The sequence below is a fragment of the Emydura macquarii genome, unplaced genomic scaffold, assembly GCF_026122565.2.
Source record: "Emydura macquarii macquarii isolate MOO-44397 ecotype Brisbane River unplaced genomic scaffold, CSIRO-AGI_Emac_v2 contig_2699, whole genome shotgun sequence".
Classification (NCBI taxonomy): Eukaryota; Metazoa; Chordata; order Testudines; family Chelidae; genus Emydura; species Emydura macquarii.
The window spans coordinates 3,733,097-3,872,303 of NW_027132836.1; the positions used below are offsets into that span (position 1 = coordinate 3,733,097).

Here is a 139,207-nt window from a genome sequence, read left to right on the forward strand (position 1 = left end):
CAATGAGGGGAGCGAGCTATTTGTATTATGCAGGAGCGGGGCGGGGCTTGCATGGCAATGAGGGGGAGCGAGCTATTTATATTATGCAGGGGCGGGGCTTGCATGGCAAGGAGGGGGAGCGAGCTATTTGCATTATGCAGGAGCGGGGCGGGGCTTGCATGGCAATGAGGGGGAGCGAGCTATTTGCATTATGCAGGGCGGGGCTTGCATGGCAAGGAGGGGGAGCGAGCTATTTGCATTATGCAGGGCGGGGCTTGCATGGCAAGGAGGGGGAGCGAGCTATTTGCATTATGCAGGAGCAGGGCGGGGCTTGCATGGCAATGAGGGGGAGCGAGCTATTTGCATTAGGCGGGGCGGGGCGGGTTCCGCCTGTTTATGTAACCGGGCCGAGGGGGATTAGCGGGTCTGGCTGCCGGGCCGCGATGGGGCCGGGGCTGCCGGAGCCGGGGGCAGGGTAGGAAGGAGACGTGATGGGAGCTGCCAGCAGCGAGCCCGAGGCCCCGCCGGGGCCCCTCAAGGTCTGTAGGGGGCCGGCTGGCTGCGCGGCTGGGGGCTAACCTCCCGGGAGAGGGGGGGACCAGAGGAGGGGTGCCCCGCCCGGGCTGGGGTGCCCAGGTCGCCCTGCCATGCGAGTCCGGCGTGTCCCCGTCCCCGTCGCCGCGGTGCTGCCGTGCGCCACCCCAGAGCTGGCTGCAGCGGGCGCGCGGCTGGGGCGGCCCGGCCCGGCTGGCTCATGCTCCCGCTGGCTCTGCAGGGCGGCGGTTTCGCAGCCGAGGTCTCCTGGGCGCGGAGCTGGAGGAGCATCGTGAGCGGCCTGGGGCTGACCGTGTCCGGGCTGGAGCGCGCCTTGGCCCCGAGGAGGCGCGTCCGGCGGCAGCGGCGCCCGGGCGAGAAGCTGCCGCGGCTGGCGGAGAAGGTGGGCGGCGAGTGGCCGCTGCCGCAGTTCGTCTCGCTCTTCCTGCCCGAGTTCCCCGTCCGGCCCCCCGTGGGGCAGCAGCAGCTCAAGGTGCGGTGGGTGCTCGGCGCTGAGCCCGGGGGCGGCGGGGCTGGGAACGGGCCGGGTGGCCTGAACTGGCACCAGCTTCGCGTGGCCCTTTGGGAGCCCCGTGCCGAGCCGGAGCCTCCTTCAGGGCTCTGGGCCAGCCTGGCCAGGGGACACGGCCGCGGGGGGTCCCTGGAGCTTGCTCTGGCTGGCTCCTGGTGCTGCTGGGCCGTGCTGGCCGTCGCACCCCGCACTCACCGCTTGCTTCCTTCTAGATTCTGGGCTTGGTTGCCAAAGGCTCCTTCGGGACGGTGCTGAAAGTGCTGGACTGCGGGCGGGAGAAGGTCTTTGCTGTGAAGGTGGGTGCCCGGCTGATGCTGCCCCTCCCCGGGGCGCTGCGCCTTCCCCCTGTGCTGACCCCTGGTGCCCTGCTCCCTCTCTTGCAGGTGGTCCCCAAAGTGGAGGTGCTGCGACGGGACACCCTGAAGCAGTGCAAGGAGGAGATCAGCATCCAGGTAGCTGCTGCTCTCCTGGGGGGCCTGGGGTGTACGGGGGGCAGAGGCATCCCATCCGGAGGGGGGGTTTGGGGAGGAGAATGGACTCCGAAAGTTGCCCCGACCCAGGGGCTTGGCCAGCTGCCCTGGGCTCATTCCCTGGCTCGTAGTTCCAGGCAGGCCGTACCTGGCTGCGGCAGCTCCGGGCTCTAGGAGCACCGCACCTTCCTTGGCACCACAGGGTCCGCATCCGGTTCACAGCCGTGCCCCTTACTCAAGTTGACTCCAGCCCCGCTGAGGACCTGGGGGCGACTGGCTCCCCTGAGATGCCCAGAGGGTCAGGGCCTGCCCTGGGTGAGGGCTGTATCCCAGATAGGGTGGGTGAGGACGCTGAGCCTTCCTGCTCTTCACGCCCCACATCCCCCTCCCCGGCTTCTCCCCTTGGGCGTCCCCAGCCCCAGCCCAGCTACTCAGGAGTCCTGTTTTTCTTCGTCCCCAGAGGCAAGTCAGCCACCCATTTGTGCACTGCTTAGGGGACAGCTGGCAGGGACAGCGGCATCTCTTCATTAGTGAGTGACCATCTGCCCCCCCCCCTCCCCACGCGGGGCGCCCCCTAGCGTAGACCCGCCCTCCGTGCACGTTTCCCTCCACGTGCGGGTACACGCACGTCTGCCCCTGCCTGCCCGTGACCTACATTAAGGCTCTTCTCCGCCCTCGGCGCTGGCAGCTGGAGAGCAGCCTGGCTCTGCAGACCCCCTGGATTAGGAGCTGCTTTGCTGCTCGCTCCCCTCCCGCATGTCCCCCCAGGGCTGGGTTGCGTGAGCAGGAAGAATGAATTTCCCTGCCTCTCGACTCCCCGTGGGCTGGCATGGTTCTCCTCACCCTCGGGCAATGAAGGGATGGGCCCGGCAGCAAAGGGTCGCAGCCCCACTGCAAATATCAGCCTGGGGGCCAGGCCTGCTCTACACCCTGCCTCCCCAGCAGGGGGGAGCCCTTGGGGGCAGGGTCCACAGAGGGCTCTGTCCTGGGCAGAGCATCTCTGCGAGGGGAGCTGTGGGGAGGGAGCAGAGATGGCATTTGCCTGGAGCCTGGCTCTCCCCAGCTGGGCTGTGTGCTGGGCCCCCTAAGCTGCAGTGTCTGTCTGTCTTGCCCCCTGTGAAGTGTGCACATACTGCAGCACCGGAGACCTGTACACGCTCTGGGCTTCCTCGGGGTGCTTCGCGGAAGCCACCATTCGCCTGTTCGCAGCCGAGCTGGTTCTGGTGCTGGGTGAGTGAACCTCTGAGAGGTGCTTGCAGGGGAACCCTGCCGGGGTAGGGACTCCCTGTGGATTCCCCAGGTGCCGTGTGGCTGATGGGGCCAGCGCCCTGCGGAGGAGGCTCCATGTGGGGCAGAGGGGCCGGATGTGAGCTCCTCCCTGCCTGCCAGGAGCTGATGGTCAGACAGCTTCCCCGGGACTCTCCTGCTGAGCCAACCAATGGCCCGTCTAACCCAGTAGCCTGTCCAACGACGGGCCGGTGCCAGGGTTTGGGAGACTGAGCAGAACAGGGCGATTATCAAGTGATGGGTCCTGTCCTCCAGGCCCAGCATCTGGCAGTCAGCAGCGTGGGACAGGAGCATGGGGTTGCGTGTCCTCGCTCTCGCCTAGTCTGGGCCTTGTGTCTCCCACTCCTTGGGGGGGCTGCTGGTGAAAACAGGGCCTGTCCACCCTGCTCCAATCCCAGGAGCCTGGCAGCAGACGGGGGCTTGGGGCTGGTCCCCACCAGCCCTGGATGGAGCTGAGTGCAGGCTCCTCGTGCGGGGGGGTGGGCGGGGGCAGGAGCTGTGGTGGGGGTTCTGCATCGCACAGTGCCTCTGTGTCCGTGTCTGATCCAGCACCGGTGAGGCAAAGACGGCTCCTGTGGGGGGTGGGGTCCTGGAGAAGCTGGGGAGCCCTGGTGGGAGAGGCCAGGATCCCGGCTGGAGACCCCTTGGGGAGGGACCCATCGGGGGCTCTGGTAACCCTCCTCCTCTTTTCTCCTCTTTCAGGTTATCTCCATGACCTGGGCATTGTGCACCGAGACGTGAAGGTAGGAGGGCCCCTGGAGAGGAGATCTGACTGTCCTTGGCCCTCGCCGGGAGGCCCCTCCTGCCCCGAGTCAGTGAAATGCTCGGGGGCCAGGCTCTGGACGGCTTCCCTGCAGCGGGGGCCGAGTTCGGTGCTGGCTGGCAGGAACCGGGGTGGCAAGTTCCTCTGTGGGGGGGACCCTCGCCTCCCCCCAGACCCCACGTGTGTCAGGTGGGGTGGGATCCGATGCAGCATCCTGTGCTGGGCGGCTGCTCGGGCCGAGTTCTGCCCGAGGCCTGATCCGGCCCATTGTGGCAGCCATGCTGGGTGCCTGCTGCAGGGGGCCTTGCCCCACGGCCAGTGTGAGCAGCGTGATGGGCATAGGGCCCTTTCCGCGCCCGCGTGGCCAGGGGGTGCGTCCGGGCTGAGGGGCCTCGCTGGGCTGAGCGCACCCTGGACGAGGACGTTATGTGACCTCTGCCCTCTCTCTCCTCTGCAGATGGAGAACATACTCCTGGACGAACGCGGTACGTGCCCTTAGTGCCGCCGCCCCCCATGGGGGGCTGGGAACGTGCTGGGCTTGGGCCTCTGTTCCCTGGATGGGGGAATGGCAGGCTGGCAGCATCTGGGAGGAGGGGACTGTGTGTGTGTGTGAGGGCGGGGGGGGGGAATGCCGGGCTGGCAGCTTCAGGGGGCAGTGGGTGGGGGCAGGGCACTGATGCCATGTGTGTCTGTGCACAGGGCACCTGAAGCTGACAGACTTTGGCCTTTCCCGCCACCTGGCCCGAGGGGAGCGGGCTTACACCATCTGCGGGACCCTGCAGTACATGGGTAAGGCCGGCACGGGCTGCGCTGGGCAGTGGGGCTGGGGTCGGGCACTGCACACCCTGACTCTGCTCTCTTGGGATTGACAGCCCCAGAAGTGCTGAGTGGAGGCCCCTACAGCCATTCTGCTGACTGGTGGTCTCTGGGCATCCTGCTGTTTACCTTGGCTGCGGGGAAGGTGAGGTGATGGCTTGAGGGGCGGGGGAAATGCTCAGGGGTCAGATTCTCTATCACTGGGAGGAGCAGGGCTGGGGCAGCATCTCTACTGGTCTGGGCAGGCAGCCCCACGATCCCATGGAGCCCCACTGGCAGGTGGGAGGGTGCGTGGGCAGAGGAGAAACTCATGTCCCGTCTCCTCCAGATCCTGGCTGGACGGGTCACTGGGCCAGCCTTCTCCTTCCTCTAAGGCAGCCTCCATTCGGCAGCACGCCCTGCTTCCCCTCACCTGCACAGTGCACGGGCCATGGGATCAGGGAAGGGCTTGGCCTGCTCAGGGATGGAAGATGTGGCCAGCATAGACGGGTGTCTGAGGGGGGCCTGCAACCAACATGCGGTGCTGCAGGTGCTGGGGGCGCACCGCTGGGCCTGGGCAGGGGCAGCGATGGGAGACGCGCCCTCGTCTGTCCCCGCTGCTCTTTGGGAATGCTTCCTTTGGGGGACTCACCTCCCTCTCCTGTCTCCCCCAGTTCCCAGTTCCTCCAGAGCAAGACCACCTGGCCATGCTGGCGAGCGTGAACCGCTGCAGCTACGAGAGCCCGCACTCCCTGAGCCTGGGGCTGTCCCTCCTGCTCAGCGAGGTAACCCCTTCCAATCCCTCCTGCACCGTCAGCTCCCTGCTCGGCCCAGTCTCCGGCTGCCCCTTCCCTGGCCTTAGCCCATCCCCTCCCCCCAGCAGGGCAGGGCAGGGCAGGGCTGGCTGAGGTTGTCCCGTCTCATGGTCAGTCTCTCCCTCCGCAGCTCCTGTGCCGAAACCCCCTGCGGCGCCTGCGCTACCTCCACCACTTCAAGAGCCACCCCTTCTTCCGTGGCGTGACCTTCGATGCCGAGCTCCTGCAGAAGCGCCCCGTGGACTTGGCTGTGGCTGCGCGGCAAGCGGAGGAGGCAGCCCTGGAATCCTCCATGGCCTTTGCAGACTTTGACTGTGACCTCCTGGCCTCCCTGAGCCGCCCCTGGCCTGGCTGAGGCAGATCTGCCGGACTCCTGTGGCCCTGCTGGAGCCTAGGACACAGTTGAGGCTCTGTCTCGTTCTCCTTTGCAGGCTGTGACCAGGCCCCCGGTGGGCCAGGCTGGGAGTATCACTCTATATGCTCAGGAAATCCCTATGGTGCAACACTCCAGACCCAGCCACAGCAGCTCAGGGAGCGCAGCAAAGGCCCTGAACCCCCCTCACCAGCAGTGGCTCCTGCCTGGCCTCGTAGCTAGCAATCTGCTCCCCTGGGCGGCACCCCTATTCCCAGGCCAGGTTGTGCGCTCCTGGGTGCACCGGGCCCTCCCGTTCCTCAGGTTAGACTCTCAGGCTGTGCAGCTTCCCGCCCAGCAGGAAAGGCGAGGGCAGAGCTGACTGTGATACGCAATAAAGCATCTGTTCCGTGGTGGCCGTGGCTGTGTGGGGTGCAGGGGGGCGCGTGGCTGTGTGGGGGAGGGGGGAGTGTGAGCTGGGAGACACGGGCCTGGTTAGAAACCATTCCCTGGGGGGGGGGGGGGGGGGGAGGTGTCTCCTAGCGCTGGGCAGGGAACAGGCAACACACCCCAGCCACAGCTGCAACCAGCCTCGCCTCGGCCCCGCCCCCTCAGCCCCGTCCGTCAGCCCCGGCGTGGGAGGGACACGGCGTCGCCCCGCCCCCTGGCGTCATGACGTCACCGGCGGCTGCCGCAGCCAATGGCATTCGCGCGCCCTCGTTCAAACTGGCGGGCGACGGGCCCGAGCCGAGCCGAGCCGAGCGACGGACCGACCGACCAGCCAGACAGACAGACAGCCAGCTAGCTAGCTAGCTAGACAGCCCGCCCCATGGAGGCCGCCGGGCCCGGGACCCCCGCCGAGGGCGCGGCTCCGGCTCCGCAGGCGGTGAGGGCCCCAGGGCGGCTGTGCCCTGCCACGGGCCGGGGCTCCCGCTGCGCCTGGGCGGGCCGGGTGCGGGTCTCGGGGGGGGCCGCGGGGTTCGGGGGGTCTCGGGGCTGGGCCGAGTCTCGGGGCGCGGGGGCGGGGCTGGGCTGGGCCGAGTCTCGGGTTTCGGGGGGGTCTCGGGGGGCGGGGCTGGGCTGGGCCGGGCCGAGTCTCGGGGTTTGGGGGGGTCTCAGGGTTCGGGGGTGTCTTGGAGTGCCGGGGGCTGGGCCGAGTCTCGGGGCGCGGGGGGGTCTCGGGGTGCCGGGGGGGCTGGGCCGAGTCTCGGGGTTTGGGGGGGTCTCAGGGTTCGGGGGTGTCTTGGAGTGCCGGGGGGCTGGGCCGAGTCTCGGGGGGCTGGGCGGGGGCTAGCGGCGGGTCTCTCCCCGCTGAGCGGGTGTGTCTCGTCCGCAGCACCGGAAGGCCGCGGGCCGGGCCCCGCTCCAGGACCTGTCGCTGCAGCAGCCGGCCGGGCCCCCGCCGCCGAGGCGCTCCTGCAGCACGCCGGAGGCGCTGGGCTCCTGCTCGCTCACGCCGCTCTTCAGCCGCCTGCGGCTCAAGGTGCAGCTGCCGGGGATGGTGAGGGGCGGGGGGCGGGGGGCGCGGAGCCCCCGGGCGGCGGGAATCGCACATAGCACGGGGGGGCTCCCCCTGCTCCCCGGCACTGACCCCTGCACCCACCTCCGCTGCAGGGCGGGGGTCTGTTCCCTGCCCCTGGGACTCTGACTTCCCGGCTCTCCGCCTCTGACGTGCGGGAGGGGGAGAAACAGCAGGGAAGCCTGGCTGCCGCTGGGAGGGAGTCGGTGTCTCGCCCTGGAAGAAGACAGGGAGGGTCCTGCCCGTGCCCACTCCCCGCAGCCTGCAGAGCTGTGCCGCCCTTGTGCCCTGCGGCCCTGAACATAATCCTGTTCTCAACATGCTGCTTCTGTAGGCAGCCAGGAAGCTGGAGACGGACCTCCTGGGGGCAAGTGGCTCAAAGCCCTCCAAGCAGGATGGCCGGCCGTGTGGGTCGGAGGTGCAGAACTGCAGTGGGGCGGGACTCTGCGCTTCTTGACCTTGTTTTTCCTCTTCTGTGCAGGATGGCAGAAGTACCTTGCCCGGCTCCAGGACTAAACCGGCTATAAAAATCTGGGCCGACTCCCTGCCAAGCATGAAACTTAACCCCAAAAATACACTGGAGGAAAACACGGCTTGGCCTGATACAGAGGAGCAGCAGCCGGGTCTGGTTCCAAATATCCGCGCTCTGCCAAAGGCTCCTGAGGGGGCTGGTAGCCCCCATCCAGTGGGTGAGGGGGAAAGTGCCCCATCTGCCATTTCTCCTCATGGGGCTGAGTCTGGGGAGGAGCCTGTGCTGGGGGTGGTCGTGACCCCACAGGACAGCTTGGGGAGGTGGAGGGCAGACGCTGCAGACACTCCCCAGTCAGACAGAGAGGTGGAGAAGGACGATGCAGACTGGCCATGTACACCTGACACACCTCCTGCTTCTGAAGTAACAGCGAGGACGGCTGTGCATCACACAGACTCGACCCCGGCAGAGAACGGTGCCGGCTCCGCGAACAAGCCCTGCCTGGACAGTGACCCTGCAGACCCCGGGGCCATCCAAGGCACTGCTGCCGAGCCGGAGGGGCAGGAGAAGCAGAGTCGCACTGCTGCAGCGGTGGTCTCCGCAGTCCCTCCAGGATGCTCTCCTGAGAGGCCGTGCTTGTTCCTAGCACGCTCTGCAGATGGGGGGGACCCTGAGGAGGCGTCAGCGATGCAGGCGCTCGGAAGCCTTCCTCCCTCTGAGGAGAACCACCTCTGGGCCGTGACTCCGGAGGCAGATTCTCTGCAGCCTCCCAGCAGCCTCCATGCCCTGCAGGAAATGGAAGGAAGTAGCAGTGCCCTGCCTGTCCCAGAGGGAGCAGGGTATTGCCCCCCCTCTTTTGGTGGTGACCAGCCCAGCCGGCTGGTGCCTGAAGAGGTCTCCTTTCAGGCGTCTGTCTTGAAGGATGTGGCTTCCAGTTCTGTCCAGACGCCGTCCCTGCAGGGAGGAGCAGCCGTGACAACCCCGGTGTCCTCCGCTGAGATTGGATGCAGCGTGGCCAGGACCATCTCCTGGATGACCCCCCTGGCGTGGCTGGAGAAGAACGTGCACACCTCTGCTGTCTTGGAGTCCCTGAGACATAGCCTGCCGTTGCCTGCTCTGCAGCAGGATGCTGGCACAAGTGTCACTCCAGTCTCTGCCTTCTCTGCGGGGACCTGGATGACTCCCCAAGCGCTGCTGGAAAAGAGCATGAACACCTCTGGGGAGTGGCCTGTCTGTGCAAAGGACAGTGCTGCAGAAACGGATTCTCTGCTCTGGCAGTAAGTTTCCCCAGGTCCCTGGCTCAGTGCTGACCCTGGGGTTAGTCGAAGCCCAGGCAGCTTGAACCGTGAGCCATTTCTGTACTTCCCGGGGTGTGCGCTCCACACAGCCCCTCACAAATATCTTCTCCCCCCACCAGCTGTTCCCGAGAGCACCTGAGCGCCCTGTCCCGGCTGGAGCTGGAGGGCCGGCTGGAGAGCACGCTTATCATCATTGAAGCCCTCTCCTGTCAGCTGCGGGATTGGCAGCAGAGCCAGTGGCCCGTTCCTCGTCTGGGGCCCGCAGACCAGAGAGATGTGCTCACGCAGACTGACATCATCCACCCCAAAGCAGTAAGAGGGGGCCCACTGGAGAGGCGGATCACGTGTCTGGGGTTGCAGCGGGATGCCCCCAAGCTGAGCACAAGGGTGCATGTGGCCACGACCTGTGCCCACCTCCCCTCTGGCTGAGTAGCTCGAACTTCCTGCCTTCCCTACTAGTTCATTGCACACTAGATAGTGGCGCCTGTGATTGCAGCCAGGCAAATGCAAATGCAGTGCCAGGCAAGATGAGGGGAAGGGTGGCCTGCCACTTGGGAGACCCAGCTTCAATTCACTTAGCCTCTCTGTGCCTCGGATTTCTCTGTCCCATGGGGAGAATAGCCCTGCCCTGCCTCCCAGGGCGCCGTACGGACAGACACGCTAACGGTTTTGAGGTACTTGGATGCTGCAGAGCTGGGAGCCATACAAATACCTTAGCTAGCTAGTGCCTCTGCCACACTGGGGTGTATCCAGAACCTCGGCTGAGTCTGCACAGCAGTGCTGAGCGCTCAAGGTCTCTAGCGCTGGTGGGCCAGTGCGGCTGGGACTCCTGCACCGCAGCTGGTGTATGGACTCCAATGTTCCAGATCCACAGTCCACGTAAAGTACAGGAGGTCCCCCTGGGGGTAAGTGGAGCGGAAGTGATGTGGGCTGAGTGGGGATCATTCAGTTCGGAGCTGATGAAACCTGGTCCCGTGGTCGCTATGGTGCTGGCTAACTGAATCATGCGCATGGCTGGGCCGACTCTTGCCAAGTTGGAGAGCTGCAATAGTTGTCGCTGACCCTGGCCTCCCGATGACTCTCGCCTGGCTGCACTGCTGACCACCGGCACTTCAGGGAAGGAAGCTGCAGGCGAGCACGTCCCCAGCCAGTGGGTGGGGGAGAGTGGGGCTGCCTCCCGTGGCACGTGGGGCGTCTGGGGAAGGGCAGCAGCTGGGGGGCGCTTGTGGCGGTTGGAACGAAGGGTGATGGAAATGTCATGGGAACTGCTGAAGTCTAGCTCTGCTGGCAGAGACGCTGCCCCGGGCAGCCCGTCCCTGCTGTGTTCAGCTGCCTGCCTTTGCTGAGCCCCCGCGCTGGCTGAGAGGCCGTTCTCCTGCCCCTGTGGGTGATGCCTTGGGGTGGAATGTCTTTCAGGAGGAGCAGCTTTATCATGACTTGTATGTGGAGTCCAGAGAGAGACTCCAGGCCCTGCAGCGGCACGGGGAGAGCGAGCAGGCTCTGAAACAGGAGCTGGAACAGGCCAGGCAGGACATGGTAGGTCCTCCTGCGGGTTGGGTATGGGGTGGGTACTTCCAGGCCAGCTGTCCACGCCTGGCTTCCAGTGGGAGCTTGTTATGCTTGCGGGGCCATCTCTCCGGGGCTAAGCAGAATGCACTGACTGCTTCTGTGTCTCGAGAGTGGCCCCGAGGGCAGCTCACTAGTTCCCAGGTGCGTGGCTCTGCTCCCAGAGCTGAACCGCCCCACCCCCGATGTTGTGACCATGCTGATTGCACTGCTCCGGGGACAAATCCACGGGCAGTGAATGGCAGCTCTAGGGACGGGTAGCTTGTCTCTTCTTCGAAGTGGCCTTCTGCTCATGCACATTCGGAGCCGTTGGCCTGTTCTGATGGCAGGACACTGCCTAACGAGGGCTGTCACTTGAACAAGTTGCGCTGCTACCATTGGAGGCAATTTGGCTACACCAGCAGATCTCCAGTGGGCCCTGGACCCTTGGTTGATGCCATAGTCCCAGCAGCGGCCTTTTGATGGGATTCCCAAATCCACGTCTGTGGTGCTAGTGCCCCTCTTGTCTTGCAGAGATCCTGGACTGTGGAGTCTCGGTCATTCCTGGACTCGGCAAATACTTCACTCCAGAACCTGCAGGAAGACAGGAGAACTCTAAGCCAAGAGGTGAGACTTGAACAGGACACACTGGCTGCGGCAGGCTCGGAGAGGCTCCGTGGCTGAGACTGAGCACTAGTGTGTGCACATCAGCCCCCGGAATGTGTCTTCCCCTCCTCCCCCGGCGCTGCTCTCCGAGCGTGGAGCCCATGGAGAAGCTTGACGTGGTCCACGGTGCCCTGGGGTAGTTACAGCACTCACCGCTGGGATTTCACAGGTGGCTCAAGCTGGTGAGACTTGTCCCAGTGGAGCCGGTCGCAGCGCCTGTGTTGCGAAGGCTCTGGGTGGGGTGAGTCACCCTCTAGAGATAGGGAGGTGGCCCAGCTTGCTGGCCCCAGTGGCCAGTGTGTGGACTGGGTGAGCTGCAGGAGCATGTGGCTTGGCTGCGATGGGCCTGGCAGCTCTGTGAAGCACTCGCCTCTCCAGGCTTTCCTCAGGGGCGCTCTCCTCCTCCTCCTGCAGCAAGACCAGATGCGGGCCCTGCTCTCCCGGTACCGGATCTCGCTGGACAAAGTGGCGGCCAAACTTCAGAGCTGCCTGGAGGAGCGGGATGAGATGAGGAGACGGGCGGCCGAGGCCCTGAAGGCGAAGGAAGCGGTAACGGCTCTGACCCCCGGGGGATGCTGTTCAGAGGGCAGGGCTGAGCCATGGTGGTGCTGGGCCCAGAGCATGCCCTGCGCCGCTCGCTGCCCCACTAGCGGGGGAGGAATGAGAGCAGTGGGCAGGACTGGTTAGCCTGTGCCTGGGGGCCGGGGCGCTGCATGCCAGGGCCGACTTCAGCCCCCTCGCTGCTAGCTCTGCGGTGCTGGGAATTCCTTGCAGCCACCCCAGTGGCTGGGTGGCATAGCCTGTCCCTGGGGGAGCCCTGGATAGCCTCCCTCAGCCGGCACGGCGTTTGCAGTCCCACTGGCACTCGAAGAGGGTGCTGGGTGACCTGTCGACAGGGAGCTGTGCCGGGGCCAGCCCCTCCAATGGGCCCTCCCCAGTGCTTTAGCAGACACACGTAGGGCTAGCGCTTCCTCCTCGACATCAACAGCTAACTCTCCCATGTGCGGCAGCTGCCGCTACTGTGTGCAGGGCTGGGAAAGGTGCTGGGCTGCTCCAGGCCTTGGCCGTGGGGCTGGCAGGGCTTCCGGGCGGCACCTGGCCTTGGCGCTAGACTGGTGGGTCACAGTTAGAATCCCCACATGCACACGTCTCCCCCACCCCAGGCAGATCTGGTTCTGGAGACCTTCCGTGTCGATGCCAGCGCTCGGATCCGAGCCCTCGAGCAGGGACTGGAGTCTCAGAGGGAGCTGTGCACCTTCGTGGAGGAGGCTCGTGAGCAGCAGGTAAGGCAGGCCAGTGGGCTCCGGGGGGTGTCTGACCCTGCTCTCGACCCTCTTAGCCTGTGGGGCCACCGAGCTTGCCGGGAACACTGCAGGCTGCCGACGGAGTGGGCGTAGTTGGGCTCTGCTGATCCCCCGCAGCAGCCTGCTATGACGCAGCTTTGGGTGACGTGCTCCTGTCCACTTGTCGCTACCGTCAGCCAGGCTGGGAGTTACCACTCACCAAAGCACTGCCTGCTCTCAAGCCATGAAGCTGCCTAACGCAGGTTCCTCTGTGCTTCCATGGGGGTGACGGGTCACACCATCATATCCACGGCCGGCCCAGGACTCTTGGCCACTGCCCATGTCCCAGCAGCCGCATCTGCAATGCTAGTGCCCCTCTTGTCTTGCAGAGATCCTGGACTGTGGAGTCTCGGTCATTCCTGGACTCGGCAAACGCTTCCCTCCAGAACTGTCAGGAGGACAGAAAAACCCTAACCCAGCAGGTGAGATTGGCAGGCTCTGAGCTTCTGTAGCTGAGACAGTTGAGCGCTCATGTGTGCGCATCAGCCGCTGGAATGTGTCTTCCCCTCCTCCCCCGGTGCTGCTCTCCGAGCGTGGCGCCCATGGAGAGGCCTGGCGGGCCCACGGTGCTCTGGGGTAGTTACAGCACTCACCGCTGGGATTTCACAGGTGGCTCAAGCTGGTGAGACTTGTCCCAGTGGAGCCGGTCGCAGCGCCTGTGTTGCGAAGGCTCTGGGTGGGGTGAGTCACCCGCTAGAGATAGGGAGGTGGCCCAGCTTGCTGGCCCCAGTGGCCAGTGTGTGGACTGGGTGAGCTGCAGGAGCATGTGGCTTGGCTGCGATGGGCCTGGCAGCTCTGTGAAGCACTCGCCTCTCCAGGCTTTCCTCAGGGGCGCTCTCCTCCTTCTCCTGCAGCAAGACCAGATGCGGGCCCTGCTCTCCCGGTACCGGATCTCGCTGGACAAAGTGGCGGCCAAACTTCAGAGCTGCCTGGAGGAGCGGGATGAGATGAGGAGACGGGCGGCCGAGGCCCTGAAGGCGAAGGAAGCGGTAACGGCTCTGACCCCCGGGGGATGCTGTTCAGAGGGCAGGGCTGAGCCATGGTGGTGCTGGGCCCAGAGCATGCCCTGCGTCACTCGCTGCCCCACTAGCGGGGGAGGAGCAAGAGCAGTGGGCAGGACTGGTTAGCTTGTGCCTGGTGGCCGGGGCGCTGCATGCCAGGGCCGACTTCAGCCCCCTCACTGCTAGCTCTGCGGTGCTGGGAATTCCCTTTGGCTGGCTGGGCCGGGGAAGCTCCCAAGGGGCACGGCTGAGCAGTGGGTCAGGTGCTATGGTCTGTTGCAGGCTTCCAGGGAGCTGGAGGTGGTTTCCAGGAGGCTGGAGGAAGTGACTGCGGAGCTGCAGGATTCTGTGGCCCAGCTGGATCAGCTGACTGTGGCAAACTCGCGTCTGGGAGCAGGTATATCTGCACATGAGGCTGGATCTGTCACCGTCTGGTATGGATGTGCAGAGCTGGTAGGAAAGGCCCTAGCGGTGACAGCAGCTGGCCCTTCAGGGGGTGAGACTGGGTTCCCGTGAGGCCAGGGAGATGCTCGTACAGCCACACCTAGTGGTGAGCTGTTCCCACGCTAGGGCTCCCCAAGCCCAAACCAGCCCTCGCTATGCGAGCTGAGCCTCTGTCGGCTGGAGGTAGCTGCCTGTTCCGCTGGGATGTCGTTGCCCTGTAGATTTCTTGTAGGGCACCTGGCTGACAGCTCCAACAGCTGGATGAAGCGAGAAGCCGTCCTGTAGTCCTATATTCAGGATGCTGCTTACAACCTGCGCTGGGGTGGGCAGGCCAGGGTCTCCTGCCTTCTCAGTTTTGCACAAAAGGGTCCCTGATGCCAACTGTGCAACTCTAACCGCAGTGCTGTGCCCCACCCCCTAGATCTCAGCACTCTGCTGAGAGACCTGGCCAGCCTGGAGTGCGAGCGGGACGAGCTGCGAAAGAAGCTTGCAGACCTGTCACAGGAGACTGCACGGTGAGTCTCAGCTGCTGAGGCTGGGGGGGTATCGGGGGGCCACAGAAACAGAGCTCGGTGCAGGCCAGTGACTGACTCAGTGAGGAACAGAGCGTGATATCCTGGGGTCTCTTGGACAATCCTTGTCCTGCTTTTCCCTCCCCTGAAAGTCGCTTCTGTTCTCTGAATGGATCTCCTGAGCAGATCCGCCCAGCCGCTTCTGCCTGGCTCCCCCTCCCGGGCACAGAGCTGCACATGGTGACTGTTCTCTTCTTTCCTTCCCCATCTCAGGCTGACCAGGGAGAAGGAGCTCCTACGGCAGGAGCACGCGGGGGTGCGGCAGGAGCTGCGTGAGATGACGGAGTGCCGCGAGGTAGAGCTGAGGGGAGTGGGCTAGCCCGTCTGTGGGGCACAGGATGCTCACTGTAATAATGGCACATGCCCCGTGACACTGTTGTTGCTCCCCCCACTGGCAGCCTGCCCAGACCATGATGTTCACTCCTGAGTGCCGTTGCCTTCTCCCTGCACGTAGCCCAGAACTGGAGCTGCCAGGTCTCACTAACTGCTCAAGTGTCCTTTCCAAAGCGGCACAGAGGGACACCGAGAAAGCTGGGTGTCCTAACTGTTCGGGGTGCAAATCATCCTGGTCCAGGACTTGCTATACACGGTGCTAGACTGTGACACACAACCGCTGCCAGCCGGAGCCAGTGTCCCCAAAGGACCTCTCTGCCTGTGGGAAGGGACAGCCTTGGATCTCAGCCTCCTTCATTGCTCTGAAAAGCTGCGACAACAGCCCTTGGAGGCCACCACTGACTTTCCATCACTCCTGAACCAGTCCGCCCTAGCTTCCAGCATCTCATGCAAGTGCTTGTTGTAGACCGCTGCTTTTGTACCATGTGGAGGCTGGAATCCCAAAGTGACAGGAAGGACTGAGCGCTCGCTCCAGCAGCGCTTGAGAAAGCCGTGGCTAAAGTCCCGGGAAAAACTGGCTGAGCGTGCAGAGGGATTGGCACGATGGATTAGGAAGGGCTGAGAAGGCTTATCTGTGCCGTGTGAAGCAGCTGCCTGTGGCGAGCTCTGCCCAGCCATCTCTGGGCTAGGGACTTGGGTGCTGAACTCTTCAGATCCCCCTGGGACTCTGACGGGTGGCAGCAGATCTGTCCTTGGTACGCCCCAGGGCAGCGAAGTACTGCAGGCCTAGTCAGCTCCTCCTGTGCTTGCTGGCAGACAAGGAGATGGGGGAGCAGTGAGGCGTGGAGACAGGGCTCTGATCTGCCAGCACTCTGGGGAGAAGGGGGAAGGCTACAGAGCTTTGCTGGGCTCTGAACCCCAAGGCCTGTGACAAAAGATCCCAATACCAGGGGGCCAGCATTGCCCGCCCCAGCCCCTCGAGTGAGAGAGGGGGTAGGGTGAGGAGTCTCAGTGTGGGCGTTTGCAGAAGGGTAGAGTAAGAATTCAGCTAATGCCTTCCCAGCTCCTGATCGGAACGTGGCCTCCTTAGCTATTCCTGGCTGGCACGTGCTGAGGGTCCCACGCTGTACCAGCTCCTTCTCCTCCATAGTAAATCGTCACAGGCGTGTCTCTTCCCTGTCCCCAGTTTATCGACCAGGAGAACCGTGTGTCCCGTGAGCAGCTGACGGAGACGGAAAACGAGCTGAAATCCACCCTTGCAGTGCTTCGGGAGCGCAGCATGCAGTACGAGGACCTGAAGGACGCCTACCAGCACCTGCAGTAAGACAGCAGCTCCGCTCTGCCCCCTCAGCTCAGTGTGTGCCTCCCGCCCTGGGGAGCTGCATCTGGCACAGGGAACCAAGAGCCCCGGCCAGGGAGAAGGCCAAGTGGCCTGTCTTTGTTCAGCTCCTGGTGGGCAGGGTCTGGGAGGCAAAGGGTGCCCGTGTGGACAGCCCCTGTGCGGATCCACAGGAGCTCTGGCTGGGCCCAGCTGGGTTCACCCTCTGTGGGTTTGTTCAAACTGCAGCTCCAAGTGCCACTCTGTGCTCTGCTGCTGAACCAGAAACTCCACCACAGCAGCCCACGGGCTGTCCCCGCACGGCTTCCATCCCCCCCCCCCCCCCCCCCCCCCGAAGGGCACAGGGAGTGTGGGTACGCCCTGCGCGTGCCTCTGACTCCCTTGTTCTCCCCAGGACAGAGCGGGACACCCTCTGCCAGGAGCTCCATGGCAGCAAGGCAGAGGTCCTGGGCCTGCAACTCAACAGAAGCAAAGTCTTGACGTCCTCCCTGGAGCTGACTCAGAGCAAGGAGAGGCTGCTGGACCTCGCTGCCAATCTCCGAGCTGCCCTGCAAGGAGAGGTAGGCGCCCTGGCTCCAGGGAGTCTAGGAAACTGCCCTCTGACAGTAGATCAAACCCATCCACAACACGCTCTGTAGCATGGGTCGCTCCAGCGCCTCTGCCCCGGGAGAACAGCGCTGTCTGCACTGCTGCCTGGGCTCCGCTGGCATCGGTGGTACAGCCACTCGGACCTTCTCTTGTCATTGAAGGCGGCTGATGCTGCATGGAGGAGCAAAGCATGCACCCCTGCCCGCTGCACCCCTCGCTGTGTGCCCGTCTCCTTCGTGGGCAGCGTCTTGAAAGCTGTGGCAGGAAAAGGTAAGATGTGGCTGTCTGACATTGCTCATTGGCTCCGGTTCTTGTCTCCTGCCCGGCCTGGGCCTGCTGCTCCAGAAACCGGGCCTACGTGGCAGGGGCTGGGTTGGGGCTGCATGGGCAGAGAGGAGCCTGCCAGGCACCAGCCTGCGCCGCTCGTTACCTGCAGCCCTGGCGGGCCCTCGCCCTCATCCCTGTATTGGCAACACAGCCATTGCCGGGGGCGTGGTGCCCTTTCCCACAATGCTCTGCTCTGCCACGTGCACAGGGTCCAGAAATACAGTGACCTTCCCAGCCAGCCAGTAGTGGCAGCTGCTCCCACAGCGCGGAGGCAGCCTCCAGGCTGTCAGTGCCCTGCTCTCCTGCCGGATCCTGCGGTTCCTCTCTGCCTTCCACTGCCGGGCCGGGAGTGGCGGATGAATTCTGATCAACCGGCCATAGAAGTGACAGCAGCTCGGCCTGAGGCCCGGAACAGCACAGCCCTCGGCCTGCTCTGGGCTGCCTCTGACCCACAGAGCTCAACTGCTCCAGTGGGGTGTCGGGGCTTCTGTGGCAAGCAAGGCCCAGGTCCCTCGATGCCCAGAGCTCTGGGTTAGGCCTCCTTCCCACATGGCCCGTTCCACCACAGGGGGTCCTTGCCGGAAAGCACAGAGCCCCGGGCTCCTCCCGTGGGGCCTGGTGAGGGGATGCTGTGGACAGGGCCTCGGCACCGGTCCCCTCTCAGGGGTCAAGCTCCAGGGACTGAGAGGAGAAGGGTGTGTGTGTGTGTAAGTGTAAAAGTAAAAAAACCCAGGGCCAACCCTCTCTGACCCTCTTTGCTCCAGGTGTCGATGAAGAAGCTGCTGAAGGCTGCAGCGCGTTTAGCAAGGTTGAACCTGCAGCTGCTCAGAAGCCAGAAGGTAACGGCCCCCTGTCTGCCCTCTGCTCCCAGCCCTGGGCACTCGCTCCCTTGCCAGTAACCGTGGCCTAGCTGGACTTCAGCCCTCGGTGCAGCTCACCCCAGGGTAAAAGGGGCGGTCCCCTGAGCAGGCTCTCCCAGGGAACAAGGCCTGTTACCTTCATCCAGGAGTGACCGGTTCCCTCTCGTGACCGCTCAACAGTGGGAGAAAAGGAGCAGGGCCTGGGCCGGGGGCCTTGGCTGTGCAGGTGGGCTGAAGTAGGCCCCTTTTCCAGGCGTAGCGTCTGGTCTGTCCCTGGCCTGGCACTGCCCCAGGCCTTGCTGGGTATTTAAAGCGGAGCATGGTTGAACACGTGGGGTTGTTTCCTCTCTGTTGCCCTGCTGTGGCTCCCCTCCATTGGGGGCTAGCCCTATGCACTCTGTTGCACTGCTCACCTGCCCTGGGAATGGCTGGTGTCTGCTCTGTCCCCAGAGATCGAGGAGAGCCTGCTGGAGACTGCCTTGGAGCTGAGATCTGCGGTCACTCACCTCATGGCTGTGAGCTCCCAGACCCAGGAGGTGGCATGCCGTGAGATTCAGGAGCTGCAGGACAAAATGTGAGCTGAGCGTCTGGCCCTCAACTCACAGGAGAGCTACGGGAGTGCTGGGTGGGCGGTACCACTGCCACATGCTGACCTGTCTCCCCCACCGCCACGGGGCCCTGCCCAGCCCCGGGCAGCCGCACAACTTCTCCAGGGCTGCGATCCCCAGGCCCTCACCGTCACCCCCTCCAGCCGGAGGCCAATAAGCCCCGGTGGCAATTCCATGCACATAGCTGGGCTGGGGAGGGATGGGACCCTCTGGTACCCTCAGCAGGCCTGGCGGGCTTTGGCTGGGATGTCCCCTCCTCATGGCCCTAGATGACACACACAGCTGGTGGGCTGATACTATAGAATGACCACTCCACACCGCGTACAGTCCTGAGGCCTGGTACTTGGAGGGGCGTCTTTGGCGCAATGGGTCCCAGAACTGAGCCCAGTGGCTGCAGGACCGTGTCAGCTCGAGGGGTGTCCTCCCCATCAGCACTGGGGCAGGAGAGCAGCCGCTGGCTCCCCGGGGCAGCAGGGTGGGCCTGAGTGCCCGGCTATGGAATCCACGGTGGATCTGCTCTATGCCCCCTGAAGGGACTCAGCCCAGCTCTTCCTCTCCTAGCGCGGACCGTCAGCACCGGTTGGAGAGCCTGGAATCCCAGCTCCAGGCAGAGATCGATGCCCGGGATGCAAACATTGCCAAGCTGAACAAGGTCCTGAGAGTCCGGTTTCAGGTGAGCAGGCACCAGAACTGGGTCATGCGTGAGCTCCCGGGCAGAGCTGATCTGGGACGTGGACCAGGCAGGCTCGGATTCTAGAACAGGAGAATCTGGGTAACTGGCTTTTTCCAAATCCTGCAGCTGCTGTCTAGCCTGATTTAACTTCCAAAGCACAGCACTTGTGTGGCTCCCCGGGGTCCCAGGCTGAGGGCACGTTACTGTCGGCAGAGTGCGGAGAGCCTGGCACGGCGGCTCTCCAGGAGACCTGCCCCCACGGCTGTGCAGGCCCCATTGTAACATCTGCACGGGGGCAGGCAGGGATCCTGCCCCCTCGCTAGCTGGGGAGATGGGAGGGGCTGGTGAACTGGGGCCCGGGCCCAGCCTGCTGCCTGCCTCCCACCTGTTCTCACTCTGCCTGGTAGCAGCTCATCACAATAGACTAAACCCACCAGCCTCCTCCCTGGGGCCTGGCCCCTCTGCTGCTCCTTCCCTGTGACTGCTCGGAAGGAGGCGCTGGCGCCCTGCAGGCGCAGCTCAGGGAGACCCTGTCCTAAGCGCTGCACCCTCTCTCTGCAGACCGAGAAGGAGCTGCAGGCCGTTGTGCGGCAACAGGAAGAGAAGATGCTGCAGCTGATTGACCAGAGCGGGGAAGTCACGGTACCCACCTCTGCGGGCTGGGGGGGGCGTCAGGTTAGACCCAGGAACAGGCTCGGCCCTGCTGCCCGCTGGTGTGGGCCATGCTTGTGCTGTCCGGCGCGTGGCACCACACCAAGGCGCTGGGGCGAGTCCTGCCCCACTCCCCAGCGTCTCACTGGCTTCTCTCCCCTCAGAGCTTGAAGACAGAGGTGTCTCAGCTGAAGCGCCTGCTCCAGCGGGCGGAGACGGAGGCGGAGGTGCTGTGGGAGGAGATGAGGGGACGGCAGCCCGCAGTGACGATGCTAGATGCTGGCGCCGTCCAGGAGAAAGTCTGGCTGCGGCAGGAGGTGAAGCCAACAATGCCTGGGCCGGGGCTTGGCAGCCGGCGGCGGGGCATGCTCTTGGCCTAGAGATATTGCATAGCAGGGGCTGGCTGCCCGGAGACGGCTGCCCGCACAGGGGCTCTTGGTGTTCGTTCCCCTCGGCCGTGTGCCCCCTCTTGCTACGACGCTGTGGCTCGTTTCTGTGGGGGCCCTGGTGTAGCAGGCCTCTCCGGTCCTGAGCCCACAGTCCACCCCCCTAGCCATGCTGGCGCTCCCGGCGGGGGGCACAAGTGCTGTGCATGGCTAGGCCCTAGACAGACACGACGCTGGCCATGGGCTAACGGCCGTGCGAGCCTAGCCAGGGAAGGGGAGGCAGTACGTGCCCTGGCTGGGGGTGGCAGACGCAAGGAGGAGCCAGCTCTTTGGGGGCGGGGGCGGTTTGGCTCTCCCTGCCCTGAGTCAGGCTCTGGCCTTGCTTCCCCAAGTCCCGCTGGGGCTGTGGGCATGGGCCTTCCGCTGCATCGTCCCTGAGCAAATGCTTGCCTTGTTTTGCAGGTGAACAAGCTGAGGGAGCTACTCCTGGGGAAAGAGCACGAGTACCAGGACCACGTAAGGGGCAGGGCCTCGGGTGGCAGCGGGGTGGTGTGTCTGCAGGGAGCCCTGGCTGCACCGTCCCCTCGCTAGGGACTGCTCAGGAGCCTCTGCCAGGCCTGCTCTTGCTCTGCTCGCTCTTCCTGCCCGGCTGCTGACTAGTTACAATGCCGGCTCTGGGCTGCTCCCACCTGTCTGCACAGCTCCTGTTTCTCCTTTGCAGAAGAGAATCCTGGAGGGGAAACTCCATCAGGCCCAGAAGATGCTGAGGAGCCGTGAGGAAATGCAAGAGAAGATCAAAGAGGTGAGGCCCTTCGGGGCTGAGGGTCCCCTCCCCACAGCTGCATGCCTGTGGTAGCGCTGGTCCAGCTCTTAGCCTGGCTCGCTGACTGACAGCCTGTCTCCAGCTGCTGCTGGGGAATGGGCCGGGCCCCGCACCTGACAGCACTGCTGATGAAGCTGCCTTCAGAAGGCCCTGGTCCAACTGCAGGGTCTGGCAGACGACACGTGTGAGGCCGGGCACCCAGGAAGGGTTCTTCCATCCCGTTCCCCTGTCCCTGAGGGGCTCCCCACCTGTTACCACATGCTGAGGGCAGTAAGTGGCTTCTCTGCAGTCACTGAGATACCCACGGGCTGCTCCCTCTCCTACCTTCTGGGAAGACTCTGGGTCCTGCGAAGGCCTGTGCATTGCCCCTGGCTGCCAGAGCCGTTCATGCAGCTCACAGTTAGGGCTATGGATGGAGATCTCCACTTGAGGTGGCCGGCCTGTCCCGTTGCCAGCTGCTGGCGGCGTGGTCCCCACCTCCAGGCTGCCTGCAGCTCTTCTAACTCTTCTGCCTCCTTTCCCAGACTCTCTCCTCCATCCCTGACGTGGTGACTGCCAGCTCCCAGGAGTTGCAGAGCCTGCTGGGCTACCTTGGGCTGAAGCTGGCGGATGGCAATGGATGCTCTGGGGACGCACTGTAGCCATGCGACGCGCCTAGTGTCGGCAAGCCACCGTGCCCGGCTTCCCTTGTATTTTAACAGCGCCCTGTCTTGTGTTACTGGTCCTGTCTGGAACGCAGGTGGGCTGGACTCCAGTGCTACTGGTAGACATGTATTTATTAAAGTTTTTACACCCTGCAGTGCTCAGCCTCTGGGATCAGGCAAGGGCTCGTGGGGCTACACTGCCATGAGCTCTGCGTGACAGACAGCTGCCACGGACCGGCGGGAGTTCATTCCTGGGCTTGTCTGCTGCCTGCCAGGGAGCACTCATTGCAGCTGTCTGAGCACACCTGGCATGCCAACCTTGCCCTGGGCAGAGCAGCCTGGCTCCACCGCCCCTTTCCTGCTGCTCCTGGTGAGGAAGTGGAATCACTGTCAGAACAGGGGGCCCCTCTGGCTCTCCCTGCATTGCTACAGCCCCCTTCCTTGGCAGGGCTCGCTCCTCTGCCATGGTGTTCCTTCTTCGGTCCCCAGTTCCCGGCCCCCTGCTACCTACAAACGCACTGACGCAGCCAGGCTGCTCTGACCTAGCTTCCCCTCCACACAGGCTCCTGTTCCTGGTGTCCTACATTCTCAGATCGATCCTTTCGTAGGGCTGAGATCTGCCTGAGAGGCGGCAGGGGCAGGCTGCTTTCTCTCTCTGACCCCGGGCTCGTGGGGGTGAGGTGTGTGTGACTCCCAGGGCCAAGCCCCTCATCGGCCTGTGGGGCAGTGCAGCCTGGGCAGGGTGAGAGAGGGAAGGTATCGGGGGAGGGGGGGTGTTGAGCATGCGGCTGAGATGGGCCGGTGCAGCATGCCTAGTCCCAGCTGTGTGGCCAGGCTCCTCTGTCCCTGTCCCTCGGGCTGGGTTCAGCAGGGGCAAGCTGGTGTCAGGCAGAAGCTGCTTGGGTCCTGCCTGCATCTGCTCCCTGCAGCATGTGGTGTCTGCTCTTGGCTTGTCCATAGCAGCTCTGGGGGGGAGCAGGGGAGCTCTGAGCAGGGAGCACCCCTGCTGGGACTTCCCGCAGCACGGAGTGCTGAGATGGGGCTTGCTTTACAACCCTCTTTACTTGACTCAACCTTCTTTCCTGTCTACCTGGAACAGCTGCAGCATCTCCCACCCTTGGACGCTTAAGGGAAGCCCTGCCGTGGAGTCTCCTTGCTCCTCTAGGACCTAGCCTGGCGCTGGCTCCCCTGTGCTCTGGGTACATGGCTCTTAGCTGCAGGATTCTATTGATTCCCTCCGGGCTGGGGCTGCTGCCAGGCCAGCACTCGCTTGTGACCACAGTTAGAAGGGCCTGAAATCAGCTGCATGGAAACAAGCGCTCTGCTTTTCAATGGCTTCACGGGCTGGGCTGCAGGGTCACCTTGTCTTTCTCTGCAGCAGGGCCACGCTCCCTTTGCCCTGAGCGGTAGCTGAGGTGCTGTGTGACTGAGTCTTGGCGCCCAGCCTCATCTCCCTATCCCACCCCTCCCTGTTCAGCTTATGGGACTGGTTCTGTAAACAGCCATGTCTGGACAGCTGGGATCCGATCCACCCCCTGCCTCGGCACGCTGCCCGAGGGGACCCCAGTACCTACTGCCTCATTGAGGGCTCTCCTCATTCTGCCAGCATCCTGAGGAGCTGAGTGGGGGGGGGAGAGCCCCTCTGCTAAGCAGCCCTGGGCAGTGCAGGCCCGGAAGCGCATGTGGCTCTAACGCTCCAGTTAGCTCAGAGGCGCCATTCACTCCTGGACAATGGACTGGGGCAGGCTTGGCAGCTGGAAGGGGGAAAGGCCTGGCAGCTGCTCTGGGGCCCACTGGGGGCCTGGAGAGGAGAGGGGCTGGGGCTGGCGCACACGGCCCTGCTCCATCTCCAGGTCCCAGGCCTGGTCCTGTTTGGTGCAGGGCCAAGGGTGGGAACTACAGGGGTTCTCGTCAGGCCTGGCCCTGTGTGGGGGCAGCTCACCCATCGCCTCCTGCCGGCCTGGGTGCTGCTGTACTGCTAGCCTCCGGCATGGGTGCAGGGAATGCCCAGGATGGATTCCTGCCTCCCTGCCACAGCCCAGGGGCTCGATTCCCCCCACAGCGGGTTCACGGGCTGGGGGGCAGGGGCAGGGCCTGGGGCAGCCCCTGCTGCTCAGTGGGGGGAGATGGGTCTCTGTTCTCCCTGCGTGTGCGGGACTGCCCCATGGAACCTGCCCCATTGCCCCCCGTTCCCCCCCGCTGGGAACTGCCCCATGGCCCCCTGCTCCCCCCGCTGGGAACTGCCCCATGGCCCCGCCCGCCCGCGCTGCAGAGGCCGAGGTGCCCGGGGCGGGGCGGGGCGGGCCGGGCTGAGTCACGGGCCCCGCCCGCCGAGTCACGTCGCTCTGCGGCACGTCGAGCCTCATCTACCGGCTCCGGAGCCGCGCAGCCCGCAGAGCCGCAGTGCCAGCGCCGGGAGAGCCCAGCCCAGCCCAGCGCAGCCAGCCCGGCCCGCCGGTGAGGGGCAGCGCCTGCAGCGGGCCGGGGCACGGAGGGAGCGGCTCGAGGGACCAGCCCGGGGCTGCGTTGGGGCAACTCGGGGCTGGGGCGCGAAGGGCGGAGCAAGGTCACCGGCCCCCCGCCACCGGGCTGAGACTGCGGAGCGGACCCGCGGCGGGGGGCTGGTGGCAGTTGTGGGGCTGGTTGGTGGGGGGCCGGTGGCTGTTGTGGGGGGCAGAGGTGCGGGGGGGCTGGTGGCAGTTGGGGGGCAGAGGTGCGCGGGGGGGCTGGTGGCTGTTAGGGGGGGCAGAGGTGCGGGGAGGGCTGGTGGCTGCTGGGGGGCAGAGGTGCGGCGGGTTGGCGGCTGGGGGGCTGGTGGCTGTTGGGGGGCAGAGGTGCGGCGGGTTGGCGGCTGGGGGGCTGGTGGCTGTTGGGGGGGCAGAGATGTGGGGGGGCTGGTGGCTGTTGGGGGGCAGAGGTTCGGCGGGTTGGCGGCTGGGGGGCTGGTGGCTGTTGGGGGGTGAAAGCATTTTTGCGGCTGGGGACGTTTGCCCGCAGGCCAGCTGCCGCCGGCTGAGCGTGCGCAGACACCTCGGAGGCGCCAGGGTCCACAGCGATGCCCAGCCGCTGAGTCCCGCACCTGGCAGGACAGTCCCATGTCTGGCCCCATGGCAAACCTGGCCGGCAGAGCCGGGCCCCCCTCGGCAGGTTCAGTGGACTGGCCGGGGCCCCGCGCTCCTGCCCCTTTCTGGAGGAGTCCGTCTGGCTGGGCGGGGGGTCTCTCAGGGGCTTGGCTCAGCTGGCTGCGGATGGGCTGGCCAGCACTGGCTCTGTGCCATGGCCGTTCCCACGTAGGAGCCGTGAGCCGCGCCGTAGCCGGCTGTGCGGGGAGCTGTGCGTGTCTGGCTGGGCCTGGGCTTCCTGGCAGGGCTTCTGAGACTCGGTCCGGTTGCCTGGGCGCTGCGAGGGCGCAGACAGGCTCGTGGCATTGCTGTGCCTCACCTGGCGTGTTGCAGGCTTGTCCTGCCCAGCCAGTGGCAGCTGGCGAGGTTCCTGGGCTCCAGCTGGGCTCCCTTGGAGCAGCAAAGGCTGCGCTGCTGGAGCAGCGGGTCTCTGGGACAGGGGCAGTGCTGTGCACGCGGGCAGTGGGCTCTCGGGAGAACACCAGCCCTGCTCCCTGCACCGGCTGGAAGGCGGGTTCGAGTTCGGGGCTGGGAATCGGGTCTCCTGGCTCTGCCCCAGACTCGCTTTGTGTGAGCAAGTGGCTGTCCCCACGTCACGCTGCCCTTGGCTGGGAGCAGGGGAGATGCTGCCGGAGCCGATAACTCCCTACACCCCATCCAGCTGGGCGGAGCTCTGTGGATTTCCCAGACCTGCTTTGGCTGGCACCAGGCTGGGGATGTGACTAGAGCAGGCCAGACACTCTGTGGAGGGGGGCGGGGGGGCTGCCTTCCCTGCACAGCAGGGGCTGGGCGGCTTGCGGGGGGCTCGGGCTCTGTCCCTGGGTCTAGGCTCGCACAGCAGAGAGCAGCAAAGCCCTGAGCTGGCGGGGGTGGGGAGCAGCTGGCTGGGTATCGTGCGGCAGCATCACCGCACGTTGGGGCCTGCGTGCATGTTATGTAACGTGCCCACCAGTGGGCCTGAGCCCGGCAGAATGAGGCGGATTGGTTCAGGCCTTGGTCTCAGGGACAGGAGCCCTGGCCAGACGGCTGCTGGCAGAGGCAGGGTGGCAAGCGGCTGCTTCCCCTGTGCTTGGCATATTGACCCCCTGTGACAGCCACGGAGGGGAGAGGGTGGCACTCTCCTGTCCCCCCCCCCACGTGCCCAGGACTATGCCGGCCAGGGGGCTTGGCTGGCTTGCGGATGGGCTCAGTCCCCGCTCCGTGGAGCTGTGGGGGAGAAGGAAGCAGAGGGTCGCTACAGGCTTGGTCCCCCTGCCCATGGGGGGCAGCGGCTTTAGCAACTGCCCTTGTTGTATGGAAGCAGCAGCGCTGCAGCGTCCTGGCCATCGCCTTCGGTGGTGATCTGAGAGGGAGGGGGCAAGAGCTGCCAGCTCCTGGGAGAGGCTGGGACTGGCCTGAAATCTAATCCCCACCCCGCACTCTCCGGGAGAGCTTGGGATGGGAGCAGCTGAGCCGGTGGGCCAGGGTTTCAGCAGGGGAGCGGCTGACAGAGGTAATGGCATGTGCTGACCAGCGCCAGGCTGGGCTGCTCGGCGGGGAGAGGAGGGGACTGTACCGGATTCTGCCTTTGTCTAACTCCTCCCTCACATCTCCCCGTCGCCCAGCCTGTCGCGCAGGAGAGTCCAGCCATCAGGAACCATGACGCACCAGTATCCCGCGCTCTCGGCTGAGCAGAAGAAGGAGCTGTCTGACATCGCACTGCGAATCGTGGCCCCGGGCAAGGGGATCCTGGCAGCGGATGAGTCCGTAGGTTGGTCTGAACAACGCGTTGTTGGGGAGAACGACCCGCAGTCCCCAGGGCGTGGGTGGGCGGCGAGGGCTGGCCCCGGGCTCCAGCCGGGAGCTTTGCCTCGGGGGGTGCTGAGGTTCTAGGAATCGGTGCAGAGCTGGCTGCTGCACTGCTGACGTGCCTGGGAAGGAAAAGGTGCGCGTCTGGAGACGTGGGGCGCTGCCTTTAGAGGCCTCCGTCTGGGCAGCTCTTGCTGCGTCTTGGCCCCAGTCATGTTCCTCTCGTCGGCCAGAGAGATGAGCCCGGAGCCAAGGGCCACGCTGAGAGGATCACTGGGGGCTATTTATCTCCTCTCCCCCAGATGGTGGCTGTTCCCTGCATTTGTGCCCCAGGCGGCTGCTGCCCCCACGTGCCCCTCGCTCCCCGGGCATTGGGTGTAGGTGGTGGCTGGTGCTGGGACCCAGCGCTTGGTGGCTCCGAGGCCTGATCCACTCCTGCAAATCCTATGTTCCTCTGGGCTCCCTGGGCGCTTCTTTCCCCCAGGGAAACGCGTCCCATGTGTCGTCCATGCTCCCCTCTGACCCCCAGGAAGCATGGCCAAGCGCCTGAACCAGATTGGGGTGGAGAACACGGAGGAGAACCGTCGGCTGTACCGCCAGATCCTGTTCAGTGCCGACAGCCGGGTCAAGAAGTGCATCGGAGGCGTCATCTTCTTCCACGAGACCATGTACCAGGCGGCGGACGACGGCACCTCCTTCGTCCAGATGATCAAAGACAAAGGCATCGTGGTGGGCATCAAGGTGGGTGGCCCAGGCTGCTGTGGTGCGTGGTTCTGCTTGTTGTGGGCCGGGCCCCGGGGCCCTAGACTCCTGCGGCCCCACGCAGCAGGCCTGGTGCTTGGCTGCACTGCAGCGTTGCTGCCTCAGGGCTGCTTGGACTCCGCAGGAGGCGCCATCCGGGGAGGCCCAGCCGCTCAGCCTGGCAGCTCAGAGAAGCTCTGCCCCCGTTGCCATGGCTTCCTGCCGGTTGCCATGGCTTCCCTCGGTACAGGCAGGGCTGCTTTTGCAGAGCCGGCGGCTCCTGTCCTATTCCCTGCCAGGCCCCGGGAGGGGGTGCGGGGCTCTGCCGTGGGGCTGGGCCCAGTCTCCAGCTGGCCTCAGCTCTGCCGTGCCCGTTCCCTTCGCAGGTGGACAAGGGCGTTGTGCCTCTGGCTGGGACCGACGGCGAAACCACCACTCAAGGTATGAGACGCCACTCCGTGCCCGGGGGAGCTGAGATCCGGAACGCTGGACAAAATCCCCAGCGTGTCTGAAAACGGCGGCGATTCCCCCTGCCCCTGGGTGGGTGGAGCTGGGGCAGCTGCCTGTGCCTTCAGCATGGGGATCCCCGTCTGCCCGGGAATGGGTGGCGTGGGGGGCCGCGGCTGGCCTGGCTGAGGGTAGCTGTGTATGTCGGGGCAGGTCTGGACGGGCTGTCGGAGCGCTGTGCCCAGTACAAGAAGGACGGGGCGGACTTTGCCAAGTGGCGCTGCGTGCTGAAGATCAGTGAGAACACCCCCTCGTCCCTCGCCATCCTGGAGAACGCCAATGTCCTGGCGCGCTACGCCAGCATCTGCCAGCAGGTGAGAGGGCAGCACGGGGGAGCGCCAGGCTGGAGCCCGGCATTGCTCTGACTGTGCCCATGGCGCGCCGTGCTCTGTGCACCTTCCAGTCAGATGCAGGCGAGCGTGGGCGCGACAGCTCTGACCCCAGCCAGCCAGCGGCGCCTGAGCCCTGCAGGGTCTTTGCCCCTCACTTTCAACAGCGGTGTGGGGGCTGGGTCGTGGGAACCAGGAGACCTCTGCCTGGCCAGCCGGCCGTGCTGGCGCTCCGTCCCTAGCGCGGTGAGGTGTTTCCCTCCCCAGCCGGGGGTGGTTTCACACACGCAGGCCGGGCCCCAGTTGCGTTATGCACTCCGTGGCTTTGCTAGGCCCAGGCTGCGGGCCCCCTGTCTGAACAGGGAACGTGTGCCTGTGCTCCCGCCGGGGTGGGGGACGACAAAATCCTGGCAAGGCTCATGCGCTGTGGGGACGATCCTGCGCTCCCCATCGCCCCCTGCAGAGCAGCCCATGGGTGGGAAGGCCCGTCTGGCGTGTTTCCTCCTGCTCTGCCACATGGGCTCCTACCTGTAACGTCTTCCCCGGTGCAGAACGGCATTGTGCCCATTGTGGAACCAGAGATCCTGCCCGACGGAGACCACGACCTGAAGCGCTGCCAGTACGTGACCGAGAAGGTGAGCCTCTCGCAGCAGGGCGATGGGGGGGGGGTGCTGCACAGTGAGGCCAGGAGGCGATATCTCAGTGGAGCTGCCTAGAGAAATGCATCCAGCCCGGCTGCTGTTCCGGTTGCCCCGTTGTCTCCTGCAGCCTGTGCATGAGGGTCGCCAGGGCGCTCGAAAGGCCCTGCAGTCTGAACTACCCCCCTGAGGGGCAGAGAACTCCATGCTGGGACGCCACCCCGGGCCCAGCCCTGCCCCGGCACTGGGACGTCCCTAGCAGCTTCCTGGGCTCTGAGCAGGACTCTCTCCTGGGAAGACCTGGGTGCTGGGCACCGAGGGTGCAGAGCACACCTGGGCGCTCAGCACTTGCTGCCTTGCTTTCAGGTGCTGGCGGCTGTGTACAAGGCCCTGAGTGACCATCACATCTACCTGGAGGGCACGCTACTGAAACCCAACATGGTGACCCCCGGGCACGCCTGCCCAACCAAGTACAGCGCAGAGGAGATTGCCATGGCCACCGTGACTGCGCTGCGCCGCACCGTGCCACCCGCTGTCCCAGGTAGCCAGGGTGCAGAGAAGCTGCATTCGAGCCCGGGATGCTGGAGTCCAGCTGGGCTGGCGTGTGTTGCGTGGTTCCCAGCTGTCCCTGCCTGTGCACTGACGCTGGGCTCACGGGGGAGGCTGATATGCTCTGCACCCGGGCCACGGCTGTGACAAGCGCGCTCACGCTGTAGCACCCTCGGTTTTAAAACGGGAGGGTGCCACTGGCAGAGTAGGCTGCATGAAGCTGCCTCTTCACTACAAGCGCTGCAGCAGCAGAGTTGTCGTGGAGATGTTCCTGCATGGACGGAGGGGGTTTTCTGTCGCCCCCTCAAGAGGTGGTAGCTACGTTGGCCAAAGAGTCCTTGGTGCTCAGGGCGTGACATTTTTCCCAGCCCTGAGCAGTGCAGCTAGGTCGCTTGGATTCGGAAGTGGAGGCCAGACTGGTGAGAGCTGAGCTCGCTGCCACCGTGGCCACGCTCTGCTAGTCCTTGGGGTGTGCTGCAGAATCTGCTCTCCCAGTGGGCATTTGGGGGTGGGCGGGGAGGCTGTGTGTGTGTCCTGGGCTGTCTGTCAGCATCTGGGTTTGAGTGGGGGTTGAATCCCCACACAAATATCCTGGTCTTGTTTTCAGGGGTCACCTTCCTTTCTGGGGGGCAGAGCGAGGAAGAAGCTTCCATTAACCTGAATGCCATCAACAACTGCCCCTTGGCCCGGCCCTGGGCTCTGACCTTCTCCTACGGACGGGCCCTGCAGGCCTCAGCGCTCGGTGCCTGGCGCGGCCAGAAGGACAACGAGAGCTTTGCCACGGAGGAATTTGTGAAGCGTGCTGAGGTACGGAGCAGGAGGCCGGGGTCCGCAGGGAAGAGTCTTTTCCCCAGTTCCCTGCCCGGGGAAGGCTTGGGCAGCAAGGTCGAGGAGGCGTCCTGCACTCAGCGGGAACTGCCACCCCCAGCTCCTGCGCAGGGTCCGGAAGAGGGCACCACTTTGAATCTCACAGTTCCTGGAATTGTCCATTCATGCCCCAGTGTCCAGCGAAGTGTCGGAATGAGCCCAGTGCATCACGGGAGGGCTGGCCAGAGCCAACCCCCAGCTGAAGGGTGACACCAGCTGGGAGTACATGTGGGGCCAATGTTTGGCATGCCTGGAAGTGGGCCCCAAAGTCCCCACTGTAGGCTAAAAACGATGTCTGGCGCGCACAGGCGGAGGAGGCTGAGTGACACCGTGCCGGGGGGAGAACATTCTCTTCCCTAGGCAGACACACAGCTGGAGTCCTCGGCCATCCCATGTTGTGCATGGGGGGTTGCGGGCGCAGGGCCAGGGGCGCAGACTTGGCGGTCCGTGCGCTGGCGAGGATGCTAACTGGTCTCTCCCTGCCTCTTAGGTGAATGGTCTGGCCGCTCTTGGCAAGTACGAGGGCAGTGGGCAAGACTTTGGAGCTTCTGGGCAGTCCCTCTACGTGGCTAACCACGCCTACTGAGCCCTGGCTCAGCCTCCAGCCCACTGACTGCCCAGTCTCCCACTCTGCTACGTTCCATATCCGCCACCAGTCACACCCAGCTTTCTACTATAGCCGCCGACAGGAGCCCAGTGCCGTTCAGTGCCCCGAGGAACCCGGTGCGGGGGAGAGGAAGGGAGGAGCAAGCCCCACCTCGATGGACAGCCCCCGTCGGGTGGTTTCTTTCAGCTGCTAATGACTTTGTGCCTGTGAAGGGGGCAGGGAGGAGTTTGGGGGGCAGGTGCCCTGGCAGAGTCTCACACGAGGGACTGGCCTAGACAGTCCACGCTGCACACCCCATCCACGGGATTTCCTTTCCCTTTAATTCTCTAGTTCTCCATTAAGGTTATTGGGTGGAGGAGGGAGGAGAGCCAGGCTGGCCGGGGGGTGGGAGGGGAGATCCCCTGTACCCAGGCCTGGCCCTCTGGCAGAAGGCCCCATTCACGGGGGATGTTGCATGCAGGAAGCGTGCTCCGGTGCCCTCTCTCCACCTGCCCTGTGGGACCCCACGCTGCATTAGACTGCACTGTGGTGTGAAGTTGTAGCTTCGCAGTTCTGATTGTGTGCTCCCCACCCCTGCAGTGCTGTGCTGCTGCTGCCACCGCTCTGTGTCTGGCTGAGTCAGGTGTGAGCAGCTGATGGTAGGGGAGCCAGTTACTGCCATGTGTATTGTGTTCCCCATATGCACCTGATGTACCAAATAGTCTAACAAATAAATCATAGGGAAAGTGACAAGCAACCGCTTCTTCCATATGGGGATAGGGATGGGGACTGGCTGCTTTCTCTCCAGGAAGGTGGCAGCCCATTTAACAGGGGAACCTGAACTGGGGTGGGAGAAATAAAGCAGCTGCTTCCAGCCACACACTTCTGGAGCAACACACCCAGATGGAGACTGCTTCCACATCCAGCCCTTCCTCTCCCAAAGCTTCCCAGTTCCAGATCTGTGCTGTCCGTTACAAACTTCCTCTCCAAATCTCCCTACTGCTTCAGCGGGTTAGTGGAGTTTTCCTCACTTCCTCCACTGAACTGCCTTGTGCTGCTAAACCGCTGCCAAGTTCCACCCCAGGGGTGGCCGTGCTTCAGTAGTGGGTGAAGCTATCCCTGTGCAATTGATGGAGGAGCTACACAAATCTCTTGCTGTGTGCTCAGTGCAGTAGAACTGGTCCCTGGCTGCCCTTGGCCGCCATCCTCCCATGGAGCTGGGACTACAGCACTGTAGTAAAACAAGACCTGGGTCTTCAGCTTTTTCTGATGCAGCTAAGATTGCTCTGGAGCTGTTTTAGTTGCACATACTCCATCCCCATTGCTACTGCAAGCACTGCCTGTTGCATGGAGTACAGGTGCACTCCTACTGGCAGAGTCCTGCTTACGTTACAAGTGGTAGAGATGTAATGGGAGCCGGTCTGCTCCCCTCAGGTTCTCTTGGTCTTTCCCAGGCCAACCGCCCCCATCCCTTGACCTTGCTGAAGATGACCCTTAAGGGGCTGAATCTGCCTGATTTTTGTCATGGGTAAAGTGCCATTCTGCCACCTAGGAATTAACTTCGTGCTAACTCTCCGGTGTCTCAGTTCTGGCACGTTGACCTGCCCTGGGACAATAGGTGTGTTTTACAGATGGGGAAAATGGAGGCAGAAAGGCCAAGTGTCTCCTTCCTTCCTGCAAACCCCGGCTGGGTTTGGGGCTCAGACTAGCTGGACTAAAAGTCAGCGTGGAGGAAAGCTGTCACCAAGCCCCTGGGGCTGGATGCTGGTGTTAATTAGCAGGAAGGTACCGGCTGGACAAGAAACATCTCTAAACCCAGCTCCTCACCCTCTCAAACCCAGCCCCTTCTGCTTCTCGCACTAGGTGTGGGTCCAGCGTTGGAGCTAAGCAAGGCCGCCTGAGAAATGACACAAGCAGTTAGTTCTCCCTCCCAGGAAGCCAGCCTGGGGCTGTCTGCTGGGAATTCCTGGGCATCTTCCCTGGCCTCAGCTGCTCAGCCAGATGCCAGCTCCAGCCAAGCCAGGTCTGCGGGTCCCTGCGTGCCCAGGGTGCCCTGCAGTGCTGCTGGCCAGACCCAGCCCCAGCCCGCACCAGCCGTGGCAGGACTTTGCTGGCCGGCGGCAGGGGCGACAGTAGCACCTCCTCCTTTCTTACAGGCCGGGCCCTGCACTTCCCAGCGCAGCACAGCGCCCAGGAGCCCTGCTAAGGGCCGGGCCGCGAGGTGCTAGGCGCTGTACAAAGGGCGGGACACAGCGCTGGCCAGCCCCCCAGGACAGGCTGAGACGGCCGGGGGGAGGAGCGTTTATCGGGGGGGGGGCTGGTCCGCCCCGCGATTGTTGCTTCTCCCCGTGCACCCCATCCCCGCCACGTGACGTAGGTGCACGTGACGCTGCGCGCCTCACTCACCAATCGTTCGTCGCAGGAAACGAAAACAGGCAGCACACTTGACTCCGCCCAACCCCTCGCAACCCTAAACAAACATGGCGGAACACGCACTTCCTGTTCCGATTCCCTGAGCAAACATGGCTGATTTACCACTTCCGGTTCCGGTTGGAGCCGGCCAGGCAAAGGACGCAGCCCAAAAACTCAGCGCGCGAAGGGGGGACACGGGCAGGATCCCAAAACCCAGCCAATTCTGGCGTCGTTTTCGCGAGTGTGAGAGCCGCTCTTCCGGGCCCCTGTGCCGGGCCGGGGCGGCGCAGCCTAGCCCAGCCCCCGAGGGTCCGCCCTGTCCCTCCGAGGGACCCGTACCACACAGGCTCCTTCGCGACCCACCCCCGGTGCTCCTAGTCGGCGTGGATTGGTCAGTGCTGCTGCTAGTCTACGCCGTCACCCGCCCCTCGTTCTGCACCGATTGGCCGCCGGCGGGTTTCCTGGCTCTGAGTGGCTGGGGCTGGGCAGGCCCCGCCCCTGGAAGTCCGGAAGAGGAGCCGCCGGGAGGATGATGGCGGCCGATGAGGCAGGTACGGATCCGCCGGCGGGAGGTGATGGGGGCGGCAGCGGGGCCGTGCGGCTCGGGGGGCGGCGGGAGGTGATGGGGGGGCCGGGGCCGGTGGGGGGGCCGGGCCCCTCGCCTGACTGTCCGTCCCTCCGTCCGTCCGCCCGCAGAGAAGGCGCGAGGGAAGCGCGCCGCCCTGTCCTTCGCCGCCGTCGCCCTGGCGCTGGGGCTGCCGCTCTGGTGGAAGACGACGGAGACCTACCGGGCCTCGCTGCCCTACGCGGGGATCAGCGCGCTGGGCTCCCTGCGGGTACGGCCTGGGCCCGGGGCGAAGTGGGGAGGGGGCCGGGCCGGGCCGTGCGCTGGGCTCCCCGGGAAGGGGCAGGACCGTGACCCCTGGGACGCGGACGTGGCTGGGGGGGCCCTCGAGAGCCGTGCAGGGAACCGGCTCCCCACGAGCCCTGGCTGCGGCCTGCTCCGTGTCCTCCGCCCCTGGCCTCCGCAAGGACCCGCTGGGCCAGTTCCCAGGGACACGCTCTGCGAATCCCCCGCCCCACCCGGGGACGAGCCAGCCCAGGGGCCGCTTCGCTCCGTTGCTCACCCCGTCCGGAGGCTGGCAGGAGCCCAGAGCGAAGGTCAGCAGTGTTCGCTCCCTGGGCCGGAGGCTGGCTGGCGTGTGCCCGTTGGAGCCTGCTGTGTGCCCTCCTTCCCAGGGTGGCAGTGAGTGCTGCCGGGCTGGGCCATCTCCTCAGCCTGGCCATGGACCCCCAAAACAGGCATCCAGCTGGCCCAGGGGCCCTGTGGTAGGGGGAGAGCTCTGCCGCCGGACAGGCTCTGCTTGATTCCCTAGCCCTGTGCCTGGGGGCCGGCTCCCCACAGCAGGAGTTTGCTGCCCTACAGAGGCCATTCCCCACTGGGAAGAGCTGAGTTTAACCCATCCCCAGTGCTCTTTGGCAGAGGCTCTTGATGGAGATACAGGAGTTTCCAGTTGGTGGTAGCAGCAATTCAGTTCAGATACTGTTGAAGTTCCAGGGGCCCCAGGAACTCTCAGCGAGTGGGGGTGGGGAAGGCTGGTCCTGGGCTCCCAAAGGGCTGTGGGGTGGTTGTGGGGGGTTGATGGAGGCCGGTATGGTAGCCGGGGAGGTGTCTTGCTTTGCCAGCTAACACTGCTGTTTGCTCAGTTCCAGCTGACTGTGCCTATCTCCGTGGTCTTTGCCAAGGGGACTCTGCCAGGAGCTCAGCAGAGGAAACTGCCTTTCACAGACACAAAGGAGGAGCAGAGCCTGTTGAACCGTAAGAACCTCTGGCTCCTGGGGGGTTTGTGCTTTCCCTCATTTCCAGGTTTTCTTTAATCTCTCTGGTGTCTGCCCGCTGTCCCTCTTCTCTCCCCTTGGCTGTTGCTGAGCTCACTGCCACGGCTGGCTCTGTGCTAGTGCAGGGGAGGCCAGCAGCCCTGTCCACCAAGACTCAAAACTGCCTGGTGCAAGCGGTGTCCCCGTTTCTCTCCTCCAGATGCAGGAGCTAGGACTGCTCCGGGGGTGGGGCCGTCCCCCATGGATCAGTCATGGGGGTGAGTAATGACACTGGGGAAGTTCCTTGCCTTTCTCCCAAGCCGTGAAAAGCTGGCTCTGCTCCGCTCCAGGCATGAGCCTCTTGTGACCCCAGTGCAATTAAGCAGTGGGCTAGAGAAAAGCTGGCTGGTGAGACACAGGCTTGGAGGGGGAAGAGCAGGGGGCACAGACTGCTTCCTGCCTCTGCCCTCAGGGCTGCTCCCTGCTGTGCACCCCAGCCTGCAGTGTCAGAAGGAGGAAGAATCCTTCCCAGCCCAAACACCTGGTGCTGGAGGGAGACACTGAGGAAGGAAGGTTCCAGAACTGAATAATGACGTTGCCGATGTCTGGGGACACGCCATCAGGTGGGAGGATAACAAGAATTGGAGGAGAACGAAGGACAGGAAGCTCCCTGCCAGTGAGATGGGTCATGCTGAAGTCGTCTCCCCCAGGGAGGGGAGCCTGATCATGACATGTCAGACTGGGCAGACCTTAGGGAACACGGCCCAGCTGGCCGTCCTGCCTGTGGGGATGGACCAGCTGGGCCGTGAGGCCTTGCCCAGCTCTGGGAGCTGGGTTCAGCACTGGCATAAGGGCAGGCATATGGCACATGCACGGCTTGGGGAAGGTGCCGTTTCTCTTTTGTCCCTGGTCGTGTATCAGGATTACCAGCGCAGGGCCCTGATGCCAGACAGCGTAGCACATAGGACCAGCTGGCCTCACCTGCTCTCTCCCTTCCCTGCAGCAAAAACAAGCCTCACGTCCCGCTATGAGACGACCTATCGGAGTGCGACCGCCACAGAGCAGGCAGCCTTGGGCATGGCCACTGTGCAAGGTACAGAGTCACGCTGGTTTTGTAGAACGTGCTCGGCTGGGCCCTGGGGTGCAGCTGCCTCTGGATAGAGCTGGCAAAGAGCACGGAGCCCTGACTCTCCCAGGGTGCTTGCAACCGGCCGTGCCCTGTGGGTGCTGCTCTGAGGTCCCCAGGCCTGGGTAATATGTGGGGGGACTAGTTTGGCAGCCTGCCCAGACATGGCACTGTGTTATGCAGAGCAAACCTGCATTCCCAAGGTGCCTGGGGGGCATGTCATCCAGGAAGCGGTGTGGGATTGCTGCTGCAGGAATGGGCTGCTCCAGGGAAGGGGGAGTTCAGGAGCCTGTGGGATGTATGCCGGGACTAGTGGTGACTGTAAGAACTGGCTGTGGAGACACTTCCGTTGTAGCAGGGCAGTGAGGGAGCCAGGTGATCCCTGCCTAGAGATGGGCTGGGGGGGCGGGGGTGAGGGATTCCCCTCCCTGGGACACTCCCGTTGTGCAACTGGTAACGTCTGCTCCATCCCCCGATGGGGTGCTGCTGTGCTGCCTGGCGTGTGCAGCTGGGTGAGGTTCCCAACCACACTAACTCCCCTCTCCTCCAGAGGCAGATGCTGCACTGCTCTCGCTGCAGGAGGACTCGCTGGGCTCGCTGACGGTGTACGTGGTCCCAGAAACCTCCCGTCTCCTGCCCCAGGTAGAGCATCCTCTGCTGGGAGTGCCCCGCCTCTGGTGTCCCAACCCCTCCTGCTGGGTCTAGGAGCGTGGCTCGGAGCGTCCTGGGGCTGCCTGCCCTTCCCACTAGCTAGAGCTGCCCTGGCTGTGTCCCCGCAGCAAGCGAGCAGGCAGCTGCCACCCAGAGCGATTGTGCCGGACAGGGACCTGCCCAGAACGACACTCCATTCCCCTGTCGCTCTTTCCTCTCGGCGTAGGCCGAGGGCAGAGCCATGTGGCTGGCCCTCGGCAGGGGCACTGGGGGTGGATGATCTGAGGGGGGGGCATTCTGCGAGGGACATCCTCCTGCAGAAGCTTACCGTGTTTTGTTGCATGTCCCTGAGCTAGGAAGGGGCTGGGCTCTCCCCAGCCCGTCATGGGCTCACATTAGTGGCCCATCTGTGCCGATCTGGTGTGTGCCAGTGGGATTGGTGCAGAGCAATCCAAGACCATCTTTGCCTGAGGGCTGAGGCCACTGTCCCTGGAGCCCCCCCAGCCGCACAGTCCTGGGTCCAGACACACGAAGGGTTCAGCGTGGGGTGACCCCTACCAGCGGCTGAGCAGGCTGCCCTGGGAGTGCCGAGCCCTGTTTGTGCCCTTCCCAGCCAGGGAGGTGTGCACACCTGCCTGCCCTGCCCGGTGTCCTGGCTCTCACTGCCCTGCCTTCTCTCTGCAGGGCGTTGGCGTGTACGTCGGGAAGCACCGCAGCGCTGTGGTGCGGTGCACGCAGGGCACAGAGGATGTTCTGGCTGCTGTGAATGCCCGGGTGCAGCGGGTGGTGCAGGCCATGTCTTTCACTGCTGACTCCGTCACCACCACCTTGTCGGACTCTGTCCCCATGGACCAGCTTGGCGCAGACACGAGGCGCCCCTTTAAATCCAGCCTGGGTAGGATGCTTTGGGCACTAGCCATGAGAGGCCGTTCCATGGTTCTCCGCAGCATGCTGTCTCCCTGGGCCGGGCTGGAGGCAGCACAGACCCCACTTGGGCCACATTCCCAAGCCCCTCCCCCCTTTGAGTAACAAACACTCTTGGGTCCTCTGTGCGCCCCGGCAACCCCACCTAATGCTGCTTTGTGCCACTGCCCGCGGGCCCCTTAGCGCAGGGGCGTGAGGCTGGGGGACTGCCTTGTGTCCCACTGCTGCTCCTTGGAGAGCAGCGCTCCTCTCTCTCCCCCACCTGGCATCCGCTGAGCTCTGGGATTGCTGCTCATGCATGCCCGCCCTGGGGGTGGCCAGGCTGATCCTGGGCCATTGGCATGTGCCGCTGCAGCTCCTCATTGCAGTGGGATGCTGGTGCCAGCCTCTGCTCTCTGCTCTCCCCAGGGTACGAAATCACCTTCAGCTTATTGAACCCGGACCCCAAGTCCCACGACGTGCACTGGGACATGGAGGCAGCCGTCAGCCGCTACGTCCAGCCCTTCCTCAACAAGCTGGGCTTGGTGGCCAACTTCTCTGTGGACTCACAGGTGAGGAGCTGGGCAGGAGGTGGAGCGTGCTCCCCCTGGCACGGCTGGCATCTGGGATGGTCCCCTTCCCACAACAGCCGTCTCCTTTGTGCTGCCCTCAGATCCTGTACTACGCTGTTCTGGGGGTCACGCACCGCTTTGACAAGGCCTCCTCCAGCTTCATCCTGAGCGCGCTCAGTCTCCCGCATGTCATTAACCCTGTGGAAGCCAGGCTGGGTAAGTCCCGCCCTGCGTCCTCGCTGTGGCTGCTTTGAGCGTTTGGTGCTGTTGAGGGGGAAAGGCACCGCCCCGCCCTACACAGCCCTTGGGACCCTGACCCTGCCAGCCCCATGCCTCCCGTGGGCAGAGGCTCCCGTACTGCTGACTAGTTAGAAGGGCAGGTCCCCATGAGAGCTGCAGGCTGAGACCAGCAGAACTTGTGCTGTTCGTGACCCATGTGGGATCTCAGCAAAGGCTGACACTGAAGGTGCTGATGTAACCACCAGGCCACGGACCCCTTCGGCGGAGCCTGGCCTCCTTGGTCCTCCCCCAATAACACTGCGGTCACAGAGCTCCTACATGCCTGTCGGCTGCTGGCACCTGGCGGGGCTGGGGGCGGTGTGGAAACGCTGTGGTGATCACTGTGTGCTGCTCCAGGTTCCAGTGCCACTTCCCTCTACCCTGTGTTGAACTTCCTGCTGTACGTGCCCGAGCGCGTCCATTCCCCTCTCTACATCCAGGACAAGGACGGCGCTGCTGTGGAGACCAACGCCTTCCACAGCCCCCGCTGGGGCGGGATCATGGTAAGGGGCCGTGGCCCTGCCCTGCCCTGCCCGAGGAAGGAGCCGCTCTGCTCCCTCGGGGGTGCCTAGGCTGTCCCTTTGGTCCCCTGCCCGTGCTGGGGCTGTGATGGGGAGATGCTGGCTAACTGGAGCCCTGTGCTGTGCTTGAGAGCTCCTGTCTCGTCTTCCAGACCCAGAAGAGTCCTGCCAGGACCCAACAATGCCCACGCCGCCCTGCGGGCTTATTCCACCTGGTGTCAGTTTCTTGCCCCTTCCTATGGTGCAGCTGCTCTCAGCCACTGTCAGAGATGGGGCTGGCTGGGCCCCGGGCCTGAGCACTCTGGCCATTCCCTGGATGAGACACCTTGCGGGGCTGAGCAGGGCTACCCTGGAATTGGGGGCTGAGTGGAGAGCAGGGACTGGGGGCTCCTGGGTGATGAGGCAGAGCCTGCGTCAGGCCCGCCCTTGACATGCTTTCTTGGCAGGTGTACAACATCGACCACCAAGCTCCTGACGAGGCTCCTCTCCCGCTCCGGGTGGAGGTGGACATGGTGCGAGTGATGGAGGTGTTCCTGGCCCAGCTCCGGTGAGCATGCTAACTGGAGTGTGGCTCCTGTCACCCCATAGCTGCAGGGCCAGCCTGGCCTGGGGGGGAGGGGGACGGGGTGGGAGCTGTCCAGTCTGCTGGCTGTTCAGTAGCATTGGTGAGTCTTGGACCTAGGCCCGGTGACCACAAACCTGCAATCCCACTAACTTGTCCCCAGTGTGCCCCAGACAGCCCTTTCTCCCCGTGGGCAGGGGTAGCGTCCGGGGAGCCTGGCTCGCACCTGCCCCGCTCGGCAGCAGGGCTCAGACCTGCACCTTTTGCCAATGCTGAACACGCTTCAGGAGAGGCAGACGAGAACATTTCTGCCGTGTGCCCATTCCCTGACTCTGCTGCAGGGGCAAGAGTCGGCCCTGTGCCCTCCCCGCCAGCACACACCTGATCTGCCCCTTCTCCCCCACAGGTTATTGTTTGGGATCTCCCGGGCGCCGCTCCCAGAGGAGTTCTTGCTGGAGAGCCCTGGGAGCGAGGGGCTGGCTGACTGGGAGCTGGACTGCCTGCTGTGGACACGGACGGTGGAGAACATCGCCACCGTGTCCACCACCCTCACCTCGCTGGCCCAGCTGCTAGACAAGATCGGGAACATAGTCATCAAGGATGATGTTGCCTCTGAGGTGGGTGTTGGTGTGTGGGTGTTGGTGTGTGTGGGGGGCTCTGACAGGTTGGTGGCTGCCAGCGTCACACAGGAGCCCCACGTGCTGCTGCTGCTGGGGACCTTGTCTGCCCAGACTTGTGCGCCGATTTCCCTCCTGCGGAGGGGGCAGGTTCTGACATTGGTTGCCCTTAAGCTAGAGGCTGGCCCAGGCGTGGCTGCTTGAGTCAGCCAAGGCCACCAGGGCGTCTTCTCCTGGGCTGAGCAGTCTGCCCCTGCAGCGCCACTCCTCCCTGTGTCTGGACCTGTAGCTGCCACAGCCTCCGAAATCCCCCCACCCCCTCGGTGCCCTCCTTGAAAGTCTGCTCTGGAAAGTGACTGTACCAGTGGCAGATCCCCCCCGGATGCATGCGTCGTCCCCTGGAGCCAACGCACTCTAGGGCAGCGAGTGGATTCCAGCCCTTCCTTCCTGTGCAGCAGCAATGAGCTAGTTCCTGCTGCCCGCCAAGTCTTGTCCTGGTTAGCCCGTGCAAGCCATTCGAGGGTGGGGCTGCATGTGTAGCTGGGAGTGTGGAAGGCAGTGGGGTTGAACGGATGTCTGGTGACAGCGTAGGAGAAGCTTGGCTCGACGCTCGGAGTCCCCGGCTGAGAGTGCTGAGGAGGGATGGGTGTCGAGGTCAGAGTCACTTCTTAGAGCAGATCGGGACATCACAGTCCAGGATTTGCTCCGGTTCTGGCACTCGTAGGGCCCCCAGCGTGTGTGCCTGGAGCTCCCTCGCCCTGCCTGGACAGGGGTTGCTGTGCACTGACTGACTGTGTGGTCCCCTCCAGGTGTATCATGCAGTCGCATCAGCGCAGACTGCCATCCAGGAGCTGGCCTCTGGCCAGCTGGGCTCAGCATTCCAGGCCAGCAAAGAGGCGGTCACCTCCTCGGAGCGGGCCTTCTTTGATCCTTCGCTGCTGCATCTCCTCTACTTCCCCGATGACCAGAAATTTGCCATCTACATCCCCCTGTTCCTGCCCATGGCGGTGCCCATCCTGCTGTCTCTGGCGAAGATCCTCCAGGAGGCCAAACAGAGCAAGAAGGAGCCCACGAAAACCGACTGAGCCTGTCTGCACCAGCCCCGGGAGGCAGGGGAGCCCAGAGCCAGCTCTCGCCAACCTGTCTGGGTGGGAACAGTCAGGGCCCAGTTAAAGGCTTGGACTCAGATTATTATTTATGAGCTCTGGAAGAGTGGAAAGTCTGGCAGAACTAGGGACTGGGTCAGAAACGGAGGCTTTGAACCATCACAGCCACTTCTCAGCGTGGAGCTCTTGGACTGGGTTTTGTCTTTCCCCAGGGGTTAGCAGAGACTCCAAGCCGTGTCCACACTGCAGTTCAGCACCCGGGCTGGCCCGTGCCAGCTGACTCCGGCTGAGGGGCTGTTCAATTGCAGTGTAGATGTCTGGGCTCGGGCTGGAGCTGGGGCTTGAGGACCTGTGCGGCGGGACATTCCCAGAGCCTGGGCTCCAGCCCGAGTGTGAACGTCTGCATCTCCCTTACACAGCCCCTCAGCAAGAGCCCCATGAGGCCAGGTCAGCTGGCCCTGGCTGGCTGCGTGTTGCAATGTAGACTGCCCAAGGAGTGCAGAGTGGCTACAGCTGCGTGTGACTGGCTGTCCGAGCAAAGTCCCCTGCCACGGGTCCAGGGTGTGTGAGCGTGGGGCACTTCTGCCTTTCCTGGGTCCTGCAGCCTGGCTCCACTGCCAGCCAGCAGAGGAGGAGTGGTGGGAGGGGAGGCTTGCTGGGAATGAGTCTAGCTTGCACTGCTGGCTCGTTCGCGCGCTCTCCCCCACGGTGCATGGATTGAGGCTCTCCTGGGAGTCAAGCGCTGGTGCCAGCGTCTGTGCCCGCTGCATGCTTTAGCTGTCTGAAATGTACCCAGCCACTACACCGGGCCCTGGGGCTGCCAAGCTTAGCGGGGGCAGGGCCGGGCACGACATGGACACCTGTGGGGCTCCTTCCTTTTACTCTTGTTGGGAACCTGGGTAGTGGCCAGGCCCCACCTGCATGCACTGCACCTGGGTCCCTCCCCTCCCCTTGTGGGCTGTGAATCCGTGCCGGGCATAGACAGGCCAGCGTGTGCCTGTGTGCCGGAGCAGGGCTTCCTCGCCGTGTCCCCAGCAGGCAAGAGCTGCTGCTACTCCAGGGATGTTGTGAAAGCGGCTCCTGGCTTTCTTAGCTTCCTGCCTGCGCTGGCAGCCTGGGGGTGGGAGCTGGGGCCTGGCGGTGCAGGGTGGGTGAGAGCGATGCACTGATCAACGCTGAACAAAACAAAGGTTCTTTTTAATAAAAGTAAAAGCCAGACTCTGCTGAGGGCCAACGTGGCTTTCCTGGGAGTTTGAACAGCCTGTGCCGGCCTTGCCGACCTGGCCTGGGGAGATCCTGCCCTGGGGGAGCATCTCAGGGTGGCCCAGGCTGGTGCTGCTCCCCGTGTGTGTTGGGCTCACAGGGTTTCCCTGGACTGACGGGCTATGGTCTGGGCCAGCAGGTTCTCTCAGTGTGTGGCTCAGGCTGGCTATCAGGTTTGCTCCGGTCCCCTGCCCAACATGTGCCTGTCCGTCCTTCCAGCTGCTGCTCTGCGCCATGGCAGAGGAGGGCTGCAGGGCTCTAGGCACTGCTGGAAGGTGCCCACGGCGGTGCCAGCTCCATGGAGCAGCCGGGAAAGCGTTTGCTGGATGTTGGGTTGGCTGCCTCTAGTCAGAGCCAGCAGAGCTGGTTCCATGGGGATGGGAGCGGGGCCCCTGCAAGAGGCTGGGCCTGGAGTGTGGGCAAGCACAGCAGCGTGTGAAAGGACAGATTCCCCTGCCCCGCCTCAGGTACGAAGCTGAGGCCTAGGAGCCCTGCGGGGCAGCAGGGGTCTGACGGTGCACTTCTACTAAGCAAGGGCAAAGCCCCTCCCCAGCTCCCCACCACTGGCCACTCTGGGGTGGAACGAGCTCAGCAGCAGCTTCCTGTGACTCCCAAAGCGTACCTGCTTCCTCCCGGGTGTGACTGCCCTCCCCGGGGCAGCCTCCCAGCTCTGCTTCAGTACTTTGCTACTGCCTGGCTCCTTCTCCTCTGCTGGGACCCCCGTCCCCCGGAGCTGTAAAACATCCCCTTCGGTGCTGGTAGCAGAGCCCTGTGCTGCCTTGCTCTGGGTGGGCCAGCAGTCGCAGGAAGGTGTCACGTGCGAGTCCCTCGCTCGCTGCGTGCCTTGGTTACGTTCTCGCTACGCTAACAGCCCCGGCCGTGTCACTCGCCTTGTCCCAAGCCCCGTCCTGGCCTTTCCTCTCTCCGTGCCCCAGGCTCCACACCCACCCTCTGTGACCTTCCTTTAAGTGGGTATCAGCGGACACGGCCGTGAGGCTGGCAGCAGTGCTCCCGTGGCTTTCTTTCTGTGTTGGGTTTGTATCATGAAATCCCCTTGTAACATCAGCACCTTACTAGCTGCCTTCACCCTGACTGGTACCCACAGGGATCCCTCTCCGCAGAGGCTCAGTGTAACAACCACGCTGGTCTGCTTCCCTGAGCCAGCGCACGTCCCCTGGGCCTGGCAGCTGCAGGAGGCGAGGTGGTGGGTCAGAGCACTCCTGCAGTGAGGTGTAGTGAGCGGCGCTGGGGCTTGTCACGGGCAGCAACTCCTCCTCGCCCCTGCAGCTCACTACACCGCTGCTCTTTCCCTCCCGCGCCCCTCACCCGGTTTTGCGAACATAGCTTGACATGCTGCACCTCCCCCTGCTCCCCCTGGGCAGGGACCCAACCTCTAGCAGAGGCTTTGTGGCGGTCCCTGATCGGCCAGGCTCGGGGTTACTTTGCACCAGAAGTGTTCCTAGAAGCCAGCTGCAGCTCTAGCGTGCTCTCCCTGCGGGGAAGGCCGGGAGCGGGTCGGCGGGATCCGAGCAGCATGCACCGGGGTGCATTTCCACGAGTCAGGGGAGTTGGCGGTTAGTCTAAAGCCGGGCGAAGCCCCTGGCAGCCGTTTAATGCGCGTCCTGCTCGTCAATGCAGGTCCCTGCTGGCCACCCCCGGCGCCGTGTGAGCGGGAGTCACTCTGCAGCGCCCGCCGCCAGCCCTGCGTACATGGCCCGGAACAGGCCGGGCCCGGCATCCTCCGGGCTCGAACCCGAGCTGTGGTTCGAGAGACAGGAGCAGCAGACAAGTCTGGATCAAACGTGGCACCACTCCGCCCTGCGTAACACAGAACCGGGGCTGGGGCGGATCCCGGGCCCTGCCCGCAGCCCGTGCCCGCGGTGCCGCCGCTCCCTGCTCTGCGAACCGCCCTTGGCAGGGAGGCGCGGCGCGGGCCGGTCCGGCTGCAGGATAACGCCCAGCGCCGCGGGACGGTGCCCCCGAGCGAGCCTGGCCGGGCCGGGCCGGGCGCCGGGGACCTGCGGACCGGCCGCACCCGCCGCAACCCGCGGAGCCGGCGCCGGCGGTCAGGGTCCAGGCCTGGTTCCTGCGGGCTCCGCGCGGGGCACAGGCCTCTGCTGCCGCGAGTCAGCGGGCCCGGCCCGGCCGTGCTCGCCCGCTTCGAAGCGGCACCGGCGGGGGCGGGCGGCCGGGCTCGGCGGCTGCTTTCCCCGCGGACAGTGGCGGGGGCCGGGCGGGGCTGAGACGAGAGCCGGGGGCTGGGGCCGGAGCCGTGCAAACGCCGGGCCGCGCCCCGCCCCGCCCCGCCCGGGGCCGGCTCACGCTCTGTCCCCGCCCGGCCCGGCCCCTGCTCCGAGCCCAGCCCAGCCCGGCCGAGCCCGAGCGGCCCCTCCCCGGCGCGGGCGGAGCCAGCCGAGCCGAGCCGAGCCGAGCCGAGCCGGCGGCGGCCGCGCGGGGGATTTGCCGGGCTCGGGCGGGCGGGCGGGCGGCGGGGGATGAGCGAACCCGCCCTCCGCGCCGACACTCGCTCCGGCGGCCGGCGGGGCAGCGGCGGGGCCGCGGCCATGCGGGTGAAGAAGGGCGGCGGGGCGGCGGCCGGCCCCGCGGAGGCGGAGCTGCGGCGGCAGCCGCTCATCGGGCCCGAGGACGTGCTGGGGCTCCAGAAAATCACGGGCGGTGAGTGCGGCCCGGCCTCCTCCCGGCCCCCCAGCCCCGTCCCTCCGCGGGTCCGGCCCCTGCACGCGGAGCTGTGCCCCCCGCCCCGGTGCCGCCTGCTGCCTGTCCGCTCTGCCCGCCTCTCGGCCCGGGCTCCGCTCAGCTCCGCTCCCCGGGAGATCCGGCCTGGTTCCCGCCTCTGCCCCCCGGCCCCGGGGCACTGGGCTGGGCTCCTGCCATGGGGACGGGCGCTGACTGGCGGGGGCGGGTGGGGAAATGTCTGAGACCCCCTGGGCTGCCCGTCTGCCCTGCCCTGCCCCGCCCCGCCCCGCCGGGGTGTTCACTGCCAGGGCCGGCTCAGCCTCGGGCTGTGTGGCTGTGCGGGCCCAGCTGGGCACTAGCCGGGCCGTGCTGGGCCTCCTCTAGAAGAAGTGGGCGCTGATGAATACAGGCCGAAACCCCAGGGCCAGCCAGGTCTCTGGATTCAGCAGGGCCTGGTCCTTCAGCCACGTCTCTTCCACGTCTGAGGGGGGCTCCAGCGGGACCGCTGCCCCAGCGGACGGACTGTGGGACGGTTTGACGGGGTGGCTGTGCTGCACCTTGCGTAGCCGGGTGCCCAGACAGAGGAGCCGGGAGACCAGCCCTGGTCTGAACCCGTCTCTGGCGTTTGCAGTGGCCTGGTTCCCTGTGTTTGCCAGAGGCCCAAGCGTCAGGGAGTTCCCCGAGTGCTGCTGACAGCACCGAGTGTCCGTGGTACCTCTCACCAGCCGGCCTGGCTGTGGAATCGGGGCCTTGCCCGTCCGAGGCCACGGACGCTTCTGCAGCTTGTTATCGTGGCAGAAAAGCGTCGGCGTGGCGTGTCACCGGAGAGGCTGCCACACCTGCCGCGTGGCTTGGGGACGGGGTGGCGGAGAGGGGGTGAGCTGAGACGCATGCACAGCTCGCTGAGTTTTTGACCCAGGACTGTCCCTTAAAAGAGTTCAGGGAGGGTTTTCTGAGCCTACCCCATCATTTTGTGGCTCTATCATACATAGTCTCTGCTTACAGAGTCCTCTCCTGATCACCTGGCTTTGCTGGGAGCCTGGTCACAGCCAGGTGGGTCGCTGCTGCAAGAGGCGGGGCAGGCAGTGGTTCTGCAAGGGAGACAATGGTTCTGCCCCTCCAGGCACCAAGCGAGTCCCAGATCTCTAGGAGGGCCTCTGCGGGGGGAGGGAAGGGAAGGGAAGGGGCGTGCTTCTGGGTCTTCCCTGGTACCAGGTGGGTTCTCAGGGAGCCAACTCTTCAGGTGCTGCTTTACTGGCAATCTGACATTTTCTCTCCAGGGCAGGCCGCTCTGCTGTCCATCAGCCTGCCTCAGCCACGTTGGGAAGGCGACTCGGGGGGTCCGTCTCCTTGGCCTTTGCTGACCCCGCCTCACTGGGGCCGGCTGGTGCAGTGAGAGGGGTTCTATAGCGCAGGTACCACTAGCAGCAGGACCGGTTAGGCCACCCCCATGCCTGTGGCTAGGACAGGGGGCACAGTGGGGCCCATGAGGTATTGCTGGGGGCTGATCCGGAGTGAAGGGGGGTTTCCCAGCTCTGTGCACGGAGATTACAGCGCTTGCGTCTCATGGTCAGAGCGGCTGTGCCCTAGACGATGAAGTATGTTGTTTGTGTTGTTCGGCAAACACAGGAACGCTTGCTCCAGAGAAGTGATGCCGGTGTTTGAACAAGTATTAAACTATTTTGTAACAGTCTGTGTAAGGGCTCTGCTTGTGGCTAGCCGTGGGTGGGGTTAAAGCTCGTCTGTGAGCGACACGTCCACGTGTGTTCTCCCCTGTAGCATTGGTAAGGGAAAACGTATCTATTGCAGGCTGACACTAATGTCAATGATCCTTCCCGCTGCGGATTGGCACTTGTCTAGCATTCGTCTCTCCAGTCCAGCGGCACGGTGCAATGGAGGGGCGGTTAGCTCAGCTGCCCACGGTGCATATCGTGCTGGAACGGAGTGGGGAGCCCAGACTTGTAGCCACCTTCTCTACCTGCAGGGCAGCACTCCGCGCAACAAAGAAAGCAGTCACGCACCTCCTGTGACGGCCGTGTCCCTCGTCATCCCCAGTGCTGTCCAGTGCCAGGAGCCTGCTGCGCTGTGAGCCATGTGCACGTTGCCTGTCTTGGCACCACGCGCAGATCCCCGAAGAGGGAGGATTCTCCATATGCCTGTCTGCTTCCCTTTGCCCCTCGCAGCACGGGGGTTTCCCGGCCTTGCAGACCCGCTGCACGTTCCGAGCAGACTAGCGGGGGCTGCTAACAATTCACTAGCTAAAGCTCCGAGAGAGCGACTCCCCTTCCCCTGTTTGATTCCGTCAGGGTCCTGCCGTGGCTGGGCACGTGGCGTGATGGAGGCTCCTGCTTGAGCGAAAGAGTCGGTTCCGTCCCCGGTGCAGGCTGGCCCTGGAGGTGCTTCATGCCTGGCAGGACCCACCCTCACTCCTGGGGCCTTCTTTCCTTCCTCACGAGGCTGGGCAGAATGAGCCCGGTTTGTGGGAGTGCTCCACTGGATCTGATGTGGCTGGCCGGCTGGTGCCAGACCTTGCCAGGTGCACCCCAGGCGCGCGCCGGGCAGTGTCTTTGCAGGACAGGGGCTGTAGTGAAGGCGTATGTGGAATTTAGTGTGTGGCAGATGCAGCCCATCCCCACTCAGCTGATGGCTCTAGAGAGTTACTGGAGATGCACAAGGTCTGCCCCAAGTCCTGCTGCGTTGGTCTTGCCTACGTGGTATCCAGCGGTGCCCTCGCGTGGACCCTGGCCATACAGAGGGCCCTTTTCTAACTGCGCTTTTCAGGGCCCATTTCCCCCTTTGCACAGCATTGGTCTCCGAGGCTGAAGGCTCCTTAGTATTTTTTCATTCCTAACGAGTAAATAATTGAAACCCAGAGACTATTTCAAATTGCACATGGCACTCGACAGCCGGGCGTAGCCGGAGAGCTAGAAACACCCAGCCATTCGGCCAGTCCTCTCCTCTGGCAAGGAGCGCTTGCTGCGTGAGGGAGACCGAGGGCTCCTCTCCTGCCGGAGGAGCGCAGAGGGGCTCGACGTGCCGGGTTGGTAGGGCAATGTACTCTAGGCTCCTCTGGCAGTCAGAGTCAGTGTGAAACGCAAGTGCTGTCACCGTTGCGCTTCCCTAGAGCCCCGTGGACTGGCCTTGTTGCTTTAGGTGCTTGTCCCAGTCCAGAGCTGACTCTGCTGCCCGTGGTAGACGGGTGAACTCTCCTCTCACTGGTTTAGTGTAAGGCCTAGAAAATCCCAGACCAAGGAAACCTACGAAAGGGGCAGTGTTCCTACAGGCCCAACGCGTGCAGCAATTGCCAGACTGGGTCTGCCCTGGCACCTGTCTCCTCCGGTGTCCCATTACCTACAATGCACCAGAGCCCTCAGGGAGACGGGGGATAATCTGCCCCTGGGAAGGTCTCGCCCAACCCCTCGGCGTTAGAGACTGTCTTAAAGCCTGAGGCAGGAGGCTCTCTCTCCCTGCTCGTGCTCTGGTAACATGCTGCGCGTGGCCTTGGTGCACTCAGCCAGGTAACATCCTGCATAGCTTGTCCTGGCAAACAGGCTGGGCCCAGCAAGCCCTAAAATGGGGAATGGTCCCAGGTAATTGGGGCTGCTGCTCAGAAACGAGGTCAGCAAACAGTGCTCTCCCATCCCCCGCTCCCGTGCCCGGGAATAAGGGACGAGTTCCATTCTGGCCTCAATGAGTGTCCGGGTGTGACTGCGGTTCTCAGAGGTTGGCTTTGCTGGGAGCAGTGTTGCGCAGGGTTGGGGGAGGGATGGCGTGATTAGTATTTTTTTCCCTTGTTTCTTCCCCATTTGAACCTGGCTGAACTGATTCCACCCCTCAGGGGACCTAGGTTCCTGTTGCCATTTGAAACTGCGTCAGCGTTGGCCTTTCGCCAGCCTTTCTACCGGCTCGTCATGTGTTAAGCTTCCCCTGCAAACTGCAGCTGGACAAAACGGTGAGTTTACTGACCCACAGTGCCCCTCCTAGGCCTCCGCGGCACGCTCCCTGCCCCAGCAACGTAACGAGATTAGTCGTAGCACGCAGGATGGCACAGCTTGCTGGTGCTGTGCCGCTCCTCCCGGCAGCCCTGCGCAGAGAGCATTGGCCTGGCTTCCTCTGCAGATGTGGAAGCCAAGGTAAATCAACTTGCTGCACAGTTGCACAAACCCCAGTGCAGCCCCCAGCAGTGTCTGTTGGGCTGTTGCTTCGCCCTTGGTTTGGTGTCTCAGTTGAAGTAGCGGCTGGGAAGGCGCATGTTAAGGCTGCTGACTGCTCTGGTTCGGGGCCTGAAATGACCGTAAATGCAGGGATGTGTCCTGACCTCCGGCTGGAAGAGCTCTGTGCAGGCTTGCGGGCTGGAGCTGGCCACCCCAGGGCAGTCTGCACATCTCTAGCTGGAGCACTGCAGCTCGGGGAGGTGAGGGGCGGGGTGCAGGAAATTGGGTGTCTCTTGGAGGCTCTGCCAGGAGTTCGTAGTGGCCCCGCTTGCGCAGCATTGTGCCAGGACATGATGCGGTTTTAATGCCTGTATCCAGGTCCAGGGAGGCGTCCAGCCGCTCCATATTTCTGTTCCCGGTGAAGGCTGTGATTCTGACTGAGAAATTGCAGCTGGAGGATGGGACGTGCAGTTGTTTGACTGCCCCGAAGATGGTTTGTGGCTGACTGTTTCATGCCTTCTGAGTATCTTGGCTGGAGAAGAGTCGGTGAATGGCCAAGGGACAGAATCTTGGTGGAATGGCCCTGAAATCCCCTCGGTGCCTGGTAGGGCCTGAGTCGGTTACTTTCCTTCCAGACTGAGGTAACGCCGTAGGGCCTGCGTATGTCGGTACAGTGTGCAGGGCAGGGCTCCCACACCGGCTCAGCCCCCGGGCTACACTGTTGGGAGGTGACGGTGTGTTCTTCTGAGTAGCAAACACCCTTCTTGCTCCTGGAAACCCTTGCTAATGCAGCCTTTCGCTTGCTTGGGGCTGTCTTCTGCCCTCCCAGGCTGTGGGACAGGGCCCGCTACACTGACCTGCTCTGCAGTGGCTCGCGCTCTTATCCCTTTCGCTCCTTGCCCCGGAGTTTAGAGCTCGGTTCCGCTCTGGAGTTGAACCTACTGGAGTTGGGCTGCTCATCGCCCGGCTGAAGCTCTGTCTATGCTAGAGATGGAGACAGTTTTGTGTCCCCGGGTTCTGAGCCACCCATCGGTGCACACGCTGTTACGAACGTACCTCGGGCTGTGGCGCCTTCAACTCTCTGGACAGGGAACTTCCTTGTCATGGATCCTAGACAGCGGCGAGGCCCCCGGTGCACTGATCTGCCCCATGCAGCCAGCCCACCTCAGCTCTGTGCTGTGCTGGACTGTGCTGCAGGCTGCCCAGGCTCTTGCCCTTGTGAGTCAAACCCTTTGTCTGGAGCACTTCAGAGGCTTCTTTCTACTGTTGTGAAGCAGCCTCAGCCTCTCACAGGGACAGAGCCGTTACCAGCACCGATAGCCTGCCGGGGGCCAGTCCGGTCCAGGAGCGCCATGGAGAGGTTCCTGGGCTGAGGAATCCTGGTTATGTCAGAGCAAGGCTCATCTTTATCCAGGCAGCTAAGAAGTCTTCTGCTAACGCAGTTGGAAGAGGTCAGGCCCCGGCCTGAGCTAGACTGGATTAGGGGCTGAGCTGCTGCAGTGAGACATGCTTTGGAAGTGCTTCGATGGGGAGACTCGTCGACACGCTTGGAATTCTGTGATGGCTTCGCTAGCAATGCTCCTTCTTGTTCTCAGTGCGTTTGGCTCCTGCCTTAGCCGCTCTGCCTTGTGCGGAGACTTGCCAGGTTTCAGGAGGCACTTGTGACGTTTGCCAACCATGACAAAGGCCGGAAGAGCTGGTTCTCCTGGGCCCTAATGGTTAATGTCCTGGGATGTTGGGGGTGGGAAGCAGGCCCAAGGACTTCTCCCAGCTGCTGTTTCCCAATACTTTGAACTCAGAAAGCCTGGCCCCTGGGCTGGGATAAATGTGACTCTGAATGTAGGATGCACGGTGCTGCTTTTCCGAGCCCGCGTGCGTGCGTGCCCTTTGGACTGGCGCTGAAATGTCCCCCCAGGAGGGGGCTAGCTCAGTGCAGCTGCTGGAGCTCTGTCTAAAGTGCTGGAACAGCTGCTGTCCCCAGCATCCAGGCTCGTGCTCTGCAGTTCACAGAATAATATGCGCTGCTGTTCCGAACCGGCGTAGTGCCGAGCCGGTCATGAGTGCGCCATGGGAGCCCCATTGTGGAAATACAAGCTGGTGGAGGGAGGCCTGTGCTCTGCTCCCAAAGGGACACGTTCGTGGTTGGTGAAAACTGTGGCAAAGGAACACTTGCTTCCAATGCATGGAAGCTCCTTCTGTCTGCAGGAAGCCAGGACAGCCAGCTGGGCTGTGTTCTCAATGTTTCCCTGCCCATAATAAGCTTAAAGGTGGGAGGAATTGTCCAAGTAATCCTGTGTCTGTTGTGTCCCCTTAATGTGAAACTCTCCCCAGATTCCAGAGCCCTGAGCTGCACCACGCACGTCAAGATCCAGGTCTGTGGAGAATGCCGGGGGGGCTGCTACTAAAGCATTCGGTCTCCTCCACACACTCACCTCTGGCAGTACTCCAGACGGATTACACAGAAGGCGAATGGAGCATTTGCTTTGCTATTAGCAGGATTTGTCACTTGCTTATACAGCCACACTCACCATGAGAGGAAAACCTTCCAGCCTGATTAATTTGGGATTAGCAGGGGAGCAGGGCAGAGCTAATTTCAGATTGCAGTTAATTACCAGCACAGCGGGAGGGGGAGAAATGTCCATCTGTATCTCTTGCGCTGGCACCCAGCCTGGAAACATGGACTGCCCTGCTTGCAGGTTCAGAGGGCATAGCCCTTCCCACACCGCCTGCCTGGGAAGGTGTTCTTCCCTGGGCAGGACAGCCAAGCTCTGCTGGGCTCATGCATGCTGCAGATAATGAAGACTGATGGATACGCAGCTTGCAGGGGCTAATGCGTATCTAGGCGGGGTGCAGTCAGCTCACTTCTGTAGCCCTGGGGATCCATTGCCTTTTCCGAGTGACGATCTAAGGCTTTGTCTGTCTTCGGGGACCATCCGTTGGTTGCGGTTGTAGCTGCCATCAAGTCTGACGCGGAAAGTCACGACGTGCACTGGAGGAGCCTTGCCAGAAGCTGGCCGCCAGTGGCCCAGTGCGGGCTAATGCCAAGCATAGAGAAAGTCCAAGTGAGTTGATCGGGCTGCTAGTCTGCCCATGATTCCATGCCCCACCCACAGCCTGAGCCACCGCTGGATATTTCTGCTGAATGATCAGCAGAGTGTGAAGTTGCTATGTCATTTGATATTGGCTTCAGCTAACATCCCCCCGGAGATGAATGAACAGGGGCAGCTCCCCTCTGCCATGGGGTGCTCTCTTTCTGGTATTGCCCTACCTCTAGACAGGTGTCTGTATGGGGGAACCTTACCAGGAAGTTCCCACTGGTGCGGTTGGTGGTCTAGGTGGGAGCACTAGGGTGGAGAAGACTCCAGCAATGGTACAAGGCTAGAGTGGCTCTGTTCTCTGCCAGGCTTCTGCCGGGCCGAGTGCAGGTAGTGTGAAAAATGCCTCCGTGCTCCAGACACTGAGGGGGGCCACCATTGTATTCATCTAGGTGGGATACATGGGGTCAAAGGTGTTAACATGGACTCTTGTTAGACAGAAGGGAAAAGGAGAGGGGTAGGAAAGAGAAGCAATAAGGTGTGGAAGATAAAGGACACTTTGGATGTGGGGGGTAGTCTCACATCCCAGGTGTGGTCAGGATTTAGCCAGAGCTGGGGAGGTGGCGGCGTATTCTGAGTCCCGCTCTCTGGCCCCGTCTGGTCAGGATTCGGATGAAAAAGGCCTGGAATCCCAGGAGACAGTGGGGGTAGCAGCCAGCCAGGGTAGAGCTGGCCAGCTTCCCCCCGGGGCCCCAAAGGCAGCGATCGGTGGAATGGCCCATCTCATTGTTTTGTTCACCAATTAGGCCTCGTTTCTAATACAGCATTTTTGGTTCACGGACTTCTGGTCTTCCACGGTTCTTGTTCACCAGGCATGATCTTAACACAGTCCTTCGCTTGTATCAGGACGCCTTTTTCTCTCTTCCTTTTGCACCGGTTCCCATGATCGCTTGTTGTCACTGGTTCCGGTGACAGCTGATGGACGTTTACTCACTTCTGAGAGTTGAGTTCCCAGGCAAGGAATTATTACCCACTGCCAAAGAAGGGCTGGGGAGGTGTGTTGCCAAACAGTGCCTTAGCCTAGTCCCCCAACCCGCTTGGCCAGAGGGGCCTTATGGAATGCCAGGCTCACTGGCTGCCTGGGGTGGGCGCCTGTCTCCGTCTGCCCTGATCTCTGCTAGCAGGCTGATAGTCAGGATGAAGTAGTTGGGCTGGCTGCACGGCCGCCCCGAAGGGCGGTTGGAAGATTGTCCGACTCGTCACTTCAGCAAAGTGCATTTTCTGTGGTGTTAGTAGAAGCCTTCAGGAGCTGCTCTGCTCTGATGGAGCCCTGGGTGAGGAGTTGGTCCCCCTTGGGAGATCATCATGCCTCCTCCTTTTCCATGGGGCTAGGTCCCATTCCCCTCAGACACCTCCTGTTGAACAGGTGTCCTCCATCCCCTCTTCCCAAGAACATCCGTCAGTCCTGGACACGTCAGTGTTTCTTCCCTCACACGCACCTCCCCAAGTGGGACTGAGACACGGCCCCTCCCTGGGCTGGTATGTGTTTGGGGGGCAGGCAGAGACCCTGGCACTGGGAATTGAGGGCTGGAGATACCTGTCCAGGGCAGTGTTTGTGCACTTGTCTACAAGGCAATAAACTCGAGCAATAAAGTGGCAGGGCAGCTTTCCCCACAGCCCAGAACAAGATGGCATTGGAACCCCTCGGTGTTAGGAACCACCTGCAGGTTTTGCTCCAGTGCCCCGTGCTTTGCTAGGATCCTGCTTCTTTAGGGGCTTTTAATGTTGCTGCATCTGGGGAGCCTTATTTTCTCCTCCTTTCGCTGTATTGTTCTGGATGCCAGGAGTAATGATTCCCTGTGCTCTGAGTCACCCCCCTTCCTGCTGTGAGTATCTGGGCCGGGGAGGCAGAAGGTGCCTTTCCTTGCGTCACCAGTCTGCATGTTCAGCATCCGTGCTACGTTTGCTGCCCTCCTCCTGCGGATCTTCAATCTGATAATCTCCTAATTGCCAGCTCCTAGGAGTTCATCTCCAGCCATCTGTGTCTGTGGCTTACATCTCGGGAGCAGGTTTCAAAATAGCCTCTGACCTTGTTTGTTGAAGCATGTTAGAAAACAGCCAGGGGGTTCTTACCTCAGCTCAGGTTCCTGTCCCAGCTCATGCTGGCAAGACACGCTCACCCCAGGTGAGGTGAGCGCTGCCGCCTTCCTTGTGTGTATGGCCAAGGGCCGTTCTCAGATTCTAAGATCTTCCTCCTCCTCTTGGCACTTGGCTCCCCTCCTCCACCCCACCCCCCGGACAATTAAAGGCTTAGAATAAAACCTGCCAAATCGGAGCTCAGATGCTCTAATTAGGAGCACCGTGGAGATGTCTATAATAAGTGTCGGTGGGGCTAGAGGATTTTCACTTTACCCCCATGGAGGGCACTGCAAACCCATGTGCAGGGGCTACAGGCCCCTGATCTGAATAGGGCGGTTGCAGGGAACATTACCTCCCCCGATTAATTCCTTGAGGCTGCCCTGATAAAGGGTGCTGTGGCCTGGCTGATGCTGAAGTCCAGTTTGGCCTTTCGCTGGGCTGGGAGTAGAGAAGGCGCCGGTCCCTTGGTGTGTTCTGGTGATCTGCAGGGCTTTATGGGAGAGTTGCATCAGTTTGTCTGACCTTGAAGCCCTAGACTGGGGTTCTGCTCTCCCCGATTATTGGGATTGAATGCTCGATAATGTTGTTCCTCTCCCATTGCAGAACTGCCCAGAAGCAGTGCATGGGGGCGGAGGAGGGGGAGGAAATGCGCTCACTAGTACTGCTGGCTGCATATGGGAGCCGGGGCCTTTCAGGCTAATTTATGGAACCAACTTGACTAAAATGGGTGTTTGCTAAAGGAACAAATCTGCTACAGAATGCAGAAGTAATGTCTTCAGAGGGCGCTTAGTGGGATTCTTAGCCTGTCTCTTAAAACGAGCACAGGAGCCAAGTTACCATTGCCCCAGGCCGTGCTAGTGTGTCTGCACGTGCTGACTTGTCTCTGTTGCCGTTTTGTTCTCAGCTATTTAGGGAGGGGAGGAAGGTCTCCTCAGTTAAAAACCAGCTGTGCCCTGGCTGTGGCAGAAATGCATTCTCTGGATAGTGAGGCGCATTGATGCGGATGAGGGCTGTCCCTCTGACTGGGCCAACCAGATGCTCCAGCCACCTGCTTATCTTTCTTTTCCTGTTTTTTGCTTCTGCCATGGGCTCGTTTCTTCCAAGCCGTCCTCCCTGGAGTTTGCATCCCTGAGCTTCCCTATGGGAGACGGGACATCCAAGTTTAGGCTGCCCTGAGGATGATTTGTAGGGCTTTTACCCATCACTTGCTGACCATCTCAGATAGCTTGGGAAAGCACTTAGAAAGCCCCGACCTTTGAACAGTGCTTCTCCCACCTATTGCCTGGCCAACTGAGCTCCCGGCAGAGCCAGGTGCTCCAGCTGCCCCGGTGGCTTTGGGCTGAACACTTTCCCCTGGGGCTCTAATGTTTCTCTAGCACCGGTCACTGGGATGGGCTCACTTGCCAGGTAGCCTGTCCTCTATGTGCTGGGGGCCGTGCAGCCACCTTCTTTTCTGCATCTGCTCCCAAGTCACTGAGAGGTGTGCTACGAGAAAGCAGGGCTGTCCCTAGGTGCGTGTGATGGTGCTGGGTGGCAGCACTGTCTGAGCACAACGAGGCTGTCACCCACTCCGAGAGCATCGGTTTTGCACGTGCACCATTTGGGGAATTGAGTCCTTCTGAAGAATTAGGAGGAGACAACACATGCTCCTCTTGCACGCACTCACTTCAGACTCAAGGCTGCTACGTCCCCATTTGGATGGTTTCCCTGGCTTGACAGTTTCTGGTTGTGAGGAGGGGAAGGAGTAACCAGTTCACTTCCTTGGGATGGGCACTGATGTGTCCCTCTCTGCTTGGCTACAGCACCTTGGGTGACGGGGGGTGCAGAAGCTGTGTCCTGCTTGGCTTCACAATGTGTATATGCTTCATTGAATTGCTGTTGTGAAACCGGCTCATCCCCTTCCACCGAGCCAGGTTTGCCCCCCGATCCTGAAATCTCCTGCTATTCTGGGGGTTTTCTGGACACAGGCAAGGCTTTTCATCCGACAGCTGTTCTGATGATCAGATTGGCATTAGAGACGTAATGCTACCTCTGTTACCACTGGCTCCCTTGCAAAACACCCTCTTCTAGCATCTTCTGCAGAGCTGAACTCTTTGTGCTTCTCCCGTCCTCAGCGAGCGATTGAGCACCTCTGGTTGAGCTGTTGAGCAGCAACTGCTGTTGCTGTCCTGAGTGTCTCCTCCGCACAGACCGAATCAACCGTGTGGTGGTTTTGCAATCAAGACCAACATTCACTTGAGATCAAGGAGAGATCCCCAGACTCATCTCATTTGTGATCTATGCACCATGGCCTGCAGGCTGTGGCTAGGACTTCTGCTGCTTCTGTGGGACTATTTACTTGTAAAGAGGGTCTGTGGGCCAGGTAGGGTTTCACCAGTGGTTTACATGAGACGCTGGATTCCTTCTCTGCCAACACATTTCTTATATAACGTCCTAGGTGGTTCTTAAACACAGCAGGCCTTGGGAGAGGAGGCAGTGTTTGTGTGGGGGAGCTGGCAGTTAGCAAGTGTCCTCATTAACAATGGGAGCCAGCAGGAAAGGGGACTTGTAGGAAGCGACTATCTCAGGCTAGCAGGCTCTGAGAGGAGCTGGCTTGATACCTCTCACCTGCAGGGAGCCTGGACAATGCCATTCTAGGCGGCAGGGAAGGAAAGCTCAGTTATTCATTGCACCAAATCTCCCCTTCCCCCGGCAGCTAAGCGGCCCTGTGGGACCCAGTTAGGTACCAGCGTGCTGGTGAAGATGGGGATGTTTCAAAGACTTCCCGCAGCAGAGCTGGAAAAGCTGGTGAAAGTTTTCCAACGTCAGAGACAGATTGGCCAGAACTGTGCCTTCCGTGTAGCTCTTTGCCTGTAGCTCGGCTCTGCTCTCTCTGGGCTCTGCTCTCTCTCTCACTTATTTGGATGATCCACTGACACTGTTACTATAGCAACCACTGCTGCCAGGGTGGGGATAACTGTTCCCATGGTGCTCGCTGGGGAAGAATTCTGCAGAAGAAAAACAGTTAATAATTAACTTGTGGACAAACGTGACTTGCAGCGCTGCACGCATGCCCGAGGCCTGGAGAACGTGACTGTGACCAAGTAGTTCACTTCTCTGGACCGTGCGTCTGGTCATGTACACCTTTCAAAAGCAGCTGCCTCTCTCTGCAGTTGGGTACCCAGCCACCCGCTCAACGCCCTGATAGTGGGCAGCAGGTAAAGCAGTGGCCTCTGGAAATGATGCCCCATAGACACAAATTGACTTGTGTAATTATCCCAGAACGTTCCAAGCCAGATCAGACTTGCTAACAGTTTGGGCTAACAGATACAGCCTCATGTATCTTCTTCCCATGACACCTCCCCTCTACCCAAGTGTAGGGTTGTCTTTGGTGGAGTTCAGAGTAGAGTGCTGATTTAAATACCTGGCCTATCTCTGCCTCCACCATCACTGGAAATGTGGGGTTTTCTGCAGATCAAAGAATGCTTTGAATTCATAGGTTTCTTCCCTGAGCAATGAGCTTCCACTAGACTTGGGTAAGCAGTGATGTCTGACATAGTTGATCTTCCGCACGGCTCTCGGATAAGAAGAAAATTATTTTGGCCAAACCAACGATCCAAGAACTGCTGTTAATGTTTCTGCTTGTGCTGCACTGAAACGCCGAGCGGGAAACGTTACTGCCAAATGCCAAGAGAAAGCTTTGTGCTCTATAGCAGCCCTGACTGACCCCATTTCCTTTGAACTTTCCCTGTCTGCTGGCCATGGCACCCACCAGTAAAATCCTGGGGAGGGCAAGTCTAATGCTCCTGTGGAGCACTCAAACAGCTCTCTAGGTTAAGAGCACCTGCAAAGAGGGAAAAATTACTTCCGGATGTGCAGTTAATTTTCAGTAACACAACAGCTGAAAACAGTCATGCAGCACCTCGGATTCAATGCACAGTGTAGGCTAGCATCATGGTAATGATCAAACACGTGTCTTCATCTCTGCTGTAGAGTGCTGGGATCTGGTTCCTGTGATTGTGAATCCCAGCCTGAGAGCTTTGCAATCTGGATCCTGGTACGGTTCATTGTGGAGAGATCACAGGATCTCTTTTTCTCTGTCCTGCTAGTCCCAATGTGCAGGATTTAGGGCACATTGTTAATGTACCAGGGCAGTCAGACTCTTGTATCACACTGGGGTGACTGTCTATCTAAGGTTTTGCTATAGTAGTGTAAGCACTTCATTTGTACTTCCTCTAAAGCACACTCCTCCTATCTGTAACTACAGTAATTCCCTGACATGTGTTAGGCTTGGTCTACACTACAAACTTACGTCGGTATAACTGCATTGCGCAGGGGTGTGAAATAGCCACACCCATGCACGACGTAATTATACCGACCTAACCTCCAGGGTCTATGTTAACGGGAGGGCTTCTCTCGTCGACATAGGGATCACCTCTCTGGGAGGTGGAGTACTTATGCCAGCGGGAGAAGCTCTCCCATCAGTGTAGGTAGTGTACAGCAGCGCAGCTGCAGCACTGTACGTGTAGATAGGCCCTTAGCTAACTGATCCTTACCATGTTCTTGGAAGGTTGGTATGATCCCAATTCTAGAAGTGGGGAAGCAGGCACAGCCATTAAGTGATTGACCCAAGGTCATAGCAGGGATTGGTGGCAGAGGATGAGCTGGGATTAAAACTCAGGAGTTCCTGGTTCCAGTTGTGCTCAAACCTCTAGAGCAAGTCTCTCAAAAATCCCCCCATGCTGTTCTTCTCTCATGCATTTGCAAGCTGAGTTCGCTCACGTATCTTGGAGGTCCAAATTAATTTAAATTTTGCCAGCATAAAATAGGTTTTCAGAGCTTCTTTTACTCTGTATCTCTGTAACATGGTGAGTAGTCACAAGGAACCATTGATCTCCTTTCCCCCACCCTGCACAAAGGTAAAGTTGCTGTCTAGTGGCAGGGAATTGGAATTGGTCCCAAGACAAAGCAAGACCAGGGTTGGAAAGAGAAGCATTCAGCCACAAAAGGTAGAAGTGGCTGAGTCAGGAAAGGGCCCCATTAGCAGATCACTTCTAGTCAGGGTCCACCTCTAATTAAAAATAGCTGTTAACTTCCAGCTTCATGGTGAGTGCTGAGGAAAAGGTAGGAGAACTCCCGTCCAGATTAGTGGGAGTGGAGAGGGGAGGCAGTATTGTGTCTTGGGGACTCTTGTTCTATTTAGGTGAAGTCAGCTTAGTGCCTGCAAAGCTGCTTAGCATTTGCATTCTGCCAAAGGGTGGTTTAAAAAAACAACAGACAAAACCTCTTAAACTGGAAAGGCCAGAGCATGATGGAGCGCTGACTACTTTTCAATGCTTTGGAAGAAGAGGGATCCGGAAGTGCAGGGCCAGGGTCAGGGCATGCTGATGACTCCTCCGTGCCTTGGGAGAAGGCATTTTTTCATCTTTCCCTTTGGATCAACATGGAGCACTGCAAGCTGGGAATTGTAGCCTCTGTAGGCTGCAGCTCTGTATTAAAAAGGAGGGGCTTGGAATGCATCTGGTCACCCCCACTGCTGGCTGTGGCCTCAGAAATCTGAAGTCCAAGGCAATGAATTTGCTTTCCTTCCACAGATTATTTGTGCACTCCAGAGGAAAACGTGTACAAGATAGACTTCACCAGGTTTAAAATCCGAGACATGGAGTCTGGCACGGTACTGTTTGAAATCACCAAACCACCGGCCGCAGGTGAGTGCAGAGAATGTTGTCACTATAAATAAACAAACGCCACTTGACACCTCCCTTCTTCATAAATTATCTTTGCCTTTCTCCAGCCCCTTTCACTCCAAGCACTTCCCATATAGCACAGGGACACTGCCAACCTGAGAGCTAGGGCAATCTTAACACCAAGGGACAGAATCCGCAGCAGACATGGCAAAAGCGGCAGGTCTGTGCCAGAGGTCCCACTCAGTTGGGAAATCTAGCACTTCTGGATTTTTCTGCATGTTCATTCTCATGATGTGTATTTATTGGTCTTCCACCCCCTTCCTTAAAATATTACTGAATCTGATGCCATGGAAAGTAATAGGCTTATGATGTCTGGTTCTAGCCAGGCACAGTGTGGGTAGGGGCTGTGCAAGCTTCCCATGTGCATCTTTGTTAACATGCTTGCAGCACCAATTGCTCTTCCAGTTCTGGGCCTTACTTTCCAGTGTTAAATCACCTGAATTCTTGCCTTCAACTCTCCTGCTATTCCAGCAGCGAGTTTCCATTGAGCAGGGGTTGCCAGTCATTCCAAAAGGTGGTTGTCTTGTGCTTGTGACCCAACTCCTGAGAGAGAGAGAGAGAAGCTAGTGACACTGCCTCCGCTGTCCAGCTTCTTCTGCAAACATTCAGTTTGTAGAACTGTTGTTTTCAGGTTCTTCCATGTTTATAAAGCAGTAATCTGTGTGTGCATTGCCTCTTTCTGCTATGAATGCTATCCCTAGAGACAAACTGACAGCTACGAAGCAGCACCACAGCCCCGCGCTGATTTGTAGACAGACAGTGACAGTCACATGATGAAATCAGCTCTGAACAACCAACAGAAAATAGTGAGGATGTGTTTGAGGAGATCCAGAGAGAAGCCCACCGCATTTTCCACTGTCCCAGCTGACTTGATCCCTTCACAAAGAAATTGCTGTTGCAAAGTTGGACCATGCTATCTTTATCACTACATTTCACTAAAGAAGCAGGCAGGTGGTAGATCTGTCCTTAGTTTTCGGGAAGTATTCATACTTGTTAGGGGTACGAACTTGAGCAAATAGATTAGCTGACATCGCATCAGTGGCCTGTAACTGTTTAGGGTAGGCGTTTAATACTTCTATATCACCTTCCACGTGACGATCTCCAAGCCCTTTATAGACCATACACAGCACAGGACGCCTGGTAGGTAAGTAAACGTGAGCCATTTTCTGCACTTAGTTAACTTCTCAGTGCCTGAGTTTACCTGACATGTCCAGAAACATCCTACACAGTCTTTGGCTGGGCCTTCAAACTGAGGGCACAGGCTGTATCGGGTATGGAGCATCTGTGAGGGGGAAGGGGAAACTTCAAGGTACCAGGTAAAGGTGCTCCCCTTAGGTTCCTGTTTCTCAGTCCATAATGATGAAGATTTGATTTGTGCCATTCCAGAACGTGAACGTGGCGATAAAAAGGATGTTGACCCTAATGCTGGACGGTTTGTGCGTTATCAGTTCACCCCAGCTTTCCTTAGACTTCGGCAAGTTGGAGCCACGTAAGTACCTGGGATGTTGTACTGGTCTTTCTAGTACTAAGATCAGTTGCACCCTTACAAGTTGGGGTGAAAGTGTCTTTAGCTTGCTGTAGGTACCAGATAGGTTTGAAACGTCAGTCAGTTTAGTCGGGAGATCCTCATCACAATCAACAAAAAGCCCCAACACTTTGAGGTTTGAACATTCTCCCTGCCCAGTACTTGTACCATGTTGAGAGATGGGGTCCAAGAGACTAATGCTGGAGTCTCATGTGGCAAGGCAGAGCCAGCAGGCTACATGCAGGTATCCCAGCTGGTCTCAGGAGAAGTGTGGCGTGACTTGGCTTGGCAGTTGCTGTGCCAGTTGCTCAGATTTTGAAAGAAGGCTCTGCAGCTGCCTGCATTCCCAGCATGACTCCATGCATGTGAATGGAATCGTGAGTCACCACGTGAACACTTAAAACACACACAACTCTGCACCATTGCATTACCTGGTAGCATCTGGTGCATGTCAATAAACGAGGCTGAAATGGAGCACCAAAAAACCCAGATTTTTCTGTAAAACTTCAGTCCAAGAAAATTGCCACTGACTTTTAAACTGTAAAATGTAGGTGTGCATATGTGAGGTAGGGTATATCCCAAAACATGGAAGAACTAACTGGTTCAGGGAATTTGTTGCTTATTAATTTATTCTAACTGAGCCTAGCTCACTCTAAATGTGTCCTTTCCTCACAGGTAGCAATGTATGTATGGTGGAGCATTGTGGGTAGAGAGATGCAAATTTTGGCTGGAATGCCCACACCTTCCTCTGTAGGGTGGGTGGGGGGGCCTCTTTCTGCTCTTATTGGAGATTGCCTGCAGGATATTGGCTCGCGCTGTGACTGGTCCTTTTGTTTTCTCCACAATCACTCATGTATAAATGAGTACAGCAGATTAAGTGCTTCATGCCTGTCAGTATTACGGCATCACATCCACAATACTTTAATTAAATAAACATCAGCTGCTGTTTCAATACCAATCTCATTTTTCGGATGTGTAGAAGTCACTAGTTTGGATTCATGTCAGACTGGAATTTGAACTGTTTCAGTTTCAAAGCAGGGCTAGTCCTAAAAAGAGGTTTGCATTAGTCTAACTTTTAAAGAAGACAGAGCAGCAAAAATGCTGTTTTAGGGTGTCTGATTAAATCCTAATTAAAGGTTGAATTGTAAAGAATGAGAACTTGTAGGCAGAACGTTGAGGAACAAAGTGAAGGTTGCTGCCTGTAGCTAGTCTTAAAGCAAGAACCCCTAAAGTTGTGCTTTGGTTGGGAATCCACATCCTTGCTGTTTGGGACAGAGAATCAAAGTTGCATGCCAACCTCTTCATTCTACTGCCTGCTACCCTGTTCCAGCAATAAATATTCACTTTCATTTGGGGCAGGGACATGCTGTTTGTTCGGCACACTTTACCCATAGTACAATGTTGCATACATCTGAGCCTATATAAATAATTCCTTTCTAAACCCAAGTGGTCATGCCTCCTGGTTAGGATAGAGGCACAGTGATGAGCGTTGATCAGAAACTTGTCCTGCTTCTGTCTTCTGTGCCTGTTTTGTAGACAGAATGTCAGTCTCTAATTTAGAGCTTTTTGTCTAGTGCTATTCACAAGTACTAAAATCACTTGGGAAAAATTCCACCTATGCCAAGGAAGCTCTGCTGAATGCTCTGCTGTTTATGCAGTATGCTTAGGCAGCTTTTCATCTATTGATGGTGGTTTTAAACTGGTGACATTCACACTCATATTTCACTTTTGTGCAGGAAAAATAGTTGTGTATTGTGTAATCCTGATTACTTTGTTTCCTAGCTGATTTGTAGCATCACATTGTGTGCCTTAATAAAAGCAAGTTTTAGGAGCAGTTGCATTATATTTTCTGCATTGTTTAAAATAACTCAGTTGTGTGTGATGAGCAGCAAACTTTTGGCTAGGAAGTTAGGAACAAAACTCCCTGTTTCAATCTTCTTTTCTTTTCCACTGCAGGGTAGAGTTCACGGTCGGAGACAAGCCCATTAATAACTTCCGCATGATTGAGAGGCACTATTTCCGGGATCAGCTGCTCAAGAGCTTTGATTTTGAATTTGGGTTCTGCATCCCCAGCAGTAAAAACACTTGTGAACACATCTATGAATTCCCACAGCTCTCAGAGGATCTCAGTAAGTTCTTCCAGTCAATGGGTTGCCAGGGAGGGACGATAAACCGAGGTATTTTGGAGGACTCCATCCCAAATGGAGCTATGTATTTATTGTTAAGTGGGAACAGGAGAGTACAAAAAACACTTGAAGGCATCTGTGTTCACAGAGAAATCCAATCACATTCTTGTGCCAGATGTACAACCACGGGTGACATGGCTGTGCATGTCTCTTACTAACAAGAGTTGGTCCAGTGAAAGCTATTACCTCACCTACCTTGTGTCTGTAGTATCGTGGGATTGACACTGCTACAACATTTCATTTTGTAGTGCATATTTAGAATTATTTCCATCAAACTGTGAAGACTTAAATGATTTTGTAATCAATTAACATTGCTCTATAACTCAGTGCAGCCCAGCTGCAGAAATCGGGAGGGTTGCACGTTAGATGTAAGTGATTTAGCCTGTGGGTGGTGTGTACAAGAGGCGAGGGGAGGCTTAAGCCTCCCCCAAAAGGCTGGCCATGCAGGAGGGCAAATGCTGTGAATGCGGCACAGCTCATCTCCCTTTGGAGCCGCGCTAGCCTGCCACCTTTGAAGCACTGGAAACGAAGCTCCCTGGAAGTGGAGGGCTACTGGCACCCAGACAGTGGCCCCACCTACACTCCTCTTACCCCGGTCCCCTCTGCCATGGAGAGGAGCAGGCGGGCCTTGAGAGAGGAGGTGGAGAGGAGCAAGCGAGTGTGGGGGGCCTCGAAGGTGGAGTTGGGGGGTGGGAAGAGGTGGCGCAAGAGCAGGGCCTCAGGGGCAGGGCCATAGTCCAGGCGCTGGTCCCCACTTCTAGGGAACTTCCAACGCTGGCATGTAAGCCTCCCCAAACGGAAGACTCGTGCGCCCCCTGTGATTTAGCTCAAGTACCTGGGGCCTTGACTATCAGCAGAGTAACTCTGTGCTGATGATGGGGGGTTGTAGCTTCATATTTATTTTTTCAACATGTCTTGTCAAATGTGCCCAGTTTTGAGTTTTTCTGCATAAATGCCAGCTCTGCAAACTATCTAGGACCCAAAAATTGAGCTGTTGTTTTTCTACCTTTTCAATTCTGCACTCAGAATTTACCATCACTGACAAGGGTCAGTAGAGAGAGCTCATTCTTCTGAAGCTATATTGGTCGCACTATATTAATTTAACTTATAAACAACTTATGGAAGGTCAAATGATGAATAGATGTTATAAGCATGTAACAGGCCTGAGTAGTATGTTATATAGGTAGTTATAATCACATTAGTAGAAGTGCTATAGGTGATTATAAGCAACCTGTTGGACACTAATAATTGATTACCCATTTATTAAAACATCTAATAATTTGTTAAACAGTTTATAAATGGAACCTTAATATGAAGTGACTTCTGTATTGCCTGTGCAATGGTATCAACCTTAGAGCATCTGTTGTCAGTGATGTAAGCAGACATGAGGCAGGATGCAGATTCTGAATAAGAATGGCATGTTCCTAGTCACTCTTTGAGCATAGCAGCCCCCCTTCTCCTGCTCCCTTTTAAATGTGTACTTCAAAAGAAAGGCTTTCTGGTTAAAGCATTGGATTGGAACCCAGGAGATCCCTGTCACAGACTTCATGTGTGATCTTGAGCAAGTCACTTAGGTTTTTTTGTGTTTCCGTTCCCACTTCATAGAGGTGTTGCAAGGAGAAGCTTATTAATGCTTATTAATTGGGCCCTGAGAAAATACAATTTCATGGACTGTGCAAAAATGCCAAAACTAATCCAGTACTGCGATTTTTCCAACAGCATAGAGGAAGCATCCGTGTATGCAGTTTTGTACTTGGCACAGCTCATAGCGTGTGGCAGCCTCATGTTGGAGCAGCAGTTGAAGTGACAGCAGTGCTGCCTTGAGTAAAACTGTCTGCCAAGTCTCCTTGTGTGGAAACACACTGGCGACTGAGTCCCTTCCGTCCCATCCCCAAACTACTGTTCTTACATGGCACTGCTGTATGCTACAAGTTGCACTGAGCATGAGACCTGCTGATGGAAAAATTGCAGCAGATTGGGGGGACTTGGCAGCTGGTGCGCCCTTCCACCTTCCTGCTGCGGCTGCTTGTGTTCCAGAAAACCAACTGCCAAGTCTGCAGGTGAGACAGCTGGGCAGGCACCAAGTTGGAGAGAGGGAGATCATAGAAGATTAGAGTTGGAAGGGACCTCAGGAGGAAATAAAAAGTTGGCCGCCTCTAGAAGAAATTGCAGCAGTTCATGAGGGACTTAATGGCTGGTTTTATAGAAAGGTATGCAGCAGTGATTTTTTGCTGACTATATTTCATGCATATCTCGTAAAAATCACTACTGTATCCAAGATACTGCTCTGAACTTTCTTGTAACAAATCCTTGATTTTTCTCAGCACCCTAAACGTTAGGTGTTTAGATACTTTGGAGATGGGGGAACAGGTAAGTACCTAGATAGTATAATTGCTCATGGTCACTTGCTTTGGGACGGCCGTTAGCTGTGACCAGAACAACCATGTAAACTGTACCCTTTACACATACTGGTACAACTGCTAAGGAAAACACCAGATTTACGGTCTAAAGTAAAAACAAACATTTACCAATGTGCAACTTCTTTTTGCAGTTCGAGAGATGATCCTTCACCCCTATGAGACACAGTCGGACAGTTTCTACTTTGTAGACAACAAGCTGGTGATGCACAACAAGGCAGATTATTCATACAGTGGAGGACCATGAGTTCTGGGTGGACAGTAGAGATGTGCTCGCCTACCCTTTCCTGTAGAAATTGTCAGGGATTCTACCACCTTCCTGCAGTTGACTGCCAAGGTCAGCGGAGCACAAGTCCATCAACTAAGGACTTTTTGCTGTAGTAGGAGTTTCATGACTAAAATTGTTGAAGTCATTCATCTTCCCTGAGCTTTGAAGCAGAACTCAGTCCTTCAAGAATTCTAAACACATTCCACGCCAGTGTGATATCTTTGGTCACCAGAGTCTGAGGCTATTTAAATGTGTAAAAATGGTCTGATATGTCATTCAATTAATACTTGTCCAGGAATTATGTGCCCATATTCTCCAGATCCGTGTTTTCATTGTTAACAATGAAATCTCTTTGCACAATTGCTCTCTCTAAGAATGGGGGGTAGGAGAGCATGTGAACATGCAGAATTCTAATGCAAATACAGAGATGCATATCTTTATCTGATTCTGTTTGTGAATGCTTCAAAGGGCCTGATTTTAATCTCAACTGCATTTATACATCCAGCTAAAAATGTCTAACTTTCATCCTGAGAAGCAAAATGTAAGTGTGACTTCAGAGATAACCTCTCTAAATCTATAACTCAGCACATGTGTTTTCCATCCACATAACATTTCCTGCAAGATACCTTGGAAACAATGATAATCACACAAAAGGATAGTAATTCAATGACGGATCTGTCTTCAACTGACCCTTTTTTTCTGCCTCTTTTAGAAATCTAGTATTGAGGGTCTGCAAGTCCCCACAAGCATTGTCCTCTTTCATTTCAGCTTCTGTTTTCTCTTTGCAGAATCATCCAGTCAAGAAGTAGATACGTTTTTAGTTTAGTTCGGCATTATTAGGCATTTAATGTTCAGCCTATCTCTGATCTAAGCTTTTCTTGTCCGAGTCTAATTTCTTCTTTAGCTGCCTATATAGAAGTGTAGTGAGACAAGATGCTTCAGTATGGGTTGTCAGAGGAAAGTGTAGTTTCATTTGTTCAAGGTGATTAGAGTGAGTGGACTTTCCAGTTTCTTTTTTTGTGTCTGAATTTGAAGCATTTTATGGTCAAGTGTGTTTTTTTCTTTAAAAAAATTTTTTTGACCAGATATTATTTCCTCAGAGACAGTAAGTTTGACACTGTACATCTATGGTCAGTGTACAACATGGAGTTATCCAAAGTGATGGCTCCACTTCCAGTCCCCATAAGGAGTTTAAGAAATGTTTTGCACAAGTTTCTTATAGTATGCTGCTCTTTGGAGCAGGGAATTGGAGGGGAGAGGCAAAACCAAGCCAATAAATCACTGAGAGACTCTGCTGTAGTCTACATTAAAATAGATTAAAATCACTGAAAAGATCCAATATGGACTGAAGCAAAGGACGAAAGCTTTCTTCCTTTTGTTTTGTTAGGTGACTTATGGTCATGAAACCCTCACTTAAAAAGATACCATTTTGAAACCGAATGTTTATAAGATGCTGAGACCCTTCAATTACCATTGGTTTGAATGAGAATTAAAAGCACTTGGCACCCTTCTAGAATCAGGCCTATAACTTCTTTTTAAACTTCTTATTCTTGGCAAAAGGTAGAATTGCAATTAAAAACATTTTCATTCATTGTTTCCAGAAGATCTTTTTGTCCGTCTGTCCATGTAGCTATTACCTTGTATTGAATATTAATCCAAGCTGGGTTTGCCTTTGTATCCAGGCTCTGAAATCCTAGCTTTCCAGATGGATACTGAATTCACTTTACATTCTACAGGTCAAGACAAGAGAGTGTACCTTAAAATTGGAGTGTTCTAATTACCCTCATCCCCAGCCCCACATATGATTTTAATAGCCACTGTATAGAGAATTCTGTATGTGACAGTATCGTTTGGGATCCTGCTTGGCAATGATATGAAGGATTATCTCTAACTTTACTGATTTGTGAGCCACTGGCTATTAAATGTTAGAACTGAAGTGAGATAAAAGAGCAAAAGGGCAATCACAATTACCAGCTTTTAGAGATTGGATGTTACCCATTACTAATATATTTATCATGTCTTTTATTATTTGTTGAATGAACTGTATAAGCCTTAGTACTCTCAGGAACCACTAGTTAATATTTTCCCTCCACTGTGGTTCGCTTAAGTGAAGTTTGAGTCCCAGCTGTTGCTAACATTCATAGACTCAGAGACTTTAAGGCCAGAAGGGATCCATTGACATAACTCTTTTGAAATAAGGGAATAAATTATTATGGCTCAATTAAGTTATTCTAAGTGGACAAAATATTGGACTTTATCTTTTTTCCTAGGTCTTTATAATTTAAGTTCCTTGGAATTATAGGGATGTTTTCAAATCGTTAATTCAACAGCAAAAATACATAAACTAACACCTATACTGTATGGTCCAATAATTCACAAATTACTAGACTAGAAACATTGTTGGAACAGAACAAATGCTTTCAAGACCACTACATTTTAACATGCTCTGTCCTTGGACCAATGATCATAAAGAGAAAAGATTCCTGCTAATATAGTATATGTCCTTTATGCAGTGAGATGGTTTATGCATTAATTGAATATTCCATTATCATTGACTGGGGAGGGTTTTTTATCCTGATTAAATGTAGACAGTCTCTTTATTTCAAGATTAAAACCAAGATGTTATGTTACTGTTCTTGCTCACAATCTGTTTTGCAGTGAAGTTTTGTTGTATGAGCAGATCAGTAAGATGGAACTGCTTGGCTTCTCTGTCAGCCCTTTGAGTCACATTGAAATGCTCATACAGGGCGGTCAAAGTGCAATCTGCAGCTGCACATATCTTTAATATAGAGATACAGGCTACAAATCCCAACATGCAATGCCTCATCTTAATCCAAACTACCTACTCAAGGATGGAGCACTGTGTGTCAGAACCTGGTCTCCATGGGTCAAACCTTTGTTAAAGAAGAAAACAACTGCAACATGCTCCATTTTATGCCAGTTAGATGCAACCCTTGGGCTTAGGGTAGTGGCCAATTCTCCCATTGGTCGTAAATTTTGAACAACCTGCACTGTTATAAACCACTATGTGAAGGGTGGGTGTCTATTGGACTATCCTCTTAGATTGTGAATGCTTGGGGATAAGAACTGTTGTTTGTTTGAACAGCACCTATCGTTTTGTTGGTGCTCCTATAATACAAACGACATTCAACCTCCATGCTTTGTATGTATTTTAAGACTAACCTGTTAATAAATATTTGTAATCTCTGTGAGAAGTTGAGTTGGCAAATAGCTCGTTAATCAGGTCTGACTAGGAACTGGATTCCAGGAACCAGTGCTACCACTTGAAAGAAACAGAAGTGCAGCAACTGAGAAATTACATCATAAATTTTCATTGGGCTAAGAACTGTAAGGTGCTGATAGCTTTAAATTTTTTTCTGTTAAATGAAGAAAACCTCAATAAATACTTGTAGCTTCTGTTAGCAATTGTTTTTCTAAATCCCAAATAAAAGTACTAGTGAAGTGTTCATAAATGTTTTAATTTTAAAGTCAGATTTATACTTAAATTCTCTGACAGCTCTATATCAACATACAAACACATTTTGGGGTAAAAGTGATATGCTGGCACGAGATGCCGGCTGCATTATCTTCTGAATCGTGACATAGTCTAAAGAGATGGTACTGTATGTTTGTAGATCCATTTATATGATTTAGTAAACACCTCCCTAGAATCACTGTGCTAATGCCTACTGTAATGTCTGCTTTTAGCTTAATGCTACACAGAGTACCTATCTGAATGTGACTTTTTTGCATAAAAATCAGATTGGATTGTCTGTATTAAAATATGTATTTATAAAATAAAAATATATTTTTGGTGGAAGGAAAGTAAGAATCTAGGCATAATTCCATAGGGATAATATTAGCAACCTTTTTATCAAGTTTATTTTATAAATGTTTGTATCTTGTTAGTTGTCTGACTTCAGATTCCAGTATGAACATCCACTGTTGCTCACTTAGTGGCAACACATTGCACCGCCGTGCAGAGACCCTGGGATTGGAAGAATTAGGAATGTTTTTCTTCCTGGGATTGTGGGAAACGGAGCAGGTTGCCATGGAGAATATAACCCCTGGCAGCCAATCCACCTGACTGGCATTGGTTTCAGCACTTAGTTTGCTTTATTTGTTTGCAGATGCTGAAGGGGGCGGGGGCAGGATGTGAATAATTCAGAATAAAGAAAATTAGAATCTGATTTTAAGGTTTCCCAAGAGAGGGTAGGAGTTTAGGTGTTAAAACTAATGAACACAAGGAGTACAAATAGTGAGTGCATACACTCACTCAAAACTATTTAACATTGCCAGTCCAGTCATCAGTATTTACAGGTTAGGGAATATGCTTAAATATTTCCATTATTTTGGAAAAGGGGTTAAAATGTGTATCTTTCATTAGCAAGTGTTTCTTTTCCTGTAACAAACTGTGAAATGTTTAAAAAAATTAAAAGTAAATTATTGATCCTAAAAATGGTGATGTCGGTTCTTTGCACTGAACGTTGATATCTTGTATGATTAATGTATTATTCCACTTTAGCATGGAAATGTGGTGTTTTACACCAAACTGTCCACTAGATATGTTTCAATTAAGAGCTGTCTTGTCTGAATTTAAACATTCCGTTATAGTATTTGCAGCCCAGTCTTCTGTTAGTATATAGCCACCAGAAAGTTAAACTAATGATGCAAGCATAACAAAGCACAAAAAGAAAAGTATAGTGAAAAGTAAATTAAAAACTGAGTTTTAATCACCTGAGGTGGTAGCATAGTAAAATAGGTAAGGGCACTAGCTTTTTAAAACTGATTATTTTAAAACATTACAGCATTGCTTCAATATTTAGTTCTTGTATTAAATCCTCAAGCCTTAGAATTAACCTTAGGATCTCATTATTTGTCTATTTGTGTGTATTTTACACAAATGAAAGTAGGTCAGACAATAGTATATGATAAACCCTTCTGTTTTACCATACAGCAAACACTTGAGTATTTTGTTAGTACATGACAGTCAAAACGAATCTAACTGCTGCCCTTCTCCCATGTTCATCTGTTCCTTCTTCCTCATAGCAGCTTATGCATGAAACCCTCCTTTGAGACTCTTCTCACCATCTCCTGAAAACCTAAGATTATTTTAATGTTTGTAAAATGGAGTTAAAAAACAACAGACACCATCCCATACAAGCTATGACAGCTGCCGGAATGAACCCATCTAGCTCACCAAAGGCCGCAGGCCCTTCCCGCGGGCTGGGCACGCAGTGTCTCTGATGCCCACGGCCCCTGGGCGTGCTGCCCCGTTGGGGTCAGAGCAGTGCTCTCAGCACAGCCCCCCACCTCGCTGGGGACAGACCCAACCCAGTGCTAGAGGGACCCATGTCCAGCCCCGGGGTGGGTGTGGGCCCGGGAGCGCTTGTGTCTGAGGGGTTTGTGAAAGGCGGGAGGGGGGCGGACAGGTTTTGGGGATTGTGGGAGGTTGGGGAGAGGGTGTCACATCCCAGCTGGCAGCGCCCCCCTCGTGCACACAGCGGGGCGCTTGCCCTGTGTGCAGAGAGGAGGCTTGGCTGGAAATCCCTCGTCCTGCCAGCCGCCTCAGCGGGAGACCCCCCGAGATCCCAACCCCACCGCCTTTGCCTTTCCCGCGCTTTTCTTCACACACCCCCTCCCCCCCACAGCCGGCCGCCGGCGCGGGGGAGCAGAAGCGCGAGGGGCGGCTGGACAGCCAATCAGAGAGCAGCAACGGGCCCGCGCCTAGGAGGGCCGGAGCTGGCGCGCGCTGCTGAGCCTGAGGAGCGGTTGCCCCGCGCGAGGACGGAGCCATGTCAGGCGCCCGCTAGTGGCAGTCGGTTCTGAGCCGGCCGCCCCCGCCCCGGTAGCGCTGCTGGGACGCTGCCCTCCCCCGCCCCCAGTCCGGCAGCCCCTGGCAGTGGCGGGTGGGTGGTAAACGGGGGGGAGGGTGAGCCAGCTGAGGGGATGTGGAGGCCCCAGGCCCTGGCGTCAGGGGAGCGGGTGCGAAGGCTTGGCCTGGGGCGCCGTGACTGAGCGCGGCGGGGGCCCAGCCCTCCGCCCCACTCCGCGGGGCTGCGGGCCAAACAGCCCTGAAAACAGCCCGCGGCTCCGGGGCCTGCCTGACTGGTGGCGACGCCGCGGACTCCCGCGGGGCGCTGGGCTGCCGCCCGCCCTCTGGTGGGCCTCGGCTTCTCCGGGCCGGCCGGGCCCCTTCTCGTCCAGCTGTGCAAAGCGCGCCCTGAGGGCCTTTGACCCCAGGTGACAGCTCTCGTGCCAGCTCGTGCCCGGCTGTGGCCGATGCTGGTGCGTGTGTTAGAGCCTGCGCTGGCAGGGCCCCGCCTGCGCTTACCGAGACTCTCGGCTTTACTTGAAGTAACTTTTCTTGCCGTCCGGATCGGAGAGAAAAGCTTGCAAACACCACCACACACGGGCACCCCAAAGCCTCGAACCCGGCTGGCAAGTGCAGAGGAGGTAGCGACTCTTTATTGTCAATCCTGTACATTAGAAGGTAGTCTAATGATTTTGGAGGGGGCATGATTCATGGCATTTGACTGATGGCAGTTCAGTTCGGGGTGGATGGATTTAAAGCACCAAGAAAATCATTGATTTAAATCAAGTTTCCCACTGATAGTTCTTCACATGTTTCTTAAACAGTGGTGCAAATGTGATCACGAAGCCATGTTAATTTACAACTCAATACAGCATGTTACAAGGTCTAGGCGGGTATACTTTGTGGCATTTTTTAGATAACTTGTTTTTTATTGTTTTAGGAAAGAGTACATAATACTCATTACCTGCATCAAGCTGCAGATGCAGCAGCAGTACAATAGGAATGGTAAGAACTAAATCACACACACACACACACACACACACACAATAGCACTTATATTTTATTAAAATTAAATCTTAAATGTTACATAAATGTTTCACATTTGCAATTGCAGCAAATGTCTTGAGTTGCTGGCTGATGGCTGTCCTTAAACTTTTTTTTTTTTTTTTTAATTTTTAAATTTTATTAACTCTAACAGATGAGTCATCACAACACTAAACGTATGATGTCCTTAACACTTCTACAACTAGCTCTCATCTTCTCCACTCCCACTTTCATTTTTATTCATAGACTGAAACAGAAATACAAGTTTTCCTGCTTCTACTTTGAGTGATTGCTCATATCCATTCCAATATAGGTGAGTGCGTGCCCCGTGCACTGGTTCCTGGAACTTTTTTCCCCTTAGCAAGCCCTGTAGGGCTGGCTTAGGCGCCCCATGGAGTGCCGCGCTCATGCCGCGGTATATGGGGTGCCGCCAGCCCTGCGGGCCCCCAGTTCCTTCTTTCTGCCTGAGATGGTTGCTGGAACATCTGCCTCTTGTTCTAGCAAGTAGTCTCCCCGTTGTTTTAATCTCATTGTTGTTAGCATAGTAGCTGTTAAGCATAGTTGTTAAGTTTAGCATAGGTGTTAGTGTTAAGAGATTAGATAGATAGCCCTCAGGGGCTTAAGGTTGGGCCATGCCTGGCACAACCAACTTTAAATCCTGCGCTGCTTGCAGCAAAGCATTTCCCGTGAGTGACCCTCACAACCGCTGCCTCTGCTGCCTGGGAGAGCAGCATAGAAAGGACAAATGCAAAATCTGCAAGGCCTTCAAGCCGTGTATGCAGAAAGAGAGAGACGTGCGCTTGAAGGCTATCCTGATGGAATCCACGCTTCGGCCAGACTCCGAACCGGTGCTTTCCTCTGTGGCACTGAGCGTCTCCTCGGTGCGGCGCGCTCCACTGGCACCGGTGTCGACCCATCGCCAGGTCCCAGGGCCAAAGAGAAAGAAGCGCCAGGACACCGAACGCCAGGACTCCCTCGCACCACCTGCCCGGCCTGGGGGGAGTCAGGAGATGCACCAGCTGCGTGCCGTTGAGATTACTCCAGCACCTGCATCTCCTCGCAGGGAGCCTCCCCCGACTCCTGGGGGTGGGGGAGCGCCACTGCATGGGCCGTCGACGCCGGAGGTGTTTGCTGTGGCACGTGCCCTCATGGGCATGCCCACGCCTCCGTCACCCCCTCAGCCAAGGGTGCAGGGCCGGTGTCTCGGGGTCAACCCGTGCTGGGTGGCTCTGGTGGGTGGTCGAGACAGGAGTCTAAGTCTCCCCCCAGATGGTCACGGAGGTTAGAACGTGTGGGCTCCCTTCATAGCTCCGACTCCGGGACGTCGAGCTCCTCCGCACCGCAGGCGGTCCAGAGGTTTGCGCTCGAGGCAACATCGATACAGTTCCGCCTCGCGCGAGGTGCGCAGCTCCCACTCCTGCACTCCAGCACCGAGTCCCTCGATGCAGCATCGGTCTCGATCCCCGGCACGCAGTCTAGTGTGGATCCCAGCACTAGAGGAGATGGCACGACACACATGGCACCGGTCTCAATCCCCAGCATGCAGTCCAGTACGGATCCTAATGCCGGAGGAGATTCCATGATGGCACCGGTCCTGATCCGCTGGTCACGTTCATCGGAGTTGGAACCGACACTGAGGAGGCACCACTCCTGGTCCCCAAGGGGGAAGCGCCGACGTAAGACCTCGGCACCAAGATGGAGGTCATTTTCCAGCTCCTCCAGCCACTCGCCCCCCGTTGGCACCGCACACGACAGCACCGGCGCGCCTCGTCTTTGTCAACGTCTTCACGGAGCAGATCATCGACGAAGGCAGACAGGAGCCATAAGCATTGTCGACACTGCTCCAGCGGCTTGGGGTCCCGTGCCCACTGCCAGGAAGCGTCGCAGTCGGCACCGATGCCGGCACCGGCTTGGCCACAGGGACCATGGCAGTGGCCGTACTGGAGGCCAGTGGGGGCACAGATGGGTCAGGGCACGGTCTCGATGTAATCATTAGTGGCCCATCCGGCACCCCCCCACTGAGCCAGCCAGACAAGGGCCATTCCTCAGAGGAGGAATCGGACCCTGAGGAGGGTCCCTCCATGGGGCCCCTCCCGCAATCCTCCTCTTCCCCTGACGATGCGGCCACCAGGGACCATAGGGTGTATTTTCACATTTCCGTCCTTCCCAGACAGACGCTTCCTCCAATTTATGGTAGCTGGCTGCCACTACCAGTTTTTGGCCCTACCCTTTGGACTTTTGTCTGCCCCCAGGGTTTTCACAAAGTGTGTGGCAGTGGTGGCGGCCCACCAGTGCCTCAGAGGGGTCCAGATCTTCCCCTACCTGGATGATCTGGGGCAGGTCCAGGGCCCATGTGAGGAACAGCCTGGAACTCACCTGCGCGACATGCACCAGTCTGGGGCTGCTCATCAACGAGCAGACGTCCACTCTCACCCTGGTGCAGTGCATAGACTTTATCGGGGACACCCTGGATGCCACTCAGCCAGAGCCTTCCTCCCACAGCCTCGCTTTGAGGCGATGGCTGCCATAATCGACTGTCTCCACAGGTCCCCCATGATGACAGCCGGGCACTGCCTGCAGCTGTTGGGACACATGGCGGCTTGTACGTATGTGGTGAGGTTGGCTCGCCTCAAGCTCAGACCTCTCCAGGTGTGGCTAGCCTCGGTGTACGCACCGGCCAGGCACTCCTTGAACAGGGTGGTCACGATTCCCACACGGGTCCTGACCTCCTTGAACTGGTGGAGGACTCCTGGGGAAGTTCTGAGGGGGGTCCCATTCTGAGACTTGGCCCCATCGGTCACCCTCATCACGGACGCCTCGGATGTGGGATGGGGGGGGCCACATCAGCAGCAACCTGAGCACCCAAGGGCTCTGGTTGGCAGACGAAAGGAGTCTCCACATCAACGTCCGGGAGCTCAGGGCAGTCTGCCTGGCTGCAAGGTGTTCCTCAGATTCCTGAGGGGCAGGATGGTGCAGGTCCTCACGGACAACACGGCGGCCATGTTCTACATGAACAGGCGGGGGGAGTGCACTCCTCAGCCCTTTGCCAGGAGGTCATTCGACTATGGGACTTTGCGGTGAGGCACAATTTTCATATATCTGCCTCTCACCTCCCTGGGGTCAGAAACAACGAGGCAGACTGCCTCAGCAGGTCGTTTTTACCCCGACACGACTGGTCGCTACATCCGGAGGTGATAACTTTTATCTTCCGCAAGTGGGGTGTTCCCCAACTGGACCTGTTCACGTCGTCCTGGAACAGAAAGTGCCCGAGGTTTTGCTTGTTCTGGGATCGCGAGCCGGGCTCCATCTCCGACACATTCCTTATACAATGGACGGGGACCCTGATGTATGCGTTTCCCCCCCACTCTGCTGCTGCCCAAAGTCCTCTTGAAGATCAAAAGGGACAGAGCGGACATCATACTGATCGCCCCAGCCTGGCCGAGACGGCATTGGTTCAGCATGTTGCTGGACCTATCCATCGCCCTGCCAGTGCCACTCCAGAGGTGTTATAACCTGCTCTCCCAGGACCAGGGTTGCCTGCTGCACCCGGACCTGGACTCACTCCACCTGACGGCATGGAGACTCTGTGGCTGATGGAGGGAGAGAGAGCCTGCTCAGCGCAGGTCCAACAGGTTCTGCAGGGCAGCAGAAAACCTTCCACTCAGGTGGTGTACCGGGCCAAGTGGAAGCGTGTTACCTGTTGGGCGGAGTCCTGGGGTATCCCACCAAGCTGCTCGCCCATACAGGCGATTTTGGAGTACCTGCTCCATCTGAAGCTCCAGGGCCTAGCATTGGCCTCCCTGAAGGTGCACCTGGCGGCCATCTCGGCCTTCCACCAGCCGATGGAAGGGAGGTCATTAAGGAACCTGACTGACATGGGGTGTGAGAATAAAGGGGTGGAGAGGCTATACCCACAGGTCCGTAAACCGGTGCCTCCCTGGAACTTGAACCTGGTCCTCGCCACTCTGACGGGACCCCCCTTCGAGCCCATGGCTACATGCTCGCTGCTCATCCTGTCGTGGAAGGCAGCCTTCCTGGTGGCCATTACGTCGGCTAGGAGGGGCTCTGAGATAAGAGCTTTAACCTCGGAGCCCCCCTACACCGTCTTTTATAAGGACAAAGTGCGATTGAGATTCCACCCGGCCTTCCTGCCTAAGGTGGTGTCCCAGTTTCATTATAACCAAGATATCTTCCTCCCCATGTTCTTTCCTAAACCGCACGGTTTGGAGGAGGAGCGGAGATGGCACTTGCCGGACATCAGGTGAGCCCTGGCCTACTACATCGAGTGGACGTGGCCGTTCTGGAAGTCGACACAGCTGTTCGTGGCCGTGGCAGACCGGATGAAGGGCTCACCTGTCTCCACCCAACGCATCTCCCCCTGGATCACCGCCTGCATCAGGACCTGCTACGAGCAGGCGAAGGTGCCACTTCCAGGAGCTGTTTCAGCACACTCAACCAGAGCCCACTGGTTGAGTAATCTTTTGGTACTAAATGTATGACAAAACAGACTATGGCATTATAGAATTCCTTCCCATTCCTATTCTAATCAGAGACGAAAGCCTTGAAGAAGGGGATCTTTATTTTCGAAGACATAGTTTAATCTTCAAAGCCTGGCCCCTTGCCAACATTCCCTATGGAAGTTAATTAAGACACTTAAGGCCTAATCCTGCAGCCTCTACTTAACTGAGTAAGAGGTGCAGGATCCAGCCCTTTCTGTAGATGAGCTGTCCACTGCGTCAAGGTCAAGACTGGTGTTTTAGCTAAGTGTATTAGCAGATATGTATCACAATGGTACTCATTTTCTTAATTTAAAAAAAGTGTTAGCTTCTTAAAATTGTTCTCTTGGACATCATGGAATAGCAGAATTGCAAGGGTAATCTCCCCCTGGTAAAAGACCATTCTTTCACAGAATATCTATGTGCTGTATAACTCTTGCACAGTAATCTGGAACAGCATAATAGCTATGAGATGGAACGCACTGATGATCACAAGTCAAGTTACAAGTCATGGCACTGTGTTATATTGTTGTTTTCATTGCCTTTGAGCATTTCCTCTCCCTGGGAAATCACCATCGGTTCTTAACTTTTTTCTGGATGTCACTGAAACATAGTTAAGGAATGAATAAAGAAATCAGTGTTTGAAATAAGTAGTAGCTGACCTTTTGTGTATTAATCTTCAGGAAACCTGACAAAATTAGTTGGATATCCAAACTGTTTGGGGACATTAAGTCCTGAGCCAAAGCCTATTGAAGTCAATGGGAGTACTTAAATGTATGACTTGTGTAAGACTTCAAACAAATACATTTCATAGATCAGAAATAAAATTACAAACAAAAGGGATCATGGGGGTCGGGTAAACATATTTTGGTCAAATATTACACAGTGTCTGCAAATGTTTGTTTAAAATGCTTTGTCAGAACTGTAGTTTGAGTAGTGGTAAGAGTTGACTGACTAAATAATTAGAAATTTTACAATTATAATACCACATTGAAAGTAATCACTGACCCTGGATTTTTAAAAAATAATTCCTTGGATATCCTGTAGAGATACTGAAATTAGAAATGTATGCTGTAATAGACATCTTAAAAATAGTGTGTGTATGTGTATATATAATATAACAAATATATATTCCAAGTAATGTATTTTTTTAATTATTTTTTTGTGTGTGGAACAAATCTTCCCCTCCTCAGTCTCCTGATGAGGTACACTGCATGTCAATTTTGGAACTCCTGCATACTAGTACAGATTACATAGATCACCTCACAGTTTTATTAGCTGTGTATGGAATTGTTCCCTCCTAACTCCTTGGTCAACAATAAGTTCTTACTGCTGGCCAATGCATCAAATGTTAACATATCTTCCATCACAATCCTAAAACTTTGTGAAGAATTATACATTTTATAGCAAATTTATTTAATTAAAACATTCTCTGTCTCTTCTCTTTAGGTGTGTAGAGTAGGCTATATTCCAGGATTGTGACCTTACTAATGACATTGGTGAACTGCAGTGAGAAGGTAGGATTTGTGTAACACTTTAATAAGAGAAAAAGGTTTAATTGAGGAGTCATTCTGCAGCAGACAGAGCAGTTTGCAACTATAATACTGTTATGGAGCAATAACTCTGTAAATCCCTATTTTAAGTTTATATTCCCTTGCTGTTAAGGGTAACCTCCAAATTAATTTTAGCAACTGTCCATGAGATACTTTTTCAAATATAATTTTTATTGACCATTTTCAGTTTTAAAATTCAATTCAGTCTGCCAAAAACAAACAAACAAACCCTATCTTAATGAGAAGATTTTATTGAAAACTTTGCCAAGGGAAATTATTCAGACCCATAGAAAAGATATAATGCTTGCTGCCAGCTGGAAAGTGTAGCAAACTCATCATGCAACTTGCAAAGATAGACACTAGCAGCTCTACAAAGATCTCAGTAAATCATTTGTGGTTAAGCACTATTGTAAAATTGAAAGATTCTGTAACCCATTCCATTTAAATTTAGCATTCTTTAGCTGATATCACTTTGAGTACCTAGCAATTATAGTATCCAACAAAATGAAGTAATTTAAATAATTATACTCCTAATACTTGTTTTATTAATTTTTTGTTTAATAAAATATTATGGTTTTGAATTTGTTTTTGCAAGCAACTCAAAAGTAGTTTAGCTTTAACGTGAAATTTTACTTCTCGTTAATCTATAATGAGCATTAGTACTTTTTGACATTTTGTTAAAATGGCTAAGTTATTGAGGGTTAAAAATGGCCATAGTACGTATTCAGTCACCACTTTTCACAGCAATATTTATTACACATACAGAACGTTGCACAGATTGCAGTAATTTTTTTAAATTACACAATGTAGTAGGTATGGGTACTTAAGTCCATCAACTCATTTCACTTAGGCTGTCAAAAGATGGTGGTAATTTTTGGTCAGGATTGAGGGTCTTTATCACATTGTTTATTATATCACCTGAGTGATCCAGTCAGCAATTTATAAATAAAATTTTACAGGAGAATTCAAAGATCTTATAAAACTATAGGGAAAATAAGGGGAGACACTTTAAAATGCTTTAACAGTGTTCTCACTCCTGTTGATTTTGATAAATTGTGAATCCAAACTGTTTGTGTATCTTGATTCCTGCCACAGCCATCACTCTTCACCCATACAAATAGTATTTCTGTGTGTGTCAAGAAATGTCTAGCTTAAATTGTATGTGCCTTAACAGAAGAATTCATTAGTTGAATGTAGAACTTCCAATTATATTACTGTGTTGAGGGAAGCAGGGAAAAGACAAAGATCTGTTTCCGTCTTAAACTTGTAAGCAGCTTTTTATTTGTCCTAGGCTAGGAATTGTCAGACAGTTAGCAAACACTCATTTAATAGTATTTATTATTTTTGGTATGCAGTAGGGTAAATACAAGTGTTTGAGCACAGGTATAAAATAACCTTATTCAAGTATTACAAAAAATATGGGAACATTAATATTGATTAACTGAATCAAATGCTCATGTGGTGGGATTTGGTTGGTAGTTTTCGAAAACACCTATAAACCAATTATACTTTTGATTGTCAAGGACCGTGTACGGAGAAAAATGTTCAGGATACATAAAATGACATTACCTTACCAGTTTAAAACTTTGTCTATTGCCATAGTATATGTTGACCAGATACTGTGGTTTATATATAGCATAGGTATTTGAGTGAGATGCAAAGGCTGTTAATTGAAAATATTCTGGAAGGGAGGTGGTGACAATAAAACAGGTGAATGTTCCTCATATGAGATTGTAATTTTACAAATAAAAAAAGGGAAATGTATGGGTAGCAGCCTTCTTTAGCCATAATGCTTACAAAGTTAAAAGCTCAGAGCATTTTAAAAAAATCTAGAAATTGGAAAAACGTTATTAGCTTCAAAATAAACTGTCATTTAGGGAGATTATGAAGTTTAAACCAGGCATTTAAAAGAGGCAGTTTTAAAAAACATACTAAACTTTTATATGCAAATGCTTCATAGTTATAGCATTTGTGGAGGAAGCTGACAAAGTCTTTTTGTTTTTTAGTCAGGTATTTTTGATGCTAAGTACACTTAGATTTCTAGACTACTCCAACAACCCCGCCCCTGCGCGCGCGAAAAATTGCTATCTGCAAAGTTCATTTGGTCCAGGTTGACTAGTGAACAAACACCACTAGCCATGGGCAGGGAAAAATATGGAATTTATGTTGTCCCTCTTAGCGCCCCCCATTTATATCACCTCCTAGAAAATTTCTTTATAGCAGATTCTAAAGTAGAATTTCCATCTTTGCAAAATCTAAGGTCCACATATGGACATCATACGATGTGGTTCAGTAATTAGATGTTTGAAGAAAAGATAGTCTACTTACACTGGGCTGCATCACATCAGAGATAATATTTAAAAAAAAAAAAAAAGTCAATACCAGTTGGTACTGAGGTGGGGACTATACCTCTGTATACCTTCTCTGGTTTTATTTTGTTTTATTTTTTTACATTTTTTTAAAATAATTGTTCTAAATTTCTAGTATATAGAATCAGTGTGTGAAGAGAGATTTCCACGTGAAGGGAACTTTCCCCGCTTACCAGAATCACAAACTTTGAACTGAAACAAAACAATAAAATCTTTAGATATATTTATGTTATGCTAGTGTAAAGGAAAAACAAGTCACAATTTGGAAAAGTGGTCAATTTCAAATTAGTTAATAATTTGCAGTCTTTTTTTTTTTTTCAATATTACTCTTTATAATATGAGAAAAAACATGTAATCAATTGTAATTTTGCAAAATGTCCAACCACTTTCACTCTGAAATACATTGGATAAAACATTAAGGTGCTTACAATAAATATTTTTATATAAACAGATTATCACAAAGATAACTTGCTTTAGTGTGGTCATAATGCATCAAGGTAGTCATACGCAAAAATTTACAAGGAAAATATAAAAGAATAGGCTGTTTTTTCTTTTTCTTTTAATATGCCTTTCGATTTTTGGAGAACTTATTCTGCTATCCAGAAAGTGCAGAATGCTGCTAGACTTACAAGAATACTACTGAATATATCATGCAGCAACAAGCACAATAGCCACGTGAACTTGATACATTGGGAGAAATTCTGCTGTCATTTATTCTTGTGCATTTGAGAGAAGAATTTGGCCCATTAAATCCAATCTTACAGTTCACAATGTGTGGGTGAATTGCTGTGCCCACATGTTAAAAAGTTTAACATGGAAATTGGAACTTAGTTTTTGTTTTTAAATCTTTACCATAATTGAATTTGGAGCCTTTATAGTTGATATTTAATGCACTGCTAGCTAATTTCAGCCACTGTTGCTCTTAATTCATTTATCATTTTTTTTAAATGGATTTTTCATATTTTTTTCATCAAAAATAGATTTCTATTACAATATTTTCTTGTTCCTATGCAGAATGACAGCGCTATACTTTTAGTAGTTCTGGTTTTGGTTCATTTTGTTACTTCATTATACATTATATTGAAAAAAACCCCTCTGTAAACTGTAAAATATTGGAAAGGTTGTTAGTTTTGTAGGGCCTGATCCTGCAAAATACTTGAGTGGTAGTTCTTTTTGCTGGCCATAATCCCAGTGACCTCAATGAAGTAGGAATTTTCAAAGGGGCCTAAAGGAATTAGGCATCCAACTCTCATTGAAAGTTAATGGGAGTTGTGCATCTAACTCCCTTAGGCCCTTTTGAAAATCTCAGCCTACACCAACTAGTGAGAGTACAAGGTTGGACCCTCAGATGCTTAGGCCTTCATCCTGAAATGCTCTTAAAAACGTGTGATTTATTCATTTGATCTAAGTTACACGCATGGTTATTAAATGCTTTGCAGGATCAGGGTTTATGGTATTAATTCTACAGTGTTTTGCACAGGCACAGTTTTGCAATGTCCCATTGAAGTAAATTTTTATTTTGTGAATATGTAAGATGTTACTTAAAATTTAACACTGAAAAGTAACATTTGCTAAATAAACTTTTTTTAATCATGCCCTTTACTGAGCCATTGTTTTTGCTCTCAAAATGTAATCGAATCTGCATGATCTCTTGCCCTCAAAAGATAAATGGAATAGTTGCATGCATATTTGCTCAGTTCCACTCAGCAAAACTTCTAGCTATGAATTGCCAGCAGCCAGGACTCAGGAAATTAGACAGGTATTTAAAAACTGAATTCATGCTTAATTGTTCTGTATAAGATGCTTTCTTTATTAATATGGTAAACTAAGAAAGTGAATAACTATAATTTTCCATGGTATCTAAATCTGTAAGGAGTTTGAAAATAAAATGTCTTTCTCTGTAACACTTAACCTTTTAATTTAGACAAATATGGGTTTCTCTCCCTGGTCTGCTCAGTGTTTCATGACAATTACTTGTTTTTCTGCTACTATTATCAGTGATGTTAGCAAAACCTGAGGAATTGTGTTAGTTAAACAAAATTGTAGAACCTACAAAAGGCGCACAAGAGTATCACAATTGAGTGTGTGTATGTGTGTTTTTAAATTGATGGATATAATGTATGTTTTCAAATGGATATTTAGAATAATGTATAATCTTTAAAGATTTGGATTTGGCATCTTCATTACTGAGTAATTTTCTTACCAAAATTACATTTCTGCCTATTTTAACCCCAGAAGGGGAGACTGATATGGCAGATTAATCGAAGTCCCGAAAATTCTAGGCCTTAATCCTGAAAACTCATAAGCATGTGTATAACTTTAAGTGAGTAGTCCCACTGATGTCACAGGACTATTTGCATTAGTAAAGTTACACATATGCTTAAGTGTTTGCAGGATCGGAGACTTAATTTAGAAATCTGAAGAGCTCCAGAATTAAATGGGTCAAATTTTGAACCTAAACTATTTGGCAAATGTCCCTCTAAGCAGAAATTACTTTCCGCTCTTTTTCCCCCCTGGTGCTGTCAGCACAAATAGGGTGGCATTCCAGCAGCTTTTAGTATAGGTTGTAACTTCCACCCCCCAAACTTAAGTTCACTTTACTGTTGAATGGAACACACAAGTGCTGCAACATAGCTCTTCCTGAGTATAAACAATATATCATAATTCTGTGTTTAGAGCCATTGCCGTTTAGCATAATATATGTCAAGTAAGATGTAAAGAAGCTCTATTAGACAAGTAATATTCAATTTTGCACAGCACAAAAGCCACTCTGTCATCCAATAGAATGGCAGAGCGCCACAATATAATTCTGGAGCAAAATTCTTACATTGTGATGAGATTAGGTTTGTTGCATTGAAGGTGCCCTGTCTTCACATCGATGAAATCTCATGGTGTAGTCATCACAATACAACGTCAAGACATTGCACCACAATTTATTCTGTACCTTTCTGCAGCTCCTTTTGATGTAACAGTTTCTCTTTCCTCCCACACTCTATTTCCTGCTGTCCATTGACAAAGGGGAAATGAACCTTGCAGTTTATCTCCTGTCATGGTGGTTTGGATGATCAAGAAGGCATCCTGCCAGCTCTTTCATTTACCTAGAACTCCCCATTCTGCCTTGTGTATTGGGCAGCTTGGCAAGCTCTCCTGTAGTTCTCGCTCTGCCTGTGAGGAGGTAGAGTTAGAGGTGTGTCAGTCAAACTCCCTGATAGGGCCATAAAATTTTAGGAAGACTTTATAGAGTCACAGCCTCAGTATTGTTACACTAGACCAATGGTTTTCAGTGTGTGGCCTGTGAATCCCTGGTGGTCTGTGGACTATGTCTAAGATTTCCAAAGGGGTCTGCACCTCCATTTGAAAATTTTTAGGGGTCTGCAAATGAAAAAAGGTTTAGGCACTAGGCCTCCAGATGCAACATTTAAATAACACTTATTTGAAAATAAGTGAATTGTTCCATGAAACAAAGGCAAAAGAGACACTTTTAAATTAATTGGTGGTTTCACTTACTTATGGACATTGTCAGAAAAAAAGCATCCACAAAGGATTGATTTAGTATTATATCCAGACTCCTTCTCTGTATACAGAAATTATTCCACGGTATTTTCTGCTGCTTTGTTTTTCCTTTTCCTCTTCCATAAAGAGGTCTAACTATTTGAAAGTAGCATTTTAAATGTTTTCAAAAGTTCTTGACACCATATTTTTAATAACCATTTCAATCCTATTTTAATAGAAAGTATCCAATAAATAGGTTCTTCACAAAAATATTGTTGGCCGTGTATTCTCTGTGTTTATGTTCTTCAACATCTTGATTCAAAGGTTGTATAATAACTCCTCCTCCTCAGCCAATCTGGATAAAAATAGGGGACTAAATATGAATAATTTTCTAGCCAAGTTAGAATTCTACTAAATTTCTGGTTTTATTTTAAAATAAGGTTTTGATCTCTTTTTAAACACAGTAAAACATGTGAAATTTCCCACTAAAGTATATTTATAGCTTTTATTTTTATTTTATTTTATTTTGTCAGGAGGCTAATCCTCTCTTAATTTTCTCAGAGTTTTCAGTATATGTGTGTCTTTCATCCAAACCCCAAACTTTCTTTTGAGGAGACTGTGAAAATATTTTGTATACGTGCATTTTCTATAGTGGTCTGCACTAATTTCAGAAAAGTGTATGGAGAAGGTTTTATTTCTGTATGCCTTGACTTAATTCATTCACTTGCAAATAACTTTAATAAAAATATTTGACAGTTGTTGTTTCTTTTCTCCAGGTGCTCATTTGTTTCATGAAGATACAAAAGATGGATGCCATGATTAAGCTACTAATGGCTGTATTGGTCAACATCACTTCGACTTTAAATTAGTGGGCCATATTTTTTTTCAACATTTAAAAAAAGATGCTACGAATAGTATTAGAGTAGTCTTGAATTTCCTGCAGACCAGTTCTGGAAAAAAAAGATAGTTCTTATTCAGATAGACATAGTTCTGATTTATTTTACCTGAAGGTGCTAAGATTAAGTAAAACAGTGTGATTGCATTAGGACAAAAATAACTGTAACTGAGTTGGTTTGTGGTTCACACTAGGGCTATAGGCTTGGATCCAGAATTATTCATGTAGGCTGTGGATACTGTATCCAATTCCATAAAGGCAGAATAAAGAGTAGTGAGGTGTAGGTCTGGTAAGCTGTTGTGTGTAGTGGTATTCTGGGTGGTGACGTTATTGCTGCTGCTGTTACTATCCATCTGACAGTGAGAAGGGAAGCACTGAGAGGACATTGGGGATGTTGAAATAAGAACCAAGGGATCCATAGCCAGGCTGTCATCTTTCAGTTCTTCCCAAAGATTTCCTATAACAAAAAAACAAAACCAACACATTGATATAGTCTTCAGCTTTCATGTGCGTGTGTTTGCCTTTGTTCCTTTTATGTAAGCTATACTAGTGAATGCACTCTACATGCATCATGTCCAGTGCTAAGCACTTGTGCAATAAAACAGACAGCAAGAACTGTTTTACGTCATCAGCTGACAAATTCATGTTTGACAGAATGTATACTTTAATTTAAAACAAAACATTTCTAGCCCATGTTGTTGTAAATATGCCTTTGAAAATGTGAACTAATGAGTTTTCAACTGAAAGAAGCAATAGCTTTGAAAGGGGCAAACTGCCCCCCATTCATCTGAGCAGGATGTTGATTCTTACAACTAATGATGATGCTTTAGTATGTCTACACTTTGATCTTGGGGGTGTGCTTTCTAGTTTAAGGAGATGTACTCAAATTAGCTCTGAACAAACTAATGCAGTAAGGCTTCGTCTACACTAGCAACTTGTGTCAGTATAACTATGTTATTCAGGGGTGTGAAAAACTACCCTTTTGAGCAACACAGTTATACTGATCTAACTCCTGGTGTAGACAGCGCTATGTTGATGGGAGGGCTTCTTCCCTTGATATAGCTACCACCTCAGGAAGTTGGATTATCTACACAGATGAGAGAAGTCCTCTCATTGGCAGAGGTAGCATCTTCACTGAAGTGCTACAGCGATGCAGCTGTGCCACTGCAGCCTCTTAAGTGTAGCTGCAGCCTGGTGACTGATAGGAGGAGCGAGCATGGGTATGTCTCCTTGAGCTGAGAATAATGCCCTCAGCATAAAGTATAGACATACCTGCAGTGGGACAGATAATGTTGGTGCACAATTGTGTGCTTAATCTGAACATGGAGTTACTGCAAATTGTGTGGTCAAATCAAGTAACTGCATGTGGAAGTGGCCAAATAAGCAAGAGTCAGAAATGGTGCTTGTCCGAAAAGTGTACAGAACCACTATTTTGTCACTGCATGATGCAGAATGCAAAGGTGGCACTAACTAAAAGTTTACCTACTACATGAGGACCATATTCTCCACTCATTTTTTGTGCAAACCTTTCATGATTAGCAACGGAGACTTTCTTTGGATATGGGGGAGTGTATCTCCCTAAATTTGTAGCCACGGTTTATGGACCATAATGTGAAATGTAATTTAGCTCTTCTTCTTGAAATAAGTTTGACATACCCCATGTAAGTGAAGACAGAATTTGCCTTAAGTTTGTGAGATGTTTGACATCTTAACAAGTCCCATTTATTACTTACTAGATAGTGAACCCTAAACCCGCGGCCAGGTCATTTTTGTCTTAAAAAAAAACAAAAACAAAAACCATTGAGTAGACAAAGGGAAGTAATTTAAGATAGAAAGGCTGAAAAATCTGTGCAACAACAGGGCTTGGTGGCATGATGCTGGGGTGTCAAATGTACAGACTGCAGGGAATACAAATAGGAGCGCACACAAAATAAGGTATTTAGAAAGGGTGAGGAGTCAAGAGAGAAATGGAATGTTGGATTTTGCATTTGGAAATGTGCAGAAGGATGCATTTAAAAATCCACTGAGTTAGACATCAGTAACTAATGCAGAAATGTATGCACTACAGTGTTTTGGCCATTTGCAGATGGTCTGGCAGCTCCTGATAGCATTGTTCCCTATTGCCTTAGATCTTGTTGTCAATGGATCTGAAACAATATTTTGCACCAGTGCCCTGCCATGATAATTATGTGCACCTACCCCTGTTGGATCCACAGGGCTGCACTGTGCCGCCTCAGTTTCCACTGCTATACTCTGTTTTTGTTGCAGTTCTGTGATGATGTTTGGTATGTCTCTTGTCCCCTGAAGATGGGCAAACCCTACCCATCCTGATGTGAGCAGGAGCTCTACAGCCTCTAATCCATAGGTTTTTCACCGAACTTTGGCTCTTACATTGATTATCTTTTTTTGCAGTGGAAGGGTGATATGGGCCTTGAGCACCATGTTTAGGGAAAGGAAGATTTGTTTGGCCAAGAACAGGAACTTTGATGTCTGCATACACAGTTATTTCAGAGAATTTTTTCCAAATACAGGAGGTCAGTGAAGTGATCACCTAAACATCTGTGCAACTCTGTATCGGGGGTAAATTGCATTTTTTTTGGAGCAAAGATCTGGAAGAGGATTGTGGTGAATGCAACCAAACAGTTATGTACAGAGCACTCAAATAAAACATGTTTTCTTGTTCTCGTGTGATATTATATCCAACATTAGTGTAATAGTTATGTCTGGGTACTTTTCATTTAAGAAATATATGTGATGAGTGGAGGGCTATATTTGATATATTGCATTACAATATTTAGTGGCAGCAGATTTTGCAGGGAGTAAACTGTTTTACAAGCTCTAAATTATGTCTTCTCTAGGAAATATTCTTTATAAATAATATTAAATTCCATACTGCATGAGATAATGATTCTAGTGTACTGCTCTTCTATCGCTGTGGGAAGGACAAGTAGCCCAGAAAAAGGATTAATTGTCTACTCACGGCTTTTTCATACGTGCAAGGTACCCTGGAAAAGGAGATTTCTTCCAGGGTTAGATCTTGATTTGATAAGTGTACAAATAGCAAATAAACATTTAGTGGAATATCAGGCACTTACCTTGGAGATCAAAGTCTATCAGGGAAGGGTTAAGAGCATCAATATCATTGCTCATGTCTCCTTCATGCATGAGTGTGTCCTGCATTGTCCTGGCTGTGGAGTGCTCTGTCAACATCTTCATACCACGTATGGGAGGGGTCTGAGCTGGCAAGGGTGAGTCTTGGGTGGTGCTAGGTTGTGCTCTGAGTTCACTTTGAGTATCTGGAGAAGGGAAAATGCTCTGAGGGCTACTAGGTGATTGTTGCATTAAGGTAGGTGAGATCTGAGGAAAAACCTGTGGTGAAGTATAACATGGAATTTGGTGGCCCCCAAGCAAACTCGGTAGTGGGATCTTTGCATGTAAAGGTCCCGTTGTGTGAATAGTGTGTAAGGGCTGTGGGTTGCTAGCCGACAGGGATGGCTCACACAGAGAATGGGGCTGGATGGACATCTGTCTGGAAACTGATGAATTTGCAACACCAGTTGGATTGCAGGACACGGTTGAAGATCTTAGTTTTTCAGCCTTATCTCCTATCAATGTGTCAAGTTCTTCTAAAAGATAAAAACAGAACAAAATCAAATTACAATTTGATGTTGTGCTTTTAATGCCTATCTAGCATTGAGCTTGTCATCTGCCTGGGTTGCAATTAGAAATTTAGTGTTACTCAGAAAATGAACGTGAGGAAAATAACAACCTTAAAACAGCAATCAAACTGGTGCCTAGTATGGAAACCCAGACCCACGTACCCAGGAATCTCAAGTATTATGTAAAGTACAGTTTTTTATTTAAAGATGGGATAGTTGCCTGCTAAATAAACCCCAATTTTTATTCCTCGGTGCTTAATCCAGTCTTTTTTGTATCAATTTTTAGACAGATGTCAAGGGAGACATATCTTTCACTGAAATAATAGGAAATACACCTTTAAGCTCCAGGATGCCTCTTGATCTGTACCATTATGAATGTTTGGAAGTCTCAGCAAAAATAACTCTTACTGTAGCCCTAAGGTTTTCCCAAGTTTCTGTGCTGCTAATCATTTACTAAACAAGAGGCCTTGAATATGGATCATGTCCCTTCCCAGCACCCAAAACCTCCTCTATTGATTCTCAAAATATTTATACTACCTGCTGCTAAGAAGGGATCTGTGGATCACTGAGAACTAATGCACTAGCATACTAACCTGGCTTTGCCATACTCTTCCTCACAGCAACTGGATCTTTTCTCTTCCATTTCTGAAGCTCTTCCTGCATCTTATCAATTTTGGCTGGATTCAGTGCCCACAAACAACCTTTCCGAGAAGAGCCACCAGACTTGTTTTCAACTTTCTCAAAGCATTTGTTTAAAGATAAGTTATGGCGTACAGAGTTCTTCCAACCATCTGGAGCTGTCTGGAAAAACAAATTTGAACTAAGAAGTGAACTGGAAGATAAAGATTCCCAAATATGTCTCTACTTTATGTATTGTTAATGAAGGTAGAGAGCTGCCAACACACAGTGGTTTGAGAGAGAGGTTGACCAAAGAACTTAGAGCTGGAAAAGGGTCATTAGCTCAGATCTATTCATTTCCCAAAGGAGCCTTCACAAGATTGTTTCCAGCCAATATTTGCGCATGCTTTGACCAGTTTAGTTTGCAAAGATCCCAGCAATGATACTTTCACCACTTCCCTTAAGAATTTGTTTTACAATTTTACGTCACTGTCAGGAGCGTTTTCCTGATAGGAACTTTTCAAGAGTAGAAACTCATGATTACTCATTCCCATTCTGAAGGTGATTTTTAAGAAGAATAGTTACATGAAATTTCGAGGATTTTACAATGGATGAAAAGTACTGTAGAACCTTAATGATCATAAGTTGTCAGACGAAACCTCTGTTTAACCCAAAAGACCTTACTTCCTTTAAGCACAACATCCTTTACTCATCCAAGAGAAGCCCAATGCCACTTAACATCATAGAGGGACATTGGTTCAGTACTAATTCAGAGAGAGTAGTGTCGCACATTAAGGGTATGTTCCAAAGGCCATTGAAATAAATTAAAAGACCTTCATTGACTTCAGTGGGCTTTCAGTAAGACCCATAATCACTATTATTACTTCCTGCGGCACCCTCAGTTTTTTCTTTTTTTTCTTTTTTTGGTCTGCTGTTCTAGAACTGATCAGCTCTTGTTTATGAGATTTGCAAGTTATAGCTCAAGGCAGAAAGGCTGCAGGCCAGATCAAAAGGTTGAGACCAAAATAAACCTATGACTTTTCACATGGCAGTACCTGGCACTGACAAATAAGTTGGACCTTCATTTTGTTTAATTTTTTCAAGTGTTTCTAAAATTATGTTTAGGTAAAGATTTGGCTGATAATATTTGTGTTGCTTCTGCCTTTTGGATTACAAGGACAATATACCAGAGATTAGCAGTGATGGAAAAACATGACATTTTAAGATGCAAGGAAGTTTATGGGACAGTCACCAAGTTTCAACTAGCAATCTTTGCACAGGAGTGGCGACTGGATCATTCAATAGTGAGTTCAGAAAAATCACAAGAAGAATTTACCAACTATATAAAGAAGGTGGATCTTTAGTCTACTTCCAAACATCTAGAAAAAATTCAAGCCAATAGCCGAATGACTGTACACTACTTGGACTTCACCTGAATGTCACAATAGACATCAAATAGGATTTAGCATGTTACGGTGGGTGTAATTTTGTGTGTTAGCAAATTGTATAACTATTAGGCAGAATCAGAAGTCTTCCAAATGAGGCAAAACAGTATCCAGGCCTAACTCATTTTTTTTAACCTTTATTTTTAAGCCAATTGTTGAAGTCGGAAGATTCTTAGCTTGAACAATTCATATAATTGCCTCAATAGTCCCCTCCCCCCCCTTACCCTCCAATTTTATTCAAGCAATCTCTGATCAATGAGATAAAAACATTTCCTTCTTGCCCTGAGGGAAAATTCTGCACTTAAACACAAAGACTCAGAGTAGAAGACAAAAATCCTACTGTAGAAACTAGATTTTGGAAAACAAGAAGAAACATTTCTATGCCATTGCTTTTGCCTACAGGTATAATTTCACATATTGTGATGTTTTTTTGTTTATCACTGTCTATTTATAACTGAAGTTTGAAAGGAGAAGTGGATCCATCTTCCTTTCCTGGGCCAGTGTCTTTCATGTTGGAAACTTAGTCATCCCAGCAATCAGTTTTTGTTTTGTCTTTGTTACTTGATATCAGCTGTGAAAAAGTGTTGTTTTATGGGGCATTTTTCCCTATTTGCATGAGGGATATACACTGTAAAACTCTGGAACTCATACTTTGCTGAGAGGTGTTTCACTGGTTATTGATCTGGAATATGGTTATTGAAACTAATTAGCACTGTTACGTTTTACTCTGTAAAAGTTTTGCTTCTCTTTGTGTTAGTTTTATTATTGCACTGGTTTGTTTGTTTGGACACCTGTGTTCAACAGTTATTTTAAATTTGTGTGTAATTCACCCATTAATCATCACTCATACTTCTCTAAACCACTTCTGTACATTTTGGATTAATCACTGCATCCTTATACCTGCAGTCTTGGATCACCTCTCTCCTTCACCTAGCAAGGGAACATAGTGGCTTAGCTATGAGGCATCAGTATTCAACTACTTCTTTCTAAAGCAGTATTGCATGGGCCATTAGCATCAAAACCTTCCTAAAATCAGTCTCCCACTCTTGGCTTGGTAAGTATTGCATGTACAATGCTATTTGCTTTATTTATTGTACAGGGGCCAGAATCTATGTTAGCTCATTGCCTGTGAGGCATAATCTAAAAAAAGGTGCTCACTGTAGCATAATGGTGGAACTCCACCTGAGAAACTCAGCTGTAAAATGATAAATGCAGCCATTAGCCCCACTGCTCAGTCTTCCTTTGTCACTATAGAACCAATAAAAAGTAAAGAATCTGCAGCTTCACATATGTCTGTCAGACAGCAGCTCAAACAATCCTTTCCCTAAAAGTTCTGTATTTGTAGAGGAAACAAGAAGCTGATGTTGAAAACAGAGGCTTTGCATTCAACATATTATAAAGGAAGATTATTACTATAATTAATGCCAGTGGACATGAAGCAATTTTCTGTGCAACAATATGGATGACTTTTTTCATTGCCTCCTCCAAAAAAGTAAGCTGAGTATCAGTTTCAAAATGAAACCCTTCTATGCCAGATGTGTACACTTGTCTGTGCCCTAGCTGATCCACGTACAGAATATGCTTCATTTAAGTTGCTCAGGGGTAAATTGAGAGACTTATCTATGAGACAGAGAATGATTATAAGTAAGAAACATTATCTTTCTTTACCTTAATATTTTAACCTCTTATAAAACTTTTTGTTGATACAAATTAAATTCCCTCTAGGTTCTCAAATCTCACAAACATGGACATTTTTCACATAAAAAGCCAGCTTGCTTTGGTGGGTTTTGTGATATCTGCCTAGTGTAAATATGACCAGGAAAGGAATTTTTAAAAATTGGACTCATGCCCATTTTTTTTCTTCATGATGTATAATGAAGGCCTAAAAATTGCAGAGAGTGTTTGTTGGTTTTGTTTTTTAAATTCCACTTGTATCAAGAATCTAAAATCTGGTTTTTCTTAGCTTTGTTGGAGAACAAGTGAGTGGTATAAAGGAAATTTATTGCGTATCCTTCACACCTTAATTGCAGGAATGAGGTTGTTGGATCTTTAACACGGGCTTCTTTTATTCAAAAATATTGATTAGTGACAGAAGTTAAATAGATGTTAAGAAAAAGAAAAAAACAGTATATTAACTAATCTGACAAAAAAATCCCTTCACCTCTTAATAGCTTTGCTTTCACTTGGCTCATGTGACATCCCCACTTTACTAATTTGCCAGACATCAGAGTCTTCAGGGTGAGTGAGAACTTTAATGTTAAAAAACAAGCAGAAAAATTGGCCTGTCTTTATCTATCATAAAGCAGCAAAAAAGAGCAGGAACCCAATTTTGTTCACCTTTACAGGTGATCTTTAAATTGATTCCAAATATAAACAAGAAAGATGTTCCCCTTACGTCCAGTGATACTTGGCAGTGAATGATGTAGCTTTTTAAAAGCACAACATGAAATTTTATTTCTAGTCCTATAAATGAGAGATTATATGTCTGCCCTGTCCCTACTTAGTAATGCTTATTAGTGTTTCTGCTCAGCAGTAGAGAAAGTGGGAGTGGCATTTGCTTCCCAGAGGTTTTTAGAAAGGGTGGGGCACATGCTTTGAAATAGCTTTAGGAACATTTAAAAAAAAAAAAGTAGTAGCAAGAGGATTGGTTCTGAGGAGTGGTGCCAGGTGGTGAATCGATTCTGACATCAAGATCTCAAATATGCTTGTCAGGGAAAACCCAACCCTTTACCCAGTTCAGTTGTCTGAGAATGATCCAACAATGTGTTAATGATGAATCAGCTCCTGGTCACTCTTTTTTTTAAGTTAATACTACTCATATCCAGTATTAATGAGCTTTGATCACCAACACTGCTGTTCTAGTTGAAATTTGGTAACTAACTAGCTCCTGTCTCAGTTTGAGCAGTATGGGGGGGGAGGGAGTGTGGAATTTAAGAAAGGGAGAATACCTTGTGTAATGGTCCCATCAGACCACAAACTTTTCTAGCCTCTGAGAATGCTGGCAGTGTTTTTATCTCAAATGAACAAGAATAAAGGCTTTTGTTAGACATTAATAACTGGAAAGGAAAAAAGTGTGTGTAAGTAAGTAAGTAAAAGAGCCCTTCTGTGTTACCCATTGATCCTGACCGCCTCTTGAAGATTAAAGAGTTTTATGATCTTGCAAAACCCCTTCTCTTTAAATCTGGCTCTCAAGAGAAGGGAGAGGTACTTCAAAGAGAAATTCCGTTTTAGCTGTGTGGATGTTTTTTAGGACGTAGGAGTTGGATTGCTCTGTTCAACTAGAAAAGATAGTGTTGCATCATAGAAATTGCATTTGCTGTGGCAGTGAGTAGAAGTTACTTTGACTGGGCTTGTGTCATCTGATGTTTCCCATCAAGATCTCGTGCATTTGTACTATACAGTTTCCTCCCAACTGTAATTGCTTCCCCACCCCTTGGCTCTATATTCAGGTAACTACTGAGGGATTTCTGATAGTAAAAACAAAACTGTTTTTGCCTGACTTCTGAGGATAACATATATAGGGAATTACTCCATCAAGATCTTGATGAAGACTTCCAAAAAGAGCAGGCACTTCATAGGGCAGGAACCTATAATATGGTAGCTGACTCTGGCCATTTTATAGATTAGATATAGGTAGGGTTGATTGCCCACAAGTAAAAGATACAGTTCTTTCAGTTTCTGTGTTTATTTTAAAGGTGTTTTGAATAAAATTACGGAATTAGGTGACTATAAAACTAACTAATGTGTAAAAAGATTCTTCTTGCAGAATGTATGTTTGTCCCAGCAGCGCCCTCTGTGTCATTCTATTTATAGCATACTTGGATTGAGCTGAGGAAAAGAACCTCATTCTCATTGTGAAATAACGAGAGTTCTGTGGCACCTTAAAGACTAACAAATGTATTTGGGCATAAGCTTTTGTGGGCAGAAACCCACTTAGTCAGATTCTCATTGTGGTTTTTAGTGATGTAAGTAAGGGGACACAAGGATATGAGGAAAGAACTGTTCACACTCCAGGGAGTTGGCGTGTCATCTTGGAGTGTCATGAATGGGAGGGAAAAGTTTAGTTTAGGTATCAGAAATGGCATCTTCTCTCTGATAGTTACTGGAGTGAGGAATTGATGCTGAAAGGCTGTAGTGGAATATATGCAGAATAATGTGTTTGAGGAAAGAATGGGTGTTTCATTGACATTCTACACTATATCAGGAACACATTCAAGAGGCAGGAGCAGAAAGGTGGACTTAGCGGAGCTAGGTTCTCCCCCCTCCTAAAAATTCTATGTATTTATGTTAGCAATAGCAGCAGTTGATCTGGAGCAGCTTCTTTTAGTAATCCGGTATGTTGTGAAGCATGAGGTTGTGTAATTTCAGTAACTGTCTAATGAATAAATGTGTTTATTGTGTTTATAAAATGTATATTTTTGGTGTTTTTAATAAACTTCTTTATTTGAAATATATAATGAATTTATTCTTCTAGAAAATAGTGTGGTCCTCAAATAAAGATGCAATACTTAGCTTTAGATCACGTAATTTGTGCATTGTGCCAAGAGGCATCATAGTTCAGCACAATATTAATTCCAAGAAGTGGAACAGTTCATGTGCCTGGTGTTAAAAATAAGGGGAAGGCGATGGTCATTTTATTAGAGAACAAATTCAAGGCTGTGGATTACTCCTTGATTTGGAGCAGCATATTTTGTCTAACTTTTAGATTCCTTGTGATTTGCCTTGAGGGGAAAAAACCAAAACTTTTCCAGGTCACTGACATGTTTAATTTCATGTGTCTTTTTGGCCAAATATCTGAGTCCCTTGTGATGTAACTGTACGAAATAAGAGTGCCTGTTGCACTATAATGCTGTATTATAAAGATGCTGATGGGGATTGAGGGTCTTATCTTTTGTTGCTATTGCTGTGGACTAATGCTGTGATGGTGACATACTTCATTGATGAGGATCAGTGAGTTCTGTGTTTCTCTCACTCTATTGTTGCCTTAGGGCAAGGAGTCTAACACTGGTTCACTCTAGAAGCCACATTCTAGAGCACAGGTTGATCTAAAAAGGGGTCTTGTGGAAGAGGGGAAATATATTGGATTATAGAGAATTCTTCCTCTTTTTCCTTTATGATCTGTATTCCATCCCATCCTTCTATTGGTGGCTTCATGCCACATTCTCAGGCTCTGAAGGCATCATCCACCCTCACTGCAAATATCCAAAACTTTATCAGTATTTTTTTCTTATGCCATGTAGTAGTTATATATTTAAATTCCCTTTCTATAATTGTTTGTAAACTTATTAGAATTCTGCATATTTATTCTCAATAGGAAATATGACAGTCTTGTTGCTCTGATTCCATCTTGGGGCTTTTTTGTCCGTTATAAGCCACTTGATCTGGATTCTTATTGTGTTTCTGAGGCATCAGAAAGAACGAAGCCCTGTGTTGAACTGCAGCCGAGGATTCAATGATAGCCCTTGTTTAAATTTAACTGTAATCCTCCTTCTCCTGGGTCACATGCTGACTAATCCTCCTCCACCTGCTTTACATATACAGGAAATCCTTCTCTTACATCATGGATTTTAAATTCCTACAGCACCTGATTTAAATCATGTACCCTTACACACACACACACACACACACACACACACACACACACACACACACACACACACACACACACACACACACACACACACACACACCCACCACCACCACCACCACCAAGGTATAGTTTTGAGCTCAGCACCATTCACCGTGTGCTGTACTCTTTGTGCATTCAGTGTAAGTGATAAAAATGAACAAGACTGACAGCCTTCTGAACAGAGTATAGATAAGCTTAAACTTCAGATTCCACAGGAGCCTGGAGAGTCTGGGAAGGGTCCACAATACCAATTCCATTCTGCCTGCGGGTGAGGGCTGGGTAGGAATGGGGATGTTTAAAAGTCACTTCCTGCTATGAGGGCCCATAGGTGAGGAACTGAGCAGTTGCCATCTGCTCAGGTCCAGGATTGGAGGTGGAGCTGGGTTCTCAATATCTGCATGTGCCCAGTATTACTCTATACAATACTCATCCCTTCTGCATAGGCCTAGGATAGTGTGTTGGGCGCACACTAGACTTATGGACTAGGACAGAGGTTCCAAAACTTTTTTTTTTGCTGTACCCCTCTTTGGAGATTCATGTCCCATGACCCCCTCCCTCCTGCCATGGAACACAGGAGAGGGATAACTAAACTGGCATTGCTAAGAAGAGTGGGAGGTGGAGGTTGGCTTGCCTGGGAAAATGCAGGGGATGGTGGGTGTCGGGGGGGGAGGGAGGGGGGGCCCTCAGTTCATTCTCCCCCTTTCCCTCAGCATACCCCTGTCAGGAGTGGTTACCAGGTGCCCAGATGCCTGCCCTTATCTGCTTCTGAGCCCAGCGAGACCATTTTGCAGCTGTCAGGGAGGCTCTGCCTCCTTCACACTGCTGTTCTCCAACAGCATAAAGCTACAGCCTACAAAAAGACACCCTTCTCCTCCTCCATACCAAATCTAGCTCCCCTGCGGTGCACATGCGCAGGTGCCTCAAGGCTGCCCAGCTGTCTACCTGACCCAAACTTGAGCAAAGCCCCCTTCCCAAGCCCACTGAAGTGACGGCTGCAGCCTCCTAGTGTGCTCTAGTGGGCACACTAAACAGGATCTTTGGTGGCCTTCAAGATGCAGCTGACTTGGAAGCATCCCTACTCTGTGCTGCTTGCAGCCCCCTTATAACCTCTTTGTGTTTACACCTTCTCCCTCACCCCCAGGTTGAAAACCAGTGAGCTAGGAGAAGTACACTGTCACTGGTTAGATATTGCTCTTATATGCTAACAAGCAAACTATCCATTTCAGTAGAATGGGACTAGTCCCTTATCCTCTGTGCTGACTGGTAGAGCTCAATGAAAGATATAGAAAGCAATTTTTAAAATGAAGAGCTCACCTTAAAATAAGGAAAGTGTTCCGTCATGAAATTGTAAATCTCACTGACAGGGAGGCTCCCCGTTTTACTGTTTTTGAGCGCCATGAAGATCAGAATGCTTTGGGAACAAAAAAGAAACAATGTCCTTTACTGGTAGGTTCACATTTAGCCTCTTATTTGGCTTCTCGGTAATAAAAAAAAAAAAAAGAAGAGATCTTTACAGTATGTGCAACTCCTTTGTTTGATCTTCCCTGTAATAAGATTCTGGTGATTCCTAAATGCTGGATGAGGCTGTTTACATTGTGTAAGGATTACAGAGCTAACTATTGCCCTATACATAAAAGTTTGACTTAAATTGTGTTACATCAGTGTAAAACTGGTGTAATGGAGTGTAGGCTCAGGTCCAAGGTTTTTAAACTTAGTTGGGAGGGTCTTGCCACTGTATGTATTTTCTAATAGTGAGCTCAAATGGATAGGCTGCTAAAGACCCCAAGGGGAATATCAAAATGACAGAGGTCTGAAACTTGAGGTTAACTTGTAGTAGTTTACTCTGGCAAACTATCCTCTTGAGAAAAGTTCCCTTTGCTATTACTATTGATTTTATGTGGATGGCATACAGACACTTTGGAGGCGGGCTGCAGTGTAAAACCCTAATACAGTTTATAAAGTCATTAGAGGACCTCGTGTGCAGGACAGCTAGATTGGATTTGAAGGCCCTGCTTCATATGCTCCAGGATAGTGAGGCCTGAGAAGATGGTGGAGGCAGCACTAGTGTCCTAGAGTTTAGTTTCACTGAAAAATCAGATGGCACAAGAGTGAAAAAAGCCCCCATTGTACAAGGAAAATACTGTCTAACTTCATGGAAAACATTGCTTGCCAGCTGTTTCTTGTGTTTCTAAAGTATCTCAGTGTGCATGTGTGTGTGTGACATACTCCCCGTCTTTCCCATTAATAGACTCCCCACATTCAGAAAATAATTAGCATTATTTCATACCCTGGAAAAGATCTCAAGGAGCCCCATATCCATGAGATAGCAAACACCTAGATTTTGTATATAATGTTATAATACATGTTTTATATACTAAAACAAGAGTGTGCATGCAGGTGCACATGCACTGCAGTTTTTTATTTAGGTACTCAAAATTGTGCAAAGTGTTTGTGAACGCCTTTCCATGTGACTTTCCTGCTATGCTCCAGAATCTAGGACATCTTATGATTCATAAGTTTCAGCCAAATGGGAGCAAGCACTTTGTTGCAAATTCTGTGTTGGGGACAGGCTGTGTCTAAAGAGGGTGGTTCCCCTAACTTTTAGACTTGGAAAAAACAAACAGATTGTTACCTGTAGGAGTAAATGGGTTTAGGAAACAGAGGCTGCTGAGATTCTTGACTCCCTTGAGGAGCGATTCTCTGGTAAGGATAGTGTGATGAGGTAATATAGGTCACAGGATAGCTGCCTCCTGAAGAATACTGACAACATGATAAAAGAGAAGTTTAATTGACTTAAAAGCAAAAGTGGCAAGAAATTCCTATAAATTGTTTTTATTAATAGTAGTAATAAAAGTTATATTTTTGAGGATACCCTCCACCACCTCAACATGGCACTACACAGACAAAATATTGCAGTAATTACCAGATATAAAAACCAAACCAGTAAAGTAAACCATGAAAGAAAGACTAAACCTCTAAAATAAGACAAAAGATTAAAGCTACTACGAACATTTAGGAGACAAAAAGGAGTGTTTAAACTTTTTTAAAAATGGAGACAAGATAAACTAAGACAGAAGCCCAATGGCACATATTCATTCTGCATCATAGGAGCAAGCACAACAAAGCCTTTGTTGCTTGCTGACTTTAGACATGATGATGAAACTTCTAAAGGGTGAATGGTGTCAGAGTACACACAAAAAACAAACAAATCCTAAAATAAGCAAGGTATCATCTTCCACTGGCCTGGCACTGGCAATGCATTCTACCTAGCCTCTAAAAGCCCAAGAGCAAGAAAATGATCTTATTTTTGAGACTCTGAACTCTGTGTCAATCCAAATATTGTAAATAATTGAATCAATGCTGTCCCATTGTGATTATATCACTGTAACAGAATTATGCAAATTGGAGATGGGGAAACAAATTACCATTCAGGGGTCCCATTTAGTCTATTTCCCAATTCATGCAGAAGTATTCTCAATTGCACACTTTTTAGTGCTTTATCCTGTCTACTTTCAAAAGTGCCATTCAATGTGGTTTTAACTGCTTGCCTTGGGAGATTGTTCTACAGTTTAACAGACCTCACTGTCAGGATAGTTTTCTTAATATTTAGCTTATATTTCTCTTTTCTTAATTTTACCCTATCATTTCTAACTAATATCTCATTGGACCAATTATTTCTACTGCTCCTTGTTTACATACTTGAAATATTTTCAAATAGGTATCATGTCCCCTCAAGCTATACTTTTAATGGTTCAATTCCTCCAGTCTCCTAGTAACTTTAGTTGCATTGCTCTGAATTTCCTCCTGTTTGCCAGTATCTTTTTAGTACTGAACTGCCCAGAACTAAATGCAGCATTCCAGGTGCAGTTGCACCAGAACCATATAGAGCAGTGTTTCTCAATTAAATTTGGCCACGGAACCCTTTTGAACTCGATAAATAATTGCGGAACCCCCCAAACTCTTAACCGTATTTTTACATATGGGGCCAAAAAAAATGTCGAAATAAGCAAATTATATACAAACAACTAGGTCAGCGTTTCTCAATTAAATTTCCCTGCGGAACCCTTTAGGCTCCGCGGGGAAATTACACTCATACTCGATACCCTCCACCGAAAAATCCAGGACATCTTCCCTTTTTCGGCAGCGCAATGTCACTTTCTCGCGGAACCCTAACAGTGTTCCCACAGAACCCCAGGGTTCCGTGGAACACCAATTGAGAAACACTGATATAGAGAAACATATTGAAAATATTAACTTGTTTGCTACAATGACAAACGAGTGAAAGAAACAGGACATGGAGAACTTCTCCAATTTTCTATGTCCTGCTCCAGTAACATAAATACTGGACGAAGCTGCAGCCCTCAGAACTACCATAAATTACATCTCCAAAATTACATCTCCAAGAGCTGTCTGACTTGTCCTCCTGTATTCAAAATTGTTACCAGGGTATAGAACTGGGTTTTTATATAGTAATTTTGATTTTATTGGTTTCAGTGGCTCTTTGGAAGGAAAGGAGACTGAAATGGAAATAGCTGTGATGTTATTTCCTGAGGCAAGAACTGGGTATTTTAAAGATTATTTCTATTTTATTGGTTTCATTGCTTCTTTTTGACAGACTGGAGGCTGGGGAAGTGTCTGATATGATGGACTTTTACTGGTTATGACATGGCATAACTGGTATGAAAGTTATCTATGTTTTATGTGGGTAGGCGACAGTAAGTGATTTATGTCTGCTGTTACTTTCAGGTCAATAAGAAGGTGTTTTCTTATGACTCGTTGTCTATCTTGTGGCCATTAAAGGGGAAGGGGAGAGATTTTTAATCTTATTGGCAGAATTAATGAGGGAGCTGACCTCTCACCTCTATATTAAGATGCAAGGCATGACTTGGACAGCCTTCTGTCTGGCTAAAGGCCCTATTCACTTGTGTTTCATTTTCTAGTAAGTCAAATTGCTCTGCTCCATTTAAGGTTTGCAGTATAAAGCTTTGCTGGTGGTTCTGCTCTGCTGAAGACTGACAGCATTTCAATACAATACTATTTCTCCCAAGCTCTGTATCATATGCAGTATTCACACCTTAGTGTCTTGTGCTGGATGATAATTCTACCTATTACAGCCTAGGCGGCTCATGCCTGTCATTTTCGTCTCTGGGCACTAGCATATATTGCCATTACCTTCATCATATTAAAATAAAAAGGGCAAATGCTGAACATTATAATAATAACCTGCTACATGTAAGAGGTCTGTCACAGTGCCAGCCTACAGGTGGATGGAGACTTCCTTTCATGTAGTGCTTGTTATGTCTTGCCCAGCTACTCCCTTCTGTGTTTCAGAGGTTACACAGAAGAGTTTTTTAAAATGCAGTTAATGCCAACATGTAGTAATAATTTTGGCATCAACTCAACAGTGGAAAGGGATGGGGTATCTGTCCTCTTAGGGAATAAAGAAAATGAAATGAATTAACAGATTAATAAGCAGCCAAAATGGTATTTCTGCTAAAGTGACCTGAAGTGTATGGCTGTATATTTACATTATGTGCAGGCATGCATGGCAGCAAATTGAAATCTGATTTTACTGTCCAGATAGCTGTTTCATAGTTGCTTTGGTTATAAGTCTGGTTTTGGACCCACTCCTCTGAAATCCACAAAAAAGAATGTTCATTTCAACATTGGTAGATTAGGACTACCAATGGATGGTGTAATTCTTCTACTAAATTTGAGGTTAATCAGGCAAAGATTTAATGCATTATTAAACTAAAAAAGAGCTGTTGGTAAGAATTAAAAATTTAATGCATTTTTGTCACTTTTATAGCTTAAAAAAGAAGTCACAGAGAGAAATTATGGTTTGCTGGACTCTTCTAGTTGAAACTAGTGCTGAGAACCAAAGAGAAAATTATTTAAAAAGTTATTAACATTTAAAATTGTAATATCAACATAGCTTGTTGGGAGTTGAGAAGTTAATTTTGGCTAGTTAGTAGTTCCAACAAGAGATCTGAGATAGAGCAACATGCCAGGAAGTGAGGTTGTTCCCTAGTCAGGTTTCTTGTACATAGCCAGGGTGAAAGGAAAACCCCTGTTCCCTCTGTCATCTGTCCCAAGGCTTTTTTTTTTCTCCCATATCCTCCCTGTATATATTTAGCTCCTGCACACTTCCTAAGGTCTGTTGGAAGGGTATTTAGCTCCTGCAGACTGTAGGATGTCTGCATGGTCTGGGAGCTGTAGAGAGCAAGTCTTGGGGTGGGGTGGAGAAAAGATATGGTGGGCATTGCCCTGCAATCCTGTGGACCCCCAGTGATCTGCAGGAGAGGAGAAGCCTCCATATTGTTAATAATAGAATTTTGATAGTGTCCAGAGACCCCACCTGGAACTAGAACTCCATTATGCAGGGCATTGTACAAATGCACAGTAAAAGACTGTCTGAGCAGGGGGCTGGACTAGATGAGGTCCCTTCCAATCCTAATCTTCTATGATTCTGTCCTGAAGAAATTATAACCTAGTTAACTACAAAGGGTAATAGGTAGGTGCAGAATATAATGGAGGAAGGTAATAGTAATAGGAACACTTGGTTTTATAGATTTGCTCTCTGTGTACCTCATGAAACTCACTAAACCTTCTCCCCACCTGAGTCTTAGGACTCTCACTAGATGCCATTCCTGATCACCTCCCACCACACCTTAATAGTTTTGTTCCTTCCCAAGGAGCCTACCAAGGCCAGGGGTGTTGATGCACTGATGAACTTCTCAAGGCTTATGGGGATGTGGATGGGGTGGGGGCACCCATATCCCCTCTTATGTTTTGTGGGGGTGTGGGAAGCTCCCGTAAAGCATGCTAAGGCTTATAGGGGTCAGTGGGCCACGAGCTTCCTAATGCCTATGTCAAAGGTTCTTGAGCCTCCCAAGACCTGCTCTGGGTGTTCAGAGCGCAAAGTCTCAGTGGCTAGTAGTTCAAAAGACCCCCAAAGAACCTTGTAAGGTTCTCCAGGAATTTGTGCACTTACTCAAGTGGTGTCCTACTTCTGTGCACCTCCTAAAATCTGCAGGAGAGGGGCTCACCTTCTGCAAATCTTAGGGGGTGTACACTACATTAGTGAGGCTTCCTTTCTGTGGACCTCAGGAAGTCAGCAGGCAGGGGGAGTTTCCTCTCCCCACAAATTCCCTTTCACACCCCAGTTCCATGTTAAGACTATTTTTACAAAGCTAAGGAAATTCCAGGGCACAAACTTTATGACTAAGAGTGGATATCAGTAAGGGAAAAATCCTTAAAAGAATGTGTACTTAACAGAGAAACACTCATTGAAATGCCAGGGAATTCAGATTACATTTACCAGAAACCTGACGTTTAAAAGTATGCATGCAGTGTTGTTGTGGCCATGTTAATCCCAGGATATTAGAGAGGCAAAGTGGGTGAGGTAACAGAAGTTGGTCCAATAAAAGATATTACCTCATCCACCTTGTCTTTCTAATTTGATGTGTGGACATTGACTGTTAAAATACCCAGATTACTGTAATTCTGTCCCCTTAATGATGCCTTGAGAAACTCAGTTATTCATTCATAACAAACAATTTTATCAGTGACTGTAAAATTCCTATTATACAGTGGTTGCGCTGACTATGCCCTTCTTTATGTTCATTCACAGTGCTTAATTTGTGCCAGGTCTTGCCATGGCTGAGCCCAGGCACCTCTAGGCTTGACAGTTCATAGCCCCGGCACTTCTGGACTTGCTGCATAAATTATGAATGTAAAAAAAATTGCTTGAACCCTGATACCTAATTGCTTGAGCCCTGGCACTCTTTCATTACAAATTAAGCAAATTCACCCTCCATAGATAAAACCTACTTTACAAATTCCTGATTAGACTGATTAGCGTACCAAAGACAAATAATTTCTTGTTCTTCCATAAGAGCCCATTCCTGAAGGGGTAGAGTGTGCTCAGCACCTTGTAGGACTGGACCCAATGACACCATATGTCAGTCAGTAATCTCAGTGCCATAAGACAGAAGGCTACCATGCAATGAAGACATTAAACCAATTATAAATCAGTATTCGGTGATACTCCACCTGCAAGATGAACAAGCATAGGAGTTCTTCAAAATTTAAATCACATACTCTGGGCTTCTTAAAGTCCTTTGAAACAAAGCTCTTGATCCAAAAGTAATGCATCTTTACAAAGTAGCTATAAAATGAGTAATGAGGAAAAATGGGAGACTGGGACTGTTAAGGGACCAGAGTCAAATTCAAGTGTGATTTCTCCATACTTAAAAAAACACAAATATTTGAAAATGTAACTAACTCTAAATTCCTTGGCTTTTTAATGTTTGGGTTTTTGGTAACTATATTTTGTGTATGGATTTTTATCCTTAACATTACTGATATATATTCTCACCCTTAACCTTAAAGTATTTTGTCCAGTAATGGTAATTTGTCAAAGATACTTTTGTCACCTTAGAAGGTATCTTCCTTAAGAGACTCTTTCACTTGCAGACAGGAATTGTGTACAGTGAGAGGAAAATTACTTTAATCCCATGTATTGTGTGTGCACAAGTGAACAAAAATTCTGCATCACACAGCAATAGCGTTTTAAATGCAGTGATGTGTATTCGTTTTTGCAAGAGCATCCATTTCACTAACTTCAAAAATCTGACATGGGATATATTCAGGTCACATCTACTGAGTTCATCTATAGAAACAAGATAATTTTTATTCCTACTAGCATTTGTAGAGCTAATAACATAGCTACTTAATGGAGGAACAAACTGAATGCTATTTTGTCTCATGTATCATCAACACAATTGTCAGTTAAGTTTTGACTGCAGAATCTTTTACTTGAGATGGTGTAATAGTCAGAAAGCTGCAAAATAAATGGTTTATGGCAGTCAAGTCCAGATAATGTGATTTAAGCAGCACTTGGCTGATTAAAGCTGTGTAGACTAAACAGATTTTAAAAATATTTTTCTATGTGTATTTTTGTTTGAGGGTACATTAATTATATTTTATTTTTGTTGCAACAGTCAGAATACAGTGGGTTTCCAGGTTCAGGTGGAGCTGGTAGTAAGAAATGTAGAATCTTTTACCTTGTTAACAGAATCAGTTTTCTTTAGAAGTCGTAAGAGAATAAATAAGCAGTACCATGGTTACATTTGTATAGATTAAATTTTCTGACTGTAATCATGTTTCAAAAATCATTTATCTCTATTTTTCCTTAATAGCTTTTTCATAAGCCACATGAGACTATTCATGTAGGAACTTCCCAGCAAGTGCAGAATTAGTTGAACTAGTCACCCAGTTGTTGTGTATTACAGTCATAGTTACCATACCAATATACCGTAGGACATTTGGTTAATTCAGTTGTCCATATATTGCACATACCTGGTGAAATGGATGTGATGGACAATACATCTGCTGTACTTGAGGCTGATAACAATACAGACTGGGCTGCCCTTCCAGTGGAGGTGTCTTAAGCTTGACCTCTGAATCCTGCTGAAATATATTCAAATAAGGTGGTGTTACAAAAAACACAGAAATTTCAATAAATTAAGCTTTTCAGTTACTGTCTCCAGTTTGCTTTTGGATGTTTTCTCTGCCCTTTCTTGGACTTATTTCTACTCAAACAAGAAGTATTAACAGTAATGTGTTTCATCTGCTAGAGCTGTTATAAGAAATATCTTCTTATTAATTATTGTACAGTTACTATTTAGAAAAAAAGGGATTGTTGTTAAAATCCTCTAACACAAATATGAAAAATCCAGAAAATGATAATTTCTATGTCCTTTTTTCTCCACAAACTAGAATAACCCTCATTCCTTAGCTCTTTGTGCCTCTCTCTCACTTGGCTGGTCCCCCCAATGATTGTCAATAGAAGGTATGCAGAAAGCTGGAGAGAGACTTGGGAATCAAAATATGTGGAGAAGCAGATTGCAGAAGAAAATTAAATTAGACTGACTGCATCAGCTAGCTTCATTGTTACAGAAAATCCAGTTGTAGAATATGAGCCATTTCTAAAACTGCCAATAAAGACAGGTGGGTCGGTCAGGTTTCAACTTCTTAGATCTCTTCCCTGCTACACATCTATCTGTCTAGGATTCCACGCACTATACAGCCAGAGTCCTTCATACTTGCTTCACAGATGCTGAAATGGTAAGAATATTCAAAGTTCTTGGTTACCCTTCTAGCAGTAACCACAGATAACCAGTACTAGTGAAGACTGAACAGAAAGCAGGCAATACACTTAGGGAGATTACCTCAGAAAAAGAAGCTCAACCTCCATTTGCCTTTCAATTATGCAGTTATGTTATAAAGACTGATGGACAGATTTGATCAGTAGCTTAAACACACAATATATGGGTAAATGGGATAATCTCTAATAACCACAGAACTGGCATTCTTTAAGTGATCTTGGCAACTTGATTAGGCCACTGATTTGAGCTCCCTACCAACTGTTGCAAGATGGCAGGGGCAACCTCGGTATTCCAAATATCTAATTTAAATCTATTAGATTAATCTCTTTTATATGGCCAGATTGTGAACAAGTATGGAAATGGAATTTTCAAATTTACAAGAGACAACTGCAAATTAAAAACAATCAAAAATCATTATTAAAATGTCACGTGCACATTTTATTTCACCAGCATATTCAGCTGTCAGACACAATATACCTATGAATCTGGTTTATTGTCTGTAGGGTTCTGCCTTAAAACTTTCTTTTTCTGATTAACAATGGAAGACATGTAGATAGGAAACTTACTCCTAATTGAAATAATGGATTTCAAAGAGTTGCAATTTAAATGAGCTTATGGACTTTATACTTTTCCTAATATTTACTGTTTTATTAATTTCAAAGCAAGTAAGACATTCATGAAATATAAACAGCCCAAAGCTCCTTCTAGTAATATGATCTTAGATTGTCTCGAAGCCCATTTATTACTGCCTGTATTATTGAAATTAAACATTACAAGTTGTGAACATGTCTTCTGAATGCCATATAACAGTACAATTTTCCATGTTAGCATGCCAACTAAATGGAAGCCATCAGAGAGTTAGGTCTTCCTGAATCTTGGTTAAAATGTATAATGAAATGTGGACTTTACCACTTTCCCCAAATACAAGTGATTGATTTTAATTTCTGATGACTTTAGCTGACACATATTACAATAGTAAGGAAGAATAATTTTGTTTGTTGCACTTTAGTTTTAGATGCTGTGCCACCAAAATATCAACCCTTAGTGAAAAAACCTGTTGTACTAATCAAGAAGATGATAGCCCTTTGTAATACTCTATCATGGTCAGAAAAATCGAACTGACATTTGGACTCTGATTCTCTAGTGACACACATTTTCAAATTTACTTTTATCCTTTAATCTGTCTAATTCTTCTTAAGTACTGCATAGTGATAGCAAAAATATAAGTAGTCATATGATCAACCCCTGGGTTGATCATGACAAATAATCATGTTTCTTAACACCCTGTCTGTCTACAACTAGTTTATAAATGTTGTTTAAAAATAATTAATTTGTGTTAGCTAATATGCCTTTTCTTAGCATAGGTATATAGGAAGGAATTAAAGAAAATTGTAACAAGTTTGTGTGTATTCACATGCATGCAGACCCCTATGCTTGTGACTGGTGGTTTTATAACTTTCTGCTCCCCAAAACATTAATTGATGCCAATTATTGACATCAAAACTTCTTGTCAGGAAAGCATTGACTATTTCAGGTCCACATATGGGGTTTATAGGGAAATAATTCATTTCTGTGGACTTGAGAATTAATTTTAGTTGAAGAAAGGGAGTAGCATGGGGAACTGCAACAAAGGTAGTACAGATGTCTGTTATGAACTCTATCCAGTAACCTGGAAAGACTGATTGTTGGTACAGTTATGCCCTGGATAACAGGAATTATTTCCAAAAGTAGTTCAGAGCCCTGATAATAGCCCTCTGTAGTATGGTAACTCACCATGACTTGGGAACTGTGATCTTGGCCTGTGGGGTTGTACTGGAGATTGTTGCACCATGTTGATTCTGTGGAAATGTTCTGAATATGTGTAGAAAAGGACTCTGACTCTCCAGTGCCTGTAGATCCTGGTAGCTCCACAAAACCCTCAATACTTCTTGCATTTTTGAAGGAATTACTATCCAGTGTGAGGGACGGATGAGTTTCTTGGAAGACATCTTCACTAAACTCCCTCTTATAAGGATGGAAGGGGTTCCTGCTGCTCTTGAGGAACTTGCCATAGTTTCCTGCAGTGTCTTCCTCATAGCTGTACCTTCTGTATTTCTCAGCATTGGGAGAAACTTTAAGTTTGCACTTCCCAGAGTGAATTCCTTGGTTGGCAGGAAATCTCCCATGGATTTGATCCTGGGTTGGTGAAGAGGGGTTTGGGCTGCGAGAAGATTCTGAACTCTTTCTTTCTGTCCTGCTGTTTGGATCATATGACTGGCAACTGAAACTGGGATTATCCTGCAAGGCACAATTTACATACATTTAAAGACCATTGAATTCCAAGAGCTGGTACTTTCAATATACTAGAAACACTGAGTTACCGAAGCATATTCAGGGAGGGACTTGCAGATTCAGAAAGATCCTTCAGGGAAATCTGCATGAAAATAGTGTTTCCTGCAGAGAGAGGGATCTTGAAGAACTTGCAGCATGTCATTAAAAAAACCTATAATGTGTCAATGGTTACTAATCTACATAAGAACCTGTGTGTCAAGAGTCCTATTTTTAAATTTTTCTAAATATATGTCTAGTTCTAATGGATTAGTCACACTACATCCATTGCTGCTGTGACAATCAAGGGTATTCATTTAGTTCAATAAGCTACTGTATTGAGATGTTAAGCAGAAGCTTATGTATCCTAATGTGTGATGCCAATTTGAGCATTTCTTGCAGCTAAACATCAGTATTCAGTGCTAATCTGGTTTTTATAGAGAAATTCTGTTCAGTCAGGGACCCATCCAAAAATCATATCCAACTCCAGGTCATTTTTGGCTTGATGCTTGAATGAAAACCAATTTTATTTGTATCATTCTTTTGTAACTCCCATTCCCTTTTCATTCCTTCAACCAAGCGAAATATGTCTGTATGTAGGCCATTTTTGTTTCACTAAGAAATAATATAAAATCATGCAGTTGTGCCAAGCTGTTTGGACAACAATACTGTTAATCCACCATTTGGATTTTTCTTGATGGAATCATGATATTTGCTATTTCACTGTAGTTGGATGCAGTGTACCAAACCAGGTGGTGAACACAGACATGCCAAGATCATCAGCTATAACATTACAGCATTCTTTTTGTAGCAAGCTGACAGGTTGAATATGTGAGCGGTGGGAGCCAGAGAATTTCATTCAGTTTATGAATTAAAGTCACAACCAAGTCTGAAGCACTCCGTGATGTCCTCCACTGGCAGGGGATGGACAAGATGGGTTAATCCTTTGTGTCTCTAATTTCTATGGTTCTGTGAAGAAGCAGTATAAAAATTATTTAAAAAAACACCACTAGTTGTAAAATAACTATGATTCCTAGTGGAGGTAAGTTGCCTCTTTTTGTTCCTGAGTACTGGGAATCCAGTAGAACGATTACCATAAGGTTTAAAATTCAGCACTATGTGTAAGCTTTTAACACTTCAGAAATATAATTTAAACGTTTACTTCTGTACACCAATTCAGCATTCCTGTGATTTTGGTACCTTCTGTTATGGATTTATTCTTGTTATTTCTTTGGATGGACAAATCTGCGTCCTGGTACACCAACTGTTACGCACTCTATCTGGGTTTGTGCTTCTTGGGAAGGAGAAAAGAGATTGCATGTCTTACTCACAGTTTGCTGAGCTGGGGAGCTTGAGTCCCCTTGTGTCTGCATGAAGTCGTCTTGTTGGTCACTTTCCAGAGTGTCCGAAGAAGATAACTTAATATTGGGTTGATCTTCAAGCAATGAAACCATTACAAAGTCCCAGCCAGATAGAAATCCTGTTGTAATAGAATCAAACCACAATGAATGTCAGTGTATATCTGTTTATGGACAGCCTTTCCTGTCCCAAACAAAGGCTTCACCATTTGGGTACCTGCCTGACCAATGTTCCTCTCCCTCAGATTGTACATATTCTAAAATGGCAAATTGTGAAATAAATCACCTGATTATCTGGGGAAGATTCTGACTGCAGATATGCAGTCTAGTCACAAAAGCTGAGACTACCTTTAATTCGTTCACCAAAAACTCTACAGAATTACCAACAAACTGGCATTTCCCTATTACTTTCTGCATAGGGAAAGGTAGGGTGACCAGATAGCAAGTGTGAAAAATCGGGACAAGAGATGGGGGATAATAGGCACCTAATATAAGGCAAAGCTACAAATATTGGGACTGTCCCTATAAAATCGGGACATCTGGTCACCCTAAGGAGAGGTGTTTTACAGGTGTATCTACAGTGCTCTGATGAAAGGCTAATAATACAGAGAGATAGTCACACAATGGAGTAACAAGTAAATCTGTATTGCTCTTCCAGAGGGATTATGCTTGAATTGGTGAAACTACATTTATTGGGGGGTGTTATATGAGGAGAATAGCACTGGTTTGTTGTTAGGCTGTTATGAAGATGAACCCACATTGTTGTGGGCAGGGCAATTTAAAGGGAAGGTTTATAACTTCACTGCTTAGATTGGGAGGGCTGATATATCTATACCTCCACTTTTTCATTGGTTGAAGGCACATGATCTTTTGACTTCTGCCTTACATCATTAAATGTATCTGAGATATGTAAGTATCCAGCATCACTTAATACTATATAGTGTCATCACTCACATCTTTCTTTCTGTCACTAACCTTTGATCTGTGACATTTCTGATACTGTTGCTTTGTGTTAAGAGAAGCAAGTTTCATCTTCTAATGTCTTGTTTTGTGCTGTAGGATTTTATGGATCTTGCTCTTTGGCATCTCGCTGTGAATCTCACGGTCAGTAATAGTGATGGCTAATCCTATATATCATACACTACCTTGTGCCGAGTGTATTGCTCTACAGAGAGATCCTGTAAGGTCTGATCTGTGTTGGAACTGCAGAAGTTGGATTCCAGATGTACAAAATGTAAGGTTCTATCTTTACATGAAGAGTTAACCAGTGGTGGTTTTGATACATGTTTAGATGACGATTAGGTAAATAACTGACGGGTTTATTAGGTTTGGTTAAAAAAGATATATCATTTTAATATGTGAAAATTTTCTTTTGCCTTTATATAAGTATATATAAAGTATATTTCATGATGAGTAGTCTGCTGAAATGTGCACTGCCCAAGGGAATAAAACACACTGGGGATTGGATATCAAGTATGAGACTTCTACTAGATCAGGAAAGTGATGTTAGCTAAAGTTCACAAATATCTTGGGCACAGATCATCTTTGAGCAGCTTATCTGGAGGCTGACATGGAGGGAGATTCTAATTATTGACGCTCATCATGAAAGAAGCCGGTGGGAAATGCTGACAATTTGGAAATATCAAATATATTTCTAGATGTTCAGCACTGGCATGCCTTTTCTCAATATTCATTTTTCACTTGTCTAGTTTATCAGAAAGAGGTGGCAGACGTGGTCCAGGTATAATAAAGGCCTGTGTTTAAGAAGTCATTTGAAAGACTCAGTAAGACTGCTAAAGGACGAGAAGTTACCTGATTCCAAGAAGTCATTTTGATGAGATATAACTGAAGTGAGAGAGTCAGAGAAGAGCAATGTCTGAGGGTCACTAGTAAATAACATCCAAACCTAAGCTACTTTAATTCTGTTTGCCCATAGGCCCTGTGTTCACAGGCATGATCAATATGGTTCCTGCAGTGGGTCAGGAAAGGTCCGGCCTGAAACACAGGACATTCAGGCTCTGGTTATTTGAAAGCCATTGGATTGCCATTCTAAACATGGTAATGAATAAATTCGGATTATGTGGGGATTTTGTACACTGTGGATAAGGAAAACTAACTGGTTGGTCTTTCCCAAGATAATGTCCTTAATTGCAACCAAGTTTTTCTAATCTTTGTCTGTGGATTTTATTTACTATTTCCTGAAGACTGGCATGAAAGGAACAGTCTGTGTGTCATTGTAAGACTAGAACCAATCTCCCCTGAGCAGTGGAAGTGTCTTGTTGAGTATTGAATTAGAATCAACCCTAGTAACAATAAAATGTCAAACCAGTTGAGCTATGGCTGTGATTTCCAGTTCATAGACACACTAAAAATAATAGTGTAGCTAGAGTAGCATAGGCAATGGAGAGCAGCAGTCCAGGCTACTTGTGCCATGTGCATACTCGTCTGAACCCAATAGGCATGTACTTGGCATGGCTGATCTGTGCTGCCTCTTGCCATTGCCCATGCTACTCTGGCTACACTAATATTTTTAGCTCTCAATGAGCGCTAGCACGAGTAAGTCTACGGATGCCTGGAATCACATCCCTAGCTCATAGGGTAGACATGTAGCTTTTGTCTCTTTTTTTGATTTTGCGTTTGGAACACCCCACCAGAAAGATAAACAAAGTATCCTCCCTCCCTCCCTCCTGCATGTCAAGAAAATGTATGTGTGCAGATCACATGCTTTCCCCATTACCTTGCAGCGATTAGTCAGGTTATTTGCCTTTAAGAACTTGTATTAAAATCTGATTTTCGGAACCTAATCAAGCCCACTCTAAGAAAATTTAGTTAATGGAAAATCCTATTAATTTGAAAATATATTCTCTGCACTAAATTAAAAACTTTGTATGAATGTGCTTACATGCCTGTTAAATATCAACTGTCAAACATTTTTATATAGCCAATTGTAAAACACTTCTCCTGTTTCAAACAATACAATATGTTGCCTGAGGTACTCAGTATGAACAGATTCTGAGGATACACTAAATGCAAAATATAAAATCAGTGCACCATAAAGGGCTTTGGTGTAGTTTTTCTTTGTTTTAAGGTTATTTCTATGATCTTTTAAAATGGGCAATGAGGGGACAAATGTTATTCTTTATCCATAAAGTATTGAGGAAAAAATCTTCTACCTACTTGGTTTGGCTTTCCATTTATTGGAAAATCCCATTTAAGAGGTAAAAAATTGTGTTCAGTAGAAGTTGACAATAAGCAAGCTTGACTGTATAGTAAAATAAAAATGACACAACTGCTCTTGGGAGAGAGGGGACTCAAGGAAGGATATGAACTCCCTAGAGGTAGAGCTAACTTGCCACAGAAAACAATGACCTTTTGATTTTAAAAAAGGTATCTTATTCCCTTAGGCATAGCTAAAATCATTTATCCAAATCCCATGTCATTTCTGCTTTTGTAAATGTTGCATGACAGTCCCAGGCTCCCATGATAAGATAATTATCTTAAAAAATATAAATATATATAAAGTGAGAAACTGTAACCTCAGCTGAGTGTTTGGGTAAGCAGGGCAGCAGCAGCTGATCTATTAGCTCTGCATGACTGAAACCACTGGCATCAATCCATAGTTGAAACAATCCTTGTTTTTGTGTCTTTCCTGGATATCGGAGGACACTCTGCCGGCGACACACTTCACCAGAGCTCGGCACCGGTCCGTCTGAGCACTCAGAGATGCGCTGAATGCTGGGTGCTACTGTAAATGCCTTCTGCATCCCTTGGGGCTGAGATCAGCTTTCATGAGAGGAAGGTGTGTTTGGACGTTCACCAATTCGTAATTCATTCTTCATGCTGCTTGTCTTGAGCTTACTGATCCTAGCTTGACACCAGCTTTTGTGATTAGCTTCTTTCTTTCTTCTCCCCCCACCCTCCCAAAAGCACTAAATCATCTTTTTCCTCTTCAACTCACATTGATACCTCTCAGTAAAGTATCAACAAGAATCAGAGCTTTTTAAAGCTTTGAAGAGAGCAGGATCTAGGCTGTGTGAAAGATCTCCTCGAGTCCTCCTTTCCTGACAAATCTATTCTCAGACATTACTGAACTTTTAAGCATAGTGTCTCAAGTTGGCTTATGATTGTACTTTTGCTGTGGTGAGACCTGAGTTGTGGAACTTGTTGCCCCACTTCCTCCCGAGAAAAAAAGTCCCCATTTTTCACAATTGCTATCTGGACACCCTACATGACATCCATCTTACTAAAGTTCTCTCCATTTTTATTAAAACATTGGAAGAGACATTTTCAAATATCAATGTGTAGAATTATGTGCATACATTTGCACAAACATAACTTGCCGTTTAACCATAACAATTTCTCATTGCCTTCCTGATTCCTTTTCTGTTCAGTGGTATGTATTGCTTCTGGAACTCAGTTATAGTATAATACTTAAGTAGCTTTCATGCAGCCTCTAAGGATTTTATTTTCTTCACTTTTGACTTTAGACCCTTTTAGCAAATCTCTTCGTTTAAAAAAAACCCTCTTGATTTTAAAGTTTAGAATCACTGTGCTAGTCTTTTATATGATTCATCCTCTGAGGGTGCTGAACTTAATATTACTGTGGCCACTATTAGTTGATGACTAGAAACTATATATACTTATTGAAATAACTTCTGTATGTTATTTAGGACTAAATTGAGAATAGCATCTCCTCATGTATTAGTTGTTCCAAAAAGCAATTGCTTAAGGTATCAAGAAATTGCTGACGTAAACCATATGCCATTTGATCAGTTTATTTGCATGTAGTTGAAGTCACTGGGATTCCACACGAGTGCAGAGATCTGCCAGAGCAGATCCAGCTACAGGATCACTTCATATAGGCTGAGATTTGAGCCTTGCATGTGAATTGAGAACTAACTGAGGGAACATAAACAAACAGTAATGACAGATGGTAATTTATCAAATTAGGGTGTAGTTTAGTGCACTGCTTCAGGGTTTAAGGTTCAACACAGTCTCATTTAATATCTTCATTAGCGATTCAGGAGAGCAGTAAACAGATTACTAATGACATGTACAGATAATACTAAATTAGGACTAGGTGTGAACACTGGAGGCAAACATTAGAAAGGGATTTAGATGCTAGAAACATGGTTATGGTGGCACAATAACAAAACAATATTAATCTTAGAAAAATAATCTCAAACAGAAGGGGAAACTTGGACAGTAGTAATGCTGAAAGAGACTTAAGGGTAAAAGTAAACAGATCAGCTATGAGTTTGCAAAGCCATAGGGCATTGTAGTTTTGGACATCGAGTTAGAGTAGGGAGACCCTATCTATGTAATTTTGATGAGACCACACCTGGAATGCCCAGTCGACCTGTGGAACTTGTTGCCAGGGGATGTTGTGAAGGCCAAAACTATAACAGGGTTCAAAAAAGAACTAGATGAGTTCATGGACAATAGATCCATCAATGGGTATTAGCTAAGATGGTCAGAAATGTAGCCCCATGTTCTGAGTGGCCATATCCTCTGTTTGCAAGAAGCTGGGAGTGGATGACAGGGGATGGAACACTCAGTGATAGCCCTATTCTATTAATTCCCTCTGAAGTACCTGTCATTGGCGAATTGTCAGAAGACAGGATACTGGGCTAGATGGACCATTGGTCTGGTTCATTATGGCTGTTCTTGTGGTCTTATGAACATTGCACTAAGTTCTGGACACCTCAATGCAAGAAAGATATTAGCAAATTTGAGAAAGTTCAATGAAGAGGATTAAAATGACGAAGACTGGAAGGATTGATCTATGAGGAAAGATTTGAAGGATCTAAATACATGCAGGTTGGCTAAACAGTGACTAAAGACTTGTCTAAATAGTTGGTTGATGCGCACTAATGTGTTGTGCATTAATTGGTTCAAGACCATGCTAGTGTGCCTGAAATGTAAACTTGAATGAGGGAGGAGAATTATTTAGAACAGCATCAGGAGATATAATTTAGAATAATGAAATTTATTGAACTGTGTGGAATAATCCTCAAGGGAGGTGGTTGGAGTCCTGTTGCTTGGGCTTTTTGAAGGTAATCTAGGCAAAACATTAGAAAATGTGATTTCATTACTTATTTTGTTCAGATGTATAGATTGCACCTATCAATAATTCTCTCATTTGAGTTGATCAATATAACTTATTCATGGCTTCAACTATTGTGAGTAATGCAGCCATCCAGAATGCATACTGTGCTATGCTTCTCCCTCATGGATTTCATGTGTGTGTATGTATGTATATACACATGATACATTTGATTATTTAAACTATTCTTCTGATTTAAGGTCCAAAAAAACCTGAACTCTAGGCACCCTGACAGCAATTCAATTTACAATCAGTAAAAATACAATTTAGCTCTTATTGTTTTGTGCTGCCATCATACCAGCTAGTAAGCTGAGTAACAGAAACCTATCCACTCCATCCAAAAGCCTATACTCTCAGTTCTTCCTAAAAGCCTTACTAACCAGATAGATGGCTTCCTCAAAACTCGCTTCTTGGAAGTAATACTACAGAAGTGAGCTACATCTACTATTAGAACTCTCTTCCAGACTTTTTGTTTTTATTTTTTTAAAGTTTACTGTTGTAGTAAAAATACTTTGATAATCAGAAAAATGAAATTATTGGCTGCTTGTCAATAACTGCTTTCTGTGTGCAGGTCTGGGCACTGAGTGATTACTGTGCACTAATAATCAGTGGAAACAAAAGCAATCAGTCTCTCTCTCTCATCCCATATGTGCTCCCTCAGTACTATAACAGAGGCTGAGAGTTATTAAAACATCAAATCCCTGCTCACTGGAGGGAAAGGATACTTTCCTAGCTGGAGAGAAGGGGGTTTTCACTGCAGGTTTTTCATGTACTTCAGGTTCAACTTCCCCAAAATACATCACAACCCAACTGTACAATAAACTGCATCCAGAATCTTATGCTTTTGTTCTACCTCTGGTTTTAAAATGGGTTGGAAGAGGTAGCTGCAAGACATTCCATTACACTAAGGGATGGAGCAGACTGCTCACTTGAGCTGTAAGTCACAGAAAGGTAGAGTTAATTGTTTAATATGTTGAACACAGCTGAACACAATTGTTTTTCACCAGGGGTAGATTAAAACATAGGCATTATAAACCCATAGCTAGGGCTCCAGTTCCTGGAGTCAGGTGATGACATCAGAATCTCATTTTTCATTTTTAAAATGTGTTTTTAGCTGTCTTGGTTGCAAAGAGAATTTGAAAACATGACCTAGCTCTGACAGGTGTGCATTGTCCGATCTATCTCAACAGGATGTTATTTCCAAGACCCACTACTGGGGTGGGTCTTACCAACACCATCCCAAACAGACTACGTGTATAGTGGGAAAGAAGAATGCAGCAGGCCTAGCCCCACACCCAGCTGCTGGGAGAAGTACTGGGAATCCTTTTGCTGCTACAGCTGTCTTTGGGAGGGAAAGGGTATTCCTCTGCTGCCCCTGCTGCTTCCAAGGTGGAGGGGGGCCCGTTGCCACTCTTGAGGTCAGATGGGAGCCCACACCACTGTCTCTCTGGGTGTGAAGGAGCCTCACCATTACCACCTCAAGTGGTGTGGGAGGCCATAGTACAGGGGTGGAGTCAGGGGGCCCCATGCTGGTGGGCCTAAGGGCATAGATTGTCTTAATCTCATCCTGCTTCTCACACCCACCTATGTATGAATTCAGGGAATTACTCCTTCTGACTAGCTCTAGGAGGCAGGCATAATATTCCAAAATGTTCAGAACTTCAGGGACCCAATTTTCCCCCTATGCCATTTCATACATCTCTAATTTGCTCTCTTATTTAACCAAGTTTACAGATTCATACAGTTTAGCATTGCTCTCATTTTCACAAACACCCATTTTCACAAACTGAAGTTTCACATTATGAAGTTTGCTGGATGTTCACCTGTTGTGTCAGCTCTTCACACTGTTCCCAAACACTACCAAAGCCTAAGTGAACAATTCTGAAACTAATATCTACACTCTGTTCTGAGACACAATACTTCATTAACCTGTGGGAAAAGTTGAAAGAATCTATCATTTCAGGAAAAAAACAAAAAAAATAAGAGTATCTTGTATTTTTCTCAAAACTCATGTTAGCTTAGAAATTCCAAGTCAAGGTTATACTGTACAAAAATAGCAAATATAAAAATAATTAAAAGTGGGAAAGTACACAGTCACACAAACATCCTTAATTCTGGCTCTGTAGCAGCGATGCACTTTATTAATCCATCACACAGGTTCCTTAAAATGAGGAGTAAGGCACTACCAATTTTGTGGTCACTAATGAAATAAACCTGTATGATGGATGGATAATGTATCGCAGAGTTTTTAGTTGTTCTTAGGGTGGTGTTACAGTGGCCAAGTTGAGGTTGTTTGGCGAACCCTCACTATGTTTGCATATTTTGGAATGTTTTTAGTTATGGATGTATGTGTCCTTTTTTATAAAGTGGAAACTTAACTTGGAATTTCCAGGTTGTCTAACGTTTGTGTTTGAGAAAAAAAATACAACATTCTCTTGAGGGTTTTTTTGGCTTAAGTAAGTGATATTTTCAGGTTAATTAAGTTTTTGCCTGGGAATTTCCATAGGTATTTTTAAATTCCTCAGTAACAGGAGTCTTCAGATTTTGCAAGCTGTGCAGAAATTGGACCCAATCTTTCGTAGACAAGCTTCCTGCTTCCATTTCCATTTATTTCCCATTTGCTATATTAGACTCCTTGCACCTTTTGTGGGTTTTCCTCTAACACTCCTTCTAATCCAAAACTACTTGCACCCCATGTGATTCCCTTGTAGTCTCTCCTCCTGTCAGGGTCATCCATATCTGGGTCATATGCACTTTGCAAAGCACCCATCAGACTACGCATTCCTGAACAGAGTTTCAATTTCCAAGCCCTCCCCAACCCATTTCTCTCCCCTTTTGCTCCTCTCTGTTTATCTCCCTTTTTTCTTTCATAGTGTTCTGAAAAGTATGCTGATAAATAAAAAAATCAGGTTTCAACTCAGCGTTCTTTGCAATGGGGTGTGTGTGTGGGGGCGGGGGAATAGCAGAACTTTGCAACGTCTTTGATTGATCAGGGTATTGTCTTTTTATTTCTTGTGTCCCAAGTTTATTTCCTACCCCGCACAGGTTGGTCTTCCAACAGGTCTTATTAAAAGTTTCTCTCCAATTACTTAATTAACCCTGTGACAATGTAGCTCTTTGGCATTTGTTTGTTATATTTCAGAAAATACACTGCAGTGAGGTATAGACTGTGCAACATGATTAAAAGATTGTGGTTATTGTAATGTACTCAGTATTTAACTATATAAGCAGTAAATATTAGCAAATATATGTGTTTTTTCCCAAATCCAAGAAATGCGGATCTTAGGGTTACAGCAGCACTGTTTACTTGGCTACAATGCATATCCTGTACATTTTCTGGCATGTATTTCATGTTCTATATTAAGCCACTTATTTACCGAGAAATATGTTCAATGTGAATAAGGTAACAGTGCTGTCAGAACCTTAACTTCCCATTCTTCTTGTGGCCTGGCCAATTCCATTGATGTGAGGGAGTCCCTAGTAGATGTAGAGCCAGCATAGCTGGCTTCTATACTACCCTCCCTTCAGGCCCTAGAGCAGGGGGCATGTCAAGGGAATGGGGGAGTACAGGGAGGAGGAGTTTCAGGAGCACACTATACTTCAGGAATGCTCTGCTGGTGAAGAGTTCTTTAAGGATGATTGACACTGGGCTGCTCAATCTGTAACAGGGCCAGGCAGAGAATCAGGGAGCTCTGAGACCTATTTATGAAAAGCACTGCATAAGAGCGAGGTATTTATTTATTACTTTGACAACTGGCTTTTGGATGGCCCCTCCTCTGTGCTTCACCTAATGTAAACTCAGCAAAAACAAAAATCAATATCCTTATCTTTTTATAATTTTGACTGAGCAACTTTAACTTCATAATGATGCAATTTTTTTGCCTTTCATTTTGTAGGGTTTTTAAAAATAAACTGTGAAGGTAGGCAAAGAAAAAAACAACAGTTTTTCAGCTTGTGTAGTGTATAAGCTCTGCCAGTTTCACCAGTATAGCTTGTAAGTCTCTTAAACCAGTCAGTACATACTTGTGTGTACATGTGCAAAACTTCTTTGTTTAATTGCACATTTTTAGACTTAAAGCTTTTTCTTACTGCACTTGCTCTATATGCAATTTTAAAATGCTCACAACTTTGTTAATTTTTCCCCCAACCCAAGTTTAGGCACTAGTCCTCAATGAGGGCTATGTTTATGCCAAACTTAAAACCATCTTTTCTGTAGTACTGTTTAAAAAAAAAAAAAAAGAAGCTATGTTTATATATATATATATATATATATATATATATATATATATATATATATATATATGAAAAGTTATTTAATTTTCATTCACTCAAAACTAAAAAAAGATTAACCGATTTTGGTCAAATTTTTTGAGGAAAATTTTATTTTATTTAGAGCAAAGGCAACATATGGAACATTTCAACAAAAAGTGAATATATTGCAAAAGTATGAGCATATGATTATAGGGTTATAATTGGAATTGATTTGCAGCCTTAACTAGAATGCTATCAAGAAGTGTTGTAATGTAAATTTCTTTTATTCAAACTTAAATAAAGCTATTTTTTAAATCCCCATCCCTTGTTCGGCACGCTCCTATTCTGTAGATGCACAGATTTGTGCTGGTTTTGGTGTCAGCCATGTGAGATTTTATTACTTTATACAGTAGATTTGACCATGATATCAGACCCAACTCTAAATAGACAGAGATATCTGAGTTTCCCTTATAGGCATGTCTTCCTGATAGCTGGGGGCATGCCTCCCAGTCTGGGTAGACAGACACGTGCTACCTCTGCTCAAGATAGTACATTAAAAATAGCAGTGTGGACATTGTGGCATGGGCGGTGCCATGGTTTACCTGCCTGAGAACAAGCCCACTTGAGCCCCTGAGTCCATAGTGGGGTGACTAGCCCTTGCCGCCACCCATGCCACAATGTCCCCATTGCTATTATTCGTACATTAGCGCAAGCAGAGCGACCATGTGTCCGTCTGCCTGAGCGGGGAGGCAAACTTCCAGCTGCAGTGTAGGCATACCCAGGATAACCATCTTAGCTCACAGGTTTAACCCGTGCAAAACAGATTTGGATAACAGTATTGCGTCTTCACTGACATGAATCTGACCAAATTCTCCAGCCAGTTGTGCAGAAGCAACTCTTCACCTTGCAGTGTGGCTGGGAATGGCATTGTATGGGCAGGAGAAACACTGAAGTGACATCAGCACTATCTTATGGCTGGCAAGAATCAATGGACAGAAGCAGTGCTGAAGAACTCGTTGCATAGGGTGAGGCTGAAAGCAGTTAAGATGGAAGGAGAAAAGCAGTGTGGAAGAGGCCTTTGCCCTGTAATGAGGTTGAGATGGATGTACAGGATAATGCTGAATGGGTTGGGAGTGAGAGAGTATGTATTGTGATATACCCTATGCATCGTCTATTGAGGTGCTGAGAATGTGTGCAATAAAACATCCAATGAACTCTCTATGAGAAGCCAAGGGGCTGTATGCAATATGATGTATCCAGTTCATCCCATATGGAAAGGGATCTCACAGAAAACATTGAGACATTGATCCTTCAGCAGTCTTATAATCCTCTCCAGTTTTCTCCTCTCCCACAGTGAATGAGTCACACTCAGCTCCCAATGACTTGTGAGTTCATCTTGAGATCTTGTGCCATCTTTCTTTCTTTCTTTCTTTATGAGGAAGGTGTGTATAAAGATCCACCCTAATGATTTCTGTTGTTGGCTGTGACAGCATGTTTTATGATGGGTGTGGTACATTCCCATTTTCTCTGTTGTGCATTTACAGTATTCACCTTCCAGCCCCACCCGGGGCCACTCCCTCCCTCCCACTGGGAATCGCCCACAGTAAACTCTATAATTACCTTTATTTGATCTAGGGAATGGATTTGGGAATTTTACTGGTATGGTTGTAAGCTGAGTATGTAAAAAACATGGGCAACTGATTCACTGAGCAGTGATGTGTTCACTAAGAAGGAGAGAAGCCAGCAGACAGACGTTGAATTTCCCCCAGACAAGTAAAGTTTCAGTGGCTGCTAAACCTCAGATTTTTTTTTTTCGGAACATTAGTTCTTGCCCTCTTTAAGCTACTGTCTTCAAGGGCTTGTCTACATTTGGAATTTATCCCATTACAGCCATTGGTGTAGCTTCACCCTTACTAATCCCAAGTATGGACAGGCAAAGCTGCTATAACCTACAATTTACACTGGTGGTTTTATCTGTTTTTACTAAGATTTTGAACTGCTGGTTGGCCACTGGAGGCTGAAATCCTCAGTGTAGACAAGGAATTGCGGGTGGTTAGAACTGAAGAAATTCTGGCTCAAACTTCTAGTTTCTGTTGATAAGCCCTTGAAAAAAGGGGACCCTTAAATTCTTTGACTTCCCAAGATCAAATGCCTTTCAGTGTCCACTCAGCAACTAATAACTAATCCAACTGTCTCCCAGAAGCAGACCATATGATTTGGAGGGATGTAAGATTTTGTCATCCTGTAATCCCTAGAGATGCATGGAAAAATCTCTCATATAAAGTACCAAAGGTGGAGGAACATGGCATGGGGGGACACCAATTTATGTGGAGGAATAACCCCAACTTATCAAGGCTATCCTTATTCTCAAAGCTAAAGTTTTATTTTCAGAAGGAAAAAGAAGCTATAAATAAATGCCAGGAGATCTTTCAACTGTCATCATGTGTCCACATGTCTGTCTGGTGATGAGAGAAAGTGAAGGAGTGAGAGAAAATAAACATGGGTTTGAAAACCCCCTGAAACCTAACTAATAATATGTGGCAAACAGACAAGGGTTAAAACAAGGCCCTGACAGCACAGACTTTTAAAATCTTGTTTGGTACTGTCTACTCCCACTTCCTTTGGCTGATTGCTGTCTGTTTAGATTGTAAGCTCTCTGGGGAGGCAGCCAGTACACTTTTGACTGCTATATCAACAATATCATACAATCACTGTTCAGGAGACACTAGCTGCCCTTCATTTTGTACCTTCTCTATGGAAAACAAGTAAAGGGGCAAAGCTAAAGAACAGGAATAGTAGCCATTTAACACAACAATCAGGTAAAATGTACTCATACACTGCGTTAATCTCCCCCCTGCTTCACTGGAAGTGATCCATTAATTCTGTCTTCATCCTGTCCTCTCATATTCCCTCTCTCCTGATTCCTGTGCACTCAGACCATTCTACCACTAACCCATTGTCAGTTTCTTGTGCTTTTCATCCTTTCTCAATGATGAAAACAAGCAGCATTTTACAACTGTTTGGTCTTTGTAAATTCATTTCCCAGAATTTTCTGGAATTCCCATCTAATTTCCTTTATTTAAAACTGCAAAATTCCACAAACTTCATGAACATCTTATTTCATCTATAAAATATTGCAAAACAAAACATTTTCCCCAGTACTGCTATCTCTGCCTGATACATACAGGTCTGAATCCACTATTCAATAGAGCAGGAAGAGACAGAAATTTGCAGGCAGCATGGAATTTTGCCACTATCCTAGGCAAAAGCAGGCAGTTCGTAACTCTGGTGTTGATAACTCTGAGATTTTACTGTACACAAATTCATAAGCACTTTGACCCCCTCCAAAATACTCACTAGTTAGGGCTAAATATCAGTAAAAATACCTTCCACTCCTCCCAATCACACCCAAGGAATAAATGGAGACTTCCACAGTCAGAAAAGTGCAACTGCTATATTAATCTGTTTCAGGCTTAGAGATGTTTCAGCTTTTTTAAGAATTTCTAAAATAAAATAAATACTTCCACCTACAATAGCTGACTATATGCCCAAAGGGATGAGTCTGCTTTCCAGAGCTTCCTGCACTGTCAAGTCATATAGCTGTAAATTCCAGAGTCCCATCACTGCCCCACTCTGCCCCCCTTCAGTTTACTGTGTATCCAATCAGTTGATTCCTTATGGGTGAATTTTATTATTGTATTTGTATTCTCAGTTATCAATATATTCCCCTCTCCCAGTCCCAGATTAAGGTTAGTTAAAGATATCTCTTCATAATACAATATTTTCTTCAAAAGAAATAAAAATATAACCCCATGGGATCCAGAGAGTATTCAGTCAGTTTGTTTTAGGCGGAGCCTTAGATTATGTCCCACTGGGAATGTCATTCATAAAATCAGAGCTAAAGTCATAGAATATTAGGTTTGGAAGGGACCTCAGGAGATAATCTAGTCCAACCCCCTGTTCAAAGCTGGACCAACCCCAACTAAATCATCCCATCCCAGCCAGGGCTTTATCAAGCTGGGCAATAAAGACCTTTAAGGATGTAGATTCCACCACCACCTCTTCATTTTGTCCACATTCTTCCTGTAGTGGGGGACCCAAAACTGGACACAATACTTCAAATGAGACCTCACCAGTGCCGAATAGAGAGGAATAATCACTTCCCTCGATCTGCTGGCAGTGCTCCTACTAATGCAGCTCAATATACCCTTAGCCTTCTTGGCAATAAGGGCACACTGTTGACTCATATCTAGCTTTTTGTCCACTGTAACCCCCAGGTTCTTTTCTGCAGAACTGCTGCCTAGCCAGTCGGTCCCCAGTCTGTAGCTGTACATGGGATCCTTCCGTCCTAAGTGCAGGACTTTGCACTTGTCCTTGTTGAACCTCATCAGATTTCTTTTGGCTCCAGTTTGTCTAGGTCACTTTGTATCCTATCACTACCCTTCAGTGTACCTACCATTTCCCCAAGCTTACGGTCATTTGCAAACTTCCTGAGGGTGCAATCCACCCCATCCTCCAGATCATTAAAGAAAATGGTGAACAAAACTGGCCCCAGGACTGACTCCTAGGGCACTCCGTTTGTTACCTGCTGCCAACTAGACATTGAGTCATTGATCACTATCTGTTGAGCCCGATGATCTATCCAGCTTTCTATCCACCTTATAGTCCATTCATCCAACCCATATGTCTTTAACTTGTCAAGAATACTGTGGGATACCGTATCAAAAGCTTTGCTAAAGTCAAGATATATGATGTCCATGGCTTACCCACATCTAGAACCAGTCATCTCATCATAGAAGGCGGTCAGGCATGACTTGCCCTTGGTGAATCCGTGCTGACTGTTCCTGATCACCTTCTTCTCTTCCAAGTGCCTCAAAATGGATTTCTTGAGGACCCGCTCCATGATTTTTTCAGGGATTGAGGTGAGGCTGACTGGTTTGTGGTTCCCCGGATCCTCCTCCTCCCCTTTTTTGAAGATGGGCACTATATTTGCCTTTGTCCAACCATCTGGGACCTCCCCCAGTTGCAACGAGTTTTCAGAGATAATGGCCAGGGTTGCCAACCGTCCGTAAATTTACAGACAGTAAAAAAAAATATGCAATTTTACTGCTGTCCTTAAATAAATAAAAATGTCCATAAAAATAGAACCTTGCCCCCAAGTCTCTCGCCTTCCAGGACTCTCAGCCAGCAGGGAGAAGCAGCAGCTCCATCTGAGCTCTGTCTCTTAGCGGGGCCCTCCCAGCTGCCGGCACTGCATGGCTCCCCACCTGTGCTGCCAGCTGGCTGCATGTTGCTGCCGCGTGCCACCACCTCCTCCTCCAGTCGTGGCTCAGTAGCTGCCCACTCCTCGTCCTGCCCACTGCCGGCACTGCACAGCTGCTGTAGTCACCATGCCTTCAGTGTAAAGCAGGCAAGCAGCCCGCAGGGAGTGGGACTGGGACTACTTGGACCGGGTGGCTCAGGCAGTGCCAGACTGGGCAGCCAGCTCATCATCCTCCCCAGGACCCCCAACTCCATCCATCTGCTGGGACCAGCCTCACCCGCCGCTAATGCTAGGTATCCCTACCCTGCTCAGGAATGGCCTTGAGAGCCCGTGTCTCCCATCACCTGCCCCACGCACAGCGGCAGTCCCCCCGATCCGCCCCTCGCCCGGCACCTGCTCCCTTCCTGAACTCTCCCAGCCCTGCTCACCCACAGTGCTGGCTGGCCAATGCTGCCTGCCCAGCTCCCTGTGCCACTGTTCAGCAGTGTAGTCAGATCAACAGGGGGGAAGGGGGAACCATGGCCCCCGGGCGCTGGCCTGGTCAGTGGGGACTGGGGTTGCCAGCCAGGGCAAGTGAGGGGGGCTGTCTGATAGCTGGGAGGAGAACTGGAAGGGGAAGCACAGCAGCCGAACCCAGCTCTCAGTCCCAGCTCAGTCAGTCAGTGGCAGGGCCCAGCCGGCGCTGGGAAGGACTGGGACCAGAGGGCGGCAGCTGCAGAGCCCCCTGGCACAGTGCAGCGGGGAGGGGAGAGCTGAGCTGGGTTCTGGGCGCAGTCCTGTAGATGTGAGCCGAGCTGGCTCAGGTATGCCCTGGGCTGCTGGGAGCAGACTTGGGGCCCCATGGCGGCAGCAGGAGCCTGGCTGAGCACCAGGGCACAGCCCCAGGAAAGATGCGTGGCGGGATCCCTCTGTACACCAGGGGCGATGCTCCATTGTGCCTGTAGCCCCCAATCCTGCTTGTGGCAGGATCCCTGCCAAAGTGCCACTCCTCCCTGGAGCCTTCCCCATCGCTCCCCACTGTCCCCTGACTTGACATTCCTCCTCCTACCCCTCTACCCGATTTCCCCCTCACTGCTTCCCATCCCTCCAGCCCTACCTTTCCTCAGTTGCTGACGTTATGGTGTGATTGTAATATTGTGACATTATTTTATTTTTATGGTATTTTTAGTGATGTCAGTTAAGTTTACTGTGTCAATAAAAAAAATTGACTTCAGATCTTCATGTCAGTAAAAAGTAAAATGTGAGGTTGGCAACCCTGCTCAGCACCCTCGGATGCATTGCATCTGGCCCTATGGACTTGTGTATGTCCAGCTTTTCTAAATAGTCCTGAACCTATTCTTTCACCACTGAGAGCTGTTTACCTTCTCCCCATTGTGTGTTGCCCAGTGCCGTAGTCTGGGAGCTGACCTTGTCTGTGAAGACAGAGCATTGAGTACTTCAGTTTTTTCCACATCATCTGTCAGCAGGTTGCCTCCCCCACACGTTCCATGACCTTCACCTTGTTACTAACATACTGTACTTGAGAAACCCTTCTTGTTACCCTTCATGTCCCTTGCTAGCTGCTGTGCTTTGACCTTCCTGATTTCATTTCTGCATGCTCAAGCAGTATTTGTATACTCCTCCCTAGTCATCTGACCAAGCTTCCACTTCTTGTAAGCTTCCTTTTTGTGTTTAAGCTCACCAAAGATTTCTTTGTTAAACCAAGCTGGTTGCCTGCTATATTTGCTAATCTTTCTGCGTATCAGGATGGTTTGTTCCTGCACCAAATATAAGGTTTCTTTGAAATGCAGCCAGTTGTTTTGGACTCCTTTCCCCCTCATATTAGTCTCCCAGGGGATCCTGCCCATCAGCTCCCGGAGGGAGTCAAAGTTTGCTTTTCCGATGTCCAGGGTCTGTATCCTGCTGTTCTCTTTTCTTCGTTTTGTCAGGATCCTGAACTGTACAATCTCATGGTCACTGGTTACAGTCATTCCCCAACTCTTCTTATAGAACTCTCCTTATAGAAAGGATTTTAGAAAAAAGAGCCTTCTCACCACTAAAATATTCCTTCTCCTGATGATCCTAGAATGTGCACAAATACATAGTTGCACAAAAGTTGTAGATATCTAATCCATAAAGGAACAATCCCCCCAAAATTGAGAAAATTGCAGGTACTTCTGAGTGAACAGTTACTGCTTCATTTTGGGGGCGTTAGTGAGCCGGGTTCTCTGAGTAACATAATAAGATAGTGCTTAGTAGAGCTAACAACTAGAGACAAGAAAATGACCCAATTAAACAAGTATCTTAAAGTAAGTGGCATATCGTAAATCTTTAATTGCTTTCTCTGGGCTCAATCCTATCCGACAAGTTGCTGAGTACTCTGTACCCCGTCTAGCAAAGCACTCACAATTTGTCTTCAGTGAGACTACACTCATACTTAAAGTTGCATATATGTTTAAGTGCTTTACTGCATAAGGGACAGAGTGCTCAGCACCTTGTAGGATTGAGCCCTGTATTCCGTCCATTAAATCCCAGCTATATCTGGCAGCCAGGGATCTTCATGCGGCTTGTGCAGGACAAAGAGTCCTTAGTAGAAAGTCAAGACTCGCCGAAACATTGTCTGGTCTTCCCTTTGATATGAAATTAATTAATTAGACTTCCTTCCTGACACTGAATCTCATGTTTTGGGACTGGCTGGATGTAAAGGGACAACATCTGGGTTTTCTTCTGCTTTCAATGAATTATATTTTAGTGATGTATTATATATTAAACAGGAGAACTGATATAAGGAAAGTGCATCTTAGAGGAAAAGTTTAGAACAAATGTTGTGACTTCCAGTCTACAAAAGAAATGCAAATTAAACTCCTTATGGATACATAGCTCCTACTAGGCTGTGGACATCGAGGAACAATGTTACATCACTGGTGGCTCTGTCCCTGACATGGCAAATTTTGGAGGGTAAAAAGAGATTAGAGATTTAAAGTGTAACTCAAATGAAATTTCTTTCTCAGTAACATCTCAACATTTTCCTTCTATTCAGACTTCACTGTTTGTAATAAGATTTTCCTCTCATTCCAGCCTCTATGCTTTTCTCAGTCCTGCAGGGAAATCACAAGGATGAATTTGTAGCATTACAATATTGTCTGTGACCACAGGCTGTGATGCCACAACAGAAGAATATGACTTTGCAGATTTAGGCATAAAGGAGAAAAAAAGCTGTAGCTAAGGGAGAATAGAAAATTTCAGGGAAAGTTTTTTTGTTAGGATTCTCTTTCCTTCCAGTTTCACTTTATGTGAAAGCTCCCTTTCCAAAGTGTGTTTCTACTCTGAAAAGTGACTATGTAGAAATAGTACCTTCTTACTCAGTAGATCTCCCTGTGTATATTCAGAGTACTATAAGTGGATTTTAGTGATAAAAACCTTTTTCACTATTTTTACGTCTGTTAGTTCTGTGGAGCCAACCCAGCTCCTGTGCATCATCAACAGAATTGTTTACAAAGGTTTAGTTACAGAGCCAATCATTTACCCCTGTATAAACAATAAAGCCTATGGAGTTACAAAGGTGTAACTAACTAATCATTAGAACAATTTACCAAGGATTGTGGTGAATTCTCCATCACTGACAATTTTTAAATCAAGATTGGATGTTTTTCTAAAAGCTCTGCTCTAGGAATTATTTTGAGGAAGTTCTATGGCCTGGGCTATACAAGAGGTCAGACTGGACGATCACAGTGGTCCCTTTTGGCTTTAGAATCTATTAATGTAGAGCAGTGTTTCTCAATTTTATTTCCCCCCTGGAACCTTTGCGTGCCTATGCCATACCCTCCGCCGAAAAGTGGAGAAAATCTTCCTCTTTTCGGCGGCGCGCGCTCTCAGCCGTTTTCGGCGGCCCCATCAGCTGTTCGGCGGCACCCGATTTTTCTAAATTTCGGCAGCGCGGTTCTGCTTCTTTGTGGAACCCTTCAACACTGCCTGCGGAACCCTAGGGTTCCGCGGAACAGCATTTGAGAACCACTGATCTAGAGCATAATCAGAAGACAATAGGGTTGCACACATGTAACTGAGGCCATGATTTGGCTGCAGAACATTTGTTCCTGGAGATGATGTGCATCCTCTTTGAATTTCTGATTCCAATCTGAGTTTGCAGGGCTAAAAGCTAGAAAAAAAATCTTTTAATGTGTGAGAACATTTGATATGGAAATTTTTGAACAATGACAAACACAGAACCATACATTACCATTTCTACAGTTATACTTCACACTGAGAGCTAGATCATTGGCTCACCTTCTGGCTGCTTTGTTCTGCTTACACATGGAAGCACCATATTTTGATGGTTATAATTACACATTATCACAGTATGGTGGGAACAAGTGCAAGAGTCTCTTGCATCCCCATCCCTAATTCATGAAAATGTGGTGTAAGTCACTCCTCCTCTACAAACTTGCACCTTTCTTCTCTATGCCATACACATACCTGGCTCTCAAGAATAATCTCCCCTCAGAGAGAAAGTGTATCAGTACCAATAAATAACTGAATAAAGAATTACTGCTTCTAAGAATAGGCTCCAGTACCTTTCCAAGGTGATTGGTGTATTGGTCAGAGCAGGTTTGTGTGTCTCCAGGATTCATGACCTATGTCTATATTTAACCTTTCCTGGGAAAGAAATTAATCTGATTCACAACAATCCTGAAGCATTATTATTCTGAAGTGAGTAAGACTCTAAAACCTAACAAGGGATTTGCTTTGGGGTAAGGTAAGGACCGCAATACATTTCAAATGTAAACATTTTCTTTAAAATATCAGCACAATAAAGTCTGATATTTTAGAGGAAGTTTGCAGAAATTCTCTTCACTTCATCCCATTCTGTGCTCTCCGCTCACAGTCAGAATAATATTAGATCCCAAAAGATCTCAATTTGAGCTTGGTTGGACCCTGGGATTAGTTTCCTTTGGGTCCCAGTGCAACTAGGAACCAGATGAGGAAGAGATAACAAATTGAGAAAGGAAATAGAAGGATAATCAAAACAATTGTAAATGCTAATCTAAATGCTCATTAAACATTTGTTCTTGAAACAAATATTTGTTGAGTGGCTAGATTAGCATTTTCTATTCTGTTAATCTACTTGAGTAAAGTGGAACTCAATTAATTTAAGTTACAGCAGGAACTCAGCTGTAGACCAGGCCAGGCAATTTAGGCTGGTGTAACTTACACACTGAGGAGACAAAAGGTGTATGTTAAAATAGGGTATAGTCTACTTTAATTTACAGCATCTTTCAGCACCTTGATGTGTAAATAACACCAAACACCCATTGACATAGATTGTGTGGGAACCTAACCTACAGATCACCTCTGATTTTGGCTCCTCCGTAGAAGGACATGTTTGATTTTAGTTTACACCTTTTGATATTCTGATGAAAATTTATATATACCCTCTTATGTTTAATTAAAAACTCTATTTCAATTTAACCTTAATTGGCAAAAAGGTAAATCAAAGTAGAACACTCTCAGTCTGACATGAGTGTCCACTCAGACCTGACAATAATAACAAAATATGTGAATTAAAACCAAGTGATTTATTTCAGTGACAGTTTGTGTTTAGAAAAGCCCTACGAGTTTGGAATTGAAGGAGAAGAAAGTATAAGGACTTGTCTACACTGTAACATTTTGCTGGCATTGCTATACCAGCAAATCCTCTTAATGTAGCTGCAGCATAAATTACACCAATTTAGAATCCATCTAGACTTTCTTGAACTTGCTTAAACTCACCTGCAAATTTAGTTCAGAGTCTGGGTGGGAAGGGCGCTAATTCCTTTAAATATAAAAATCTATTAGTGAGGAGGGTAACCACTTTCTTCCATTAGAGAAGCTGTCAGTCTTTGTGAGAATCAATTTGAGTCAGGAAGCTGAAGAGGGAATGTGTGTGCTAAATAGTGACAGAAAGCCTAAGCAAAGGAACTCTTAAAATAATTTTAATAAATCAGGAAAGAGTTAAGGAGACTAATGAAGCAAGAATAAGTGTTTTTTGTGGATCCAGGAGTAATTGTAACCAAAAGGTGTTCTGTAGCAGGGGCTCCACAGCACAGGAACTAAATAGATGTACATTGTTTTGGTTGGATGGGCTAATGTTAAAGTGTGATTGATTTTATTCATTCATTTATGAGAGATGTTAATTCAAGATGGTCAAAAAAGTATCAGATGTCCCCCAAGCCCATTTCTAAAATTAATATACCTATTACACTCATTTTAACAACTTTTTTAATTTAAAAAAGATGCTTTGTTCTGGAAACCCTGCAGAATTCAAACAGTTACATGTGGAGTAGCTGGTTTTCTAATGGAAATATGAACTCTAAACCACAGCATTGGTGCTGTGATCCTGTGTGCATCCTATACCAGTGTTAATTACTGCCCAAAAAGACACCAAAGAGAAATGGGGATGGGAGGGAGAGTGAGAGGGTGCGGTAATTTTCTGGTAATTCCCGTACAGACATGCATTGTGCACTACTTGTTGCTTTGAACATTTTCTGTTTGTTGAAGCCGAAAGCGCAGGTATTTTGGGGGGTCTGCATACTGTGCAGATCTCCTGGGAAGTGAACAATTTGTCTGCAGGTGGTGAGCATTGCTGAGGTAAACTGAAATTAGTTTATCATTTTGGAGCACAATGAGATGCAAAAGAGAGAGATTTAAAAAAAGAAAAGATTTTACATAAGAAATAAGGAAATGAAAGCTAAAGCCTGGCCTAAGTACTTGTTTATCAAGATGTCAATCAAAGTAGGATCCTGAGCAGAGGGATTTCCCAGATGTTCAGTTTGCATTTGCAGAAAAATACCCTGCCATGAGCAGGTGAAGTTAGTAACTGGTTTTATTTTAGACTTTCCTGTTTTTATTCAGGGATAGATATCCTTTGATTTAATGTGTCTCTCAGTAGAACTTAGAACTTCAGTGTATGGCATCCACTGGTGACAGTGTGAGGAACATGCATTTTATTTGTCAGGCCAAAAAATCCAGGTTTGGATTTTGAGTCTTATTTTTTCAGGCTATGTGATGGGCTTGGTTACATGACTAGGAATCTCCAGCTGACTATGTCACTGCTCAGTACATTGTTTCTGACTTGTGTGGCAGAACTGGAAAAAATGCCACTGGAAAGAGGGGAGAACGGAATGGAAAACTAAAGGGAGAATAAAGCTTTAAAAAAAGAATTATATTCCCTTCTCCTGCAAGAGAAACCTAAGGCCACTTGTGTTATGAAAATACTGGTGCCTGCTTGAACCCTAAATATGCCACATGTATTTCCTATTCCAATTAACACATTCACTCAGTTTTGCTAAATTAGCCTGAAGGAAATGGAAACCTGTCTCTTTCTGCCTTGGATTATCCCATATTGTTTCCTTCTGATCATTGGTTCTTCTTGAAGCCTTGCCTGTTTTCTCTTAAGTGCTGTGTTAACAACTCTCACCTTTTATTGTGAGTCTCACAAATGTCATATTTTTCAGTAAAGCCCCAATTCCTGGAGTCATGTAAATAAGTGGGAAACTCAACTTTCATTTTAAAAATAAAGCATGCTTCTAGCCCTCATGCTTGTGGAGAAAAGCTTGAAACCTGAACCCGAAATGATCAAAAAACAGAAGTCAAATTAAAAGAATCCAACATTTCTTCATTTTTCAAAATCTCATGATTTTGAACACTGCAACTGCCAGCCCAGTGCTAATTCAAATAGCTCATTCCACTCCTTCAGCTACAGCTTTTATTTCACCCTATTTCACACTTCATACTTTTAATCATCTCTCTTAAATGTTCCTTTTGTTGTCTTCTCACACTTTCAACTTCACCCCACTTCTGTACTTGGAACACTGCACCAAGCCTTTCCCTATTAATACTTTCTTAAAACCCATTTTTTCTGTGAAGCCTTCCAGCTACAGAAATTCTCAGCCCACTCTCACAACACATAGAGGATGGAATTTGGTTTTATTTTCCCTGCTGAGGATTTCCCCTGCATAAGGGAGTCCCCTCTTGAGCAGGCATTGGGGTCAGGAGAAGGCATATTGTCTCTTGAAAATTGTTGCTAGCTAGTGCAGGTTAATACAAAGTGCTCTAATCTGTGCTGCAAATGGGCAGAGTTTCAGAAGCTGTAACCAGCTTCCTGATGCTACCCCACTTGCTGCAGAACCAGCAGAAATTTGGCATGGTAGAGAATCTATCCAATTTACTTATATGGCTGCCATCACCATAATATCTGAGCACCTTAAAATCTTCAGTGGGTTTATTCATACAACTTCCCTGTGAGGTAGGGAAGTTCTATTATCCCCATTTTACAGAGAGGCTAAGTGATTTGCCCAAGGTCATAAAGTATGTCTCTGGTGGAGCAGGGAATTGAATCCAGGCCTACAAAGTTCTAGCTTAGTGATCTAACCACTGGACAGTCCTTCTCCTCTACACTCTGATACTCTTTGTTCCTCTGGTATCATATCCGTTGCTTTGCTCTGCATTGTGTGATTCATGCCTGTAGACAACAAACTCTTTGGAGCAAGGGCTGTATTTTTTGGCATATTCTATCTATTGTATGGTGTCACGTAGACTTGTGGTGATCTTATCTACACAGGAACACTCAGAAAAGCTAAAACAAGTTAACTAAAGGTGTGAAGTTAATATACATAAACTAAAGCACATTAAACACCGTGTGGACAGTCTCATTCAGAAGTAAAGTGGCCTTAGTTTGCTGTAGCTTAATCCCGAGGACTTCATGTGTTTCAGTTTATGTGCATTAACTTCACTCCTGTGTAGAAAAGCAAGATGTGCTGAGACCTTTGCCTATCATGCTGAGCAATACTGCCTCATTGTTTCCTTGTATTCCCCCTTCCATCTGTATCCATTGTTGTCTCTGGTCTTACATTTAGATTGTAAACTCTCCGAGGCAAGGATTCTCTTTTATTCTGTGCTTGTACAATGCCTAGCACAGCGGGGTCTGATCTGCAGCTAACGCTCCAAAGTGCTATGATCATACAAATAAGAAGAAGAAATAAAATGTTTACGTCTATTTTAACTTATTTTTTAACCCAAATTTTCAAAAGGAGCCACTGATTTTGCATGCTTTAATTTTTCTGTGCCCAAGTTTAAGACACTTTTGGATCTGGTTTTCAAAAGTGCTAAGCTCTTTTGACTCCAATTAATTTAAATAAGAGATATTAGCACTCAACACCCCTGAAGATTAGGCTCAACCTGTTCCAAACTGGGCTTCCAACAGGAGAGGATATTTTTTGCAAATGTGGATCTTAGTTTTTAAGATGCTGTTGCAATAATTTGAGCGGTTCTTATAAAGAGATCGGAAGATAATATTTCTTGGACATCACCAAAACAAAATTCAGGTATCATGAGTAACTGACTTCAGAGTGGGTCCCCCGATTGCCAGCTCAGGGGTGCTCCAGCTGCTCAGCATTCCAAAGAACCTCAGCCCACAGCTCCCATATTCCTAAAGGGGGAACTAAGGCATATATTCCATTGATTAATGGCCTTAAATTACAGTAGACAGCTAATGGGGAAATGTCAAGTCAGTGTGAGGAGTTCTGGGATGTGACATGACCTTGTCCCATGAATTTATCCATTAAAGAACACGTTCCCCATTTCCCAATGGGAAAGTGTAGACACTATTACAGTAATAAAATTATTTTAACTTGCAATAACATGGTTATGCATTTTAAATCCTATTACGTTAACACACAGAAAACAGCAGAGGAGTTTGCACAATTCCTCAGGTATGTCTTTCTAACCTTGTGGAGAAACAAGAGTTGTCAAGCTAAATCTTATTTTGAGAATGATTTAATTTTATGCTAGTGTTAACGGGTTAGCTCTCCCAAACTAAGAAATAAATTATTTTCCCTACTTGTATGCACTTGTTGAAGAGAGTCCTGAGTCTGGGGAGCTCTTTGTAGAAGAGGAAGGTTTTGACTGAGGAACCATGAGACTCTCTCTCTCCTCTGCTGTTTGCATTGTTCTTTTCTGGAAGTCTTGTTCATGGATGGATGTCAGTGCCTAGCAGTTTAATTAGCCCACCTGGGACAATGGTAAATGATTTTTTTCAATGAATTACTTACATTCCTGGAAGAACAGGTTCCTGTCTAATATTTCTGGCATTCTACCATTTGCCCATAGAGGAGAATGTTGCAGGGACCTGTCCTGGCAGGCCTGCTGAACCAGCAGCTAGAGTTTGCAGGGTAGGGATACTCACCCCATTCCAGGAGGAAAGCAAGGGCTAGGTGTGGAAGTAGTAAGCTGACACTAGCTGGGCTCCTTTAAGAAACTATGACAAGCTGGTGAGGCAGCAGTACAGTGGGAAACTGGGTCAAAATGATAGCATATTAAACTTCATTACATGGCTCTGATGGGACCTCACCCTAGTATGCTGTGTTCATTTCTGAGCACTTGACTGCCAGAAGGATAATAACACTTTGCACTGCAAGAGCCTTGTCTCATCCAAGCAACTTAAAATGTTTTACATACATTAATTAAGCCTCATCAAGGGCTATATAGGGATCACTTTCCCAACCACATGTTTAACAGCACCCAGCAATATTAGACAATATTTTAGGACAGGAAGTGAAGAATGCAGTATTTAGTTCTGCTTAGGAAATACAGTACAGGTAAACAGAACATATTTACATTTGTCTTATTATTGTATTCCAATTCTTTATATACTGCAAAAAATGTGTTAGGTGCTTTCTGGGTAGGTAAGTAGAAATGGTCCTTGCTCTCAAAGGCTTACCTTCTAAATGGAAATAGGATAGAGAATGGTTTTATATATCTATTAGCAATATTTGTTATCCATAAATGCTGATTCAAGGGAGAATTAGGCTTTACGGGCTTCTTGGGGAAGAATGTGTTTTCAGGTAGCTAGGGGCTGGTAGACTGAGTCACAGCAGGGGTTCTAGGCTTAGCGGGAAACATGGAGGAAGCTACTGACAGTGTGAAAGACATGAATGGGATGCTTAATCATGCAGCTTGAGCAGTGCAAGAGGGAGCAAAAAGACATGAGAGCAAAGAAGCAGGTGTGGGATAAGTAGTAAGGCCCTGCAGTCAAAGACAAGGAGCTTGGCTGATGTGAGTAACGGGAAGCCAGTGAGGGGAGTTCAAGAGCAGCAAGTCATGACTGGGAAAGCAGGTCAGATAGATGACCTGACATTAAAATTGACCAGGTGCCAGGGCCTCCTATTCTTATGAAAAGTGTCATGGTATCTTTAATAAAGACAACTGATCAGCACCTTTGTCTGATCTGCAATGTAAGACGCACAGCATCCTGAGCACAATGCTGGGGTATTGGTTCAAGCTTCATTTAGAGGAACAAGTACCACCTACTGAATCATCAACCTCACTTCCTCCAGCAGCCCTATGCTAATGGTGGTTTGTTGGTGGTCTCCTATCTAAGTAGTTTGACACCTTTCAAGTCTGCTTAGTTTGTGAGAACTAACAGTTTGCTTCATACACATTAACTATATAATGGAAACACCTCTGGAAGACGTGGCCCTGGGTATGCCCAAAGGTAGATGTGTCATAGGAGGGCTTTATTTGTACCACTAATTTAGTCTGCATTATCTCCATAATTAACCTCTCTGTACTGCAAGAGAATTCTTTTCAAGGTGCAAGCTCAAACCAGGAGGCTCAGGATCTCTGGTTAACAGCTCAGGACCTGGCCACAAAGATTAAATTCCTTCCTGCCAACATGTTGCTTCTTTTGCTATTTTTGTGGCTCTCACTCAAATGCCAAATGTCAAGCAGTATCTCATCTGTGCTCAACTCCCAAACAAGAGTCTCCTGACTCCCATTACCTGTGGAGCTCAGACAGACACCACATGAGAATCATACGTGCTCTTTAGAACTTGAAGCCCTTAACATTAAAGGTCTGGTTGTAGTCATCATGAACCGTATGGTTATAGGTGTCCCAACTCTCTCAATAAATGGGTCCTAAGGTGGGTGTAGCTTTCACTATCTTGTGTACAGTGCAAGGGGTTCTGTTTCAAATATTTCTGGGTGTCTTGTGTGAATTTGAGC

At 50.1% G+C, this 139,207-nt stretch overlaps 6 protein-coding genes and 2 long non-coding RNA genes across 9 annotated transcripts; 7 read left to right on the forward strand and 1 right to left on the reverse strand.

Annotated features, from left to right (window-relative positions):
- Positions 1–424: 424 nt before the first annotated feature.
- Positions 425–5,985, forward strand: RSKR (ribosomal protein S6 kinase related). The gene is made up of 12 exons (XM_067565946.1): positions 425–518; positions 755–1,006; positions 1,258–1,341; positions 1,429–1,497; positions 1,976–2,045; positions 2,638–2,745; positions 3,505–3,545; positions 4,023–4,050; positions 4,265–4,354; positions 4,438–4,526; positions 5,035–5,145; positions 5,306–5,985. The coding sequence occupies exons 1-12, from the start codon at positions 471–473 to the stop codon at positions 5,528–5,530; spliced, it is 1,215 nt and encodes a 404-aa protein (XP_067422047.1). The 5' UTR covers positions 425–470; the 3' UTR covers positions 5,531–5,985.
- Positions 5,986–6,287: 302 nt separating this feature from the next.
- SPAG5 (sperm associated antigen 5) lies at positions 6,288–22,885 on the forward strand. The gene is made up of 24 exons (XM_067565943.1): positions 6,288–6,413; positions 6,864–7,010; positions 7,528–8,792; positions 8,933–9,125; positions 10,230–10,349; positions 10,893–10,985; positions 11,439–11,573; positions 12,188–12,307; positions 12,697–12,789; positions 13,222–13,356; positions 13,651–13,765; positions 14,234–14,327; positions 14,598–14,679; positions 15,904–16,037; positions 16,451–16,616; positions 16,806–16,914; positions 17,736–17,810; positions 18,282–18,405; positions 19,001–19,112; positions 19,674–19,754; positions 19,928–20,080; positions 20,612–20,665; positions 20,871–20,951; positions 21,497–22,885. The coding sequence occupies exons 1-24, from the start codon at positions 6,357–6,359 to the stop codon at positions 21,611–21,613; spliced, it is 3,855 nt and encodes a 1,284-aa protein (XP_067422044.1). The 5' UTR covers positions 6,288–6,356; the 3' UTR covers positions 21,614–22,885.
- A 1,071-nt stretch (positions 22,886–23,956) lies between these two features.
- On the forward strand, positions 23,957–31,496 carry ALDOC (aldolase, fructose-bisphosphate C). Of its 2 annotated transcripts, none has more exons than XM_067565947.1 (9): positions 23,957–24,073; positions 26,343–26,488; positions 27,056–27,267; positions 27,654–27,708; positions 27,928–28,088; positions 28,655–28,738; positions 29,108–29,282; positions 29,898–30,097; positions 30,648–31,496. In XM_067565947.1, the coding sequence occupies exons 2-9, from the start codon at positions 26,377–26,379 to the stop codon at positions 30,741–30,743; spliced, it is 1,095 nt and encodes a 364-aa protein (XP_067422048.1). In that variant the 5' UTR covers positions 23,957–24,073; positions 26,343–26,376; the 3' UTR covers positions 30,744–31,496. The 2 variants fall into 2 exon arrangements, with proteins under 2 accessions (XP_067422048.1, XP_067422049.1); XM_067565948.1 differs by lacking the exon at positions 23,957–24,073 and adding an exon at positions 24,166–24,182.
- Positions 31,497–33,245: 1,749 nt separating this feature from the next.
- PIGS (phosphatidylinositol glycan anchor biosynthesis class S) lies at positions 33,246–43,611 on the forward strand. Its single transcript, XM_067565944.1, has 12 exons — positions 33,246–33,706; positions 33,852–33,991; positions 34,863–34,974; positions 35,977–36,066; positions 36,650–36,741; positions 37,435–37,645; positions 38,083–38,225; positions 38,327–38,441; positions 38,862–39,007; positions 39,472–39,572; positions 39,994–40,204; positions 41,014–43,611. Exons 1-12 carry the CDS (start codon positions 33,685–33,687, stop codon positions 41,287–41,289), a joined length of 1,659 nt encoding a protein of 552 aa, XP_067422045.1. The 5' UTR covers positions 33,246–33,684; the 3' UTR covers positions 41,290–43,611.
- Positions 43,612–45,000: 1,389 nt separating this feature from the next.
- UNC119 (unc-119 lipid binding chaperone) lies at positions 45,001–71,179 on the forward strand. The gene is made up of 5 exons (XM_067565949.1): positions 45,001–45,249; positions 60,172–60,285; positions 61,711–61,813; positions 63,806–63,978; positions 66,587–71,179. The coding sequence occupies exons 1-5, from the start codon at positions 45,069–45,071 to the stop codon at positions 66,697–66,699; spliced, it is 684 nt and encodes a 227-aa protein (XP_067422050.1). The 5' UTR covers positions 45,001–45,068; the 3' UTR covers positions 66,700–71,179.
- A 1,493-nt stretch (positions 71,180–72,672) lies between these two features.
- LOC137164910 (uncharacterized) lies at positions 72,673–89,034 on the forward strand. The gene is made up of 3 exons (XR_010923234.1): positions 72,673–73,176; positions 79,525–79,592; positions 88,797–89,034. It is a non-coding gene; the product is annotated as an uncharacterized lncRNA (long non-coding RNA).
- FOXN1 (forkhead box N1) lies at positions 86,479–111,668 on the reverse strand. The gene is made up of 8 exons (XM_067565950.1): positions 111,546–111,668; positions 109,681–110,184; positions 107,099–107,209; positions 100,368–100,495; positions 99,050–99,146; positions 90,637–90,844; positions 89,480–90,010; positions 86,479–86,841 (listed from the first exon to the last, which is right to left on the reverse strand). Exons 1-8 carry the CDS (start codon positions 111,666–111,668, stop codon positions 86,570–86,572), a joined length of 1,974 nt encoding a protein of 657 aa, XP_067422051.1. The 3' UTR covers positions 86,479–86,569.
- Positions 111,669–112,790: 1,122 nt separating this feature from the next.
- On the forward strand, positions 112,791–115,371 carry LOC137164957 (uncharacterized). The gene is made up of 2 exons (XR_010923247.1): positions 112,791–112,874; positions 115,235–115,371. It is a non-coding gene; the product is annotated as an uncharacterized lncRNA (long non-coding RNA).
- Positions 115,372–139,207: the final 23,836 nt, after the last annotated feature.

Coding starts and splice junctions, on each gene's coding strand:
- RSKR (XM_067565946.1), top strand. CDS start 471: ATGGGAGCTGCCAGCAGCGAGCCCGAGGCCCCGCCGGGGCCCCTCAAG. Junction 1,342..1,428: donor AGAAGGTCTTTGCTGTGAAG/GTGGGTGCCCGG, acceptor CCTCTCTTGCAG/GTGGTCCCCAAAGTGGAGGT. Junction 3,546..4,022: donor TTGTGCACCGAGACGTGAAG/GTAGGAGGGCCC, acceptor TCTCCTCTGCAG/ATGGAGAACATACTCCTGGA.
- SPAG5 (XM_067565943.1), top strand. CDS start 6,357: ATGGAGGCCGCCGGGCCCGGGACCCCCGCCGAGGGCGCGGCTCCGGCT. Junction 14,680..15,903: donor AGATGACGGAGTGCCGCGAG/GTAGAGCTGAGG, acceptor CCCTGTCCCCAG/TTTATCGACCAGGAGAACCG. Junction 18,406..19,000: donor CAGGAGCTGCAGGACAAAAT/GTGAGCTGAGCG, acceptor TTCCTCTCCTAG/CGCGGACCGTCAGCACCGGT.
- ALDOC (XM_067565947.1), top strand. CDS start 26,377: ATGACGCACCAGTATCCCGCGCTCTCGGCTGAGCAGAAGAAGGAGCTG. Junction 27,709..27,927: donor CGGCGAAACCACCACTCAAG/GTATGAGACGCC, acceptor ATGTCGGGGCAG/GTCTGGACGGGCTGTCGGAG. Junction 30,098..30,647: donor AATTTGTGAAGCGTGCTGAG/GTACGGAGCAGG, acceptor CCTGCCTCTTAG/GTGAATGGTCTGGCCGCTCT.
- PIGS (XM_067565944.1), top strand. CDS start 33,685: ATGATGGCGGCCGATGAGGCAG. Junction 33,992..34,862: donor GCGCGCTGGGCTCCCTGCGG/GTACGGCCTGGG, acceptor CTGTTTGCTCAG/TTCCAGCTGACTGTGCCTAT. Junction 37,646..38,082: donor CCCCTTTAAATCCAGCCTGG/GTAGGATGCTTT, acceptor TGCTCTCCCCAG/GGTACGAAATCACCTTCAGC.
- UNC119 (XM_067565949.1), top strand. CDS start 45,069: ATGAGCGAACCCGCCCTCCGCGCCGACACTCGCTCCGGCGGCCGGCGG. Junction 45,250..60,171: donor GCTCCAGAAAATCACGGGCG/GTGAGTGCGGCC, acceptor TTCCTTCCACAG/ATTATTTGTGCACTCCAGAG. Junction 61,814..63,805: donor CTTCGGCAAGTTGGAGCCAC/GTAAGTACCTGG, acceptor TTTCCACTGCAG/GGTAGAGTTCACGGTCGGAG.
- FOXN1 (XM_067565950.1), bottom strand. CDS start 111,668: ATGGTTTCATTGCTTGAAGATCAACCCAATATTAAGTTATCTTCTTCG. Junction 110,185..111,545: donor GCTCCCCAGCTCAGCAAACT/GTGAGTAAGACA, acceptor TGTGCCTTGCAG/GATAATCCCAGTTTCAGTTG. Junction 99,147..100,367: donor AAACCCATTTACTCCTACAG/GTAACAATCTGT, acceptor TTGTTCCCAAAG/CATTCTGATCTTCATGGCGC.